The sequence below is a fragment of the Capra hircus genome, chromosome 13, assembly GCF_001704415.2.
Source record: "Capra hircus breed San Clemente chromosome 13, ASM170441v1, whole genome shotgun sequence".
Lineage (NCBI taxonomy): Eukaryota > Metazoa > Chordata > Mammalia > Artiodactyla > Bovidae > Capra > Capra hircus.
This window is the reverse complement of record NC_030820.1, coordinates 5030342-5174520: the sequence shown is the minus strand read 5'-3', so window position 1 is coordinate 5174520 and position 144179 is coordinate 5030342.

Genomic DNA, 144179 nt, shown 5'->3' with positions numbered 1-144179 from the left:
GACTGAGTGACTAACGCTTTCTCTTGTATCAAAACCATATGGTGTTGCTATTTGTAAGACAAGCAAATTTTTATCACATCATATTGTATATTTCTTTGACACTGTTTAATATCAAATTTTAAAAATGTTATCAAAGTATATATAACATACACGTGGAAAGGTATGCAGATCATAATTGTGCAAATCAATTAATTTTTGCAGCCTAGAAGCATCCATGTAACTAGCACTATTCAAAAGCAGAGACATTACTTTGCCGACTAAGGTCCATCTAGTCAAGGCTATAGTTTTTCCTGTGGTCATGTATGGATGTGAGAGTTGGACTGTGAAGAAGGCTAAGCGCCGAAGAATTGATGCTTTTGAACTGTGGTGTTGGAGAAGACTCTTGAGAGTCCCTTGGACTGCAAGGAGATCCAACCAGTCCATTCTGAAGGAGATCAACCCTGGGATTTCTTTGAAAGGAATGATGCTAAAGCTGAAACTCTAGTACTTTGGCCACCTCATGCAAAGAGTTGACTCATTGGAAAAGACTCTGATGCTGGGTGGGATTGGGGGTAGGAGGAGAAGGGGACGACCAAGGATGAGATGGCTGCATGGCATCACGGACTCGATGGACGTGAGTCTGAGTGAACTCCTGGCGTTGGTGATGGACAGGGAGGCCTGGCATGCTGCGATTCATGGGGTCGCAAAGAGTCGGACACGACTGAGCGACTGAACTGAACTAGCACTCAGACCAAGAAGCATAGCTTGACCATCATTCCCGAAAGCCCACCTCACACCCATTTTGAACACCACTACACAATTCCCCAGGGTAACACCTCACTTGTTTCTGACGGTATTGGTTCATTTTGCCTGGTTTTAGATTTTCTATAAATGTAATCATACAGTGTATCTCTTTTCTGTCTTTCTTTGCTCAGTATTAAGTTTCTGAACTCCATTCAGATTTTGGGTTTGGTTGTAGGTCATCCTGATTATTCATCCCATGTGTGGCTATTTCAAAATTTCATCATTCAGTGTGACCATTGATGAGCATGGTGGCTGTTTTCCAGCCACAGTGGTGTACATGTACATGTCTTTGGTGAACACAGGGACATATTTCCATTGGACTTAAACCTAGAAGGGCAACCCACTCCAGTATTCTTGCTTGGAGAATCCTGTGGAGAGAGGATCCTGGCCGGCTACAGTCCATGGGTTTGCAAAGACTCCCACAACTGAGCAACTAACACGTATATACCTAGAAAGAGGATTGCAGAGTCAGAGGATTTGTGTATAAGACAGCTTAGTAGACATCACTCAACAAATTTGTTGTACAGATTTACAATTCCAACAGCCATTGTGTGAGAGCTGTCTCATCCTTGCCAACGCTTCATCTTATCTGTCATTTTTCATCTTATTCCTTCTGTTAGGTGTGGTATCACCTCATAAAGATACTGCACTTTGTTTTAATTTAGTCTAATTTTTTATTTTTTTAAATTATTTTATTTTATTTTTACTTTATTTTACTTTACAATACTGTATTGGTTTTGCATTGACATGACATTATTTGTATTGACATGAATCCACCACAGGTGTATACGAGCTCCCAATCCTGAATCTCCCTCCCCCCTCCCACCCCATATCATCTCTCTGGATCATCCCCATGCACCAGCCTCAAGCATCCTGTATCGTCTAATTTTTTAAAAGCAGAATGTCTTTTATTTGAATACTTTGTTGGTACAGAGCGTGTGGAGGAGGAAGACTTTTTAAGAAAAAAATACCACTGGCAGCAATACAATTAAAATGGAAAAAAAAAACCATAATTTCAAATATAACACAAATGACAGATACATTAGCATTCTCTGAAGCCCACTTAGGGCGGGCCATCATCTGATAAGTTGTAGTTTAATTTAAACACACTTAAAACATGAGTATTTGGAACTGTCAAAAAGAAATACCACAGTTATGAAAGATGACCCAGCAAATCAAAGAGTGTATCATGATTAATTAAATATCTTTATTGGAACCAGCATGTGAAAATTAGAAAACAGTGAAACCATTTGCTTAATAAAACACCGCAAACAGTGTTTGTTTTATGAAGTGAAAGTGAACGTGAGTTGCTCAGTCATGTCTGACTCTTTGCTACCTCATGGACCATACATTCCATGGAATTCTCCAGGTGAGAATACTGGAGTGGGTAGCCTTTCCCCTCTCCAGGGCATCTTCCCAACCCAAGGATCAAACCCAGGTCTCCTGCATTGCAGGTGGATTCTTACCAGCTGAGCCACAAGGGAAGCCCAAGAATCCCAGAGTGGGTAGCCTATCCCTTCTTCAGCAGATCTTCCCGACCTGAAATCGAACTGGGGTCTCCTGCATTGCAGGTGGATACTTTACCAACTGAGCTATCAGTTTGTAGCATAAATAAGACTGTGTTGGACATTTCATATTGAAATTTATATTTCCAATACAAAGAATAGGCTCTGCCTATTATAGCAGGCTGACACAAATTTAGTTTTCAGTTTCTCCAGATTCCCAGGGTGAGACAAGAGCAGCAATGAAACAAGTCTCAGGATCATCTGAGACTTCAACCAGCAACCAGCACAGCTGGTGTGATTTTCCCAGATCTCCTTGAACGTCACCCTCATTACGGTGGCCAGGAACAAAGCTGTTAAAGTGATAGTTTACTGTCTCACTTTTCACTGGAGACACAGTAAGCTCCATTGTTACTGTTCAGTTCCTCTGTCATGTCCCACTCACTCTTTGTGACCCCCATGGACTGCAGCATGCCAGGCTCCCCTGTCTTGCATCATCTCCTGTAGTTTGCTCAAACTCATGTACATTGAGTCAGTGATGCCATCCAACCATCTCATCCTCTGTAGCCCCCGTCTCCTCCTGTATTCAGTCTTTCCCAGCATCAGGGTTTTTTCTAATGCGTTGGCTCTTCACATCAGGTGGCCAGAGTATTGTAGCTGCAGCTTCAGCATCAGTCCTTTCAATGAATAATCATAGTTGTTTTCCTTTAGGATTGACTGGTTTGATATCCTTACTGTCCAAAGGACTCTCAGTCTTCTCCAGCATGACAGTTGGACAGCATCAACTCTTCAGCACTCAGCTTTCTTTGTGGTCCAACTCTCACATCTGTGCATGACTACTGGAAAAACCATGGCTTTGACTAGACGGACCTTTGTTAGTAAAATAATATCTCTGCTTTTTACTACAGTGCCTAGGTTTGTCATAGCTTTTCTTCCAAGGAGCAAGCGTCTTTTAATTTCACGGTGGCAGTCACCGTCTGCAGTGATTTTGGAGCCCAAGAAAATAAAGTCTGTCAGTGTTTCCATCGTTTCCCCATCTATTTGCCATGAAGTGATGGGACTAGATGCCATGATCTTCGTTTTCTGAATGTTGAGTTCTAAGCCAGCTTTTTCACTCTCCTCTTTCATTTTCATCAAGCGACTCTTTCGTTCCTCTTCACTTTATGCCATAAGGGTAGTGTCATCTGCGTATCTGAGGTTATTGATATTTCTCCTGGCAACCTTGGTTCCAGCTTGAGTTTTATCCAGCCCAGAGTTTCCCATGATGTACTCTGCATATAAGTTAAATAAGCAGGGTGACAATATACAGCCTTGCCGTACTCCTTTCCCGATTTGGAACTGGTCTGTTATTCCATGTCCAGCTCTAACTGTTGCTTCCTGACCAGCATACTGGTTTCTCTACAGACAGGGAAGATGGTCTGGTATTCCCATCTCTGGAAGAATTTTCCACAGTGATGTTGTGATCCATACAGTCAAAGGCTTTAGGATAGTTAATAAAGCAGAAGTAGATATTTTTCAAGAATTCTCTTGCTTTTTTGATGATGCAAGGAATATTGGCAATTTGATCTCTGATTCCTCTTCCTTTTCTAAATCTAGCTTGAACATCTGGAATTTCTCGACTCATGGACTGTTGAAGCCAAGCGTGAAGGATTTTGAGCATTACCTTGCTAGTATGTGAAATGAGTGCAATTGTGCCATAGTTTATTGCCCGTCTTTGGGACTGGAATGAAAACTGACCTTTTCCAGTCCTGTGGCTGCTGCTGAGTTTTCCAAATTTGCTGGCATATTGAGTGGAGCACTTTTACACCATCATCTTTTAGGATTTGAAATAGCTCAGCTGGAATTCCATCACTTGATTAGCTTTGTTCATAGAGAGGCTTCCTAAGGCCCACTTGACTTCACATTCCAGGATGTCTGGCTCTAGGTGAGTAATCACACCGTCGTGATTATCTGGGGTCATTAAGATCTTCTTTGTGTAGTTCTTCTGTGTATTCTTGCCACCTCTTCTAAATATCTTCTGTTAGGTTCATACCGTTTCTGTCCCTTATTATGCCCATCTTTGCATGAAATGTTCCCTTGGCATCTCTAATTTTCTTGAAAAAATCTCTAGTGCTTTCCATTCTATTGCTTTCCTCTATTTCTTTGCCTTGTTCACTTAAGAAGGCTTTCTTATCTCTCCTTGCTATTCTTTGGAACTCTGCATTCAGATACATACATCTTTCCTTTTCTCCCTTGCCTTTCACTTCTCTTCTTTTCTCAGCTATTTGTAAGGCTTCCTCAGGCAACCATTTTGGCTTTTTGCATTTCTTTTTCTTAAGTATGTTCTTCATCTCTGCCTCCTGTACTATGTTATGAACCTCCATCCATAGTTTTTCAGGCACTCTGTCTATCAGATCTAATCCCTTGAATCTATTTGTCATTTCCACTGTGTTATCGTAAGGGGTTTGATTTAGGTCATACCTGAATGGTCTAGTGGTTTTCCCTACTTTCTTCAATTTAAGGCTGAATTTGGCAATAAGGAAATCATGATCTGAGCCACAGTCAGCTCCCAGTCTTGTTTTTGCTGACTGTACAGAGCTTCTCCGTCTTTGGCTGCAAAGAATATAATCACTCTGATTTCAGTGTTGACCATCTGGTGATGTCCGTGTGTCCATGTCTGTGGTGTTGTTGGAAAAGTGTGTTTGCTATGACTGATGTGTTCTCTTGGCAAAACTCTTTTCCACTTTGCCCTGCTTCATTCTGTACTCTAAGGCCAATTGCCTGTTGTTCCAGATATCTCTTGACTTCCTACTTTTGCATTTCCAGTCTCCTGTGATGAAAAGGACATCTTTTGGTGTTAGTTCTAGAAGTTCCTGGAGGTCTTCATAGAACTGCGCAACCTGGGGATCTAGCAAAAAGACTGGGAATCCACAGGTACTCTGACTGTGAAGACCCGTGAGATTTGATTACAGGGCTTCCACAGAATGAGGGGAAACAGAGACTCTGCTCTTAGAGAGCACAAGCAAATTCCTGTGAGTGCCGAGACCCCGGAGAAAGGCACAGGGACCCTGCAGGAGACTGAACCAAACCTACCTGCTAGTGTTGGAGGGCCTCCGGTGGAGGTGTGCACCCGTCCCGGCTCACTGTGGGGACAGAGGCATTGGCAGCGGCAGTCCTGGAAGGACTGGGGGGGGCCCTGGAAGGGGCCCCCGGGTGTAAGTCCTCTTGGAGCTTGCCATTAACCCTACCATAAAGCCCATAGACCTCAGGGCCGTGTTGCCTCAGGCTGAACAACTAACAAGGAGTGCAACCCCACACTCAGAGGATGATTGGATGAAAGCTATGCTGATGGTGGCCTTGCCCCACAGAGCAAGACTCAGTTTTCCCAACTACCAACCCCTCCCATCAGGAAGCTTACACAAGCCTCTTAGCCTCCTCCACCAGAAGACAGACAGAAAAAGCAAGAAGACCCACAATCCCACACCAGCTAGAACCAAAACTGCATTACGTTAACCAGGAAGACAAAGCAAAGGGTTTTGTCCAGATGAAGGGCCAAGGTAAAATCCCAGAAAAACAATAAAGTGGAGATAGGCAACCTTCTGGAAAAAGAATTTAGAATAATGATAGTGAACATGATCCAGGATCTTAAGAAAAGAATGGAGGGAAAAATAGAGGAGATGCAAGAAATGTGTACCAAAGACCTAGAAGAATTAAAGAACAAACAATCAGAGATGAACAATCCACTAGAAGGAACCAATAGCAGAATAACTGAGGCAGAAGGACGGATACTGGAGGTGAGAATGGTAGATTATCACTGCCACATAACGGAATATAGAAAAAAAGAATGACAAAATGAAAATGAAAGAAGGTGGCCTAAGAAGGCTCTGGGACAACATTAAACACACCAACATTCGCATTATGGGGGTTCCAGAAGGAGAAGAGAGAGAGAAAGGACCCAGGAAAATATTTGAAGAAGTAATAGCTGAAAAGTTCCCTAACATGGGAATGAAATAGTCAACCAAGTCCAGGAAGCGCAGAGAGTTCCAGGCAGTATAAACCCAAGGTGAAACACACCAAGACATATAGTAATCAAAAATTATGAAAATTAAAGCCAAAGGTAAAATATTAAAAACAACAAGGGAAAAATGACAAATAACGTACAAGAAAACTCATCAGGCTATCAGCTGATTTCTCAATAGAAACTCTACAAGCCAGAAGGGAGTAGCATGACATGTTCTAAGTGATGAAAGGGAAGAACCTACAAGCAAACATACTCTACCCATCATGGCTCTCCTTCAAATCTGATGGAGGAATCAAAAGCTCTCCTGACATGGACTGGCTGGGTAGATAGGAAAATGTGCATGTATGTGCTTCCACTTAGCACATCACTCTACTTAACTCCCCAAATTATGTGTGATTATTTCATATTTTTAGGTTAATCATGTTTCCAGTGTGGCTTGCAGTTGTAATTATCTTCTGTTTTTTTGTCTGTCTATTGATTGTGAAAACTGATAAACATCTTTTAATTTGTGATTATGTAACTATTATTTGCTTAATACCATTGTATCATGATTGGTCAACAGAAAATAATAGAATTCTATGTCACTTAAACTAGCATTTAACAGAAAAACCTGTAATCACTTTTTAAAATCTAGATGCGTACCGGATTTATCTCGGAACTTTTTGAAAAATACAAATGCCCGGATATTGCTATTCTTCTACAAGGTCCAGTTGTGTTTCTAATGAGCAGCCATGTTTAAAAACAACTGGACTGTGTGATGATCCTTTATTTTTATCTAGTTTGTCTCACTTTATCCTGTATCTGTTTCATACTCAGTGTCCCCATTTCATTCAGGTTTATGTTTTCCAGTTCGTCCATTTCTTTTTGTTGTTGTGATTCCTTAAGCTTTTATCAAGCATAGTAGAAAAGCTTTTGTATGCATATATATGGGGCTTCCCTGGTGATTTAGCAATAAAGAATCCACCTGAATCCATTCATCTAGGAGACGAGGGTTCAATCCCTGGGTTGGGAAGATCCCCTGGAGAAGGAAATGGCATCCCACTCCTGTATTCTTTCCTGGGAAATCCCATGGACAGAGGAGCCTGGCGGGCTACAGTCCATGGGATCACAAAGAGTTGGATATGACCTGCCAACTAAACGACAATATACATACATACATATACATATGTATGTAAAATATAATATAGATATTTTAGATGTTACGAATTTTTTGCTAGTTAAAAACTTATAACCTTTTGATTCTACTTGTTTGCTTAGTATGAATAGAATACTTGATTTCTAAGTTATATTCACTCAAAATCAGGATATAGTTTCATGTATTTTGGCATCTAATATTACTGCTAAAAGTCTACAAAGTTCATTATCTTAGTGATTAAAACAATTTTGACTAAGACTTGAAACATCTAATCCACTTCTGAAAATAATAGAAATACTATGTTGTAAGGAAAAAACAAACAAATAGGAAGTTAACAACTGATACAGTATTATTAACTAAAATACAGGTTTTGTTCCAGTTTCACAAAATTTTATTCTAGTGACCACTGTTTGTTTCCATACATTATTCAAGTCCCCTTATTGTATTTAATTGCATTGAAAGGGCTAGGCTGCCCACTCCAGTATTCTTGGGCTTCCCTGCTGGCTCAGTCAGTAAAGAGTCCACCTGCAATGCGGGAGACCTGGGTTTGATCCCTGGATTGGGAAGATCCCCTGGAGGAGGGCATGGCAACACACTTCAGTATTCTTGCCTGGAGAATTTCCATGGACAGAAGAGCCTGATGGGCTACATTCCATGGGGTCACAAAGAGTCGGACATGACTGAGTGACTAAGCACAGCACAGCACAGCTTTAGCTGTGTGCAACAAATCCTGGTAAATTCTCTTTACATTTTTGTTCTATTACAAGTAAGTCCTAGTTTTCCGTGTTATGGCTTCTTAGATGTACCCAACATTTAAAAATCAACATTTAATTTCTAAATACATGGGATTTTGTTTGAAGTACCTTTAATATTAATTTCTCTTGCTTCATTTCAGTCACTCAGTTGTGTCCGACTCTTTGCGACCCCATGAACCACAGCATGCCAGGCTTCCTTGTCCATCACCAACACTCAGAGCTTGGTTAGTCTCTTGCCCATCAAGTCAGTGATGCCATCCAACCATCTCATCCTCTGTTGTCCCCTTCTCCTCCTGCTTTCTCCCCAGCCTCAGGGCCTTTCCTAACGAGTCAGTTCTTTGCATCAGGTGGGCAAAGTATTGGAGCTTCAGCTTCAGCATCAGTCCTTCCAATGAATATTCAAGACTAATTTCCTTTAGGATTGACTGGTTTGATTTCCTTTCTGTCCAAGGGCTCTCAAGACTCTTCTAAAACACCACAGTTCAAAAGCATCAATTCTTCGGCACTTAGCTTTCTTTATGTTCCAACTCTCACATTCATACATGACTACTGGAAAAACCATCGGTTTCTGTATATGGACCTTTGTCGGTAAAATAATCTCTCTGCTTTTTCATAAGCTGTGTAGGTGTGTCATAACTTTTCATCCAAGGAGCAAGCATCTTTTAATTTCATGGCTGCAGTCACCATCTGCAGTGATTTTGGAGTCCTCAAAATAAATTCTGTCACTGTTTCCATTGTTTCCCCATCTATTTGCCATGAAGGGATGGGACTGGATGCCATGATCTTAGTTTTCTGAATGTTGAGTTCTAAAGTCAACTTTTTCATTCTCTTCTTTCATTTTGATCAAGAGGCTTTTTAGTTCTTCTTCACTTTCTGCCATAAGGGTGGTGTCATCTGCATATCTGAGGTTATTGATATCTCACTGGCAATTTTGATTCCAGCTTGTGTTACATACTGTCTGGCATTTTGTGTAATACACTAAGCATATAAGTTAAATAGGCAGGGTGACAACATACAGCCTTGACATACTCATTTCCCAATTTGGAACCAGTCCATTGTTCCGTGTCCAGTTCTAACTGTTGCTCCTTGACCTGCATATAAATATCTCAGGAGGCAGGTAAGGTGCTCTGGTAGTCCCATCTCTTTAAGAATTTTCCACAGTTGATTGTGATCCACACAGTCAAAGACTTTAGCATAGCCAATGAAACAGAAGTAAATGTTTCTCTGGAACTCTCTTGCTTTTTTGATGATCAAACAGATGTTGGCAATTTGATCTCTGGTTCCTCTGCCTTTTCTAAATCAAGCTTGAACATCTGGAATTTGTTGGTTCATGGACTGTTTAAGCCTAGCTTGGAGAATTTTGAGCACTGCTTGACTAGTATGTGAGATGAGTGCAATTGTGCAGTAGTTTGAACATTCTTTTGGCATTGCTTTTCTTTAGGACTGGAATGAAAACTGACCTTTTCCAGTTTTGTGGCCACTGCTGAGTTTTCCAAATTTGCTGGCATACTGAGTGCAGCACTATCATAGCATCATCTTTGGGGACTTGAAAGAGTTCAACTGGAATTCCATCACCTCTACCAGCTTTGTAGTGATGCTTCCTAAGGACCACTTGACTTCATACTCCAGAATGTCTGACTCTAGGTGAGTGATCACATCATCATGATTATCTAGGTCATAAAGATCTTTTTGTACAGTTCTGTGTATTCTTGCCACCTCTCCTCAATATCTTCTGCTTCTGTTAGGTCCATACCATTTCTGTGCTTAATTGTGCCCATCTTTGCATGAATGTTCTCCTGGTGTCTCTGTTTTTCTTGAAGAGATCTCTAGTCTTTCCCATTATATTGTTTCCCTCTATTTCTTTGCACTGATCACTTAGGAAGGCTTTCTTATCTCTTCTTGCTATTCTCTGGAACTCTGCATTCAGATGGATATATCTTTCCATTTCTCCTTTGCCTTTCACGTCTCTTGTTTTTCTCAGCTGTCCATAGTTTAGTTCAGTTACTCAGTCGTGTCCGACTCTTTGTGACCCCATGAATTGCAGCACGCCAGGCCTCCCTGTCCATCACCATCTTCCGGAGTTCATTCAGACTCACGTCTATCGAGTCCGTGATGCCATCTAGCCATCTCATCCTCGGTCGTCCCCCTCTCCTCCTGCCCCCAATCCCTCCCAGCATCAGAGTCTTTTCCAATGAGTCAACTCTTCACATGAGGTGGCCAAAGTAGTGGAGCTTCAGCTTTAGCATCATTCCTTCCAAAGATATCCCAGGGTTGATCTCCTTCAGAATGGACTGGTTGGATCTCCTTCAGAATGGACTGGTTGGATCTCCTTGCAGTCCAAGGAACTCTCAAGAGTCTTCTCCAACACCACAGTTCATAAGCATCAATTCTTTCGCACTCAGCCTTCTTCACAGTCCAACTCTCACATCCATACATGACTACCGGAAAAACCATAGCCTTGACTAGACGGACCTTAGTCGGCAAAGGAATGTCTCTGCTTTTGAATATACTGTCTAGGTTGGTCATAATTTTTCTTCCAAGGAGTAAGCGTCTTTTAATTTCATGGCTGCAGTCACCATCTGCAGTGATTTTGGAGCCCCCAAAAATAAAGTCTGACACTGTCTCTACTGTTCCCCATCCATTTCCCATGAAGTGATAGGACCGGATGCCATGATCTTCGTTTTCTGAATGTTGAGCTTTAAGCCAACTTTTTCACTCTCCTCTTTTACTTTCATCAAGAGGCTTTTTAGTTCCCCTTCACTTTCTGCCATAAGGGTGGTGTCATCTGCCAATCTGAGGTTATTGATATTTCTCCTGGCAATCTTGATTCCAGCTTGTGTTTCCTCCAGTCCAGAGTTTCTCATGATGTACTCTGCATAGAAGTTAAATAAGCAGGGTGACAATATACAGCCTTGACGTACTATTTCCTATTTCCAACCAGTATGTTGTTCCCTGTCCAGTTCTAACTGTTGCTTCCTGACCTGCATACAGATTTCTCAAGAGGCAGGTCAGGTGGTCTGGTATTTCCATCTCTTTCAGAATTTTCCACAGTTTATGGTGATCCACACAGTCAAAGGCTTTGGCGTAGTCAAGAAAGCAGAAATAGATGTTTTTCTGGAACTCTCTTACTTTTTCCATGATCCAGTGGATGTTAGCAATTTGATCTGTGGTTCCTCTGTCTTTTCTAAAACCAGCTTGAACATCAGGGAGTTCACGGTTCACGTATTGCTGAAGCCTGGCTTGGAGAATTTTGAGCATGACTTTCCTAGCATGTGAGATGAGTGCAATTGTGCAGTAGTTTGAGCATTCTTTGGCATTGCTTTCCTCTGAAATTGGCATGAAAACTGACCTTTTCCAGTCCTGTGGCCACTGCTGAGTTTTCCAGATTTGCTGGCATATTGAGTGCAGCACTTTCACAGCATCATCTTTCAGGATTTGAAACAGCTCCACTGGAATTCCATCACCTCCACTAGCTTTGTTCATAGTGATGCTTTCTAAGGCCCACTTGACTTCACTTTCCAAGATGTCTGGCTCCAGATTAGTGATCACATCATCATGATTATCTTGGTCCTGAAGATCTTTTTTGTACATTTCTTCTGTGTATTCTTGCCACCTCTTCTTAATATCTTCTGCTTCTGTTAGGTCCAGACCATTTCTGTCCTTTATCGAGCCCATCTTTCCATGAAATGTTCCCTTGGTATCTCTAATTTTCTTGAAGAGATCTCTAGTCTTTCCCATTCTGTTCTTTTCCTCTATTTCTTTGCACTGATCGCTGAAGAAGGCTTTCTTATCTCTTCTGGCTATTGTTTGGAACTCTGCATTCAGATGCTTATATCTTTCCTTTTCTCCTTTGCTTTTCGCCTCTCTTCTTTTCACAGCTATTTGTAAGTCCTCCCCAGACAGCTATTTTGCTTTTTTGCATTTCTTTTCCATGGGGATGGTCTTGATCCCTGTCTCCTGTACAATGTCACGAACTTCATTCCATAGTTCATCAGGCACTCTATCTATCAGATCTAGGCCCTTAAATCTATTTCTCACTTCCACTGTATAATCATAAGGGATTTGATTTAGGTCATACCTGAATGGTCTAGTGGTTTTCCCTACTTTCTTCAATTTGAGTCTGATTTTGGTAATAAGGAGTTCATGATCTGAGCCACAGTCAGCTCCTGGTCTTGTTTTTGTTGACTGTATAGAGCTTCTCCATCTTTGGCTACAAAGAATATAATCAATCTGATTTCGGTGTTGACCATTTGGTGATGTCCATGTGTAGAGTCTTCTCTTGTGTTGTTGGAAGAGGGTGTTTGCTATGACCAGTGCATTCTCTTGGCAAAACTCTCTTAGTCTTTGCCCTGCTTCATTCTGCATTCCAAGGCCAAATTTGCCTGTTACTCCAGGTGTTTCTGACTCCCTACTTTTGCATTCCAGTCCCCTATAATGAAAAGGACATCTTTTTTGGGTGTTAGTTCTAAAAGGTCTTGTAGGTCTTCATAAAACCATTCAACTTCAGTTTCTTCAGTGTTACTGGCTGGGGCATAGACTTGGATAACTGTGATATTGAATGGTTTGCCTTAGAGATGAACAGAGATGATTCTGTTGTTTTTGAGATTGCATCCAAGTACTGCATTTCGGACTCTCTTGTTGACCATGATGGCTACTCCATTTCTTCTGAGGGATTCCTGCCCGCAGTAGTAGATACAATGGTCATCTGAGTTAAGTTCACCTATTCCAGTCCATTTTAGTCTGCTGATTCCTAGAATGTCGACGTTCACCCTTGCCATCTCTTGTTTGACCACTTTTTGGCCTTGATTCATGCACCTGACATTCCAGGTTCCTATGCAATATTGCTCTTTACAGCATCGGATCTTGTTTCTATCACCAGTCACATCCACAACTGGGTATTGTTTTTGCTTTGGCTCCATCCCTTCATTCTTTCTGGAGTTATTTCTCCACTGATCTCCAGTAGCATTTTGGGCACCTAATGACCTGGGGAGTTCCTCTTTTGGTATCCTATCATTTTGCCTTTTCATACTGTTCACAGGGTTCTCAAGGCAAGAATACTGAAGTGGCTTGCCGTTCTCTTCTCCAGTGGACCACATTCTGTCAGCTGTTCATGAGGCCTCCTCAAACAACCGTTTTGCCTTTTTGCATTTATTTTTCTTGGGGATGGTTTTGCATCACTGCCTCTTGTACAGTGGTACAAACGTCCATCCATAGATCTTCAAGCAGTCTGTCTATCAGATCTAATCCCTTAAATCTATTTGTCACTTCCACTTTTTAATCATAAGGGATTTGATTTAGGTCATTCCTGAATTGTCCATTTGATACTAATTTCTCATTTAAATGCTTTCTTTGTAATCACCCCTTGTGTTTTTTACAGTCTAACTTATTGTAGACTTTCCATGGCTAAGTCAAAGATCTCTCTTGGTAAATGTCTCACTGACTCAAAAATATGTGAGTTATTTTCAAATATCTTTTGATATTGGTTTCTAACAAAATCCACAGTAATAAGAGAGCAGACTCTGTGTGATTTCAGTACCTTTAAATCATGAAATGTTTGTACCTTGTGTTTTGTCCCTGAATGTGTTCCTATTTATTCTAATTTACAGTCTATGGGAACTTGAGTAGAATTTGTATCCTACTGTTGTGTTAAAACTGTATAATTCTTGATTACGTTGAAATGGTTAACAGTGCTTTTTAGGTCAACTATATCCTTCTGCTTCTCTGTGTATTTATTCTATTACTTTTTGAGAGTTTGATGTCAAAACTCCAACTAAAAACCTTAATTTAAAAGAATGATTGTATTATATAGTGGAACTATATGTAACCTTGTTGTGTATTTTCCTCTCCTGTAAATATGCTATCATGCTCTTATAATTTAAAAAAGTTAAAAAAGAGTAGAAGAGCCTAACCCTTCTCAGAAGACACTGAACTAGATAGAAGTAACTCCACACAGATAGATAGAAAATATTGAGGATGACTTCAGACAGATTATGCACTTTTCTTAGGGAAAAGTGGACTAGGATTGGTGAGAATAATACATGAAAAGCCTAGGTTTCTCAGCTACAATGCAGATCACACTGGCATCCAGGGTGATAAGTGCTTCCACCTGGACCGTGGAAAATTCAGTGGAAATCTGTGTATTCCCTACATGGTGTGTTAACTCACACTGTTTAGGCATTAGGTCCTGGGTTTGGGCAGCTAGTCATAAAGAACTTAATGGAACAATATTAAAGAAAAAAATCATTTCCCTGAAATAAAATTTGTAAAAGAGTGATAAATGTATCTGCTATTCCTTTCAAGTATAATTGACACGCTTTTCAGAGTCCATAAATAAGTTTTCATTCTTTCCCCTAGTAATGTAGATTTGCAAGGAAATTCAAGATTGATTTACTCTCTTGAGCAAAAGGTAGGTAGGGAATATAAATGAAAAGATAAAGTGAGCTAGAAATGTGGACCTTGCCCTTTGTAAAGGAAACAGCTCTGTTTCCAGCCGCTGTCTATAGTTGCTGTGTGGTAATAAGAGGCCTCATGTTATCAGACCTTCTGAGGAATCAATAAAAAATGGAAATTTGAACACTTCTAATATTAAAATTTTGTCAGTTATTAAAAAAAAATACTACTCTGCTAGCCAAACCTCATAAACTGTAAGGACATGTTTTTACAGCAGAATAAACTATGAAGTTATTGCTTAATTTTGAAGTTATTATATTGAGGTTTATAATTAACTTTTTGATATTGAATTTGATTTATTGCTTAGTTTTAGCTTACATCTACTTTTTTTCTCAGCCCTTTGCATTCTCAGTGTTATGTTTACAGTCCTGATATAAAACCAGTCCCTTAACCAATATCTGTTAATCTGCTCTCTTTTCTTGGGGCTCCAATGTTAGAAGGATCTTTAGTGTACGTAATTGTCCATATGACCATCTAAACATCTGTAGTCAATAGGAAAGTGAAAAGAACAATAAATAGAATTTAAAACTTGCATTCTGTTCCTGTGTAACCCCTGTTTCTTGTCCATGGAGACAGGAGTATCATTGGTTGCTATATAACACTTCAAGTCTTTGGAGAATTACAAAAAGGCTTCTTTGAGTGTTTGTTGTTGTTCAGTTGCTAAGTCATGTCTGACTCTTTACAGCCCCATGGACTGCAGCACGCCAGGCTCCTCTGTCCTCCACTATCTCCCAGAGTTTGCTCAAATTCATGTCCATTGAGTCAGTTATGCTAACCATCTCATCCTCTGCTGCCCACTTCTCCTCTTGCCTTCAATTTTTTTCAGCATCAGTCTTTTCCAGTGAGTTGGCTCTTCGCATCAAGTGGCCAAAGTATTGGAGCCTTAGCTTTAGCAACAGCAATCTCTAAACTATGTGACCTAAACATTTATACTTCCTAATATAAAATAGAAATTTTTGAAGGTCTCTCATTTTGCTCAAATACAAATATAGTTCAGTCCCACAATTTGAAAAAAATAAAAAGTAGTATTTTACTGCTTGGGATAGCAAATATTAGAAAAATTACTAATAGTAACTTTTGATGTGGATTCCTTTTGATCTGAGTCTTGGGTTCTCTTTCACTTCAGGAAGAAGTGTAAATTGGCATAACTTTCAGAAACTCAGTTCAGTGTTGTGCTATCTCATGAAAAAAATACGCGCACTTATCCTTTGATTTAGTAATTCTACTTTTAGGAAGCACATTGTAGCACTGTTCATAATCATAAAGCAAAAGCAGTAATTCAAATGTCGTCTTAATAAGAAAAACATTGTATAAATGTTGACACAGTCAGTGGTATATTTTGCATTCACTGTTGATTTAAATTTGTTCACATGGAAGCAGTATATATGAAGCAAAAAAGTAGGATTCACAAGATTCCTATTATGATGCCATTTTTATTACAGTGGCATGTGCTGATCTGACATAGAGAAGAGAAGAGAAGAGAGAGAAGGAGAGAAAACAAGCAGCCTTTGCTTTGCACGGTAGTGTGGCCTATAGAATGGACTGTGAAAACTGTTCCTTGCCACCTGTTTTAATTGTATAAAGAAATGAAAAAAATATCTAAAATTTATATCTGTCTGGGTGTGTGTCAGTCACTCAGTCACGTCTGACTCCGTGTAATCCCAGGGACTGTAGCCTGCCAGGCTCCTTTGTCCGTGGAATCCTCCGGACGTGAACACTAGAGTGGGTGGCTATTTCTTCTGCCAGTTCTATACCCAGGGATTGAACCCAGGTCTCCTGCATCGTGGGCAGATTCTTTACCATCCGAGCGACCTTAGAAGCATTAAGGATTGAAGTGTTTTATTTCTTTAAACAGTTATCAAGTGCGGTTTGAATAATGCCTGTCTTCTCTGTCATATAACTTACGATGTGGAACAGCCATCTTTGCTGTGTTGTGAATTGTCATTCTCCTTTGAAAGTCTGAGTCATCTTCCAACATTTTACTCTTTGCACCATGAATCATGACATATGTCTGAGAGTTTCCTTACCGGCATCACTTTGGGACAGCTTCTTAGAACTACGTTTCTCATTTGTGTCTATAAATGTCCCTTCATTGAGCTCCTCTTCAACGGCAGCTATTTCTTCCATGTGTGTCCTCAGTCGCTCAGTCACGTCCAACTCTTCTGAAATCCCATGGACTGTAGCCCACCAGACTCCCCTGTCCATGGAATTTTCCAGGGAAGAATACTGGAGCAGGTTGCCATTTCCTTCTCCAGGGAATCTTTCTGACCCAGTGTTGACGTCTGTTGTGTCTCCTGCTTTGGCAGGTGAATTCTTTACTACTGCACCCCCTGGGAAGCCCATTTCTTCCATAGTCCATTTACATTCTATTCTTACTTCACTTCTAACAGTATTCCTGGTGGTCCAGTGGGTTAGACTCCGAGTTCCCAATGCAGGGGGCACAAGTTCAATCCTTACAGGGGCACAAGTCAGGGAACTAAGATCCCAGGGGAAAAAAAATTATTATTATTTTTTTGCTTAACTTTCACTTTGTTGGCCAATTTCCTCTATTATTCATTTTTGAAAAAAATGTAACCATTTTATCCCTGGAAGACAAAGAGGCAACACAGCTACAGACTTTGCTGTCTGTGTGAATGGAATAGCAAATGCACAGTGATCCATCCCTGACAGACTCTGAAGGAAATAATATCACTGGTAATAATAACCATGATGCATGTGTTATTTGTGAAGTGGTTGGTGGGCTCAAGAGCTAGAAGCAAAGTTTGCACTTTCTGCAATTACTCAAGGTCAGTAGAACAAGAAAACTGAATCTAGATTCATGGTGTTGGGGGACTAAACAACTAAGAACTAAACCATGGTAGCTGGAAGTTTTGCATGTCAACGTCATGCAGATCAGGGACTGCATGGAAAGAGCCTGGAAGAGCTTGCAGCAAGATGTTAAGTGGGAGTGGCTCTCTCTGGGTTTTGTATTTTTAGGTGGTTTTATTTTCTATTCAAAAAATATGTCCTTGTGTGTATCCTAAATTTCTCTACAATTAATATGTTATTCATATAATACAAAATATAAGCTGTTAAGAAAAAATGTAGTGCTTACTTTTTTCTCTTATAGAAGCTGATAGATGGAGACTGTCCATAGCATATGGTGGCAAATAGAAACTGTTCTTTAAAAATTCTAGGAAGCACACTGGAGGGAGAGAGATGAAAGTTGGAGGGGAGATATTGGTTGAAGGAGAGTTATGGTTTAAGTGGGACAGACTATTGAGCATGTCTAAAAGCTATTGGGAAGAGTGTGGTTTAGAGTATGAATAAGAGAAAAAGGATAATTCATACTGTAAGACCCCTAAGAAGGGATGGGCAGGAGTTCAGGCATGGGCGGAAAGGCTTGATCTTGGTTGGGGAGATGGACCCCTGTTTCATTGATTCAGAAGAGGGTGGAGAGAGAATGATTTAGTGGAGATGCGCATAGCGTCTACTCTCTCCTCAAATGGGTTAGAGCAGTGGTTTTGAGCCAAGCACTGTCTTAGGTGCTTGAGATACATGCATGAATGACACAGACAAAGACCTTATGCAGTTAGAGTCAATTTTGATCATTTCTCTTTATTATTATTATTATATTTTTTTATGTTAATGTGGCTGCCAACAAAGGTCCATCTAGTCAAGGCTATGGTTTTTCCTGTGGTCATGTATGGATGTGAGAGTTGGACTATGAAGAAAGCTGAGCGCCGAAGAATTGATGCTTTTGAACTGTGGTGTTGGGGAAGACTCTTGAGAGTCCCTTGGACTGCAAGGAGATCCAACCAGTTCATTCTGAAGGAGATCAGCCCTGGGTATTCTTTGGAAGGAATGATGCTAAAGCTGAAACTCCAGTACTTTGGCCACCTCATGAGAAGAGTTGACTCACTGGAAAAGACTCTGATGCTGGGAGGGATTGGGGGCAGGAGAAGAAGAGGACGACAGAGGATGAGATGGCTGGATGGCATCACCAACTCGATGGACATGAGTCTGAGTGAACTCCGGGAGTTGGTGATGGACAGGGAGGCCTGGCGTGCTGCAATTCATGGGATCACAAAGAGCTGGACATGACTGAGCGACTGAACTGAACTGAACTGAACTGAACTGAACGTGGCTGCAATTTTTTTCTTAGAAGTTAGTTGGGCTCTTTCTGGAAGAAGGCTGGTGGAGAGTTGAGGAGGCCCGAAGGGAGAGTATGAAATCCTTGTCACTAAGGACAGAGAAACTTACACCATTTAGGGGAACATTGAGGAGGTCCTTTTGAAGTTGACACCAGTGCCTTTATGCAGAAGCCATTGTGTACACTGTTAAGCAGCTCTCTCTCCCCAGCCATGCTTGGTTCAGGCAGAGATCTACAGAAGCAAAAAGGAAGGTTTAGCTAAAAGAAGACTCAAATTTCTTTTTATCTCTGTGCATTTGTTCCCGATTTTATCTCTACTTGTTTATGCTTTATCTCATTTTTCTTGAGTGCACATGACAAAAGTTCATCTATTTTACTGATATATTCAAATAATATTCTTTTTTTTTCTTTTTATCTCCAATATATTGTTTTCTATTTGGTCAGTTTAACTCTCATTTATGTTTGTTCATTACAATGAATTTTTTTCTCAGTTAGCTATCCATGAATACATATTTTATTTATTTTTTTCCTGCTTAATCATGAAAAGCATTTATTATTGTACATTTTTCTAAAGATAACTTTGGATGCATGAAGTTGATTTTAATATATACTATTGTCCAATCTGTAAAATTTTTATAATTTAATTATAACCTTCCATTTTCCCCTTTTTTCCCAAGAGTTATTGAAATAGAATTTTCAGATTTTCAGTGGGTTAGAATCAATTTTGATTCCAATGGCTTAGAGTCAAATATTAGATATTTGGCTTTATTACATTATGGTGAAAGAATGTGGGGATATAATTTATCCTATTACCAAATTAATTAAGGTTATGTGTATGTTTCTTCCAGTCCAGGATTTCTCATGATGTACTCTGCATAGAAGTTAAATAAGCAGGGTGACAATATATAGCCTTGACGTACACCTTTTCCTGTTTGGAACCAGTCTGCTGTTCCATGTCCAGTTCTAACTGTTCCTTCCTGACCTGCATACAGATTTCTCAAGAGGCAGGTTATGTGGTCTGGTATTTCCATCTCTTTCAGAATTTTCCACAGTTTATTGTGATCCACACAGTCAAAGGCTTTGGCATAGTCAATAAAGCAGAAATAGATGTTTTTCTGGAACTCTCTTGCTTTTTCCATGATCCAGTGGATATTGGAAATTTGATCTGTGGTTCCTCTGCCTTTTCTAAAACCAGCTTGAACATCAGGGAATTCAGGGTTCACGTATTGCTGAAGCCTGGCTTGGAGAATTTTGAGCATGACTTTCCTAGCATGTGAGATGAGTGCAACTGTGCGGTAGTTTGAGCATTCTTTGGCATTGCCTTTCTTTGGGATTGGAATGAAAACTGACCTTTTCCAGTCCTGTGGCCACTGCTGAGTTTTCCAGATTTGCTGGCATATTGAGTGCAGCACTTTCACAGCATCATCTTTCAGGATTTGAAACAGCTCCACTGGAATTCCATCACCTCCATTAGCTTTGTTCATAGTGATGCTTTCTAAGGCCCACTTGACTTCACATTCCAGGATGTCTGGCTCTAGATTAGTGATCACATCATCATGATTATCTTGGTTGTGAAGATCTTTTTTGTACAGTCCTTCCGTGTATTCTTGCCACCTCTTCTTAATATCTTCTGCTTCTGTTAGGTCCAGACCATTTCTGTCCTTTATCGAGCCCATCTTTGCATGTAATGTTCCCTTGGTATCTCTAATTTTCTTGAAGAGATCTCTAGTCTTTCCCATTCTGTTCTTGTCCTCTATTTCTTTGCACTGATCGCTGAAGAAGGCTTTCTTATCTCTTCTTGCTATTCTCTGGAACTCTGCATTCAGATGCTTATATCTTTCCTTTTCTCCTTTGCTTTTCACTTCTCTTCTTTTCACAGCTGTTTGTAAGTCCTCCCCAGACAGCCACTTTGCTTTTTTGCATTTCTTTTCCATGGGAATGGTCTTGATCCCTGTCTCCTGTACAATGTCATGAACCTCATTCCATAGTTCATCAGGCACTCTATCTATCAGATCTAGGCCCTTAAATCTATTTCTCACTTCCAATGTATAATCATAAGGGATTTGTTTAAGGTCATACCTGAATGGTCTAACGGTTTTCACTACTTTCTTCAATTTGAGTCTGATTTTGGTAATAAGGAGTTCATGATCTGAGCCACAGTCAGCTCCTGGTCTTGTTTTTGTTGACTGTATACACAAGCTGAAATCAAGATTGCTGGGAGAAATATCAATAACCTCAGATATGCAGATGACACCACCTTTATGGCAGAAAGTGAAGAGGAGCTAAAAAGCCTCTTGATGAAAGTGAAAGAGGAGAGTGAAAAAGTTGGCTTAAAGCTCAACATTCAGAAAACGAAGATCATGGCATCTGGTCCCATCACTTCATGGCAAATAGATGGGGAAACAGTGGAAACAGTGTCAGACTTTACTTTTTAGGGCTCCAAAATCACCACAGATGGTGACTGCAGCCATGAAATTAAAAGACACTTACTCCTTGGAAGAAAAGTTATGACCAACCTAGATAGCATATTCAAAAGCAGAGACATTCCTTTGCCGACTAAGGTCCATCTAGTCAAGGCTATGGTGTTTCCTGTGGTCACGTACGGATGTGAAAGTTGGACTGTGAAGAAGGCTGAGCACCGAAGAATTGATGCTTTTGAACTGTGGTGTTGGAGAAGACTCTTGAGAGTCCCTTGGACTGCAAGGAGATCCAACCAGTCCATTCTGAAGGAGATCAACCCTGGGATTTCTTGGGAGGGAATGATGCTGAAGCTGAAACTCCAGTAGTTTGGCCACCTCATGCGAAGAGTTGACTCATTGGAAAAGACTCTGATGCTGGAAGGGATTGGGGGCAGGAGGAAAAGGGGACGACCGAGGATGGGATGGCTGGATGGCATCACGGACTCGATGGACATGAGTTTGAGTGAACTCCGGGAGATGGTGATGGACAGGGAGGCCTGGTGTGCTGCGATTCATGGGGTTGCAAAGAGTCGGACACGACTGAGTGACTGAACTGAACTGATGTGTATGTTGTGGTTTTGTGCTGTGTGCTCAGTTGTGTTAGACTTTTTGCAAGCCTATGGACTGTCACTCGCCAGGCCCCTCTGTCCATGGGCTTTTCCAGGCAAGAATACTGGAGTGGGTTACCATTTCCTTCTCCAGGGGATATTCCTGACAAAGGGATCAAATCCTCATCTCTTGTGTCTCTTATGTCTCAATTGGCATATGGATTCTTTACTGCTGAACCACCTTGGAAGCCATATTTATATCCTTCAGTTCAGTCCAGTCGCTCAGTCGTGTCCAACTCTTTGCTATCCCATGGACTGCAGCACACCAGGCTTCCCTATCCATACCAACTCCCAGAGCTTGCTGAAACTAATGGCCATAGAATCGGTGATGCCATCCAACCATCTCACCCTCTGTCGTCCCCTTCTCTTCCTGCCTTCAGTCTTGCCCAGCATCAGAGTGTTTTCTAATGAGTCAGTTCTTCTCATCATGTGGCCAAAGTGTTGGAGTTTCAGCTTCAGCATCAGTCCTTCCAATGAATATTCAAGACTGATTTGCTTTAGGATTAACTGGTTTGATCTCCTTTCTGTCCAAGGGACTGTCAAGAGTCTTCTCCAAAACCACAGTTCAAAAGCATCAATTCTTTGGCACTCAGCTTTCTTTATACTCCAACTCTCATATCTGTACCTACTACTGGAAAAACCATAGCTTTGATTAGATGGACCTTTGTTGGCAAAGTAAAAAGTCTCTGCTTTTTAATATACTGTCTAGTTTGGTCATAGCTTTTTTTCCAAGGAGCAAGCATCTTTTAATTTCCTGGCTGCAGTCACCATCTACAGTGATATTGGAGCCCCCCAAAATAAAGGCTGTCACAATTTCCACTGTTTCCCCATCTATTTCCCAAGAAGTGATGGGACCAATTACCATGATCTTAGTTTTCTGCATGTTGAGTTTTATGCCAACTTTATCACTGTCTTCTTTCACTTTCTACAAGAAGCTCTTTAGTTCTTCTTTGCTTTCTGCATATTTGAGGTTATTGATATTTCTCCTGGCAATCTTGATTCCAGCTTGTGTTTCATCCAGCCTTGCATTTCACATGATATACTCTGCATATAAGTTAAATGAGCTGGGTGACAATATACAGCCTTGACATACTCCTTTCCCGATTTGAAATCAGTCTGTTGTTCCATGTCCAGTTCTAATTGTTGCTTCTTGACCTTCATACAGATTTCTGAGGAGGCAGATAAGGTGGTCTGGTAAATCCCATCTCTTTCAGAATTTTCTCCAGTTTGTTGTGATCTACTCAGTCAAAGGCTTTAATGTAGTCAATAAAGCAGAAGTAGATGTTTTTCTGGAAATGTCTTGCTTTCTTGATGATTCAACGGATTTGGCAATTTGATCTCTGGTTTCTCTGCCTTTTCTAAAACCAGCTTAAACATCTGAAAGTTCATGGTTCTCATACTGTGGTTGCTTAGCTTGGAGAATTTTGAGCATCCCTTTACTAGCATGTGAGATGAGTACAATTGTGGGGTAGTTTGAGCATTCTTTGACATTGCCTTTCTTAGGCATTTGAATGACAACTGACCTTTTCCAATCCTGTGACCACTGCTGAGTTTTTCAAATTTGCTGTCGTATTGAGTGCAGCACTTTCACACCATCATCTTTTAGGATTTGAAATAGCTCAACTGGAATTCCATCACCTCCACTAGTTTTGTTCATAGTGATGCTTCTGAAGGCCCACTGGAGTTCTGGTTATCAGGCACATGAAGATCTTTTTTTGTATAGTTCTTCTGAGTATTCTTGCCTCCTCTTCTTAATATCTTATGCTTCTGTTAGGTCCATACCATTTCTGTCCGTTATTGAGCCCATCTTTGCCTGAAATGTTCCCTTGGTATCTCTAATTTTATTGAAGAGATCGCTAGTCTTTCCCATTATATTGTTTTCCTATATTTTTTTGCATTGATCACTGAGGAAGACTTTCTTATCTCTCCTTGGTATTCTTTAGAAGTCTGCACTCAGATGCTTATATATATTTATGTTCTTATATGTTATCAAATTGTAATCATTCCACAGACACTTGGAAATAATGTATATATTTTCTAGGCTTATAATATTTGATAACCATTCCTCAGTACGACCGTTCCTTGTTGAATTTCTAATATGTGCAAGGAATGATGGTAGGTACTGGGAATGTAGGGAGAACAAGATAATAGCCTTGTCTCGATGGAACTTACATTCTAGTGCAAGAGACAGTGGGATGTACATAGCAAATAACATGCAGATAATCATGATGATGTGATCACTAATCTAGAGCCAGACATCTTGGAAAGTGAAGTCAAGTGGGCCTTAGAAAGCATCACTATGAACAAAGCTAGTGGAGGTGATGGAATTCCAGTGGAGCTGTTTCAAATCCTGAAAGATGATGCTGTGAAAGTGCTGCACTCAATATGCCAGCAAATCTGGAAAACTCAGCAGTGGCCCCAGGACTGGAGAAGGTCAGTTTTCATTCCAATCCCAAAGAAAGGAAATGCAAAAGAATGCTCAAACTACCGCACAATTGCACTCATCTCACATGCTAGTAAAGTCATGCTCAAAATTCTCCAAGCCAGGCTTCAGCAATACGTGAACCGTGAACTCCCTGATGTTCAAGCTGGTTTTAGAAAAGACAGAGGAACCACAGATCAAATTTCCAACATCCACTGGATCATGGAAAAAGCAAGAGAATTCCAGAAAAACATCTATTTCTGCTTTATTGACTATGCCAAAGCCTTTGACTGTGTGGATCACCATAAACTGTGGAAAATTCTGAAAGAGATGGGAATACCAGACCACATAACCTGCCTCTTGAGAAATCTGTATGCAGGTCAGGAAGGAACAGTTAGAACTGGACATGGAACAACATACTGGTTCCAAATAGGAAAAGGAGTACGTCAAGGCTGTATATTGTCACCCTGCTTATTTAACTTCTATGCAGAGTACATCATGAGAAACGCTGGACTGGAAGAAACACAAGCTGGAATCAAAATTTCCGGGAGAAATATCAATAACCTCAGATTGGCAGATGACACCACCCTTATGGCAGAAAGTGAAGAGGAGCTAAAAAGCCTCTTGATGAAAGTGAAAGAGGAGAGTGAAAACGTTGGCTTAAAGTTCAACATTCAGAAAACAAAGATCATGGCATCTGGTCCCATCACTTCATGGCAAATAGATGGGGAAACAGTGGAAACAGTGTCAGACTTTACTTTTTAGGGCTCCAAAATCACCACAGATGGTGACTGCAGCCATGAAATTAAAAGACGCTTACTCCTTTGAAGAAAAGTTATGACCAACCTAGATAGTATATTCAAAAGCAGAGACGTTACTATGCTGACTAATGTTGGTCTAGTCAAGGCTATGGTTTTTCCTGTGGTCATGTATGGATGTGAGAGTTGGACTGTGAAGAAGGCTGAGCGCCGAAGAATTGATGCTTTTGAACTGTGGTGTTGGGGAAGACTCTTGAGAGTCCCTTGGACTGCAAGGAGATCCAACCAGTCCATTCTGAAGGAGATCAACCCTGGGATTTGTTTGGAAGGAATGATGCTAAAGCTGAAACTCTAGTACTTTGGCCACCTGATGAGAAGAGTTGACTCATTGGAAAAGACTCTGATGCTGGGAGGGATTGGGGGCAGGAGGAGAAGGGGACGACCGAGGATGAGATGGCTGGATGGCATCACGGACTCGATGAACCTGAGTCTGAGTGAACTCTGGGAGATGGTGATGAACAGGGAGGCCTGGCGTGCTGCGATTCATGGGGTCACAAAGAGTTGGACACGACTGAGCGACTGAACTGAACTAAACTGAAGATGCCGTGAGTTCTATAAAAAAAAACAAGGAAAAGAGTTGAGGTGGAGATAGCAGGCTGCACTCCGTTTTCATTGGTGTGATCAGGAAAGGTCTCCAGAGGAACTTATACTCAGGCAGAGTAGTAGAGGATAAAGGTTTGTGGGGAAAGATTTCCCTGGAGAGAGTATGGAAGAGAAACAGGGAGCTGGGGGCACTTGCAAGGGAATAATTACAGTGAAAGGTCATGCTCTTGGGATTAGACAGATAAAGGAGGAAGAAATACGCCATCAGAAAATTACGGGGCCAGTATTTCAGCAATCTCCAAAGAACTGAAGAACTTTGTCTCTCAGGGTTTGTGACTTAGCGAAGTAGGTAGAGCAAATGTGGTGGACAGAGTTGGGTGTTTGAACTGAAGATTTTAGAGACAGTGCCGTTTTTAGTGATGGTATTATCTAGGATGTGACGTGAAGTGGTGACTTAGTTGGACTCGAGAATACATTGGTGATGAAGGGATAAGGTCTAGGGATCTGGAGTGTTGGAAAATTCATCTTTACAGATGTCATTTAGGACTCTGGGCAGAGAGGAAAACTAGATACCAAAATAAGTTTATTTTACTTTATTGTTAGATTCTCTATGTTTTAAATAGACTTAATCTGTATGACTTGTTGACTTCTCAGCTTTCTGTTAAATCTTCATGCTAGGTGATTATCATTTTTTGTTTTGTTTGTTTGATTCTTGTCATTTGTATGACTTACATTTTAAAAGTCCCTGGAAGACTGAATTAACAAAGACGTCATTGCTCCCAGGGGAAATTTTAAGTCAGTTTCCTGCAAGCCTCTGATCACATTTTTGTCCACTGATCAATATATAATCTTATTTTATATGTGTTTCTGTTTAAAGACATCTTATTTAATATGCATTTCGGTTCATTAACATTGAACTCATGGCCAACAGCATCATAACTTGTGCCTGAATGAAGTGCATCTGCTGCTGCTGCTACTGCTAAGTCGCTTCAGTCGTGTCCGACTCTGTGCAACCCCATAGACGGCAGCCCACCAGGCTCCCCCGTCCCTGGGATTCTCCAGGCAAGAACACTGGAGTGGGTTGCCATTTCCTTCTCCAGTGCGTGAAAGCGAAAAGTGAAAGTGAAGTTGCTCAGTCATGTCCAACTCTTAGCGACCCCATGGACCGCAGCCTACCAGGCTCCTCCGCCCATGGGACTTTCCAGGCAAGAGAAGTGCATCTAACACCACCTATTTCGTCCATAAGGCGCATCAGCCTGCTTGTGCTTAGAGACATTACTGGCAGTTGAGCTTTTTGCCTAGAGCCATTTTAAACAGTGAAATCACCAACAAAAGCATGGAAATGTGAAAAACATAGCAGTACGTAGACCATAAAAAGGACACTGGCTTATAGTCTGAGAGCTGAAACAGGGAAGCAGAGCAGAACCCGACTTGACTTCAGCAGAGAATTGCACATTGGGAGACCCAGTTTTTATGCCACTCTGTACATATTTGTGAATGACTGCAAAAGTGCCTCAAGTATAGATCTGGGGTTTATAAATACATTTTTTCAAGGAGGCAAATTCACAAATATGGACCCTGTGGACAATAAGGAGCAGCTGTACACTGTGAGATTATTAATTGGCTGATTGCTGACTCTAATCTTGCAATGAAGTTTTTATAATTTTAGAAAATTAAATGAATCCCTTTGCCCAAATTAAAACTTCCTGTCTCAAAAGCTTAATTTTGGATAGTACTTGCTATTCTATATTATATATATTGTAATAGCTATAATATTGTTATTCTTTTTTTGTTCTGTTTGTATTTTCCTGGAATGTACTTCTCCATATAGTTAAATTTTATTTTGAAGAGAGTCTGAGAATCATTGCCATATAATAAACAATTTAATGAACACACGTTTTTATAATTGTTTTGGCTAATCCTTCTATTTTGACTTTAGGATTTCCAAGTTTTGAGGGGGATTTCTTTATTTTCTTCTTCCATCTCTGTGCTACATGATCAAACCTCTGTTCCTGTTTTTCTTTCTGTGGTCACTTAGAAGTTATACATTGTAATTCTCTACTACTAGTGATAACTTTAGCATTGATTGCTGTTTTTTTAATCAAAAATTGAGTAGATACAATAAATATGGTATAAAGCATATGAGGATATAAAGAGTAATAATGCAACAAAACCCTAGTACCATTGACACAGTTTGGTAGATGGGACATTTCCATTGGAATTGAAGGGCCCCATTCCCCATGCTCATCGCATACCTCCCATTTCCCTCAGAGGTAACTAGTCTGAATGATGTGGTGCATCATTCTTCTGTCATTTCTTTTACCGTGTATGCTTATATGTTGTTTTCATATAGCATGTTTTTAACTTTATATCAAGGGCTCAGACTGCATGTGTTTTTCTGTGTTTTTCAGACTGCATGTGTTTTGGGGGCTTAATATTGTGTTTTTAAGAGTCATCTAGATCAGTACATTTAGCCGTTCAATTGAATAACACAACTTACTTACTAAGTCTACTGATACTAGAAATTGGTGGGGTTTTTTGTTGTTGTTTTTGTTTTGTATTGGCGGTGTCATAAGCATTCTTGTGTAAATCTCCTGAAGCATGGGAATAATGATTTCTCCAGGGTAATGATGTCTTCATTCTAAAGAATGAAGTTGCTGGGTCATAAGATAATAGCATCTTTAACTTTTCTTTGCCACTGTATGCTCAGTCGTGTCCAACTCTTTGCGACCTCATGGGCTGTAGCCAGCCAGGCTTCTGTGTCCATGGAATTTTCCAGGCAAGAATACAGCAGTGGGTTGCCATTTCCTCCTCCAGGGCACCTTCTCGACCCAGGGATCGAATGCACGTGTACTTTGGCTCCTGCACTGGTGGGCAGATTCTTTACCACTGAGCCACCTGGGAAGCCCTTAACTTTCCGAAACATTGACAAATTATCCTAAAAGTTTCCTTTTTTGTTTTCTTCTCTGGGGAGTGATTTTGGAGTCCCCCCAAAATAAAGTCTGCCGCTGTTTCCACTGTTCCCCCATCTATTTGCCATGAAGTGATGAGACCAGATGCCGTGATCTTAGTTTTCTGAATGCTGGGCTTCAAGCGAACTTTTTTCACTTTTCTCTTTCACTTTCATCAAGAGGCTTTTTAGTTCTTCTTCGCTTTCTGCCATAAGGGTGGTGTTATCTGCATGTCTGAGGTTATTGATATTTCTTCTGGCAATCTTGATTCCAGCTGTGCTTCATCCAGCCCAGCTTTTCTCATGATGTAGTCTGCATATAAGTTAAATAAGCAGGGTGACAATATATGCCCTTGATATACTCCTTTCCCAATTTAAAACCAGTCTGTTGTTCCATGTCCAGTTCTAACTGTTGCTTCTTGACCTGTATACAGATTTCTCAACAGGCAGGTCAGGTCATCTGGTATTCCCATCTCTTTCAGAATTTTCCACAGTTTAAAGTGATCCACACAGTCAAAGGCTTTGGCATAGTCAATAAAGCAGAAATAGATGTTTTTCTGGAACTCTCTTGCTTTTTCAGTGATCCAACAGATGTTGGCATTTTGATCTCTGGTTCCTCTGCCTTTTCTAAATCCAGCTTGAACATCTGGAAGTTCATGGTTCACGTATTGTTGAAGCCTGGCTTGAAGAATTTTGAGCATCACTGTACTAGCATGTGAGATGAGTGCAATTGTGTGGTAGTATGACCATTCTTTGATATTGTCTTTCTTAGGGATTGGAATGAAAACACCTTTTCCAGTCCTGTGGCCACTGCTGAGTTTTCCAAATTTGCTGGCATATTGAGTGTAGCACTTATATGTATACTACATAAAAATGTAGTATCATCTTTTATGATTTGAAATAGCTCAACTGGAATTCCATCACCTCCACTAGCTTCGTGTGTAGTGATGCTTCCTAAGGCCCACCTGACTTCATATTCCAGGATGTCTGGCTCTGGGTGAATGATCACACCATCACGGTTATTTGGGTCATGAAGATCTTTTTTTAAATAGTTCTTCTGTGTACTCTTGCCACCTCTCATTAACATCTTCTGCTTCTGTTAGGTCCATACCATTTCTGTCTGTTATTGTGCCCATCTTTGCATGAAATGTTCCCTTGGTATCTCTAATATTCTTGAAGAGATCTCTATAATCTTTCCCATTCTGTTATTTTCTTCTATTTCTTTGCACTCATCACTGAGAAAGGCTTTTTTTTTCTAATCTCTCCTTTCTATTCTTTGGAACTCTACATTCAAATGGGTATATCTTTCCTTTTCTCCTTTGCTTTTCACTTCTCTCCTTTTCACAGCTGTTTGCAAGGCCTCCTCAGGCAGGCATTTTGCTACTTTGCATTTCTTTTTCTTGGGGACGGTCTTGATCCCTGTCTCCTGTACAGTGTCATGAACCTCTGTCCATAGTTCATCAGGCACTCTATCAAATCCAGTCCGTTAAATCTATTTCTTACTTCCACTGTATAATCATAAGGGATTTGATTTAGGTCATACATGAATGGTCTAGCAGTTTTCGTTACTTTCTTCAATTTAGGTCTGAATTTGACAATAAGGAGAGGTCATGATTTGAGCCACAGTCACCTCCTGGTCTTGTTTTTGCTGACCGTATAGAACCTCTCCATCTTTGGCTGCAAAGAATATAATCACTCTGATTTCAGTGTTGACCATCTGGTGATATCCATGTGTAGAGTCTTCTCTTGTGTTGTTGGAAGAGGGTGTTTGCTGTGACCAGTGCGTTCTCTTGGCAAAACTCTATTAGCCTCTGCCCTGCTACATTCCGTATTCTAAGGCCAAATTTGCCTGTTACTCCAGGTGTTTCTTGACTTCCTACTTTTACATTCCAGTCCCCTATCATGAAAAGGACATCTTTTGGGGGTTTAAGTTCTAAAAGGTCTTGTAGGTCTTCATAGAACCATTCAGCTTCAGCTTCTTCAGCATTACTGGTTGAGGCATAGACTTGAATTACCGTGATGTTGAATGGTTTGCCATGGAAACGAACAGAGATCATTCTGTCGTTTTTGAGATTACATCCAAGGACTCCTTTTGGACTCTTCTGTTGACTATGAGGCCTACTCCGTTTCTTCTGAGGGATTCCTGCCGACAGTAGTAGATATAATAGTCATCTGAGTTAAATTCACCTATTCCAGTCCATTTTAGTTCACTGATTCCTAAAACATTGATGTTCACTCTTGCCATCTCCTGTTTGACCACTTCCAATTTGCCTTGATTCATGGACCTGACATTCCAGGTTCCTATGCAATATTGCTCTTTACAGCATTGGACCTTGCTGCCATCACCAGTTATATCCACAACTGGGTATTGTTTTTGCTTTGGCTCCATCTCTTTATTCTTTCTGGAGTTATTTCTCCAGTGATCTCCAGTAGCATTTTGGGCACCTACCAACCTGGGGAGTTCATCTTTCAATGTCCTATCTTTTTGCCTTTTCATACTGTTGATGGGGTTTTCAAGGCAAGAATACTGAAGTGGTTTGCCATTCCCATCTCCATTCCCTTTGTCAAATTTTATTCCTTCCTTTCTGCTTTTCTACACTTCCCTATTTTCTACAGTGGACATCCATTTCTTAGAGTAAACTTGAGAGGTAATACATAGCTTAGTATTTGACAGTGTGGACCTCTTCACAGTGCCTGGGTTCACACTTGGTTCCACTGGTTACTACATTGTGATATTAGGCAACTAAGTAATCCATGCCTGCCTTAATTTATCTTTCTGTAAAATGGAAATATAAGATGCACCCTATCTCACTGGATTTTTTGAGGTTCAGATGAATTAAACTTAGTGAAAAGTTCACAGAAAATAGTAAGTGTTAATCATCATCATAATCATTTTGGTTATTTTAGGTGATTATAGAACAGGGTGCTATTCATTTAATCCTCTTTTCTTACTGATTCTGACTCCTGGAACATTAATATTTCTCTTCTTTTTATAGTGCAAACCGAGTTTGTTTTGATGAATGATCCAGCCTTCTGGGATCACCTCCCAAATAAATACTTGTCTTTGAATCATTGTCTCAGGGTCTGCTTCTGGGAGATCTCAGACTGAGACATAGATTTAATGCTGAGAATGCTAAACTGAAGGAAACATGGATAAACCTAAAATTTATGACAGGCTACCCAGGAAACAGGACAGAACTTGTTGGAATGGAACAAACATTTCTTAACTATGAAAAGCAGGGCTTGAAGGCAAGAATGAGCTTGTTCAGTAAGTTCCTTTTTGCAGGGAGAGTTCGCGGTGTTGATTTTGATGTGACTAGTGGTTCTGGGATGTAAACTAGCCATCAGAGATCAAAGCAAGTAGAAATACCACCAAGACATTTCCTGGAGTACATTTCGTACTGTTGTCCAATTTAAAAAGAAATCAGGGGATATGAATAGGAAATTCATACAAGCAGAATGAGATGAGTTCATCTGTAGAAGTCATGAGAAACACTTAAATTTATGATAGATTTTAAATGCTTCTGTAAACAAATGTCTGATTATTTTTCCGGCAGTACTGCATTTTACAGAACCAGATTGACCCTCTAAGTGAAAACAATTTAAAATGCTAACTAAAATATAAATAATCTATTTTTAAATGCAAGCATGAGTGGGTAAGAAAGTATGGAATTCTCAGAGGCCAGAGGCTGATTGGGAACAGCAATCCAGACAGGCCTGCAGAGTCAAGGCTGGCTTCAGGCTGAGGGCATTTGCAAGTTCAAGGGAACTTGAGAGCTGGTGGCTTCCACAGCCTGAATTGGGGGTAGAGTCGGCTGGGATCAGGAGACAAGGCCAGCGCTCACCTACGTAAAATGAAGTCCTCAGAGTAAAGATAAATGGAGAAATAAATTGTCCTCGTTGTTTACCTTTTCCAAACCCTCCCAAGTTTCACACCACCTGGATCAGTAAGGCAAGCAGATCATCTCAGACCATGGCATTCAGTGGAAAGGGCAAAATACCCTCTGAGAGACTAGAGTCACAGGATACTCCTCTCCCAGGTTTGCAATCCAATTCCTATAACTGGTGTGGTCTGAAAAACTTCAAGCTGTGAATTGAGCTTCAAGTTCTACTTTTAAGGTAAGATTAGCTGCTTTAATAAATCCTGTAATATTAGTGGATTAACATAACCCATGTTGATTTCTTGCTTATACACATCTGGTTCCCAGAGAACAGGACCTGGCGTTGGGAAGCTCTCTAACAAGAGACCCGTCTTTTTGTCACGGGGTTCATAAGGCTCCCTGAGCACCTGCATCTATCTGTAGGGGGACAAGCAGAGGATGCTATGTGAGGGCATTCATGAGTGATGTGGCAGAATATGAAAAATGGCCCCAAGGAATCATGCCTTCGTGTGCCCCTGCTCATTGTGACTTTGAAGCTTCTCCCATAAACGGTGGGAATCTGCTTCCCCATGTCTTGATTTGAGCTAGACATGAGGTGTGTGTTGGCTAAGAGAAACGTAGGGGATGCAACTTCCTGGGGATTCTGAGCTGAAGCCTCAGAAAGGGGTTGGCAGCATCCACATTTTCCCTCTTGGAGCCCAATCACCATGTAGAAAGGATGTCCAGGTCCCACTGGAGAGAAGGGCCACAGAGAGGCCATGAGGGATGGGGCCATCAAGTGGAGAGACAGGCTACCAAGGGGAGAGTCATGGCGCCCCAGCTCACCGTGAGTAGTGGGCCCCTGATGTAGGAGAGAGACGATCGTGGAGTTCGCAGCCCATATTAACTTACAGACTAGCGTAGTTGCATAACTGGGCCCAGGTAAGATAGCAAAATACTGCCTAGTCAACTGACGGGCTCATAAGAAATAATAGAATAGTTGCTGTTTTAAGGCACGAGGTTGTGGGAGTTGTTTGTCACACGTCAATAGGAGGCTGAAACAGGTGTTCATTCAGCGGCAGGGTTTCTATGGGATACGTTTAGAAATTGGTGCATCTAAACAGGTTTAGAAATATGGTGAAATACTGTAGACATATTTCACTAACAAGAATTCAGGCCCAAGGCCATCCTTAACTACAAGGATGCCTGGGAAACAGTCTCATTATATACCTAGGATGAGGAGGAACATGTTTTGGTGGACAACAAGCTTGTTTCCAAAACAGAAATGAGCCCTGTTCCATAGATTCCAAGCACTTAGCACAGGTAGAAACAAACAGTGCCTAAAGAAATCTACCTATACTTCAGATTTCAAAGAGTCAGAATACAGTTTGGAATAAGCCTAAAGATGAAGGAGACATAACTCTGACTATTATAGCTATTTAAAAAGAACACAAAAAGATAGAATGCCATAAAAAGTGAACATAAACTGATTTCCCAAAATATGATGTATCAACAATGACTCAAGAGTAACAGGAAATTTGAGTGGCCCTATAACCATGAAAGATAAGGAATAAGCACTTAAAAGCTTCTCCACAGAGAAAATCCAAGGTCCTGACAGATTTCTAGGCAAGCTGTAACAAACATTCAAAGAAAGAATAATTTAAATGTTACTCATGCTTTTCTAAAGAACAGTAAGAGAAAAGACTGTCCCCTAACATTTTATGAGGTGAGTATAATCATGTCGTAAAAACCAAACAAGAAGCTCAGGGAATGGAAATTTACAGGATATTCCTACTCATGAACATAAGTCTAAAAATCTGAAAGAAAATTTTAGCAAACTTAATTGAGCAGAGCATAGAAAAGCTAACACTTCATAGCCAAATTAGATTCATTCTAGGAATAGGATGTTGGTTCAAAAATGTACACAGTTAAATTATATAACAAATTATATATACAATTATAGATATATTAATAAAATTCACTATACACATCAAAAAACTCTGGGTTCCAGTCAGGCACATAAGGAGATCGGACGTTGTTACTCTGCTCTAACAACAACTAAAATATTGAAGAAACTGAAAATCAGCAACTCTTCTTAGATCCATCAGAGAATTGGTTCACCAGCAGGGCAAACTGCTGACCTAAATATTGGTGACACAGTCAGGAAGGTAAAGAGAATCATTTTGCAGGGGCAGAAACCTCTGTAAGAATCAGTTTAGGGGGAGGAAAATCTCAACTGCAATTGAATTTTTGAAGGCTCAGTGTGCAGAAGTCTGTGGGTGAACAACTCCATGGGGATGCAATCTTGACAGCGTGAGGGATGCCACACTTCTGTGAGTTTTACTTCCTGGAGCTCCATTGTGTTTTCACAGAGAAGACAGGAAAGAAATCCCTTCCTGCTTCCAGTGGGGGCAGGGGGAAAAGCAGCCATGTTGAAATATACCAGATCATTCTCTTCTTAGCAAGGCCTGCCCTCAGAACAAACTATTTGACCTGAGCCTAAACTACTGGGATTCTATCAGAGTCTAGCTAACTTGGAGGAAATAAAGAACACCTGTCTTCATCCCTTTTAGTCATTCTGCCCCATCTAAGTTGGGGGAGAACCACGAGGCCCCTGTTAAGTCCACAGTCCAGAGGCACAGGCTCATTAAAAGACTAAGACCTATCATAGAACCACAGGACATTTCCTCTCCCCAACGCTCACCACCACATTACAAAGGCCTATTTCCTGCATTTCCTTTTATCAAGTATATCATGATATCATGCCCACTTTCAACGTCATGTCACTTTCAATGACAAAGCATACTAAAAGCAAAAAAAAACCAAAAACAACCAGAACAAGTATCAGAACCAGAGTCAGATATGGGAGGAGTGTTGCAACAACCAGATTAGAAATTTAAATCACCATGATTAACATACTAACAGTTTTAATGGGAAAACTAGACAACATGCAAGAAAATGCAGAAAAATGGATATTCTAAGAAAGAAACCAAAAAAAATGCTAGAAACTAAAACACTAACATAAATGAAGAATGTCTTTGATAGGCTAGTTAGTAGAAGAAATATGGCTGAGGAAAGAATCTCTGAGCTTGAGAACATGTGAATAGAAACTAAAAAGCTGAGCGAAAAAAGACTGGGGAAAAAAAAAAGGGAACAGACTGTTCAACAACTATGGGGCAATTACAGAAAGTATAACATACCTATGATGGAACATCAGACAGAGAAGAGAGAAAAGAACAAGATAAATATTTGAACCACTAATGGTTTAGAATTTTCACAAATGTCTGATGCCAGACCACAGATTCAGAAGCTCAGAGAAAAACAAACTGGAAAAGTGTGAACAAAACGAAACAAAAAACTACAGCTGAATGTATCTTTTCAAAGTGAAAAAAACAAAATCAAAGATAAAGACAAAAAATTTGAATGAAGTCAAAGGACACCTACTCTGTGGAGGAACAAAGATAAGAATTACATCTGATTTCTCAGAAACCATTCAAGCAAGAAGAGTGCAGTGAAATATTTTAAGGGTTGAGAGGAAAACACCACCAAACTAGAATTCTGTATTCTGCAAAATTATCCTTCAAAAGTGAAGGAGAACCTAAACATTTCTCAATTGAGGAAACTTGTTGCCTATAGGACTACCTTTCAAGAAATGTTAAAGAAGTTGTTAGAGAGACAGAAAATGATACAGGTCAGAAACTCAAACCTTCATAAAGAAAGGAAGAGCATTAGGGAAGGAATAAGTAAAGGTTAAAGAAATAACAGATTAAAAGAGAAAATATGCTAAAATCTCAATAGAGTTAGGAAGGAAGTTTCATGAAGTTAAGCTTATATTTATTACATGTATTTAAGAAAGACTTCTGAACAAATTAGGGAGAAATTGTGTTAGTTTGATAACTATCTTACGAGGTAAGAAGGAAGGAATATAACAAGTATATAATTTTATGTGAAAATTCTAATGAGTTTAAGAACAAAGAAGACAGGAAAAAAGCTTGCTGTCACTGCATCTATTGGATATTATCAAGTGAAATAGGTCAAGAATTATAAAACATAAGGATTGGAAGGAAAGATATAAAGCTGTCATAATTCAAAGCTACTATGACTGTCCAGTAAAAAAAAAAAAAAAAAAACTCCTCCAAAAAGCTACAGACATATTATTATAATAGAGAAGAGAATTTAGCAAGTTTGCTGGAACAACATCAATATAGAGAATTTAATTTTATTTCTGTAAACCATCAGTAGTAGATAGAGAAATCATGATTAGCCAAAAACCGATTTAAAATGAAATTGAGTACTAGCCTGTGATTTTCCACAAAATCACGAGTTGAAATATTGATTGATGCCCTTTTGATTCTATGTATCTGTTTTGTTTAGAATTGACAGCTTAACAATATGGAGTCCTCTGATGCTTAAAAATGGTTTACATCTCCTTTTATTTCAGTCTTCTCTATCTCCCTCAGCAGTGTTTTGGAGATTTCATTGTACAAGACTATTACTTATTAATATTATTTTGTTCAAGTTATCATTAGGTATTTCAGGTTTTTGTGCTATTGTAAGTAGTATATATTTTTTTCATGTCATTTGCAAATGCTTCATCACTTATTAGAAATAATAAAACCTAATAATAGATAAAGCTATAAAATAAATCAAATAAAACTAAATTAAAACTAATTAGAAATAAATTTTAAAAAACTCCTAGAACTAAATTTTACCCAGTGGTAAATAATCTTCTTGCAATTCAGGAGACAGAGACTCAATCCCTGGGTTGGGAAGATCCTCTGAAGAGGAAATGGCAACCCACTCCAATATTCTTGCCTGGGAAATCCCAAGGAAAGAGGAGCCTGATGGGCTAAGTCCATGGGGTCGGCCAGAGTAGGACATGATTCAGCACGGATGCACGCCAGCCAAGAGATGTTAAATCTAAATTTTAACAACTGTTTATCCTCAGGGGAAAAGAAATAAAATTGGATCCTTTAAACACACACAGTTGCCATTGGATAAAATATTTTAATTTGAAAGGCAAAAGTATAAGACTCTCAAGAGATAATCCAATCATATTTACGATATTCAGATAAAGAAGGATTTCTTAAATAAAATTCGGTTGATGAAGGACAAGGTTAATGAATTTAGATATATTAAAAACAAAATTCTGTTTTTCAGTACACAGAGAAGCAGCACTGTACAGGAGTTGGGACCACACACTTGAGAGACCAATGCCCTGGGTTTAAACCCTGGCTTGGCCACTTCCTACCTTACACTTGAGCAGATCATTGACATTCTCTGCCTGTCTTTTCTCAAGAGTAAGATAAGGTTGATAACAGTTCCTACATCACAGACTTGACTTGAGGATTGAGTTATAATTGGATAGTAAATGTTATATTGTTATGTAAATGTATATAAGATAAAAATTTAAATAAGACATCAATGAGAATGAAAAGTCAATTTAAAAACTGGGAGAAGACATTTACAGCACTTAACAACTGACCCAAGGTGTTAGAATATTTATCTATCTCCATCCATCCATTCCTTTTCATGCTGTTCCTGGGGTTCTCAAGGCAAGAATACTGAAGTGGTTTACCATTCCCTGCTCCAGTGGATCACATTTTGTCAGAACTCTCCACCATGACCCGTCCCTCTTGGGTGGCCCTACATGGCATGATTCATAGTTTCATTGAGTTAGACAAGGCTGTGTGTGGTCCATGTGATCAGATTGGTTAGTTTACCATGATTGTGGTTGTCAGTCTGTCTGCCCTCTGATTGGGAGAGACTGACTGAAGGGGAAACTGGGTCTTGTTCTGATGGGCGGGGCCATGCTCAGTAAATCTTTAATCCAATTTTCTGTTGATGGGTGAGGCTGTGTTCCCTCCCTGCTATTTACCTGGGGCCAAACTATGGTGGCAGGCCAGGTGGTCTGGTATTCCCATCTCTTTCAGAATTTTCCGCAGTTTATTGTGATCCATACAGTCAAAGGCTTTGGCATAGTCAGTAAAGCACAAATAGATGTTTTTCTGAAACTCTTTCTTTTTCCATGATCCAGCGGATGTTGGCAATTTGATCTCTGGTTCCTCTGCCTTTTCTAAAACCAGCTTGAACATCTGGAAGTTCACAGTTCACATATTGCTGAAGCCTGGCTTGGAGAATTTTGAGCATTATTTTACTAGCATGTGAGATGAGTGCAATTGTGTGGTAGTTTGAGCATTCTTTGGCACTGCCTTTCTTTGGGATTGGAATGAAAACTGACCTTTTCCAGTCCTGTGGCCACTGCTGAGTTTTCCAAATTTGCTGGCATATTGAGTGCAGCACTTCAACAGCATCATCTTTCAGGATTTGAAATAGCTCAACTGGAATTCCATCACCTCCACTAGCTTTGTTCCTGGTGATGCTTCGTAAGGCCCACTTGACTTCACATTCCAGGATGTCTGGCTCTAGGTGAGAGATCACACCATCGTGATTATCTTGGTCCTGAAGATCTTTTTTTACAGTTCTTTTGTGTATTCTTGCCACCTCTTCTTACGATCTTCTGCTCTGTTAGGTCCATACCATTTCTGTCTGTTATTGAGCCCATCTTTGCATGAAATATTCCCTTGGTGTCTCTAATTTTCTTGAAGAGATCTCTAGTCTTTCCCATTCTGTTGTTTTCCTTTATTTCTTTGCATTGATCATTGAGCAAGGCTTTCTTATCTCTTCTTGCTATTGTTTGGAACTCTGCATTCAGATGCTTATATCTTTCCTTTTCTCCTTTGCTTTTCGCTTCTCTTCTTTTCACAGCTATTTGTAAGGCCTCCCCAGACAGCCATTTTGCTTTTTTGCATTTCTTTTCCATGGGGATGGTCTTGATCCCTGTCTCCTGTACAATGTCACGAACCTCTGTCCATAGTTCATCAGGCACTCTATCTATCAGATCTAGTCCCTTAAATGTATATCTCACTTCCACTGTATAATAACAAGGAATTTTATTTAGGTCATACCTGAATTTTCCAATAAACTGTGGAAAATTCTGACAGAGATGAGAATACCAGACCACCTGACCTGCCTCTTGAGAAACCTGTATGCAGGTCAGGAAGCAACAGTTAGAACTGGACATGGAACAACAGACTGGTTCAAAATAGGAAAAGGAGTACATCAAGGCTGTACATTGTCACCCTGCTTATTTAACTTCTATGCAGAGTACATCATGAGAAACGCTGGACTGGAAGAAGCACAAGCTGGAATCAAGATTGCCAGAAGAAATATCAATAACCTCAGATATGCAGGTGAAACCACTCTTATGGCAGAAAGTGAAGAGGAACTAAAAAGGCTCTTGATGAAAGTGAAAGAGGAGAGTGAAAAAGTTGACTTAAAGCTCAACATTCAGAAAACAAAGATCATGGCATCTGGTCCCATCACTTCATGGCAGATAGATGGGGAAACAGTGGAAACAGTGTCAGACTTTATTTTTTGGGCTCCAAAATCACTGCAGATGGTGACTGCAGCCATGAAATTAAAAGACGCTTGTTCCTATCTGTGACCAACCTAGACAGTATATTCAAAAGCAAAGACTTTACTTTGCCAACAAAGGTCTATCTAGTCAAGGCTATGGTTTTTCCAGTAGTCATGTACAGATGTGAGAGTTGGACTATAAAGAAAGCTGAGTACCAAAGAATTGATGCTTTTGAACTGTGATGTTGGAGAATACTCTATCTTGAGAGTCCCTTGGACTGCAAGGAGATCCAATCAGCCCATCCTAAAGGAGATCATCCCTGAGTGTTCACTGGAAGGACCGATGTTGAAGCTGAAACTCCAGTACTTTGGCCACTTGATGTGAAGAGCTGACTCATTTGAAAAGACCCTGATGTTGGGAAAGATTGAAGGTGGGAGAAGGGGATGACAGAGGATGAGATGATTGGATGGCATCACTGACTCAATGGACATGAGTTTGTGTAAACTCTGGGAGTTGGTGATGGACAGTGAGGCCTGGCATGCTGCACTCTATGGGGTTGCAAAGAGTTGGAGATGACCGAGCAGCTGAACTGAACTCAGTCAAACTGGAACTTGTGACGTTTATAATGCAGGAATTGTCAATCTATTTTAAAAATGAAAGAGCTAATACATTAGGAAAGTTAGTCAAGGAAGTACAGCTAAAGAAAGAGGGAAGAGAAGGAGGAGGAAGAAAGTAGGAGGTAGAACCAGGACACACACCGGATTTTTCTCCAGCCAAAGCACTTCTTTTTTCTAATACTGTAGTTGGCTTGAGGATTTATTTCAGGAAAACATTAAGAGATGTAAGGACAATTCTGTTAGAGTGTGTGGGTGCATGTTTAGCTGTAAGACTTAATAAATCTTTGAATCTGCACATGGGGTTGTGGTATTTTGGTTTCAGGTCTCCCCTCTAAGGGCTCACATCACAGAAACTAGCATTTACTTTTAACTTTATGCCTTTGGGCTGGACAGAGAAGTGACTGTAAACTCTCCCACCGCCCCTTTTAAGAGCCTCTTGCTCTTTGAAGTTTATTCCATATTTAAAATGGACTCAAAATAGTATTGGGTCATTTTCCTACTAATACAGTGGTATGATCTAAATGATCAAGGTAAAATGAATGTACATTATACAATTTTAAAAGAAAATAATTTGCTTTTTTAAAAATTTTAAGCACTGAAGTAGAGAGATGGGTAGAAGAAAGAAATCATTGAAGGAAATTAAACTAGGGATCAAGGAAGGGCAGGCTAATAACAACCAGCTTAATTATAATAATTTATAAAGGCTCATTATAGGAGGGTTTTCAAATATCATTCATTGGATCACAACAGATCTGACCTGGTGTATCTTAAGTAAGTCGCTTCATTAGTAATCAGTCTGAAATCTTGAGGACTGCCAGACAAGCATCTGCAATCTGTTATTAGTGGGGAAAAATATAAATTATTTTGAGCCACGGAGTATGTGGTTATCACTTAATGCACCATTATTAGATATTTTAGAGAGAATTGACAAATGGCACAATTAGGAGGAGCCAAACCTTCTAATTTAAGAAAACTTTGAGATGGCGTTTTCATTTTGTGCACAGGCTAATAATTAGAGCCTGCTTTACATTCTTATTTTGTCTTTGTGTTGTGACTTCCGACTTTGGCTGGTGGTTACTGTCTCTGGCCTAGATTAACCTTTTCCGTCTGTGAATAAACATGAATTATCCATAAAGAACCTTGCACTTAAAATGGCTTACAGTTTGTTAATTGCTCCATTCCTTCTGCTTTTTGAGCTTTTTCACAAAGTGGCTTCTGTTTGTCTGGGTTTTCAGTGTGCTAATACCTCACCATTTAAAAACTAGGGCTTTAGCACAATTAAGTTACTGCAGATGGTTAGTGTAGTGCCACTTAAAGCGTGGTTCCCAAGCTGGCAGCATCAATATCACTTAGATGCTTGTTCGAAATGCGGCTTCTCAGGTCTCACCCAGACGTACTGATTCAGAGTCCCTGACTGGCAGGACCCAAAGAATCTATGTTTTAAATAAGATTTCCAGGTGCTTTTGATGTACAACAAAAACTTGAGGTACAGCAGTTTATTGCTGGGATCAGTAAGCTTTTTCTCTAACGGGCCAGCCAGATCATAAGTATTTTAGGCTTTGTCGGGCTGTGTGTGGAGATGTAACTACACATCTCTGTCACTATATATAAAGAAAAAGTAAACATAAACATGCGTATGGCTGTGTTCAAATAACATTTTATTCATGAAACACAAAATGGGCCCGATTTGGCTCAGGAGCTAGTTCACTGAGTACTATTAGTATGTCTGGATGTTGGGAAACAGAAAGAAAGAAAATGAAGCTTGTAAATGCCTGCTGTGTACTGGGTTGGCCAAAAAGTTCATTTGCTTTCCCTGTGAGCTGGCTCTAGCAGCACTTAGAGGTCTTTAACTTCATTTGAAACAATTTTATGAAATTGTACTTGTGAAAGCTATTCTATCCATGTGCACTTAAAAAAAAAAAAAAACTTACCCAAATTGGTGAATTTTTGTATAGCCATTTTAATATTAAAGATGGAAGAGAAAAAAAGAAACATTTGGGGCTTATTATGCTTTATTATTTCAAGAAAGGTTAAAAGCAACTGAAATGCAGTAAAAAGTTTATGCAGTGTATTGAGAAGGTACTGTGACGGATCCTGTCAAAGGTGGTTTGTAAAGTTTCATGCTGGAAATTTCTCACTGGACCATGCTCCGTGGTCAGATACACAAGTTGAATTTGATAGTGATCAAATCAAGACACTGATTGAGAACAGTTAACATTATACCACGTGAGCATTAGCTGGCACACTCAAAATATCCAAATCAAGTGCTGAAAATCATTTGCACCAGCTTGGTTACGTTCATCATTTTGATGTTTGGGTTCCACATAAGTGGAAAAAACCTTCTTGACTCTATTTCCACATGCAATTCTCTACTTATATGTAACAAAAATGTTGTTTTCTTAAGACAAGTTGTGATAGATGATAAAAAGTGGACATGTACAGTAATGTGGAATGGAGGAGATCATGGGGCAAGTGAGATCAACCGCTGCTGGGATCAAGAACATCAAAAGCCAGTCTTCATCCAAAGAAGGTGATGTTGTGTCTGTAGTGGGATTGGAAGGGAGTCCTCTATCATAAGCTCCTTGTAGAAAATCAAGTGATTAATTCCAACAAGTGCTGCTCCCAGTTAGACCAACTGAAAGCAGCACTCGACCAAAACTGTCCAGAATTAGTCAACTGAACACACATAATCTTCCATCAGGATAATGCAAGATTGCATATTTCTTTGATAACCAGGCAAAAACCATTAGAAGGAAACTGCTGGGAAGTTCTGATTCATTCGCCATATCCACCAGACATCGCCCCTTCGGATTTCCATTTATTTAGGTCTCTATAAAATTCTCTTAATGGAAAAAATTGTAATTCCCTGGCAGACTACAAAAGGCTCCTGGGACAATTCTTTGCTCAAAAAGATAAAAAGTTCTGGGAAGATGTAAATTCAAGTTGCCTGAAAAATAGCAGAAGGTAGTAGAACAAAATGGTGAATATGTTGTTCAATGAAGTTTTTGATGAAAGTGAAGAATGTATCTTTTATTTTTACTTAAAACTGAAGGAACATTTTGGTCAACACAATACAAAGCATCTCTTATTTACCTCCAAAACATAGGCCTGCCGTATCTAGCCATGAGGATGATGCGCTGAAGAACAACAGTTGGTAACATTTGGATTGTACAGTACACAACCTGGACAGCTTTATGTGGGGGTGCCAGGTTTGCATCATCTTCAGCTTACAGATAAAGTAATTGCCCAGAGATACACTGCCAGCTGGTGTCGGAACCAGGATTAATCATGGGTCTGTCTGACTGTGGAAATTGCTCTGCCCATTGATTCTGCTGAAAAATAGGTAACATAGCTGACTCGAGCTGTAGGCTGTATGTATTCCCCTTTCAAAAAGCATGAAGGCAAAACTGGCCACGGACATTGTAAGGATGAGAAAGAAAGAAATTGTGTATATCGAAGAGAGACTCAAGAAAATACTGTTGATAATAAATTAAAAACAGCAGCTTCTGAACAATTACTTTAGGACAGCACAGATATTAATGTTATGGCAGGCTGGTAGCAAGTTTCCTATTTGTTAGCTACAGACACATAACAAACCACCCCAAAACTGAAAATAAGAGTTTATGATTGTACCTGTTGTCTTGGCCCCGCTCACTCATGTGTCTGTGGTTCACTGTGGGTTGGGCAGCTACTCCTTCATGTGTGAGAGCTGGCAGAGTGTAGACTAGTCTAGGATGATTTTAGCAAGGACCATGGGACTCTGCTCCACGTGGTTAGCCTCTCCCTTTGGTTAACACAGGCTTTTGCTTGAGGTAGGGCTTCCCTGGTAGCTCAGACAGTAAAGTGTCTGTCTATAATGTGGGATACCTGGGTTCGATCCCTGGGTCAGGAAGATCCCCCGGAGAAGGAACTGGCAACCCACTCCAGTATTCATGCCTGGAAAATCCCATGGACCAAGAGCCTGGTGGGCTACAGTCAATGGGTCGCAAATAATCGGACGCGACTGAGCGACTTCACTTCACTTGCTCGACGTAAGTTCTCAAGAAGAGAGTGAGAGAGACTTCCCTAGTAGTCCAGGGGTTAAGACTCCATGCTTCCACTGCAGGCATTTGATCCCTGGTTGGGGAACTAAGATCCCATATGCCTAATGACTAAGATGGGGTCATTTCCCCACTTCTTGAGTTTTGTCTGCCCTTGTGATTTGCTTTGGCCGATAGATTACAGCAGAAGTGATGGTGAACTATTGCAAGCATAGCCTTCCATGGTCTTGGGCCCTGCCCTTTATCTGTGTCCAGCATAACCTGCTGGAGGGGAGGTTTCATATTGCACAGACACAAGCTCTCCTAGGCTAGCAGTGCCTTGCGTACCTGTAGCTGACCAGAGATGAGTGGTCAGCTCATGAGTCCAGAAGAACCACTCCCTTGAGCCCAGCTGAAACCCTGAACCCAAAGAGAGCTGAGCTAACCACAAAGTGGTTTTTTATGGCACAAGAACTAACAGTACATGTCATATAAGTAAAATGACCACCACTCTGTATCCTTTTCTATGGATGAGGTGGGTGGTATTTACCCTTTCTCTCTAATTTGAACTTCATCTAAATACCAGTGTGGATCTCCTGGCTTGTCTGCAGTTACTATCAATTCAACCAGCATCTTTGGAGGTATGCTGAGAAGTCTTCAGTACATAATTATTACCTGCATGAAATTCATAGTCCTGTGAGGAAGCCAGCTCTGTAAGAAGATCCATGACAGTGCCATATGATAGAGCTTTGGAAGCACAAGGCTGTCAAAGAAGAGAGTGTGATTTACTATGCTAAAAGAGTGGCTTTCCAGAACTATTTCCCGTGCAGAGGGAGTGAAATTCCAGCATCAGTGACATGTGCAAAGGAGAGCAGATTCCAAAGAGCACAACAGATACAGAGAATAAGAAGTCTGGAATCTAGGACATGTAGGAGCCTCTTCAAGCTCCAGGTTCTAGGGTCCCCCACTTTCCCCTCTGTTTAGCTCAGCCTTTAGGGGAGTAACTGTAGTAACTGCATCTTTCACATATTCATGATCTTAATTAACCCTAGAACTGACAATGGTGTTGAAGTCGCTAATATCTGATTTTATCTCCAAGCCTGCTTTTACGCTCTGAGTAAAAAGTTCCCTTTGTTAAATCCTCTCTGACAATACTTAGTGTGCATTCTTGATCCAGTTCTTGACTGACCCAGTTCTTCAGAGCATGACTGATCCAGTTCTTCAGGGAAATGATTCTGAGGTTGACAGGAGGATAATTTTGAAGAGGATTGAGTGGGGAGAATGGGAGACAGGGAAGAAAACAATTGGAGATCAAGACAGGACTTCAGTTTCTTCCAGGCTAAAGTTATGAGGTACCTTAACTAAGGCAGGGGCTATGCGAGAGAGAACGTGTGCTCAGCCCAAGGCAAAAGAGCCGTCCTTGATTCTTCTTTCTCTCTACACCCTCAGCCCCCGCCCCAACACTCGCACAGACAGCAATTCCATTAGTGAGCACACTCAGTTCCCCACGCAGGAATGTTCTGAGCCTGGAAACGCTTCGCTACATCTGCTGCAGAAATTCTAGTCGAAGCTGATGCCTTTCCTGCCTCGATGATGAAGATAGCCTCCGACTTTTTCCCTTTCCCACTCTGATTTCCCAGATAAGGCAAATCCAGAGAAGCAGAGCGTAGACCAGTATTAGCCAGAGAGCAGCCAGTGTCCTTCTCGAACAGCCATAACCCAGACGGCATTGTTGCCCGCTTGAAGCCCTGTTCTAGCAGATTCCGCGGGTGGGAGGGAGTGGAAGGCTCTCCACGAGCGGGCCGCGCCCGTCTCTCCGGTGTCACGTCTCCTGTCCCCCCTCGGGCGCCGCCCTCTGTCCTGCGCCCGCATGGCTTCCCCAGCCCTGCGCCCGCAGCGCGCCCCGCTCTGGGCTCCGCCCTGCCGCACCGCACCCCGGGGGCTCTCCTGCCTCCTGCCGGCCGCCCGCAGCTGCCCTTTCTCATCCTTCCGCTCTCAGTTCAGAGGTCGTCTCTTCAGAGACACACCGTTCTTCTCTTTCCTTTCCCATCCAGAGCTTACCTTGGCTCATCATGTTCATCACATCCTTATTTCCTTCTCTTCACAGCATTTATCTGAGTGCATTTCACCTCTTTTAATTCCTCCCTCCCTTCCCCCTCCCTCCCTGCCCCCTTCCCTGTCTTCCTTTTTTTTTTTTTTTTCCTAGTCTATTTTCTGGCTTCTCTCATTACAGTGTAATTGTACATAAACACAAGGGCAGGGACCTAGTACACACTGGTTAAGGAATTGAAGAGCGTTAAATAGGGGATTTAAAGAAAACGTTTCGTAGGTCAGTTCTACAGGCTGTGGTAATTGTTTAAGCATGGGAGAAAGGGGAAAGGAAGGAATGGAGAAAAGCGCCTAGATTTCTTGTTATATCAGGTTTCTGGGTGATGCCAGCACTTTCAACTAGATCAGGACTATCCTTGGAAGAGTACATCTGGGAGAGGAAATGATGGAATTGATGTGGGGCTGTGAGGGTCTTGCATGCTATAGAATACTTGCGGAGAGGTCTTTGTTGTTTCGGTTGCCAAGTCCTGTCTGACCCTTCTAGGCCGGGGACTGCAGCATGCCAGGCTTCCCTGTCCCGCACCATCTCCTGGAGTTTGCCCAAGGAGGAGACGTCTACTGCACAGTAAAAATTTGGGTCTGGAACTTGGGGGTGAAGGGCAGGCGCTAGAGGCAGAGCATTCATCATCATGACTATAGATAAACATTTATGCAAATGTTTATAATTTGGCAACCCAAGTTATAGCATATATCCCTATTAGCATTTAAAAGAAAAATATATTCACAGATTTGAAGAATAATATATACACTTATAAGTACAAAATTTAATATTTAAATATATTGATAGGTATGAAGATAAACTCATGCAAACATCTGCTTAAATGTAAATTTTAAAAGGCTTTATTTACATTCTAGGATGTTAGTAAGTAGATGTAGGGCATGGATGGAATGAAAGGTGGGATTTATAAATTTTGGAAGCTCTAGAATAATTTAGAACCATTTTAGAAGCATCTTGCTTTGAGGCCACACCAGACTGTATTTATGCTAGACTTCCGGCATTTGGTATTGTAATAAGCAAACAGTTTGTGCTTTTGTTTCTTTGTTTCTTTGATTTTTTAAGTCCATTTCTTGCTCCTGCTGAGAATCTGTCATCTTAAGCTGAGGGAATTACAGTGGGATTGTTTATTTCAGTCATCCCACTCTTTTCTGCTGGTTTTCTTGCCTAGCAAACATCACCAGATTATATGTAAACTGGTGAAAAATCCGAAGTGAAATGGGTATAATTATTCTATTTGAACACTCTTACTGGGGAGACCAAAGGGTTTCCTCTATATTATGACCTTTAATGTGAGAGAAAGTGACCTTCTTTATTTCAGTGCTTGGAGAGGACGCAGAACTTGTAAAATCACCACATTTATCATTAGGCAAAATACTCTTTCACAAGTCGCTACTATATTTTGATATTTCCAATGTAACCTAAGTTTCTTCCTGATAAACTTGTTACAAGGAAGTACCACCTGGCAGGTGTAAGCAAACAGGTAAGAGCCCTTTAGCTTTCACCTTTAAGCGTGTTCTGTGTCAATAGGATGCTCTCTATCTGCAAATGAGTCATTTTTTTCAAATATTGATACATGGACTATTTTCTCTGAAATTATTTTATATAACTAATTTGTTTAGGAAATAAAAGTTGTAATTGGAGGATAATTGATTTGCAGTACTGTGTTGGTTTTTGCCATACAGCAACGTGAACCAGCCATAGATATGCATGTACTCCCTCCCTCCTGAGCCTCCCTCCCACCTCCCACCACAGGCCACGCCTCTACCCTGTCACTGAGCACTGGGTTTGGGTTCCGTGCATCATACAACAAATTCCTGCCAGCTGTCTGTTTTACGTATGGTAACGTGTATGTTTCAGCGTACTCAGAAAATCCTATCTTCTACACTTAATCCAGCAAATGTTTGTTGCCTGTATATTAAACAGTGCTTAAGTGTGGGAAGAGGGGGAAAGGGAGTGAGCAGACCACCACCACAGTGTAAGGTGTGCTATGAACATGTTACATCACACTTATGTTATCTCCATAAAGGCTGGGTTCATCCAGTAGTCCCAGAGGTATTATTCTTCAGGAAAAGGAGAGGGAAGGCATGCCATTTCCATTAAGGGCACAGACTCCAGAGCCAGTCTTCCTACACTTGAAAGTTGGTATATTCATCAAAAGAAGTAGTACTAGCTGCTGTAACAAAGATCCCCAAAATCCCAGTGACATAAGCCCAGGAGGTGACCTAACTCACACGCCACTGCCCTGGCAAGAGGACCTCCTGGCCCCCTCATCCTGTAAGCGTTGACTCAGAGGTCCAGGCTCTTCATGGTGTGGCTCTGCCATCGTGGGGTCATTTGCTTCTAGCCAGAGAGAAAGAGAAAACAATAGAAAACTGTGCCACGTATTTGAGGGGCCAAGCTAGAAAAGTGACCATCAGCCATTCTTCCCACCTCCCAGTGGCCAGAACCCGTCACGCGGCCCCACCTTGATGCAGGGGCAGTTGGGAGTGAAGTCTTCCTGTGGAGCTGGAAGGACAGTTAGTTGGACACCCACATAGCATCAGCTCTGCCATGCCTGGTTCTACTGTTTGTCAGCTTATGAGTCTCCTTATGTCTCTGTTTCCTCCTCAGTGAAATGGAGATAGTAATAGTCCTGACCTCAAAGTGTTGTCACAAAGATTCAGTGGGTCCAAATGTGTAAAGTGCTTGGAAGAGTGCCTGTAAGCATAACTGAAGTGTTAGAACTCCTACTTTATATTGTGAGGAAAAATTACCATAAGGGGCATAGGAAGGAAAATAGGATTTCAGAGTAGGAAGAGACCATTTTTATGGGGGTGGGAAGTGTGACTAGCAGAATCGTCCCCACAAAGATGCTCACACTGTCACCGGTGGAACCTATGAATGTGTTAGGTTACCTGGTGAAAGGGACTCTGCAGATGTGATTAAGGTTATGGACCGTGAGATGGGGGAGGGGGAGATTGTCCTGGATTATCTGGGTGGCTCAGTCTAACCACATGATCTATTAGGAGCAGAGAACTTTCTCGATTGAAAGCAGAAAGGATATGACAGAAGGGGAAGTCAAAGAACCTAAGCTTGACAGGGACTGGCGTTCTCAACAGAGGGGCCATGGACTTCTCTACTACAACCTGAAGGAATAGAATTCTGCTGACAACCCAGAGGATTTGTAAAATAGATACCCCCCGGCCCCCCACCCCAAAATAAAACCTCCATGTAAGAGCCCAACTGGTCCACACATCAACTTTCTCCTTGGGAATCTTTAGTAAAGGGCTGAGGTGACCCTGCCTTGATTTCTTACCTACAGAAATGCAAGATAATTAGTGTGTGTTAAGCCATTAAATCTGTGGTGTAACTTCTTACAGCAATAGGAAACTAATAAAGACAAAGGAAGGTATTCATAATAGAAAAGGCCCTTGAGATGGACTTGAATGACTTGTTACTTAGATAAAATGAGAGGCCCTCTTAGAGTGACAGAACAGCTTTGAGCAAAGGAGGGGGCTGAGAAAGTAGGGTGGGGGCTTGTCCACGTTGAGTTTCATACAGTGGCAGGAGTTAATCTGCAGGGTTAATGATTGATGGATTGGAGTTGTGATGTGGAGGCTCTGAACTTCAGGCTGAGTTTGTCCTTGATCCCACAGCAGATGAGCAATGATCGCTGCCTTTTGATCAGAGGAGTGCGGTGCTCAGGGACATCCTTAGGATGACGTGGAACAGTCGGTGAGTGGGACAAGTCAGGAGCTGAGAAGGTGATCTGGGTGCTTCCATGGTGGATCATGAACTAAGGCGGTAGCTTCCAGAGTGGAAAGGCGGACACTCCACTAGACTGTTCTGGGTCTGGCTCTCTAGGTGAGGGTCCATGGAAAGGAACTACCCAAGGAGTTGCTCTCAGCAGAAACCAGTGAAGGGGAGGGAAACAAGTCAGAGAAGGAGAAGAGACAGACCAGGGGGAGCTTTCAGTGAAGCCCCTGCCCCAGGCTCGCCCCACAGGGCTCTCTGGAGCATCAGCACTGCCTCGGAGTTGGTTTCATTTGTCAGTACGGAGCTGGGCTTTCCTCCTTCTGCCCTGGTCACCCCTTGGCGGTGGGCCAGCCTAGGGTGATATAAACCCCCAGGCACCAGGAGTAAAGAGTTCCTGTAGTCTCAGGACGCTTTCTGAAGCAGACCTCAGGTACAGACCACTGGAAGCAAAGTGGCACAGCCTGCTAGATGGGCATGCTGAGCTGGTGGAAGTGGCTCCACGTGTCTAGGGGCTCACTGACAGCTGCAGCTACAGATAGACTGATGCCTGAGGATAGAGTCACTGATGGGATGTGACGGTGGGCCAGATGGAAGGGAACCAAGGGCAGCACAGACCCCATGGCCCTTTGTCCTGGGAGAATGAAGGTGCCTGTGCTGGGGATAGAAACATCAGGAGGGAAAATCAGGCCAAAAAAAGGGGGACAGGGAAGATGGCGGCATCTCTCTGGCATACTGTACAAAACTCTCTTTTCCATAAACAAAGTTATCCAGAACAGCAGAGTGAAAGTCGCTCAGTTGTTTCCAACTCTTTGCTACCCCATGGAGTATACAGTCCATGGAATTCTCCAGGCCAGAATACTGGAGTACGTAGCCGTTCCTTTCTCCAGGGGATCTTCCCAACCCAGGGATCAAACCCAGGTCTCCCGCATTGCAGGTAGATTCGTTACCAGCTGAGCCACCAGATAAGCCCAAGAATACTCGAGAAAGCGCCTGCAATGCAGGAGACCCAGGAATTGAACCAAGGTTTCCGGCATTGCAGGTGGATTCTTTACCAGCTGAGCTACCAAGGAAACCCAGAATACCGGAGGCTCAGCTAAGTTTCCAAGTGATGCAAAGGCCCTACACCTTTCTGAGTTGTATGAATTCCAAGCTTCTGTGATGGTTCAGTTCAGGTCAGTCGCTCAGTCATGTCCGACTCTTTGCGACCCCATGAATCACAGCACACCAGGCCTCCCTGTTCATCAGCATCTCCCGGAGTTCACTCAGACTCACATCCATCGAGTCCGTGATGCCATCCAGCCATCTCATCCTCAGTCATCCCCTTCTCCTCCTGCCCCCAATCCCTCCCAGCATCAGAGTGTTTTCCAATGAGTCAACTCTTCGCATGAGGTGGCCAAACTACTGGAGCTTCAGCTTTAGCATCATTCCTGCCAAAGATATCCCAGGGTTGATCTCCTTCAGAATGGACTGGTTGGATCTCCTTGCAGTCCAAGGGACTCTCAAGAGTCTTCTCCAACACCACAGTTCAAAAGCATCAATTCTTTGGCACTCAGCCTTCTTCACAGTCCAACTCTCACATCCATACATGACCACAGGAAAAACCATAGCCTTGCTAAACAGGCCTTAGTCAGCAAAAGAATGTCTCTGCTTTTGAATATGCTATCTAGGTTAGTCATAACTTTGCTTCCAAGGAGTAAGCGTCTTTTAATTTCATGGCTGCAATCACCATCTGCAGTGATTTTGGAGCCCAAAAAAATAAAGTCTGACACTGTTTCCACTGTTTCCCCATCTATTTCCCATGAAGTGATGGGACCAGACGCCATGATCTTTGTTTTCTGAATGTTGAGCTTTAAGTCAACTTTTTCACTCTCCTCTTTCACTTTCATCAAGAGGCTTTTTAGTTCCTCTTCACTTTCTGCCATAAGGGTGGTGTCATCTGCATATCTGAGGTTATTGATATTTCTCCCGGCAGTCTTGTTTCCAGCTTGTGTTTCTTCCAGTCCAGTGTTTCTCATGATGTACTCTGCATAGAAGTTAAATAAGCAGGGTGACAATATACAGCCTTGACGTACTCGTTTTCCTATTTGGAACCAGTCTGTTGTTCCATGTCCATTTCTAACTGTTGCTTCCTGACCTGCATACAGATTTCTCAAGAGGCAGGTCAGGTGGTCTGGTATTCCCATCTCTTTCAGAATTTTCCATAGTTTATTGTGATCCACACAGTCAAAGGCTTTGGCGTAGTCAAGAAAGCAGAAATAGATGTTTTTCTGGAACTCTCTTGCTTTTTCCATGATCCAGTGGATGCTGGCAATTTGATTTCTGATTCCTCTGCCTTTTCTAAAACCAGCTTGAACATCAGGAAGTTCACGGTTCACATATTGCTGAAGCCTGGCTTGGAGAATTTTGAGCATTACTTTACTAGCATGTGAGATGAGTGCAATTGTGCGGCAGTTTGAGCATTCTTTGGCATTGCCTTTCTTTGGGATTGGAATGAAAACTGACCTTTTCCAGTCCTGTGGCCACTGCTGAGTTTTCCAAATTTGCTGGCATATTGAGTGCAGCACTTTCACAGCATCATCTTTCAGGATTTGAAACAGCTCCACTGGAATTCCATCACCTCCACTAGCTTTGTTCATAGTGATGCTTTCTAAGGCCCACTTGACTTCATGTTCCAAGATGTCTGGCTCCAGATTAGTGATCACATCATCATGATTATCTTGGTCATGAAGATCTTTTTTGTACAGTTCTTCTGTGTATTCTTGCCACCTCTTCTTAATATCTTATGCTTCTGTTAGGTCCATACCATTTCTGTCCTTTATCAAGCCCATCTTTGCATGAAATGTTCCCTTGGTATCTCTAATTTTCTTGAGGAGATCTCTAGTCTTTCCCATTCTATTGTTTTCCTCTATTTCTTTGCATTGATCGCTGAAGAAGGCTTTCTTATCTCTTCTTGCTATTCTTTGGAACTCTGCATTCAGATGCTTATATCTTTCCTTTTCTCCTTTGTTTTTTGCCTCTCTTCTTTTCACAGCTATTTGTAAGTCCTCCCCAGACAGCTATTTTGCTTTTTTTGCATTTCTTTTCCATGGAGATGGTCTTGATCCCTGTCTCCTGTACAATGTCACGAACCTCATTCCATAGTTCATTAGGCACTCTATCTATCAGATCTAGGCCCTTAAATCTATTTCTCACTTCCACTGTATAATCATAAGGGATTTGATTTAGGTCATACCTGAATGGTCTAGTGGTTTTCCCTACTTTCTTCAATTTAAGTCTGAAATTGGTACTAAGGAGTTCATGATCTCAGGCACAGTCAGCTCCTGGTCTTGTTTTTGTTGACTGTATCGAGCTTCTCCATCTTTGGCTGCAAAGAATGTAATCAATCTGATTTCGGTGTTGACCATTTGGTGATGTCCATGTGTAGTGTCTTCTCTTGTGTTGTTGGAAGAGGGTGTTTGCTATGACCAGTGCATTTTCTTGGCAAAACTCTATTAGTCTTTGCCCTGCTTCATTCCGCATTCCAAGGCCAAATTTGCCTGTTACTCGTGTTTCTTGACTTCCTACTTTTGCATTCCAGTCCCCTATAATGACAAGGACATCTTTTTTGGGTGTTAGTTCTAAAAGGTCTTGTAGGTCTTCATAAAACCGTTCAACTTCAGTTTCTTCAGTGTTACTGGCTGGGGCATAGACTTGGATAACTGTGATATTGAATGGTTTGCCTTGGAGATGAACAGAGATGATTCTGTCGTTTTTGAGACTGCATCCAAGTACTGCATTTCAGACTCTTTTGTTGACCATAATGGCTACTCCATTTCTTCTGAGGGATTCCTGCCCACAGTAGTAGATACAATGGTCATCTGAGTTAAATTCACCCATTCGAGTCCATTTTAGTTCACTGATTCCTAGAATGTCGACGTTCACCCTTGCCATTTCCCACCTCAGTGCCTTGATTTCTTTCCATTTTCCAAAAATATCTACCTATTTTTTTGGCTTCAAAATCACTGTAGATGGTGAGTGCAGCCATGAAATTAAAGACACTTACTCCTTGGAAGAAAAGTTATGACCAACCTAGATAGCATATTCAAAAGCAGAGACATTACTTTGCCAACAAAAGTCCATCTAGTCAAGGCTATGGTTTTTCCTGTGGTCATGTATGAATGTGAGAGTTGAACTGTGAAGAAAGCTGAGCACCATAGAATTGATGCTTTTGAACTGTGGTGTTGGAGAAGACTCTTGAGAGTCCCTTGGACTGCAAGGAGATCCAACCAGTCCATTCTAAAGGAGATCAGGCCTGGGTGTTGTTTGGAAGGACTGATGCTGGAGCTGAAACTCCAGTAGTTTGGCCACCTCATGCGAAGAGTTGACTCATTGGAAAAGACTCTGATGCTGGGAGGGATTGGGGGCAGGAGGAGAAGGGGACGACAGAGGATGAGATGGCTGCATAATATCACCAACTCAATGGACATGAGTCTGAGTGAACTCCGGGAGTTGGTGATGGACAGGGTGGCCTGGTGTGCTGCAATTCATGGGGTCGCAAAGAGTTGGACACAACTGAGCGACTGAACTGAACTGAGCTAAACTTTCACACAGGAGGGTGAATAGGATGGAATGTGATTGAATGCTCTCACTTCCTTGAGGAAACATATCAATGGATGGCAATGTTTCATTGTTACTAACAATGGAAGTTGAACTAGATATTGATCACATTAGTATATTACTCAAGTTAACCAAGAATGAACAAGAAACCATTACTTTTTTTCTCTGTTTTCCAGGGTTTGTCTAAATTAAAAAAAAAAAAGTTCTATTGGTAATAGTATATATATAAAAGCACGCTGTGGCAAGCAAACTAAATTGTGATCCCTGAGAGAAAGGACCACACGCTGGAAGAAAACAACAAGCAAGTATTTCCTAATTTAACATAATTACTGGATCTTTACTCCAGGGAGAAGAATGAGGAGGGTACCGCTTCAGTTCAATTTAGCAGATGATATTTGGGTGATCTTTATGGGCAGGAAGCTGTTCTAGATCTTGTGAGAGCTAGGGAACACCTGAATTTCAGCTTCTTGGATGACGTGCTGGTCTAACATGTGAGAGGTATCAATACATTCTTCAAAAGCAATCTGGGGAGTCCCTACAAACTTTGTCTCTGGAATGGCCAAGTAAATTTAATCTTCACAGTGCCGTTCAGCTACATGATCCTGTGCAAGTCATTTCACTGCTTTATTCAAGATTCATTGATTGACACCTGCCCTGTGCCACGCGTTGGAGACAATGTAACCTTTAAGCCACCCCGGAACTCAAGGAGATGATAGCATCTTTCTCATCGTGGGTGCTTGGAGGTTAAAATTACCTCCCCTTAAAGAGCGGTTCCTGAATGAGCAACATCCACAAAATCTTGGCACTTGCTCAAATTGCAGATTCTTTCTTTTTCTTAAAGCCTCATCATTTATTCTCTAAATTATCAAAGATTGAAAATCATCCAAGACATCTTTATATTGGAGCAAACATGAGAATATTTTATTATCATCTTTAAAATAGTCTTGTTATTATTTTTAAAACCATTTACATTACTGTCTAGTCCATAAGATAACATTAGGAGAAAATATTTTAGTGAGAAGTGGCAACATCTGGGGATAATTCAGAAAATATCATGTCCTTTCCCCCCATTAGATCACCAGCTTATTACAAAAGATTATAACTCCTGAGCAGTGAGAGAAATACAAGGAGCGAGGCGAGGGGAGAGGGTGTGCCAGGATGCAGATGCTGAGTCTGTCCCACACCTGCTGAACTCTAGGCTCTAGGGATGGGGTTCTCAAACCTGTACAAGCCCCTCTGTGCTTCCCAGGCAGGCTCAAGTTCGTGAAGCACTGGATTCAGTGATGGAACATGTAAGAGGTGGATTGCATGGTGACTAAGGCTGCCCATCTGGAGCCAGGCTGCCTCTCCACCTGCACATCAGACCACCGTGGATCAGCACGCCCTGAACCTCAGGGTCTCTATTTCTTCATCTCTTCAGGGGCGAATAGTGACACAAGGAGTGTGTAAGCACTTAGAAGAGGGTCTGGCACCTTGTCTCAAGAAGTGTGACCTGTGGTCATTGTTGAAGGACTTGGCTTAGTCAGTATTGGCTATTTTTTTAATGTGCAGGGTTGCTCAGTGGATTAAGACCTTTGGGTTCAAGTGAAGATTCTTTTAATTAAAGTTAGCTCTAAGACCTCAGTCAAGCACTTAACTTCAGCATTTCTGAAAAGGGAGTGATGCTAGCCAGCCTATCCTGGATTTTCCTGAGGATGTACAGGGATTTCTAGCATGGTTCCTAATAATATTCATTCAGTTCAGTTCAGTCGCTCAGTCGTGTCCATCTCTTTGCGACCCCATGGACTGCAGCACCGAAGAAGGCAGGGGCAACCCACTCCAGTACTCTTGCCTGGAAAATCCCACGGATGGAGGAGCCCGGTAGGCTGCAGTCCATGGGGTCGCACAGAGTCGGACATGACTGAAGTGACTTAGCAGCAGCAGCAGCAGCTGGACTGCAGCACGCCAGGCCTCCCTGTCCATCGCCAACTCCCAGAGCTGACTCAAACTCATGTCCATTGAGTCGGTGATGCTATCCAACCATCTCATCCTCTGTCATCCCCTTCTTCTCCTGCCTTCAATCTTTTCCAGCATCAGGGTCTTTTCAAATGAGACAGTTCTTCGCATCAGGTGGCCAAAGTGTTGGAGTTTCAGCTTCAGCATCAGTCCTTCCGATGAATATTCAGGACTGATTTCCCTTAGGATGGACTGGTTGGATCTCCTTGCAGTCCGAGAAACTCTCAAGAGTCTTCTCCAAAACCACAGTTCAAAAGCATCAATTCTTCGGTGCTCAGCTTTCTTTAGAGTCCAACTCTCACATCCATACATGACTACTGGGAAAACCATAACCTTGACTCGATGCACCTTTGTTGGCAAAGTAATGTCTCTGCTTTTTAATTTGCTGTCTAGGTTGGTCATACCTTTTCTTCCAAGAAGCAAGCATCTTAATTTCATGGCTGCAGTCACTATTTGCAGTGATTTTGTAGCCTCCAAAATAAAGTCAGCCACTGTTTCCACTTTTTCCTATCTATTCGCCATGAAGTGATGGGACCAGAAGCCATTATTTTAGTTTTCTGATGTTGAGTTTTAAGCCAACTTTTTCACTTTCTTCTTTCACTTTCAACAAGAAGCTCTTTAGTTCTTCTTCCCTTTCTGCCGTAAAGGTGGTGTCATCTGCATATTTGAGGTTACTGATATTTCTTCTGGCAGTCTTGATTCCAGCTTCTGCTTCATCCAGCCTGGCATTTCATATGATGTACTCTGCATATAAGTTAAATAAGCAAGGTGACAATATACAGCCTTGACATACTTCTTTCCTGATTTGGAACCAGACTGTTTTTCGGTGTCCAGTTCTAACTGTTACTTTCTGACCTGCATACAGATTTCTCACAAGGAAGATAAGGTGGCCAATATTCCCATCTCTTTCAGAATTTTCCACAGTTTGTTGTACTCCACACAGTCAAAGGCATTGGCATAGTCAATAAAGCAGAAGTAGATGTTTTTCTGGAACTCTCTTGCTTTTTTGATGATCCAACAGATGGCAGTTTGATCTCTGGTTCCTCTGCCTTTTCTAAATCCAGCGTGAACATCTAGTTTATGGTTCACATACTGTTGAGGCCTGGCTTGGAAGATTTTAAGTGTTACTTTACTAGTGTCTGAGATGAGTGCAATTGTGTGGTAGTATGAATATTCTTTGGCATTGCCTTTCTTAGTGATTGTAATGAAAACTGACCTTTTTCAGTCCTGTGACCACTGCTAAGTTTACCAAATTTGCTGGCATATTGAGTGTAGCACTTCACAGCATCATCTTTAAGGATTTGAAATAGCTTAAGTGAAATTCCATCACCTCTACTAGCTTTGTTCATAGTGATGCTTCCTAAGGCCCACTTGACTTCACATTCTGGGATGTCATTACATTAATGCTGTTTATAATTCTCACTGAACACAGCCTATGTTGTAGAGCTGTATCCAGACGCAAGGGCCATGCTTATCTTTGGCCTTGCTTCTCAAGGGCCATGGCTTATCTTTGGGGAGACAGTCAGAAGGGTAGGGAGAGATCCAATTAATTTGGCTTGAGTCCTCCTACTTGGATCTGAGAATTGACTGGTCAGTCCATTTTTATCCAGTTGAGAGTTTGATGACTACAAAGTTAATATGGAAAAAAATCATAAATTCTCTGTGAGATATTCATGAACAGGATGATAGAAATATCATACTATAAAGCTGTAAGCTGTCTCCTATGCATTGGGGAAACCAGGCTTTTTCTCTTTTCTGTCCATCTCCCCTTCCCTCCCTTCCTTCCTGTCTTTTAATTATATATGTGTGTGTGTGTGTGTGTGTGTGTGTGTGTGTGTGTGTGTATTGAAGGTCCACTATGTACCAGGCATTGTGCCAGACATATGGTTCATTGGCAAACAAAATGAGACACAGTCTCTAAACAAAACCTGCATAGACCCTTGTGATGTTATAGAAACATAGACCTCCATTTATTCACCTGAAAATGTTTATTAAATATTTACTATGTTCCAGGCACTGTTCTTGTCATGTGCAAGATTCATACAAATGAGTCTAAAATTTAAACTGAAAAAAATACAAAGAAGAGAGGTCAGTAATGCTAGGAGACTTTATAATAGGGATAATTGGGAAGATCATGGGATATAACCAAGAAAAAACAAAGGTGACAGTAATTTGGTTTGTTTTCTTTCTTGCCTTTTTCCTCCTTATGTCTAGTGAAAGGTAATATGAGTGCCGAAGAATGTGTAAAGCATAAGACAAACACTCACAGGACTTTGACACGTGAACCCATGCGTGTCATCAGTGCCCAGATCAGGGATCAGAACAGTGCCAGCCCCAGAAGCCCTCCTCCTGCCCACCTCCAAGTCACTGCCCCTGAAAGTGACAAATACCCCAACTTCTAAATCACTGAACTTTAGTTTTGCTTATGTTTAAACTTCATGAAAATGAACTCATACAGTATAAACTTCTTTGCACCTGAGGTTTTTCCTCCTCAACATTACATCTGTGAAGTAGATTTATGATGCTTTGTGTATAGTAATAGATTGTTCATGTTCACTGCTAGGTAATATTCTGTGGGCATACCATAATTATTTTTCCATTATGCTTCTGTTGGGAGTTTGGATAGTTTTGAATTGGGGATGATTATGAATAATGCTGCTATAAATATTCTGTTGTATATCTTTTGGTACAAAGATATATACTTTCTATTGTGTATATACCCAGAAATAAGGTTGCTGAATCATAGAAGGTGCAGATGTTGCACTTCCACAGATATGTTGGTTTTTCTAAGTGATTGGACCAGTTTTCAGTCCCATTGGCAGTGCATGGGATCTCCATTCAGCAGTGGTTTCTAACCAGGTACATCCTGACCTTGTCCTTCTCCCAAGCATAGTGGCTCCCCAGTAACCTTGCATCTAATATCCCTCCTAAAATAGAAAGTTGTGGTCAGGGAACTGAGAAGATGATAGACTCTTTTCTTTAGCTAGTGGGAACAGTGTTTGATCAAATTTGACCTTCCAAAAGCAATTATGATACTCTACATTAATCAATATAGTGGGTTGGCGATTCCTTTTAAAACTTCCTGTGTCTACTACTCTTCACTGACTGAATGTCTAAGCATGTTCTGGATGGTATAAATAAAGAATCTTATATAGTGTTCTGATGGCACATGTATTTCGCTAGAAAAGATGAATGGACTGTTTCAAATTTTGCTCAGTAGCAATTTTCCAGCTACTTGGAAACTAGAATAAAAGTCATGCTTTGTTGGTTGTTTGACACTACACCTTAAATGCTCTTGTGAATCACAATGAAAGTAAGTGAATTCTAAAGGTAATGTGCAGATGGCCCCTGAAGTATGACCTTGGCCTTGGTCTTGCAAACCCTTATCACTAAAGAAAGTGCACAAATTTCCAATTTGCTAAAACCCAGTCTTATGGTCCAGGGATCCTGGAAAAGAGATGAATCTTAAGGTCTAAAGTCAGGAAAAGTTTAGGATGAATAACAAGAGGGCTTCCCAGCTGGTGCTAGATGGGTTTCCCCAGGCAAACCTGCCTGCCAATGCAGGAGGCGTAAAGACACGGGTTTGATCTCTGGATCGCGAAGATTCCCTGGAGGAGGGCATGGCAAAGCACTACAGTATTCTTGCCTGGAGAATCCCATGGTCAGAGGAGCCTGGCAGATTATGGCCCATAAAGTCGCAAAGAGTCGGACATGACTGAAGTGACTTAGAATGCACGCACGCATGGAACAATGTGAGAAGCAGCTAAATAGGACTATCATAAGGAATTTATGCTAATCCAGTTTCGATGAAATAGAAATCAAATAGGAAGAAAAAATAAATCAGAAGTAGAGGAAGCTTGGTTAGGAAGATTGATTGATGTATCAGTCAGCATGGGCTAGGCTATTCTGGGTAACAGTCTCAGTGACTTACAATTAAAAAAGGTTTCTTGTTGAGACTTCATGCTATTTGCATGCTGTCTATAGCTTTGTTCTGCATCTTCTGCACTTTTAGGTGCAGGCTGACTAACCTGTGTACTAGTTATCTCTGGACACATTAATGTGGCAATTTCAGACCACTACAAATCTGTAGCAGTATTCAGGAATAAGCATCTATGCTTTTTGCTGAGTTACCTGCCTGCTGGACAAGTCTGCTGATCTGGGTGAGGCTCAGTTGACCTCAGCTTGGCTCCCTCACATGTATGGTGGTTGACTTGCAATGGACTGGTCCAAGATCATCTCAGAGGAGACATCTCATCTGTGGTCCCTCATTCTTCATCCTCATTCTTCAATAGGCTAAGCCAGGCTTGTTCATGTGAGAGTATTTGGGTTCCTGCCAATTAGGTTATGAAATAGCACATCATGGCTTCTTCGACACTCTATTGGCCAACCAAGTCATGGGCAGCCCAGATTCCAGGAAAGAGGAACTCCGCCCTTGATGGAAGTTGCTACAAAATCACGCATTATGTAGAGAGCAGTGAAGACTTGGAATCATTTTTGCCATCAGTGTTCTAAAATCTAGAGCATTGCTGGTCAAAAAAGTAGTGAACATAGGAAATATTTTCTTACAAGTGACACACCTCACTTCTCCCATGTTTCTTTGTCAGCGTAAGTCACGTAGCCATTGTAGTTTCCTGATGCCAATGCAATAGGGAAATAGACTACTCTATCACAGAAGGGCAGTGAATATTTGTAAAAATAATAGTCTTCCAAATAAAGAGAGAGGGAAAAATACAGGTTTATTCAAGTGTGTCGGTGCCTCACAGACTTTGTCCTGACATGAGAATGTTTTCCAGACATGAGGCATGACATGAAAATGTTAATAATACCCTTTTATGTTTCCAAAGGATTGTCCCTTGAAAGTCCCTGGAGCATTTAGGGACTCCCACTGTCATAATCTCTAGTTCAATCAATACAGCCTATTATCAACTGACCCTTGGAAGCAGCAGGCGTACGCTTTGTGTCTGATATGGCACATTGTACAACAAACCCCAAAAGAACCCTGAAAGTAGGTGTGTTTTCAGAAATTGATTTTCCCATCCAGTCAAAGTATAGCAGGTAGTAATCCAAGTTCACAAACTTAGGCATGTAAAAAAGTCAGCTCTTTTTATTTCCTGTAACTCTAGTTAATTTCTATTATGAGCCTCTATGCCACAATGAAGTACAAATTTGATTTTAATTAATTCAGGATTTCCCTGTGCTTTCTTGGGACTGGATGTCAGTCCCAGGGCTTTCACTGTGCCATTACTTGAGTGGTATGGCATCAGGGATAGGGAGTCCTTTGTCGTGTCTGCATCTGTTGAGCCATCCTTCACCCTGTTTCTCATCTTTGTTTCCATAGACTACTGCTGCACAGTCCTAAGATCTGTCTGTAAAGATCACAGAGGGGACTCTCTCTACCCTACCTCAGGCCTGCTGGGCCAAAGCAGTGGGCAGCCTGGGGGGGTCTATGTGAATCCCTTCACTATTGCCATGCCATCCTGGGTCTTCAGGAGGCATTCTACAGAGACCCAACCATGACAGTGTTGAAGGCAGGGCTGTTGTGACATCAATCAGGGTCAGTTGTCCAGACAATCTGCTTCCCTTTCCATTTCAGGCTCTTACTGAACACCTAGGATTTTACCAAAGGAGATCTAACTCCTTTGCTTCTCTCCTCCAAATCTATCTTGCTGTTATTGTTTATCAATCTACTCCCAAGAAATTGAGCATAAAATTTCATGGTCTTTCTCTCTCAGGCAATCATCTGCATGCTCCTCCCTACTCTCAAGTCCCTTCTTGGTTTGAGGGGTGGGTAAGCTGGTAAACTTTGCTTTTGCACATCTTGTTGTTTTTGCCGTTTAGTCGCTAAATTGTGTCCGACTCTTTGCAACCCATGGACTGTAGCCCAGCAGGCTCCTCTGTCCGTGGGATTTCCCAGGCAAGAATACTGGAGTGGATTGCCATTTAATTCTCCAGGGAACATTCTCAACCCAGGGATCAAACCCACATATCCAGCATTGATAGGCAGATCCTTTACCACTGAGCCACCAGGGAAACCCATTTCGCACATCTTACCTTGTCCCAGATCTATTTTATTATCTGTGTGCGTGATCATCTTTTCTTCCCCCAACAGGACCTAAGCTTTTAAAACTCAAAAACCCAGAAAGGAATTGTTGTTTGTCCCCTAGTTAGCAGGAGTGAAAATAACAAAAGCAAAAATGATTGTTTTTTGGTGCACTGATAAATGCTTAACAACCCGTTCTTACACACACGCACACACACGCGCACACACACACACACACACGCGCACACACACACACACACACACACACACACAGAGGCAGAGCCTGGATTTGTAGTGTTTTAGTGGCCATGGCATAAATATCCCTACCGTGACTGATTTCAAGTTACCACTGCAGCATTACTGAATATAGAATTGGGAACAGATGGGCATTGCTGTACCATTATGTAGCATTTTTGCCTTAAAAATCAAAAAGACAATCTCAAGATCAGAGCAAATGCAGTAAGCTATTTAGAAACTGATGAATCATGAGTACTTATTTTCTTTGTTTTTAAAAAATATAATTTATTTAATTATAAGTTTATAAATTTAATTTTTAATAGAAGTTTGATTTAACCAGCAAACAAAATTCCTGAAAATTTCACAACAGGCTCCCATCACACCACAGTTGTTAATATTTGAATACCACTGTTAATATTTTATAGCCACATTCCTGACACAGAGAAAAGTAGCCGTTTATTGCTCAGAGTGTTGGGTGGGTCAGTCATGACTGTGAAATGTTTTGGGTGTATCTGAGCCCTACCTCACAGTTTCAGACCCACTTGTGATGTGGCACCAAGCTCATGCTTGTTTTGTCTTTTGATTTATGCTCAGCACCTTTGTTTTTTTGTACTAATGTGGAAGGCCCGGTGTGGGGACAGTCCACACCCACTGGAGCAACCCTTAACTCATGGAGAAAGAAGGTGATAGATCATCACGTCTCTAAATCCATCCTCATTTGCAGCAAGCCCCAATTCCCCATGGCTACAGTAACCCCATAATGGGCAGTTGAACTGAATATTCCCCATCCTTCTTATATTCTCTGTTACCATCACTCCTGGTCCCTGAGCAAACCTCCTAACAAACTACCTATTCATAACCCCATGTCAGGCTTTGTTTTCAAGAGGACTCTCAACTTAGTCACTCACTTAATGTCACACTGTTACTTTATCAATAGAAGAGCTTATGCAACTTGAGGGTATCTATAGGAATTTAAACCATGCACATGTACTTTTCAAACAGAAAAACTGTGATATTTGGACCAGCAACTTAGATTTTGTAGAAACGAAACAGACCAAACAGCAGTCAGTGGTTTAGGCCCTCTCTGGTACAGAGGCAGATGATTTCTCTCTCTGTAGGCCTTGGGACTTCAGCTGGCCTAGGGATAGGCTTCAGCTTTCTGGGAAACAGCCTTATGAGACCATCTGTGATCATCGTGCTTTACAGATATGTGTCAGAAGTGACAGGTTGTAGTTTTCAAGATGACTGTGATAAGATCTCTCATCCCACGCGTTGCTCTTACAGTGGGAGTTTGACACACTTGCCATCAAAAAGTGGGGTCTGTGTTTCCTCCCTTTAATCTGGACAGGTTTGAGGTTATATCAGAAGGAATTAATGTGAATTTCTAAGGCTGTTTAATAAGTGGTCATGTAGCTTCCACTTGGTTCCCTTAGGACAGTTTCTTAGAATTCTGAGTCACCTGTAGGCAGTCCAGCTTCCTTGAGGCCAGCATGTTGTGAGGAGGCCCAATCTAGCCCATGTGGAAAGGTCACAGAAAAATCCCTGAAACAGCTTTGAGAGAAAGAGGCCCATCTAATCCCTAACTGCTTCAGTCTCTTGCTATTTCTGAGGCCCCAAGTCAGAAATACCCAGATAAGTCCTTTCCGGGGGCTTCCCAGTTGGCTCAGTGGTGAAGAATCCTCCAAGCAGGACACACAGGTTTGACCTCTGGGTCAGGACGATCCACTGGAGAAGGAAAGGGAAATCCACCCAAGTATTTTTGCCTAGGAAATCCCATGGTCAGACGAGCCTGTCAAGCTACAGTCCCTGGGGTTGCAAAGAGTTGGACACAACAGAGTGACTAAACCACCACCACCGCCACAGAGTCCTTCATGAATCCCTGTCCACAGAAGCCATGAGAGAGAATAAATGGATTGTTGTTGTTTTATAATTACTAGATTTTAAATGTCATGGACAATAGTAACCAGAATGAAAGAGTCACCCAATCCGTGTACTTGCCTTCACTTTAGTGGATGGCCAGGCTTATCTCCTACTGTGAGAATAGGAATGGGCTTGCTGCTCAGCTGGGGAGCAGTTAATCACTATAAATATATATGTTTTTAAGTGTGGAGTTAATAGTCACAGCTCTTGATGACTGAAACAACTAAGTATAATGCTGAAGGCCTCTTGAGTTACGTGTTTTTAAGGAGAGGTATTTTTTTTTTTTTTTGAACTTTATGATTTTTATATAATTACAAATTGACAGAAAGTTATAAGAATAGTACAAATAAGTCCCATATACCCTTTATCCAAATTTACCAATTATTTTGCCACATTTGCTTTATCATTCCTCTCTTTCTCTTCCATTGCACATACACAAATACTCACACATACTTTTTCCCCCCCTGAACTGCTAAGAATAAGTTACAGAAGCTATGCCCATTTACCTCTAAACTGTAAACGTGAATCTTCTAAAAACAATGGTATTTACTTCAATAAACAAAGCACATTGTCAAATTCAGGAAATTTAATATTGGTAGAATACTAATATCTAACCAATAGTTATTATCTGAAGTTTTGAAGTCAAATCAATAATGTCCATTTTACTTTTTTTACCTCTGGTCCAGGATTCAACTCTCGTTCACACATTGCGTTTAATTTCTCTGTTTCCTCATTATCAAAAAAGAAGTTACTCTGTTTCTCAGCTTTCTGGAGAATATGTCGCTCTCTTTGTCTTCACTGTTAGCTCTTAAGGCTCATCTGGCCTTCTTCTGCTTTTGTAAGGCTGTTTTGGAGACAGCTGTCTGAAATGGTCTCCATCTCTGGCTTTACAAAATGAGAATAGAAGAGCCTTCGCCCAGCCCGGGAGGGTGCAGCTGCCCAGGTCAACCCAGAGTGTCAGTGGAACTGAAAGCCGTCTGCAACCTGACTTTGATGCAAGAAGCAGGGCACCCAAAGCTGGTGCTCTGGGACAACCCAGAGTGATGGGCAGCGAGGGGGATTCAGGATGGTGGGAACATGTACACCCATGGCTGATTCATGTCAATGGATCACAAACACCACAATATTGTAAAGTAATTAGCCTCCAATTAGATAAATCAGTTTTTAAAAAAAGAAGCAAAAGAGTAAGTCAGAAGCTTAAGGAATTGTGTTTCCTATCAATAAGTAAGTGATTTGTAATTACTACTCCCCTTGAAATTGGAAATACTTGTTGTGTGGCTCTGAGATGGATGTGTGATGTACTTGGGATTGAAAACACGGAAGGTCCATCATTCTGTCTCCATCCATCTGACTCTTCGAGGCCCCAGCCTGTTTTCTTTCTCATTGTGAATTGTAAGTGGTATAATGTCTCTGGTTTCTTTTTTTTTAACTCCATTGAGGAATAATTGATAAATATAATTGTATATGTTTAAAGTGTACAGCATACTTTGACATACATTGTGTGATGATTACCAAGATCGAGATGATTCATGCATCCATTACTTAATAACTTTTCATTTTTGAGGTAAGAATGCTTAAGATTTACTCTCAGCAGCTTTCAAGTGTACAGTAACATATTATTAACTGGAGTCACCATGCTGTACATTAAAATGTCAGAACTTCTTTTTCATATAACTGAAAATTTGTACCCTTTGACCTACATTACCCATTTCTCTTCTCCCCCACCACAGCAACCATCATTCTATTCTGTATTTCTCTAAAGCTACTTTCTTTTTATTAAGATTCTACACATACATGAAACATACAGTATTTGTCTTCCTCTGTCTCGCTAACTTCACTTAGCATTATTTCCATTTTCACCCTCCCAGTTCATCCGCACAGCTGCAAATGGCAGATTTTCTTCTTCTTTTTTTTAATAATATAATATATATATTCAGTTCAGTTCAGTTACTCAGTCGTGCCCAACTCTTTGTGACCACAAAAATCGCAGCACTCCAGGCCTCCCTGTCCATCACCAACTCCCAGAGTTCACCCAAACTCTTGTCCATCAAGTCAGTGATGCCATCCAGCCATCTCATCTTCTGTCATCCCCTTCTTCTCCTGCCGCCAGCTCTCCCAGCATCAGAGTCTTTTCCAATGAGTCAACTCTTCACATCAGGTGGCCAAAGTATTGGAGTTTCAGCTTCAACATTAGTCCTTCCAATGAATATTCAGGACTGATTTCCTTTAGGATGGACTGGTTGGACCTTCTTGCAGTCCAAGGGACTCTCAAGAGTCTTCTCCAACGCCACAGTTCAAAAACATCAATTCTTCGGCACTCAGCTTTCTTCACAGTCCAACTCTCACAGCCATACATGACCACTGGAAAAATCATAGCTTTGACTAGACAGACCTTTGTTGGCAAAGTAATGTCTCTGCTTTTTAATATGCTATCTAGGTTGGTCATAACTTTTCTACCAAGGAGTAAGTGTCTTTTAATTTCATGGCTGCAATCACCATCTGCAGTGATTTTGGAGCCTCCCAAAATAAAGTCTGACACTGTTTCCACTGTTTCCCCATCTATTTCCCATGAAGTGATGGGACCAGATGCCATGATCTTCGTTTTCTGAATATTGAGCTTTAAGCCAACTTTTTCACTCTCCTCTTTCACTTTCATCAAGAGGCTTTTTAGTTCCTCTTCACTTTCTGTCATAAGGGTGGTGTCATCTGTATGCCTGAGGTTATTGATATTTCTCCTGGCAATCTTGATTCCAGCTTGTGCTTCTTCCAGCCCAGCATTTCTCATGATGTACTCTGCATATAATTTAAATAAATAGGGTGACAATATACAGCCTTGACGTACTCCTTTTGCTATTTGGAACCAGTCTGTTGTTCCACGTCCAGTTCTAACTGTTGCTTCCTGACCTGCATGTAGGTTTCTCAAGAGGCAGGTCAGGTGGTCTGGTATTCCTATGTCTTGAAGAATTTTCCACAGTTTATTGTGATCCACACAGTCAAAGGCGTTGGCATAGTCAATAAAGCAGAAATAGATGTTTTTCTGGAACTCCCTTGCTTTTTCCATGATCCAGCGGATGTTGGCAATTTGATCTCTGGTTCCTCTGCCTTTTCTAAATCCAGCTTGAACATCTGGAAGTTCACAGTTCATGTATTACTGAAACATGGCTCGGAGAATTTTGAGCATTACTTTACTAGTGTGTGAGATGAATGCAATTGTGTGGTAGTTTGAGCATTCTTTGGCATTGCCTTTCTTTGGGATTGGAATGAAAACTGACCTTTTCCAGTCCTGTAGCCACTGCTGAGTTTTCCAAATTTGCTGGCATATTGAGTACAGCACTTTCACAGCATCATCTTTCAGGATTTATCCACTCATTCATCAAAGTACATTTAGGTTATTCTATGGCTTACCTGTGTGTAAGGCCTCCTCAGACAACCATTTTACCTTTTTGCATTTCTTATTCTTGGGAATGGTCTTGTAAGTTCTCCTGTGCAATGTCACGCATTCCATCCATAGTTCTTTAGGCACTCTGTCTATTACATCTAATCCCTTTATTCTATTTGTCACTTTCACTGTATAAAAGTTTTGGATTTGATGTAGGTCATACCTGAATGGCCTAGTGGTTTTCCCTGCTTTTTTCCATTTTAAGTCTGAATTTGGCAATAAGGAGTTCATGATCTCAGCCGCAGTCAGCTCCTGGTCTTGGTTTTGCAGAAAGGCAAAATGGCTGTCTAAGGAAGCCTTACAAACAGCTATGGAAAGAAGAGAAGCAAAAGGGAAAGAAAAAAGGAAAGATATACCGATTTGAATGCAGAGTTCCAAAGAATAGCAAGGAGAGATAAGAAAGCCTTCCTCAGTGATCAGTGCAAACAAATAGAGGAAAACAACAGAATGGGAAAGTCTAGAGATCTCTTCAAGAAAGTCAGAGATACCAAGAGAACTTTTCATATAAAGATGGGCATAATAAAGGACAGAAATGGTATGGACCTAACGGAAGCAGAAGATATGAAGAAGAGGCAAGAATACACAGAAGAACTATACAAAAAAGATCTTCATGACCCAGATAATAATGATGGTGTGATCACTCACATAAAGCCAGACATCCTGGAATGCAAAGTCAAGTGGGCCTTAGGAAGCATTACTACGAACAAAGCTAGTGGAGGTGATGGAATTCCAGTTGAGCTATTTCAAATATTACAAGATGATGCTGTGAAAGGGCTGCACTCAATATGCCAGCAAATTTGGAAAACTCAGCAGTGGCCACAGGACTGGAAAAGGTCAGTTTTCATTCCAGTCCCAAAGAAAGGCAATGCCAATGAATGCTCAAACTACACACAACTGAACTCATCTCACATGCTAGCAAAGTAATGCTCAAAATACTCCAAGCCAGGCCTCAATGGTATGTGAACTATGAACTTCCAGATGTTCAAGCTGGATTTATAAAAGGCAGAGGAACCAGAGATCAAATTGCCAACATCTGTTGGATCATAGAAAAAGCAAGACAGTTCCCGAAAAACATCTACTTCTCCTTTATTGACTATGCCAACGCCTTTGACTGTGTGGATCACAATAAACTGTGGAAAATTCTGAAAGAGGTGGGAATACCAGACCACCTGACCTGCCTCCTGAGAAATCTATATTCAGGTCAGGAAACAACAGTTAGAACTGGACATCAAAAAACAGACTGGTTCTAAATCGGGAAAGGAGTACGTCAAGGCTGTATATTGTCACCCTGCTTATTTAACTTATATGCAGAGTACATCATGAGAAATGCCAGGCTGGAAGAAGCACAAGCTGGAATCAAGATTTCTGGGAGAAATATCAATAACCTCTGATACACAGATGACACTACCCTTATGGCAAAAAGCGAAGAACTAAAAAGCCTCTTGATGAAAGTGAAAGAGGAGAGTGAAAAAGTTCACTTAAAGTGCAACATTCAAAAACTAAGATGATGACATCTGGTCCCATCACTTCATGGGAAATAGATGGGGAAACAGTGCAAACAGTGACTGACTTCATTTTGGGAGGCTCCAAAATCACTGCAGATGGTGATTGCAGCCATGAAATTAAAAGATGCTTGTTCCTTGGAAGAAAAGTTACTACCAACCTGGATAACTTATTAAAAAGCAGAGACATTACTTTGCCAACAAAGGTCCATCTAGTCAAAGGTATGGTTTTTCCAATAGTCATGTATGGATGTGAGAGTTGGACTATAAAGAAAGCTGAACACCAAAGAACTGATGTTTTTGAACTGTGATGTTGGAGAAGACTCTTGAGAGTCCCTTGGACTGCAAGGAGATTCAACTAGTCCATCCTAAACGAGATCGGTCCTGAATATTCATTGGAAGGACTGATGCTAAAGCTGCATCTCCAATACTTTGGGCACCTGATGCAAAGAACTGACTCTTTTTAAAAGATTGACTATGCCAAAGCCTTAGACAGTGTTTGGATCACAATAAACTGTGGATAATTCTGAAAGAATGGGACTACCAGACCACTTGACCTGCCTCTTGAGAAACCTACATGCAGGTGAGGAAGTAACAGTTAGAACTGGACTTGGAACAACAGACTGGTTCCAAATAGCAAAAGGAGTACATCAAGGCTGTATATTGTCACCCTGGTTATTTTACTTGTTTGCACAGTACATCATGGGAAATGCTGGGCTGAATGAATTGCAAGCTGGAATCAAGATTGTGGGAGAAATATCAATAGCCTCAGATATGCAGATGACAACGCCCTTATGGCAGAAAGTGAAGAGGAACTAAAAAGCCTCTTGATGAAAGTGAAAGAGGAGAGTGAAAAAGTTGGCTTAAAGCTCAACATTCAGAAAATGAAGATCATGGCATCTGGTCCCATCACTTCATGGGAAATAGATGGGGAAACAATGTCAGACTTTATTTTGGGAGGTTCCAAAATCACTGCAGATGGTGATTGCAGCCATGAAATTAAAAGACACTTACTACTTGGAAGGAAAGTTATGACCAACCTAGATAGCATATTTAAAAGCAGAGACATTACTTTGCCAACAAAGGTCCGTCTAGTCAAGGCTATGGTTTTTCCAGTGGTCATGTATGGATGTGAGAGTTGGACTATGAAGAAAGCTGAGTGCCGAAGAATTGATGTTTTTGAACTGTGGCGTTGGAGAAGATTCTTGAGAGTCCCTTGGACTGCAAGGAGATCCAACCAGTCCATCCTAAAGAAGATCAGCCCTGGGTGTTCATTGAAAGGACTGATGTTGAAGCTGAAACTCCAATACTTTGGCCACCTGGTGCAAAGAGTTGACTCATTGGAAAAGACTCTGATGCTGGGAGGGATTGGGGGCAGGAGAAGAAGGGGATGACAGAGGATGAGATGGCTGGATGGCATCACTGACTCGATGGACAAGAGTTTGGGTGAACTCTGGCAGTTGGTGATGGACAGGGAGGCCTGGAGTACTGCGATTCATGGTATCGCAAAGAGTCAGACATGAATGAGTGACGGAACTAAACTGAACTAATGCTGGGAAGGATTGAAGATGTGAGGAGAAGCAGATGACAGAGGATGAGATGTTTGGATGGCATCCCCGACTAAATGGATATGAGTTTGAGAAAACTGTGGGAGTTGGTGATGGACAGTGTGTCCTTTCATGCTTCAGTCCAACGGGTTGCAAAGAGTTGGACATGACTGAGTGACTGAAGTGAACTGAAGTGAACTGAACTGGCTTGCCTATTTTGAATAATGCTTCAGTGCACATGAGGGTGCAGGTATTTCTTTGAGATACTGATTTCAGTTCCTTCATGTATATGTTCGGATGTTGGATTGCTTCATCTTATGGAAGTAAGGCAGGAAATAGACAGATGGGTACCAGCAACTGCCTCCTGTTTGAGCTTCATGGGGCACCAAGAATTGGGCTTCAGGCTGGACACTGTTAGCATGTTCTGAGACAAGAGATAGATGGGCCCCAGTTAAGGAATTTACAGTCTCCTGTTTGCCCTCTGAAATGGAGGGGCAAACTAGTAAATAGCCAGGTTTTTTCTCTTGTAAACACCTTAAGGTGATAGTCATGGCATTAGTCAAGATAATCATGGCAAGGACAAAGAGGGGGAAAACCCTGTTTGAGTAAAGGATTAAAGGATCTCTGCTTCCCCCTTTTTGGGTTAAGGGAGACGCTAAAAATGCTAGAAAGGCTCCTTGGGGGTGAAAAGTCGGGGGATAATGCAAGGTCATAATGAGTCTTGTTCCTCCCAGAAGCCTTCATTTCAAGATCCTTCTTGGCTCAGGGGTGCATGCACACCCAGAGGAGGGTCCCAGGGTAGGCTAGGTGTGGAAAAATAAACCTGATAATTGGCCTGAAGGAAGACAGAGACTCAGAAGAACGGCCTACATCAATGAAATGACCACCTCTTTACTGAGCTTCTCCTTGATGATGCAAGCCGAGCTCGGGTTGTAAAATTATTTCCGGACACAGAGCATTTCAGAAGAGTGAGTTTATTAAGAACAAAGAGCAGAGATAATGTGGGCAGTGCAAGCGCAGTGGGCTGACCTCCTGACAGACCAGGGAGAGGCGACAGTTTCCGTGGGTTAGTAGCCAGTTTTTGCAATCTCAAGACAAAATTCCTGCCAAAAGGCTGGTGTTAGGTGATGGTTACAGCGCTAAAGGATGAACACCTGGGTGGCTATTTTTGCCCAGTATGACTCCAGCAGCCCGCTGGTGATGATCAGGGGGAGCTTTGGGCAACAGTTACCAGGGGCCCAGTCAGTTCCTGAGGTGGCCCTGATTCTGGGCTCTGCTTCTGTAGCCTTGGTGCAAGGCTTTACACCTGTGGCTATGGGGCAGAACTCAACATTCCTCACTCAGGGGACATGCACACCCTTTCTCTCTGCCTTGCTTCTACCTTGACCGTTTCCCTCTGGACTCTCCCACTTGTTATGTTGTGTCTCTAATAATACACTTTGTACCTGCATTTACAGTTTCTGCCTCCGTGATAAATGTATCTTTCACTGGGGGCAAAGATCCACGGGAAAATAGCTTCTAGCGTCTAGCCCTTGCTGATGGTGGCTAGGATGCCTGGTTTTCATCCAGGCTACTCAGGTTCAGTTCCTGGGCAGGGAATTAAGATCTTGCTTCAGGCCACCGCTCAGGGCTACCTCGTTGAGATCAGAAGTTCTATTTTTAATCACTTGTTTCTTCTTAACCTGGTAGCTCCCCGCATTTCTAATGCGTCTATGTCTATAGTAACACATCAGAGTCACACATTGGGATGGATTCTAGACAAAATGGGATCATGTTTGCAGAAGCTGAGTACCTGAGTACCACAAAGACTACTTGTGAAATGAATAAACAGTAGCACTTGCATGTTAGACTTCAAAATTATGCTTTTGTGATTAGTAAAGCACAGATTATTTTGTTAATGAATTGAATAATATATTTTGTCATCTATTTTTTCAATCAATAAATGTTAAAGTGTAACAGTATCATGTACAAAGCAATCCACTGATTTTTCTTTAAAAGTAGGGTCTACTGCATCAAGAATTTGGGGCATTATTAAGTAGTTAATGAGCTATCTCCATTAAAAGAGTCACAGTCAATATTCCATTTACTTCCCAACCACTTCACCAAAAGGCGGCATATTCCTTGACTTGAAACACTTTACTTCCATAGAAAAAAAGTAATTAAAAAAAATTGAAAACCTTTAAAAAAGGTTTGGGCAATGAAGTTAGTAAAGAAATGTGTATGCTTAAAAAAAATAAGTGTAGATTATGAAACACCTTTAAATGTTAGGAACACTGTGATAGTGTTAAAAAAAAAAAAAAGGCTGAGGCATAGAATCTTGACTTTAGCTCAGTTTCATATATTATGTACTGTCTTAACATAACCTTCAGGAGAAAGACTGCAAATTGAGTGCCACACAAATAGTCATAAGAATGTTTGTATGATCTTGTCAGAAATAAGATAAAGCTGTATATACCGTTTAAAAGTAGAAGAGCTGTTTCAAACTCAGTTCAGTGTCACAGAGCTCAAGACTTCGATTTCCTACATGTTACTAAATGGAACATTCCAATAATCTAGAGCCAAATGCAGGGGAGAGGGAAAGGAAAGTTGAAAAGTTACAAAAACATTAATCATGCTTTAGAGAAATCTGTAAGTGCAGTAGTTTTGTGGAAAGCTCAGTAGCCTTTCAGGGCTGTGTGGAAGGATTTTGGCCTTCTGCTTTGTGTACAAGAAGAGCCACCCCTGGATTCAGCTGATTTATTGTGGTTCTTTTGTTCTCATCGATCTGCATAAGAAAGAGAAAACGTTCTCAGGTAGTATAAATAAACTCTAAAATCGAGTGGATTAAAATAAAGCTCTTGAAACCATAAAATTTGAGATGGAGCCCTGAAACCTTACTCTGACGTTATCTTAAAAAGTACAATAGTTTTTCCCTGAGGAAATATTTCATACACATAAATTATTTCTCTCTGTCTCGCTGTCACATACACATACATGCTTTTTGGTGATGGTTCGGTTAACAATTTTTTTTTTCCTTCAAATGCTTATAAAAATGCAAACCTTTGGAAGGGTAATTTGAATTTATATTTTAAACAGATACTTAATGGAACTAACATATCTACCAAACATGTTGTGACGTGCACTAATTGAATCCGAAATGAAACTCAAACATATTTAACTGGGCTGAAAACATTGGAACAAAGTATATGTTCTCCAAACCTACTGAACAGCAAGAAAATTGAACTATCAGTATCTTTTTTGATCCAAAACAGTGATTCATTTGGAATTTCTATTCCAGCAACAATTGAAAATTTATCCTAAAAGTGTTCTGGATTTTATGTGACTGTTTGGCCAGGTCACTTACTCCTTACAGGGAGCCCCTGAAGCTCTGTTGTAGACAAACAGCTGTGAGGACCCTAGAGAACAGATGGGATATTTTTTTCACAAAGAAATGATTAAGCATAATTGGCCATAAATAATAATAATCCCCATTGCTTTCTCAATAATTTCTAGGTTTTATCTGTTGGAGAAACTTTTGAACAAATATCCATCCCATGTACAATCATTTTAATTGGAATTTAGGAGATGGTTAATATCCACAATAATACATCCAGGTAAAATCGATGGTCTTAAAAGGCCAACTTGTTTTTGCCACTGCTCCAATTAAAGTGTAGCAGTAAAGAGTGAAACTGACATTGATTTTCTTTTTGCTTTTTTTGAAAATAGATTTTTCCCTTGATAATGAAAAAGAACGCATCCTACAGCACTGATTTTCTTTGTTCTATAAGGTTGCTCCTAATGTACTTTCGGTTATCTACTGGATAATGGGCAGAGTTTAGTACCAATTAATCCGCTGCTATGGTATTTCCTTTTGCTTGTTTTCATTCAACTCATTTCCAAATACCAAGGAGGAAAATAAGGAAAAAAGCAAAGATAGGCATTTAGCCTTGTGAACTGCACTGAATATGTCACTCAAAGGCAGATTAACAACAGCAGTTTTTCACACGGGGTGGGGGGGAGGCCGGCAGAAAAATTATATTCAAGACAATAAATGAAATACACTAAGCTACTAAGAATTTGAAAAGAGGCTGTAAACTACAGAAGGGAAAACCAAATTATCTTATGCGAATGTATCACACCAAACCAAAAATTTAGTCAGAATGGAAGTTTGACTTTGGAATACTCCCTTTCAGCACTGTCATTTACAATTGTGTCTATTTATAATGTGAGTGCTGAGGGGTGGGGGTGGGGAGGGGGCAGGGAGAGGAAATGAATCATCAAAGATGTTTTGATTTCATGACTAAGGTTCAACTGGAAGCTTATCTCCCTGATTCACCCTGCTATACCATATGGGTGTACACCTTGAGTTACAATTTCCTGTTATTCTTTATTCCTGTAAAACAAATGCAACCCCAAGGTGAAAAAGAGCTATAATGTCTCTGTCACTACAGGCCAAAAAAGCCATCCAGACCTCCATCCTGTTTGAATAATGTCTGTTTGCGTGCATCAAGGAAACACGGGGTTCTTTGTGGAAACCTCCAATATACTTGGAAATGTTTTATGGTCATAAAGTCACTCCTTTCTCAATTTAATATTAGCTCCAAGGGAAAAGATCTCTTATGCTGAATGGCAACAGCCTTCAAGACAAGAAGGATCCTTGGAGGGTCTTTTAGCTCCAAATGCGTTATACCTGGACCTAGTGAAGGCTGATGGGGACAGCTAACCAAGGGTGTTTACAACCCTGGGTCGCTGGGTCAGAAAAGGGACCACACCACTAACCTACATTTTCCTTTGAGAGATACACAAAACATTCCCTCCTGTCAAGCTGGTAAGCTTCTATTAGTTCTAATTTCTTAAGGAGGAATTATGCCTGCATCTAGAATATATCCATTACCATGATGAGCTTGAAATTGAATCTTGTTCAGGCAATCAAAACAACTTTGGTGATTCACTTCCTATCACTGAGCTAAAAAAGTGAAGGCACAAATAACCACACTTCACACATAATTATCTCGAAAGGCAGCATTTCACAGATTTGAGAGTCATTTCTAGAACCCAGGTTCACAAAATTCCCTCCTCCACCATCCCACAGTGACCTGACCCCACATCCACCTTCCCTACTGCCCTCCTACCCATGTGGGTGGCATGTAGGATGCATTTGATGTGCATGGGGGAGTGCACATGACTTTCATATCATCAAGTGTAATTGAATGCTCAGTCCTGGAAGTAGGCATCTTGCTTCTTTTATAAGATGTGGATTTGGGATGAGGAGGAAGATTAACTGTGTTATGCAAAAATATAAGCACTTTATTGAAAAGAAATGGGATCCTCAAAAAAATATAAATTGATCCATTTATACAAAATACAAAAATAGTCATATCTTGTCTGTGCTGTTATTAATAAAATTAAGAACAGTGATAACCCTGGTGGGGATTGTTACAGGAAGGGAACAGATAACCTTTTGGTTTTGGTCAAGGTGCAAAAACATGGAGTAAGCTCTGAACTCCACATGTGAATTTTGGAAGTTTCCTTTCCATTGAGTCAGTGATGGTATACAACCATCTCATCCTCTGCCAACCACTTCTCCTCCCGCATTCAATCTTTTCCAGTATCAGGGTCTTTGCCAATGCGTCAGTTCTTCTTATCAGGTGGCCAAAGTATTGGAGCTTATACTTCAGCATCAGTCCTTCAAATGAATATTCAAGATTGATTTCCTTTAAGTTTGACTGGTATGATTTCCTTGCAGTCCAAGGAAAATCAAGAGTCTTCACCAACACAGTTTAAAAGCATCAATTCTTTTGCACTCAGCCTTCCTTATGGTTCAGTTCTCACATCCATACTTGACTACTGAAAAAAACTAAACTTTGATTAGACAGACCTTTGTCAGCAAAGTAATGTCTCTGCTTTTTATTATATTGTCTAGGTTTCTCATAGCTTTTCTTCCAAGGAGCAAGCATCTTTTATTTTCATGGCTGCGGTCACCATCTGCAGTGATTTTGGAGCCCAAGAAAACAAAATCTGACACTGTTTCCACTGTTTCTCCATTTATTTGCCATGAAGTGATGGAACTGGATAACATGATCCAGTTTTTTGAATGTTGAGTTTTTGGCCTGCTTTTTCACTCTCTTTCAATTTCATCAAGAAGCTCTTCAGTTCTTCTTTGCTTTCTGCCATAAGGGTGGTGTCATCTGCATATCTGAGGATATTGATATTTGTCCCAGCAGTCTTGATTCCAGCTTGTGCTTCATCCAGCCTGGAATTTCACATGATGTACTCTTTCTATGAGTTAAATAAGCAAGGTGACAATATACAACTGTGACGTACTCATTTCCCAATTTGGAACCAATCTGTTGTTCCATGTCTGGTTGTTACTGTTGCTTCTTGACCTGCATACTGATTTCTCAGCAGGGAAGTAAGTTGGTCTGGTATTCTCTTCTCTTTAAGAATTTTCCATTTTGTTGTGATCCACACAGTCAAAGGCTATAGTGTGGTCAATGAAGTAGAAGTAGATGTATTTCTGAAATTCTCTTGCTTTGTCTGTGATCCAGTGGACGTTGGCAATTTGACCTCTGGTTCCTCTGCCTTTTCTAAATCCAGCTTGAACATCTGGAAGTTCTTCGTTCAGCCTCACTTGGAGAATTTTGAGCATTACTTTACTAGCATGTGAGATGAGTTTTATTGTGCAGTAGTTTGCGCATTCTTTGGCACTGCCTTTCTTTGGAATTGGAATGAAAATGGACCTTCTCCAGTCCTTGGCCAGTGCTGAGTTTTCCAAATTTGCTGGCATATTGAGTGCAGCATTTTCATAGCACCATCTTTTAGGATTTGAAACAGCTCAACTGGAATTGTATCACCTCCATTAGCTTTCTTCATAATGATGTTTCCTAAGGCCCACAAGACTTCACATTCCAGGATGTCTGGCTCTAGGTTAGTGATCACACCATTGTGGTTATCTGGGTCATGAAGATCTTCTGTACAGTTTTTTGTGTATTCTTGCCACTTTTTCTTAATATCTTCTGCTTCTGTTAGGTCCTTTATTAAGCCCATCTTTGCATGAAATGTTCCCTTGGTATCTCTAATTTTCTTGAAGAGATCTCTAGTCTTTCCCATTCTATCGTTTTCCTCTATTTCTTTGTGCTGATCACTGAGGAAGGCTTTCTCATCTCTCTTTGCTATTCTTTGGAACTCTGCATTCAAATGGGTGTATCTTTCCTTTTCTCCTTTGGTTTTCACTTCTCTTCTTTTTTTAAAAAAATGTATTATTTATTTATTTATTTATTACTTTACAATATTGTATTGGTTTTGCCATACATCAACATGAATTGGCCATAGGTGTACACGTGTTCCCAATCCTGAACCCCCCTCCCACCTCCCTCCCCATACCATCCCTCTGGGTCATCCCAGTGCACCAGCTCCAAGCATCCTGTATCCTGCATTGAACATAGACAGGCAATTCATTTCTTATATGATATTATACATGTTTCAATGCCATTCTCCCAAATCATCCCACCCTCTCCCTCTCCCACAGAGTCCAAAAGACTGTTCTATACATCTGTGTCTCTTTTGCTGTCTCGCATACAGGGTTATCATTACCATTTTTCTAAATTCCATATATATGCATTAGTATACTGTATTGCTGTTTTTCTTTGTGGCTTACTTCACTCTGCATAACAGGCTCCAGTTTCATCCACCTCATTACAACTGATTCAAGTGTATTCTTTTTAATGGCTGAGTAATACTCCATTATGTATATGTACCACAGCTTTCTTATCCATTCATCTGCTGATGGACATCTAGGTTGCTTCCATGTCCTGGCTATTGTAAACAGTGCTGCGATGAACATTGGGGTACACGTGTTTCTTTCACTTCTGGTTTTCTCAGTGTGTATGCCCAGCAGTGGGATTGCTGGGTCATAAGGCAGTTCTATTTACAGTTTTTTAAGGAATCTCCACACTGTTCTCCATAGTGGCTGTACTAGTTTGCATTCCCACCAACAGTGTAAGAGGGTTCCCTTTTCTCCACACCCTCTCCAGCATTTATTGCTTGTAGACTTTTGGATCACAGCCATTCTGACTGGTGTGAAATGGTACCTCATTGTGGTTTTGATTTGCATTTCTCTGATAATGAGTGATGTTGAACATCTTTTCATGTGTTTGTTAGCCATCTGTATGTCTTCTTTGGAGAAATGTCTATTTAGTTCTTTGGCCCATTTTTTGATTGGGTTGTTTATTTTTCTGGAATTGAGCTGCAGGAGTTACTTGTATATTTTTGAGATTAGTTGTTTGTCAGTTGCTTCATTTGCTATTATTTTCTCCCATTCTGAAGGCTGTATTTTCACCTTGCTTATAGTTTCCTTTGTTGTGCAGAAGCTTTTAATTTTAATTAGGGCCCATTTGTTTATTTTTGCTTTTATTTCCAGAATTCTGGGAGGTGGGTCATAGAGGATCCTGCTGTGATTTATGTCAGAGAGTGTTTTGCCTATGTTCTCCTCTAGGAGTTTTATAGTTTCTGGTCTTACATTTAGATCTTTAATCCATTTTGAGTTTATTTTTGTGTATGGTGTTAGAAATTGTTCTAGTTTCATTCTTTTACAAGTGGTTAACCAGTTTTCCCAGCACCACTTGTTAAAGAGATTATCTTTACTCCATTGTGTATTCTTGCCTCCTTTGTCGAAGATATGGTGTCCATATGTGTGTGGACTTATCTCTGGGCTTTCTATTTTTTGTTCCATTGATCTATATTTCTGTCTTTGTGCCAGTACCATACTGTCTTGATGACTGTGTCTTTGTAGTAGAGCCTGAAGTCAGGCAGGTTGATTCCTCCAATTCCATTCTTCTTTCTCAAGACTGCTTTGACTATTTGAGGTTTTTTGTATTTCCATACAAATTTTGAAATTATTTGTTCTAGCTCTGTGAAAAAGACCATTGGTAGCTTGATAGGGATTGCATTGAATCTGTAGATTGCTTTGGGTAGTATACTTATTTTCACTATATTGATTCTTCTGATCCATGAACATGGTATATTTCTCCATCTATTAGTGTCCTCTTTGATTTCTTTAACCAGTGTTTTATAGTTTTCTATATATAGGTCTGTAGTTTCTTTAGGTAGATATATTCCTAAGTATTTTATTCTTTTCATTGCAATGGTGAATGGAATTGTTTCCTTAATTTCTTTTTCTACTTTCTCTTTATTAGTGTATAGGAATGCAAGGGATTTATGTGTGGTGATTTTATATCCTGCAAGTTTACTATATTCATTGATTAGCTCTAGTAATTTTCTGGTGGAGTCTTTAGGGTTTTCTGTGCAGAGGATCATGTCATCTGCAAATAGTGAGAATTTTACTTCTTTTCCAATTTGGATTCCTTTTATCTCTTTTTCTGCTCAGATTGCTGTAGCCAAAACTTCCAAAAATATGTTGAATAGTAGTGGTTAAAGTGGGCACCCTTGTCTTGTTCCTGACTTTAGGGGAAATGCTTTCAATTTTTCACCATTGAGGATAATGTTTGCTGTGAGTTTGTCATATATAGCTTTTATTATGTTGAAGTATGTTCCTTCTATTCCTACTTTCTGGAGAGTTTTGGTCATAAATGGATGTTGAACTTTGTCAAAGGCTTTCTCTGCATCTATTGAGATAATCGTATGGCTTTTATTTTTCAGTTTGTTAATGTGGTATATTACATTGATTTATTTGCAGATATTGAAGAATCCTTGCATCCCTGGGATAAAGCCCACTTGGTCATGGTGTAAGATCTTTTTAATATGTTGTTGGATTCTGATTGCTAGAATTTTGTTAAGGATTTTTGCATCTATGTTCATCAGTGATATTGGCCTATAGTTTTCTTTTTTTGTGGCATCTTTGTCAGGTTTTGGTATTAGGGTGATGGTGGTCTCATAGAATGAGTTTGGAAGTTTACCTTCCTCTGCAATTTTCTGGAACAGTTTAAGTATGATAGGTGTTAGCTCTTCTCTAAATTTTTGGTAGAATTCAGCTGTGAAGCCTTCTGGACCTGGGCTTTTGTTTGCTGGCAGATTTCTGATTACAGTTTCAATTTCCATGCTTGTGATGGGTCTGTTAAGATTTTCTATTTCTTCCTGGTTCAGTTTTGGAAAGTTGTACTTTTCTAAGAATTTGTCCATTTCTTCCACATTGTCCATTTTATTGGCATATAATTGCTGATAGTAGTCTCTTATGAGGGAGAAGTCAATGGCACCCCACTCCAGTACTCTTGCCTGGCAAATCCCATGGATGGGGGAGCCTGGTAGGCTGCAGTCCATGGGGTTGCTAAGAGTTGGATAAGACCGAGCGACTTCACTTTCACTTTTCACTTTCATGCATTGGAGAAGGAAATGGCAATCCACTCCAAAGTTCTTGCCTGGAGAATCCCAGGGATGGGGAAGCCTGATGGGCTGCTGTCTATGGGGTCACACAGAGTCAGTCACAACTGAAGTGACTTAGCAGCAGCAGTCTCTTATGATCCTTTGTATTTCTGTGTTGTCTGTTGTGATCTCTCCGTTTTCATTTCTAATTTTATTAATTTGATTTTCTCCCTTTGTTTCTTGATGAGTCTGGCTAATGGTTTGCCAATTTTAGTTATCCTTTCAAAGAATCAGCTTTTGGCTTTGTTAATTTTTGCTATGGTCTCTTTTGTTTCTTTTGCATTTATTTCTGCCCTAATTTTTAAGATTTCTTTCCTTTTACTAACCCTGGGGTTCTTCATTTCTTCCTTTTCCAGTTGCTGTAGGTGTAAAGTTAGGTTATTTATTTGACTTTTTTCTTGTTTCTTGAGGTATGCCTGTATTGCTATGAACTTTCCCCTTAGCACCGCTTTTACAGTGTCCCACAGGTTTTGGGTTGTTATGTTTTCCTCTTCATTCGTTTCTATGCATATTTTGATTTCTTTTTTGATTTCTTCTGTGATTTGTTGGTTATTCAGCAGCATGTTGTTCAGCCTCCATATGTTGGAATTTTTAATAGTTTTTCTCCTGTAATTGAGATCTAATCTTAATGCATTGTGGTCAGAAAAGATGCTTGGAATGATTTCAATTTTTTTGAATTTACCAAGGCTAGATTTATGGCCCAGGATGTGATCTATCCTGGAGAAGGTTCCGTGTGTGCTTGAGAAAAAGGTGAAATTCATTGTTTAGGGGTGAAATGTCCTATAGATATCAATTAGGTCTAACTGGTCTATTGTATCATTTAAAGCTTGTGTTTCTTTGTTAATTTTCTGTTTAGTTGATCTGTCCATAGGTATGAGTGGGGTATTAAAGTCTCCCAATATTATTGTGTTATTGTTAATTTCCCCTTCCATACTTGTTAGCATTTGTCTTACATATTGTGGTGATCCTATGTTGGGTGCATATATATTTATAATTGTTATATCTTCTTCTTGGATTGATCCTTTGATCATTATGTAGTAGCCTTCTTTGTCTCTTTTCACAGCCTTTGTTTTAAAGTCTATTTTATCTGATATCAGTATTGCTACTCCTGCTTTCTTTTGGTCTCTATTTCAATGGAAAATCTTTTTCCAGCCCTTCACTTTCAGTCTGTATGTGTCCCTTGTTTTGAGGTGGGTCTCTTGTAGACAACATATATGTGGTCTTGTTTTTGTATCCATTCAGCCAGTCTTTGTCTTTTGGTTGGGGTATTCAACCCATTTATGATTAAGGTAATTATTGATAAGTATGGTCCCATTGCCATTTACTTTATTGTTTTGGGTTCAGGTTTATACACCCTTTTTGTGTTTCTTGTCTAGAGAATATCCTTTAGCATTTGTTGGAGAGCTGGTTTGGTGGTGCTGAATTCTCTCAGCTTTTGCTTGTCTGTAAAGCTTTTGATTTCTCCTTCATATTTGAATGAGATCCTTGCTGGGTATAGTAATCTGGGGTATAGGTTATTTTCTTTCATCACTTTAAGTATATCTTGCCATTCCCTCGTGGCCTGAAGAGTTTCTATTGAAAGATCAGCTGTTATCCTTATGGGGATCCCCTTGTGTGTTAATTGTTATTTTCCCCTTGCTGCTTTTAATATTTGTTCTTTGTGTTTGATCTTTGTTAATTTGATTAATATGTGTCTTGGGGTGTTTCGCCTTGGGTTTTTCCTGTTTGGAACTCTCTGGGTTTTTTGGACTTGGGGGATTATTTCCTTCCCCATTTTAGGGAAGATTTTAACTTTTATCTCCTCAAGTATTTTCTCATGGTCTTTCTTTTTGTCTTCTTCTTCTGGGACTCCTATGATTCGAATGTTGGAGCGTTTAATATTGTCCTGTAGGTCTCTGAGATTGTCCTCATTTCTTTTCATTTGTTTTTCTTTTTTCCTCTCTTATTCATTTATTTCTACCATTCTATCTTCTACTTCACTAATCCTATCTTCTGCCTCCATTATTCTACTATTTGTTGCCTCCAGAGTGTTTTTTTATCTCATGTATTGCATTATTCATTATATATTGACTCTTTTTTATTTCTTCTAGGTCCTTGTTAAACTTTTCTTGCATCGTCTCAATCCTTGTCTCCAGGCTATTTATCTGTGATTCCATTTTGATTTCAAGATTTTGGATCATTTTCACTATCATTATTCGGAATTCTTTATCAGGTTGATTCCCTATCTTTTCCTCTTTTGTTTGGTTTGGTGAGCATTTATCCTGTTCCTTTACCTGGTGGGTATTCCTCCTTCTCTTCATCTTGTTTATATTGCTGCATTTGGGGTGGCCTTTCTGTATTCTGGCAGTTTGTGGAGTTCTCTTTATTGTGGAGTTTCCTCACTGTGGGTGGGGTTGTATCAGTGGCTTGTCAAGGTTTTCTGGTTAGGGAAGCTTGTGTCGATGTTCTGGTGGGTGGAGCTGGATTTCTTCTCTCTGGAGTGCAATGAAGTGTCCAGTAATGAGCTCTGAGATGGTTTTGGAGTAACTCTGGGCAGCCTGTATATTGAAGCTCAGGGCTGTGTTCCTGTGTTGCTGGAAAATTTGCATGGTATGTCTTGCTCTGGAACTTGTTGGCCCTTGGGTGGTGCTTGGTTTCAGTGTAGGTATGGAGGTGTTTGATGAGTTCCTGTCAGTTAATGTTCCCTGGAGTCAGGAGTTCTCTGATGTTTTCAGGATTTGGACTTAAGCCTCCTACTTCTGGTTTTCAGTCTTATTTTTACAGTACTCTCAAGACCTCTCCTTCTATACAGCACTGTTGATAAAACATCTCTTTTCGAAGACAATGGACTGCTTTTCTGGGTGCCTGATGTCCTCTGCTGGCATTCAGAAGTTGTTTTGTGGCATTTACTCAGCGTTTAAATGTTCTTTTGATGAATTTGTGGGAGAGAAAGTGGTCTCCCCGTCCTATTCCTCCACCATCTTAGGACTGCCCCTCACTTCTCTCCTTTTCACAGCTATTTGTAAGGTCTCCTCAGACAGCCATTTTACTTTTTTGCAATTCTTTTTTTGGGGATGATCTTTCTGTGAAGAAGGCTGAGCACTGAAGAATTGATGCTTTTGAACTGTGGTGTTGGAGAAGACTCTTGAGAGTCCCTTGGACTGCAAGGAGATCCAACCAGTCCATTCTGAAGGAGATCAACCCTGGGATTTCTTTGGAAGGAATGATGCTAAAGCTGAAGCTCCAGTACTTTGGCCACTTCTTGCGAAGAGTTGACTCATTGGAAAAGACTTTGATGCTGGGAGGGATTGGGGGCAGGGGGAGAAAGGGACGACAGAGGATGAGATGGCTGGATGGCATCACGGACTCGATGGATACGAGTCTGAGTGAACTCCGGGAGATGGTGATGGACAGGGAGGCCTGGCGTGCTGTGATTCATGGGGTCGCAAAGAGTCGGACACGACTGAGCGACTGAACTGACTGAACTGAACTTTATCCCTGTCTCCTGTACAATGTCATGAACCTCCATCCATAGTTCATCAGGCACTTTGTCTATCATGCAACCTAGCAATTGAATACCTGGGCATTTCTTCCAAAGAAATTAAGATTTTTGTCTGAACAAAAATCTACACATGATAGTTCATCACAGCTTTATTTAATATAAAACCAGAAACAACCAAGATATCTCTCAATGAGTTGTTGTTCAGTCGCTTGGTCATATACAACTCTTTGTGATTCCGTGAACTACAGCATGCCAGGCTTCCCTGTACTTCAATATCTACTGGGGTTTGCTCAAACTCATGTCCATTGAGTCAGTGATACCATCCAGTCATCTCATCTTCTGTCGCACCTTTCTCCTCATGTCCTCAATCTTTCCCAGCATAAGGGCCTTTTCCATTGAGTTGGCTCCTTGAATCCAGTGGCCAAAGCTGATGCCGGAGCTTCAGCATCAGTCCTTCCAATTAACTGTTGTTGTTGTTCAGTCACTTAGTGATGTCTGACTATTTGTGACCCCATGGACTGCAGCATGCCAGGCTTCCCTATCCTTCACCATCTCCTGGAGCTTGCACAGACTCATGTCCATTGAATTGGTGATGCCATCCAACCATCTGGTCCTCTGTCATAACCTTCTCCTCCTGCCTTCAGTCTTTCCCAGCATCACGGTCTTTTCTAATGAGTCAGCTCTTTGCATCACGTGGCCAAAGTATTGGAGCTTCAGCTTCAGCATCAGTCCTTTCAATGAATATTCAGGTTTGATCTCCTTGCTGTCCAAGGGATTCTCAAGAGTCTTCTCCAACACCACACTTTGAAATCATCAGTTCTGTAGCACTCAGACTTCTTTGTGGTCCAGCTCTCACATGTGTACATGACTACTGGAAAAACCATAGCTTTGACTAGATGGAACTTAGTCAGCAAAGCGATATCTCTGCTTTATAATACAGTGTCTAGGATGGTCATTATTGCAAAATTCAGACTTCAAAAAAGTAGGGAAAATCACTAACCATTCAGGTATGACCTAAATCAAATCCCTATGATTATACAGTAGAAGCAACTAATAGATTCAAGGGATTTCAGATCTGATAGACACAATGCCTGAAGAAGTATCGATGGAGGTTTATGACATTGTATAGGAGACAGGGATCAAGATCATCCCAAAGAATAAGAGATACAAAAAGGCAAAATGGTTGTGTGAGGAGGCCTTACAAATAGCTGAGAAAAGAAGAGAAGCTAAAGGCAAAGAAGAAAAGATATACCCATCTGAATGAAGAGTTCCAAAGAGCAAGAGAGATAAGAAAGGCTTCCTCAGTGATCAATGCGAAGAAAGAGAGGAAAATAACAGAATGGGAAAGACTAGAGATCTCTTCAAGAAAATTAGAGATATCAAGGGCACATTTTATGAAAAGATGGGCACAATAAAGGACAGAAATGGTATAGACCTAACAGAAGCAGAAGATATTAAGAAGAGATAGCAAGAATACACAGAAGAATGATACAAAAAAATCTTCATGACTTGATAATCATGATGGTGTGATCACTCACCTAGAGCCAGACATCCTGGAGTGAGAAGACAAGTGGGACATAGGAAGCATCACTACAAACAAAGCTAGTAGAGGTGATGGAATTCAGCTGAGCTGCTTCAATTCCTAAAAGATGATGGTGTGAAAGTGCTGCACTCAATATGCCAGCAAATTTGGAAAACTCAGTGGTGGCCACAGGACTGGAAAAGGTCAGTTTTCATTCCAATCCCAAAGAAAAGCAATGCCAAAGAATGCTCAAACTACCACACAATTGCACTCATCTCACACGCTAGTAAGTAATGCTCAAAATTCTCCAAGCTAGGATTCAGCAATATGTGAACCATGAACTTCCTGATGTTCAAGCTGGATTTAGAAAAGGCAGAGGAACCAGAGATCAAATTGCCAACATCTGTTGGATCATTGAAAAAGCAAGAGAGTTCCAGAAAAACACTTTTATTGACTATGCCAACGCCTTGACTGTGTGGATGCCAACAAACTGTGGGAAATTCTGAAAAAGATGGGACTACCAGAACACCTGACCTGCCTCTTGACATATCTGTATGCAGGTCAGGAAGCAACAGTTAGAACTGGACATGGAACAACAGACTGGTTCTGAATAGGGAAAGGAGTATGTCAAGGCTATATATTGCCACTCAGCTTATTTAACTTATATGCAGAGTATACCATGAGAAACACTGGCCTGGACGAAGCACAAGCTGGAATCAAGATTGCCGGGAGAAATATCAATAACCTCAGATATGCAGATGACACTGCCCTTATGGCAGAAAGTGAAGAACTAAAGAGCCTCTTGATGAAAGGGAAAGAGGAGAGTGAAAAAGTTGGCTTAAAGCTCAGCATTCAGATAACGAGTTCATGGTATCCAGTACCATCACTTCATGGCAAATAGGTGGAAACAATGGAAACAGTGTCAGATTTTATTTTCTTGGGTTCCAAAATCACTGCAGATGGTGACCACAGCCATGAAATTAAAAGACGCTTACTCCTTGAAAGGAAAGTTATGACCAACCTAGACAGCATATTAAAGAGCAGGAATATTACTTTGCTGACAAAGGTCTATCTAGTTGAGGCTATGGTTTTTCCAGTAGTCATGTATGGATGTGAGAGTTGGACTGTAAAGAAAGCTGAGCCACAAAGAATTGTTGCTTTTGAACTGTGGTGTTGCAGACGACTTTTTGAGAGTCCCTTGGACTGCACGGAGATCCAACCAGTCCATTATAAAGGAAATCAGTCCTGAGTATTCATTGGAAGACTTAAACTCCAATACTTTGGCCACCCAATGCAAAGAAATGACTCATTTGAAAAGACCCTGATGCTGAAAGATCAAGGGCAGGATAAGAAGGGGACTTCAGAGGATGAGATGTTTGAATGGCATCACCGACTTGATGGACATGAGTTTGGGTAAACTCTGGGAGTTGGTGATGGACAGGGAGGCCTGGCGTGCTCTGTTTCATGGGATTGCAAAGAGTTGGACACAGCTGAGTGACTGAACTGAACTGATGATAGATATATATTTCTTTTTCAAAGTTATTGCCACACTTTTCCAGAGTGGCTATATCATATTATGTACCTACCAGCTACGTGTGGGAGATCCAGTTTCTCCCCATCTTTACTCACGTTTATATTATTAACTTTAATTTTAGCTTTTCTAATAGGTGTGTTGTCATGAGTCATCGTGGTCATCATTTTGATTTCTCTAGTGGCTAGTGATGTGAAACAGTTTGTCATATGCTTATTTGCCTTTCCTGCGTCCTCTTCAGTGAAACGTCTCGTCATATTTTTCACCTTTAGTTTGTTTTCTTTACTTTCACTTTTGCCAAGTTAATTGCTTCAATATTTTTAGCTTCTTCTTAAAAGAGATTAAGGTAGTTTTTCCACTTTAGTATCTACAGGCTGCGATTTCTGCTAGTGATGATTGAATCTTCCCACATCTCCAGAGTGCCTCTGCTTTCGTACCGCCTTTATAGTACTCATCTTCTTTATTCTGTCTGAAAACCCACTTTCTAGACTCTTTGCCTCCTTTGTTACTGATGGAACTTCAAAGCCCTCGTGGACTCAGATCAAATGGCAGCTCTTTCAGGAACCATTGAATTTTCCTACCAAATGAACATAAGTATGCATCCCTTAAATTTGCACAATACTGTAAAAAATATTTCCAGGTGGCACCTTGGCAAATACTGTTGGCATCACGGCCATACAGCACTGGGCATTTTTTTCCACTCTGACTTCTGTGGCAGCAGTGACTGCCCCTTGTCTTTCTTTGCCCAAGGGCCTTCTCTGGCTTCCAGAAGCTACTGTGCCTGAGCAGACTTTCTGAGAGTCATCTGCAATCAACGGGACATAAACACTCCAGCTTCTTCACCTCTGACTTGAGATTACCCAGAATCCTCAAGTGGGATTAAGTCCCCATTGCCCACAGTGGTAACTGACTTGAAAACACATCTCTTATTGACTGCCTTTCCTGTCTCTTTCATAATGATATTTTCTGAGGTCCTTTTCTGCATAAACTCAAATAATTGTCTCCAGTTCTGCTTTGGGGGAGCCCCTAAGTAGGCAGCATGTGTTACTTTCTGCTGCCTCACTCTTGGTCTTTCCTACTAAACTGACAGGAAGGAAGATAGAAAGAGAGAGAAAAAAATAAGAGGATATCATGGTAGAGAGAACAGCAAGTTAAAAGGCCATGATGCCAACATACTCTCGGTGGGTTCAAAGAAGAATAAAGTATCAGTCGGGCTGCAGTGAAGGGAGCGAGGATAAACATGGTTGAAGTCAGAGATGAGCTCGGGTAGCAAAGGTCTAATTTTCCCTTTCTTCAGAGAAGGAATGAGAGAAAAGATAAGGACAAGTGGCTGAGGAGAGTTTTATGGATGAATGGCTTTGGAAATGTAATATTTCTCATTAATATCATCAGTGTCTGCATCTTTAATATATCATCAGTGCGCACAGGCTATTTCTTCTGGTATTTTAAAGTTATTAATGCACATAATAAAACTAATTAGAAAACTTAGGATATTCTTGTTAAATGGAAATTTGGATATGTGAACAAGGTTCCAGGTTATATATTTTTTCATTAAACAGATGTGAAGTCAGCACACATTGTTGGGTTAGGTATGATGATGCAGTTAAACTGACAGTCTGTGAATTGGGCAGGGACACTAGCCATTTTCAAACTGGGATGTACTGGCTATTGAATTTTAGTTAGGCTATTTATGCTACATTCTCAGGTTATTAATCTCAAAAATGAAACCACCTGAGTCTTGACATACATGCTTCCCAAACCAGGGGGTAACAGCATTAACACCAACCAGCTGTATCTGTGACCGGAAGCCATGAACCTTTTCCATAGAGCTGAAAAATAGATTTCATTCTTAACCTGAGACACTACCATTTATCTAAGAATTGATCAAAGTCTGTAAGAATCAGTGACTCTGAGGAGGAGAACGTTCCCTGGAGACCAAGCTGACAGTGAACAGTGAAGTCGCTCAGTCGTGTCTGACTCTGTGCAACCGCATAGACTGTAGCCTACCAGGCTCCTCTGTCCATGGGATTTTCCAGGCAATAGTACTGGAATGGGTTGCCATTTTCTTCTCCAAGAGACCAAGATGGGAGGTATCCAAATCCATTTCATTTATGTTTGAAGGTAGACTTTCAGATTTTAAGTTTTACAATAAACATGAAAAGATATCTGACATCACTAATCACTGGGGACATGGAAATCAAACAACAGTGAGATACCACCTCACACCTGTAAGAATGGCTGTTATCAAAAGGATAACAAATGCTTGTGAGGAGGTGGAGAACAGGGAACCATGGTGCATAGTTGGTGGAAATGTAGATTGGTGCAGCCACTATGGAAAACAGTATGGAAGTCTTTCAAACAATTAAAATAGAACTACCATATGATCCAGCTAATCCTCTTCTGGATATAAATGTTTAAAGAAATGATGTCAGGCCTCAAAGAGATATCTGCACTCCCATGTTCACTGCAGAGTGACTTACAATAATCAAGACATGTAAACAGCTAAACTGTCTATTGACAGATGAAGGGATCTGTCTTTTTATTTATCTGGGTCCATGTATATAATGGAATATTACTTAGCCCCAAAAGAAGGAAAATCCTGCCATGATAATAAGATGGGGGAACCCTGAGGGCATTATACTGTGTGAAATAAGTCATAGAAAGACAAATATTGTATGATGTCACTTATATGGGGACTCTTAAAACACTGAACTCATAGAAACAGAGAATAGAATGGTGGTTACCAAAGACTAGAAGCTGGGAAAATGGGGAGATGTTTGTCAGAGACTAAACACGTTTAGTTACAAGTTCTAAGGATCTAAAGCACAGTGCCTTTAGATAACTGTATAGTATCATAAAGTATATGGTGACTATAGTTAACAGCTGTTGTTGTTAGTCAGTAATATAGCTCCAACATTTTTTGCAACCCCATGGCCTATAACCCGCCAGGCTTTCCTGTCCATGGTATTTCCCAAGCAAGGACTGGGGTGGCATTTCCTCCTCTTCGGTGCAGTTTCTTCACTCAGTCATGTCCGAATATTTGTGACTCCATGGACTGCAGCATGCCAAGTTTCCCTGTCCTTCACCAAACCCAGAGCTTACTCACACTCATGTCCATCAAGTCAATGATGGCATCTAACCATCTCATTTTCTGTCATCCCCTTCTCCTCCTTCATTCAGTCTTTCCTAGTATCAGGGGCTTTTCCAATGAGTCATATTTTCGCATAAGGTGGCCAAAGTATTGGAGCTTCACCATTAGCATCAGTCCTTCAAATGAATATTCAGGACTGATTTCCTTTAGGACTGACTGGTTTGATCTCCTTGCAGTTCAAGGGACTCTCAAGAGTCTTCTCCAACAAAACAGTTTGAAAGCATCAATTCTTCAGCACTCAGCCTTCTTTATGATCCAACTCTCACATCCATACATGACTACTGGAAAAACCATAGCTTTGACTAGACAGACCTTTGTCAGCAAAGTAATGTCTCTGCTTTTTAATATGATGTCTAGGATTGTCATATCTATTCTTCCAAGGAGCAAGCACTTTTAAATTTCATGACTGTAATCATCATGTGCAGTGATTTTGGAGCCCAAGAAAATTAAGTCTGTCACTGTTTCAATTATTTCCCCACTTGTTTGTCATGAAGTGATGGAACCAGATGCCATGATCTTCGTTTTTTGAATGTTGAGTTTTAAGCCCACTTTTTCACTCTCTCTTCATTTTCTGCCATAAGAGTTGTGTCATCTGCATATCTGAGGTTACTGACATTTCTCCTGGCAATCTTGATTCCAGCTTGTGCTTCATCCAACCTGGCATTTTGCATGATGTACTCTGCCTATAAGTTAAATGAGCAAGGTGACAATATATAGCCTTGACGTACTCGTTTCCCAATTTGGAACCAATCTGTTGTTCCATATCTGGTTCTAACTGCTGTTTCTTGACCTACATACTGATTTCTCAGGAGGGAGGTAATGTGGTCTGGTATTCCTATCTCTGTAAGAATTTTCCATAGTGGTTTTATGATCCACACAATCAAAGGCTTTAGCATAGTCAATGAAGCAAAAGTAGATGTTTCTGTGGAATTATCTTTCTTTTTCTATGATTCAGCAGATGTTGGCAACTTGATCTCTAATTCCTCTGTCTTTTCTAAATCCAGCTTGAACATCTGCAAGTTCTCTGTTCATGTACTGTTGAAGTCTAGCTTCAGGAATTTTGAGCACTACTTTCCTAGCGTGTGAGATGAGTGTAATTGTGCAGTAATTTGAACCTTCTTTGGCATTAGCTTTCTTTAGGATTGGAGTGAAAACTGATCTTTTCCAATCCTTAGCCAATGCTGAGTTTTCCAAATTTGCTGGCATATTGAGTGCAGCACTTTCACAACATCATCTTAGAATTTGAAATAGGTCAACTGGAATTCCATCACCTCCATTAGCTTTGTTGTGATGCTTCCTAAGGCCCTCTTGACTTCACATTCCAGGTGTCTGGCTCTAGGTGAGTGATCATACCATCATGGTTATCTGGAGCATGAAGATCTTTTTTTGTATAGTTCTTCTGTGTGGTCTTACCACCTCTTCTTAATGTCTTCTGCTTCTGTTAGGTCCATACCATTTCTGTCCTTTATTGTGCCCATCTTTTCATGAAATGTGCCCTTGGTATCTCTAATTTTCTTTAAAAGATCTCTAGTCTTTCCCATTCTATTGTTTTCCTCTCTTTCTTTGCATTGATCACTTAGGAAGGCTTTTTTATCTTTCCTTGCTATTATTTGGAACTCTACATTCAAATCAGTATATCTTTCCTCTTCTCCATTGCCTTTCAGTTCTTTTCTTGGCTATTGTAAGGCCTCCTCAGACAAACATTTTGCCTTTTTGAATTTTTTTTTTCTTGCAGATGGTTTTCATCACTGCCTACTGTACAATGTTATGTCCATAGTTTCTCAGGGACTCTGTCTATCAGATCTAATCCCTTGAATCTATTTGTCACTTCCATTGTATAATTGTAGGGGATTTGATTTAGGTCCTACCTGAATGGTCTAGAGGTTTTCCCTACTTTCTTCAATTTATTTCTGAATTTTGCAATAAGAAGTTCATGATCTGAACCACAGTCAACTCCCAGTCTTGTTTTTGTTGACTGTGTAGAGTAGAGCTTCTCCATCTTCAGCTGCAAAGAATATAATCAATCTGATTTCCATCAACCATCTGGTGATATCCATGTATAGAGTCTTCTCTTGTGTTGTTGGAAGAACGTGTTTGCTATGACCAGTGCCTTCTTTTGGCAAAACTCTGTTAGCCTTTGCCCTGCTTCATTTTTCACTCCAAGGCCAAGCTTTCCTGTTACTCCAGGTATCTCTTGACTTCCTCTTGACTGAAATCTTTTGAGTTCCAGTCCCCTGTTTTGAAAAGGATATCTTTTTTGGTATAAGGTCTAGAAGGTTTTGTAGATCTTCATAGAACTGTTTAACTCCAGCTTCTTCAGCATTACTGGTTGGGGCATAGACTTAAATTACTGTGATATTAAATGGTTTGTCTTGGAAATGAACAGAGATCATTCTGTCATTTCTGAATTTGCACCCAAGTACTGCATTTTAGACTCTCGTGGAGTATGATGGCTACTCCATTTCTTCTAAGGGATTCTTGCCCGACGTAATAGATACAATAGTCATCTGAATTAAGTGTGCCCATTGCAGTCCATTTTAGTTCACTGATTCCTAAAATGTTGATGTTCACTGTTGCCATCTCCTGTTTGACCACTTCCAATTTACGGTGATTCATGGACCTAACATTTCAGGTTCCTATGCAGTATTGTTCTTTATAGCAACAGACTTTTTACTTCTATCACCATTCACATTATTTTCACTTTGGCTCAGCCTCTTCATTCTTTCTGAAGCTATTTCTCTGCTCTTCTCCAGTATCATATGTACTCAGAGGTCAGCACCTACTGACCTCTGGAGTTCATCTTTCAGTGTCCTATCTTTTTGCCTTTTCATAGTGTTCATGGGGTTCTCAAGGCAAGAATACTGAAATGGTTTACTATTCCCTTTTTCAGTGGACCACGTTTTGTCAGAACTCTCCACCATGACCTTTCCATCTTGGGTGGCCCTACATTGTCATGGCTCATAATTTCAGTGAGTTAGACAAGACTGTGATCCAAGTGATCAATTTGGTCAGTTTTCTGTGATTGCATTTTTCATTCTTTCCATCCTCTGATGGATAAGAATAAAAGGCTTGTGGAAGCTTCCTGATGAAAGGGATTGGCTGTGAGGGAATCTGGATCTTGGATAGGGCCATGACTAGCAAATCTTTAATCCAATTTTCTGTTGATGGATGGCGCCATGTTCCCTCCTTGTAGTTTGGCCTGAGGTGAAACTATGGTGGAGGTAATGGCAGAAATGGCAACCTCCTTCTAAAGGACACTGCAGCAGCTCCTAGGACTGTTGTGTTCAGTGCCCCTGACCCTGCAGCAGGCCACTGTTGACCCATGGCTCCACCAGAGACTCCTGGACACTCACAGGCAAGTCTGGTTCAATCTCCTGTGGAGTCAGTTCCCCTCTCTCCTGGGTCCTGGTGTGCACAGGCTTTGTTTGTGCCCTCCAGGAGTCTGTCTCCCCAGTTTTGTGGAAGTTCCACAATCAAATCCCACTGGCCTCCAAAGTTAAATTCCCTGGGGTTCTTGGTCCCTTTGCTGGATCCCCAGGTTGGGGGCTCTGTTGTGGGCCCTACAACTTTTGTAACAGTGTGAGAACTTCTTTAGCTCTCCTTCCCTAGTAGTTAACAATACTATACAATATACTTGAAAGTTGCTATAAGAATAGAACTTTAATGTTACCATAACAACAACAAAATAGCAAATTATGTGAAGGGTGTGTTAACTGACCTTATTGTAGTAAACATTTCACAATATATACATGTATCAAATTATCACACTGTATACCTTAAACTTATGCAATTTTATGTATGAATCATATCTCAATAAAGCCAGGGCAGAGAAAAGTTAAGCCATGAACAAGGAAAAGAAATATAAATACCCATTTTGGCATCTTCCTTATTTGCATTTTCAGGGTTAAAATACTTTAGGAGAGATAATTATTATTTACATTATAGTAACTTTCTCTTAGTTGTGTACCTTTGTTTGGTAATCCTGTTATCATTCTACAAATGATAGAATGTAGTGGTTTAAGATGACAGAAGAATTCATTTGGGGCAGAGCTCAATAGAGAATAGCTGTCTCTGCCACATTGGTTTGTGCTGTAAATGGGTCTGGATGTTGGAATCATCTTGAGATCCACTCCCACATGTGTCCTGCTGAGAAGCTGAAACAGTTGGGGCTGGTAAGATCAGGGCTCCTGGGGCAGGGCTATCTCTTTCAGTGGGAGATGTCCATGTGGTCTCCCCTATGTTGCAGCCTCAGTGTGGTTGAACTTCTTACATATTGGCACAGTGTTCTCAGAGCACACCCCCCAAAGGATTGCATCAGAAAAGCCATACTGCCTTTACTACCTAGTCTCAGAAATCACACATCACACATGTACTGCAGTCTGTTGACCAAGACACTTACAAGGTTTGCTCAAGTTCAAGGGAGGAGACACAGCTGGAGGAAGAAGTTGTAAGAAGACTCTCCATCTTTGGAAAACAGTGTCAGAGTATCTTGCCTTTCCTGATATGTGCTGAACTGCAGACCTGTGAGTTCTCTCCCTAACAGGTAAATAACTCACACTCTTCAAGATCTGCATCTCCTTGAACAGAACAACTGGAAAAATAAAAGGATGAAGAAAACACTCATATTACATACCATGCCCAGCATTTTTATACCTGAAATCAGACAGAACTGAGTCTGAATCTCAGCTCTGCTCTTTTCAACTCAGATTTCTTCATCTGCTGAAGTGTATAGAATTCCTACCTCAGGGTAGTTACAGTGATTAAAAGCGATAGTTCAAGTAAACCCTGGACAGAATGCCTGCTTGTATACTTACAGGTTTTAGAGGGGAGTGTTAATGATGGCTGGAGATAGAAATTAATAGTAGTAAAAGCAGAGAAGTACTTTTTAAATTGTCTGTTTTGAATCGTCTATAGATTTCCTTCTGTGTGGTTCCCCTAAATTGCACAATAAGTGAGCTTCCTTTAGTTTTATGCCATTCAAGTTTGAACATTACTGCTGAGTATTAGTGTGTATATTTGAAGAATGCACATGGATTTGAATTAAGCAGAACCAAATCAAGTGCCCTCTTAAAAGATACTTCAATTCTGTTCTTGGTTCAGCGCCTAAATCACTGTGGAATTTGGTGCTGGTATACCTTGTTTTGGGACAATGATTACATGGCCTTAGGGTTGGCCCTTTCTACTGCAGAAGATCTATGAGTTTGGATTTGGAGTGAAACCTACAAATACTGAGTGGGAGGCAACTGCCCTCAGAAGGGAGGCTGCTGCGCTTCAGGAAACCTGTGAGCTGACTGGGGGTTCCTAGGCTCCCTCCTTCCATCAGAGCCCCAGACTCCCCCCTTCCATCAGGGCCCCAGACTCCCCATTTCCATCAGGACCCCAGGCTCCCCCCTTCCATCAGGGCCCCAGGCTCCCTCCTTCCATCAGGGCCCCAGACTCCCCGTTTCCATCAGAGCCCCAGACTCCCTCCTTCCATCAGGGCCCCAGGCTCCCCCCTTCCATCAGGGCCCCAGACTCCCCGTTTCCATCAGAGCCCCAGACTCCCTCCTTCCATCAGGGCCCCAGGCTCCCCCCTTCCATCAGGGCCTCAGGCTCCCCCCTTCCATCAGAGCCCCAGACTCTCCCCTTCCATCAGGGCTTCAGGCTCCCCACTTCCATCAGAGCCTCAGACTCCCTCCTTCCGTTAGGGCTGCAGGCTCCCTCCTTTCATCAGGGCCCCAGACTCCTCCTTTCATCAGGGCCCCAGACTCCCCCTTCCATTAGGGCCCCAGACTCCCTGCTTCCATCAGGGCCCCAGGTTTCCTCCTTCCATCAGGGCCCCAGACTCCCTGTTTCCATCAGGGCCCCAGACTCCCTGTTTCCATCAGGGCCCCAGACTCCCTGTTTCCATCAGGGCCCCGGCTTCTCTCCATCCACAGAAACACCACCCGCCCTGCCCCCCCATCACTTGCTTTCCAGGCTCCTCGTTTATCATGGAACTGCAAGCTCTCCCTCAGCCTCTTTACAGTTCTCTTCAACTATTCATTTGGTCTTCCTCTCTTGCTCTGCAATTCATTGAAACCTTGTAGGTTCTCTGAGGGCAAGTAATGTGTGCTTTACTTCAGTGATTCTTACATCACTGCATACACATCTAACCCCCAGCACTGCCTAGACACTGTTCTCAGTCTGAAGAGGCACCCTGAGCTCCAGAAGTGCTCTGTTTCAGGCTGGCTCCCCCACAAACATACCTGGAGGCCTGGATTCATGAGCATGGAGCATGTTTCCGAGACACACCAGGACATGGGAGGAAAACTGGGGCCACAAAGAGAGGAACGGCCAGGAGGGACATTTTCCAGCAGGTTCTATCCTATGGACAAGTGGAGCTTGATCCTGTTGGGGAGCCCTGGGAAGCAGTGCAGGATGCATTCCTCAGAGTGATCCCACCCAAGGGGGGAAAGGCCTGGCCTGTCTACCCTCCCATCAGCTCCTATCAGTTCCTGGGGCCCCTCTGCAATAGTTAGTCCCACAGCTAGAGAAAGCTCTCAGGCAAATAATTGTGTGTGATAAAAGGTTCTCCACTGTGGACTGAAGTAATGGGGCAAAGGGATGTATTCCTTTTGTGGGGCTACTGTAACAAAATATCACAAACTGGGTGGCTTAGACAAGGAGAAATGAATTGTCTCACTGTTCTGAAGGTGGGAAGTCCTAAATCAAGGTATAGTCCACCTCTGAAACTGGGGAGGCATCCATCCTCGCCTCTTTCTGCTTCCAGTGGACTGCAGGCAATCATCGACTTTCCTCAGCTTGTAGGTGCCTCGCTCCAGTCCTGTGTCCACACCTGTCTTCTCCATGTCCACCTGTTCACACCATGTCTTCATTCTGTCTTCCCTCTGTGCACATCTCCCCTTTTTATGAGGACATCCTTTGGATTAGGGTCCACTCCAATGACTTCAGTTTTCCTTGATCATCTTGATAAAGCACCTACTTCCAAAGAAGGGTACATTCTGAAGTACCAGGGGTTAGGATGTCAACACATCTTTTGGGGGAGACAGACGAATGACAAGGGACAAAAAGCTCAGTGCTAGCATCATCTGAGGCAGTGTCTGCAAGTGCAGTGGAGAAAGATGTAGAAAGGAAGCAGGATATTCCTTTGTGATTCCTAAAGCCTTAGCGCAGTTCTACACACAGAGCTGGAGTTAAATAAATGTTTTTGTCATGGCTGAATGTATAAATGGAGAGAGCATAACTATTCACATTGTTCTTCACTGGATATGTAATATCTATCGGTGATCGTCCAGTTAGTGCACTCGGTCTTTGTGGGTCTTTTGTGTTTCTTGTTATTTTAATGGTTTGTTTATTCACAAATTAAGGATGTTTGGCGTCTCCATATGTTGGAATGTTGAGATCAGTAAAATGATCAAGTAGAAATAAACTGTAATTTACTTTTGTAATCACAAAATTTTAATTGTAATAATTGTAATTTTGAGAATTATTTTGAGGAAGAAGGGTTAAAATTTTGATATCTTTGTTGATAAAAGTGCCTCCAAAAACAAAAAAGCAATTTTATAATGTGTTAGCCTGAAATTGGAGTCAACATGGAAATGCCTCCTAGCTTACCTGAAATGGTCACAGGGATACAGGGAATTTTGCATGAGGCTCTCATCTGGTGTATTTAATTTTACTATTATTTTTAATGCATTTCCTTAGCGACTCAGAAATGGACATTCTAAGCACTGAAGGTATAATTGTATAAAAACGCACTGGCTTTGTTTCAGTTTCACAGTGGTAGAAATTATAGCAATACAGACCTTCTTACTCTGTATATTATGGGGAAATGACATTAATGCGAAACAGTGGTTGATGACTGAGAGGTGTTGTTAAGCAGCACAGTGACAGAAATTCCCCTGAATAATTACCAGGCATAAAAAAGGGAGCGGGTCAGTGCTATAATCCCTTTCTGTTATTAATTGGAAAAAGGACGGTTTTCATCTTATTTTGACGGTCCTTACCTAAGCTATTAACAGATTCTCAACTCTGCATTGCTAGGTTAAGTCACCAGTTGCAGCTGCTGATGACCGAGCATCCTCTCCCTGCTCTTTGCAGTCTTGCTCCTTGGGGTTACGTCCCCCGAGACCCATCGGATCCATTAAGTACTGTTCTTAAAAGACACAGTTTTGTTCTGTTTTTCCCTGAAAGCTACTAAATACAGTTTGAATGCCAGTGCTTTCAATTAAACCTCCTAGGTTTTGTACTTGTGTTAAATAGGCCATCGCCAGGGTTGGTTGCTTCCAGTAAATGTAGAACTAAGGGAGACTGTAGGGCGTAGAGACAGATGATCTTTTTAAACATTATAATGGAGATAAAAGGTTGAGCAAACTGCTCTTTTTCTGGCTTGAGTTAGAATAGAAACATTGTAAATGATACTCTTAAACAACTGAGCTACCGTAAATATATTCACTGAGGGAGGAAAAAGAAAGAAAACGACATTTATTTAACTGTTAGTTATTGGCAATGTGTATGTTAAAACCAAAAAGTCGAGCGATCCGGTGTTCAGGGTTGATTTCATACGTAGCAAGATTGCATAGTGAAGAGACAGTTAAATGATGGTCCTTCCTGCCTTGTCCTTCTTGACATCTTTCTGTGGCCTGTGTGGAGGACTGGGTCAGCCTCCCCTGACTGTCCTGCACACTGGCCCCCCAGGAGGACAGTCATGAAGCCTGTGTCTCCTGACCCCCTCCTCCCCTGGGCACCAACCGCTCCTCACTGTGAGCACCTCTGACTGTCTTCCCGAGCACCCTCTTTGTCAGTGGAAACCAGGCTCGGCCATTCGTGGAGCAGGTCAGAGGTAGGACCTCAGCCTCACCCCTTCAGGTGAGACCGCTCTGGGTGGGGTACAACCCACCCTCATCCCAGACGTCCCTGGTTGGATGGAGCTCTGATTGCTCATAGAGGTCATCTGCCTGTAATGTACCCAGTGTTGGCTTCCTTCTTTGCCTTCTCATGTTTCCTGGGATCGCCCCAACCCCCAGCCCCAAACTACCAGCACTCACATCTTTGTGTTATGAAGATGTTCGTGTTTTAGACATAAAGAAGCCCTTTGGCCTTTCTAATTGCCTTTTTCTTCTAATCTCAAAGTGATATTTGTAGCCAGCCCAGATTTTTCCAGAAACCTGTTAATACTGCTTAACATTTTAATATTGCCTTTTTTTTTAAACACCAGGTCAGATTGGTTGCCTGAGCATGATTGTATCTTCTAACCCTATTTAGTCTTCTCAAGCTCTCCCTTCCAGAGGATTACTTAAAGCACTTGCTTCTCAATCCAGAGGTTAAGTAAAGTAACCTGGGTCATACAGATTGGATTTCAAGTTCAAGATGTCCTGAGGAAAACTTCCTGCCTGACTCCCAGTACACAGCGTCTCCCAGTAGTTCAGAGTGCCAAGTAGCACAGTGGTAACTTGTTAGGTTGGAGGTTCCAAGGTTCTTCTTTTCCCTTAAACAGCACAAGAAAAAACAGAAACCAGAGCCAGTGTCCAGGCTGTTCCCTGAGACCATTGTGCCTGAGCTCTTATAGGCCAGATAAGTTGTTCCACTGCTTGTGTGTGGTTAATGATCTTTCTGCAGGCCTTTCTCAAAGGAGAGGAATAGTGCTTAAAATTACGCTTTAGTAACTTAAAGGAGGAGTCTCCATATGGTTTCCTAACTCTTAAGAGATGACGATGTCACATCTTCTGGAAATTCAGTAAGTTATCTATGGTCTAAAATATCCAGGATTTTGATATGTACATATTATGGTTAAATAAATATGTGAAGAATTTTTTAAAAAATGGGTCTGTGAACAGTAATAGTAATAGTGGTTTCCTTTTTTGCTTCAGGGAAATAATTATTGAGATCTAGTGTGTACATGTTTAAAAAATTTTTTTTTAATATTTATGTATTTGGCTGCACCAGGTCTTATTGCAAGATGCAGAATCTCTTTTAGTTGCAGCATTGGGATCTAGTTCCCTGACCAGGGATGGAACCCAGGATCCCTGCCCTGGGAGCACAGAGTCTTAGCCACTGAACCACCAGGGAAGTCCCACATACTGTGTGCATGTTTTAAAAGCTGTTCCCTTATGCACAATGTTGTTGTTGTTCAGTCCCTCACTTGTGTCCGACTCTTTGTGACCCCATGGACTGCAGCAGACCAGGCTTCCCTCTCCTTCATTATCTCCTGGAGCTTGCTCAAACTCCTGTCCATTGAGTCAGTGATGCCACCCAACCATCTCATCCTCTGGTGTTCCCTTCTCCTCATGCTCTCAATCTTTCCCAGCATTGGGGTGTTTCCCAATGAGTCAGCCACCAGTACTTCAGATGTCCAAAATATTGGAGCTTCAGCCTTAGGATCAGTCCTTCCAATGAATATTCAGGGTTGATTTCCTTTAGGATTGACTGGTCTGATTTTGTTGCTGTTCAAGGGACTCTCAAGAGTCTTCTCCAGCACCACAGTTTCAAAGAATCAGTTCTTTGGTGTTCAGTCTTCTTTACGGTCCAACTCTCACATCCATACATTTCTACTGGAAAACCCATAGCTTTGACTAGATGGACCTTTGTTGGCAAAGTGATCTCTCTGCTTTTTAATAGATTATCTAGCTTGGTCATAGCATTTCTCCCAAGGAGCAAACATCTTTTCGTTTCATGGCAGCGGTCATTGTCCACATTGATTTTGGAGCCCAAGGAAATAAATTCTGGCACTCTTTCCATTGTCTCCCCATATATTTGCCATGAAGTGATGGGTCCAGATGCCATGACCTTAGTTTTTTAATGTTGAGTTTTAAGCCAGTTTTTTTCACTCTTCTCTTTCACCTTCATTAAGAGGCTTTTTTATTTGAGGTTATGCATGATGGTTCCTCACCAAAACTCAGGGCTGGTGGTGTTTATGCATCCTAGAAAATTCTGTTCCCTTCTGCTCTAAGTTTTCTTGCACGTAAACTTGAAAGAAGTGAGTGTATCATACCCAAATAAGAGAAGCACACAGGATGAAGGGGAGAATTAATAGGAAGGCTAAGCTCTTAAATAAATGCAATTCATATTTATTTCTCATGGCCAGGCTCCCAAGCCAGTTTACCCAAGAAGCACTCCAAAATAGTTTTTGGTGATTATCTATCATGTAGAAAAAGAAGTAAGATGATTGATCTGTTCTTTGTAGAAATGCTTCAACAATAGGATGATGGTGGTTTAGTCGCTAAGTTGTGTCCAACTCTTGCAACCCCATGGACTGTAGCCTGCCAGGCTCCTCTGTCCATGGGATTCTCCAGGCAACGATATTGGAGTGGCTGGCCATTTCCTTCTCCAGGGAATCTTTCCAACTCAGGAATCGAGCCCAGGTCTCCTGCACTTCAGGCAGATTCCTTACCGACTGAGCTATGAGGGAAGATCAGGGACAATAGGATGAGGGCCACATAATCTAAATATTAGTTTCTTTCCTCCATCTACCAACCTATAAGGCTCCACCAAGGCCACAGAGATAGAATTGTTAACGTGGACTTCCTTGGTGGTCCAGTGGTTAAGAATCTGCCTTCCAATGAAGGGACATGGGGTTCACATCTCTGATCTGGGAAGATGCCACATGCCTCTGGGCAACTAAGCCTATGTACCCCAGCTAAAGAGAAGCCCAATCCCACATTCTGCAATGAAGATCCCACATGCCACAACTAAGAGACCCAATGCAACCAGAAACAAATGAATCAGTTCAGTTCAGTTGCTCAGTCGTGTCCCACTCTTTGCGACCCCATGAAACGCAGTACGCCAGGCCTCCCTGTTCATCACCAACTCCCGGAGTTCACTCAGAGTGGCGTCCATCGAGTCAGTGATGCCATCCAGCCATCTCATCCTCGGTCGTCCTCTTCTCTTCCTGCCCCCGATCCCTCCCAGCATCAAAGTCTTCTCCAATAAGTCAACTCTTTGCATGAGGTGGCCAAAGTACTGGAGTTTCAGCGTTAGCATCATTCCTTCCAAAGAAATCCCAGGGTTGATCTCCTTCAGAATGGACTGGTTGGATCTCCTTGCAGTCCAAGGGACCCTCAAGAGTCTTCTCCAACACCACAGTTCAAAAGCATCAATTCTTCAGCACTCAGCCTTCTTCACAGTCCAACTCTCACATCCGTACATGACCACAGGAAAAACCATAGCCTTGACTAGACAGACCTTAGTTGGCAAAGTAATGTCTCTGCTTTTGAACATGCTATCTAGGTTGGTCATAATTTTTCTTCCAAGGAGTAAGTGTCTTTTAATTTCATGGCTGCAATTGCCATCTGCAGTGATTTTGGAGCCCCAAAAAATAAAGTCTGACACTGTTTCCACTGTTTCCCCATCTATATCCCATGGAGTGATGGGACCGGATGCCATGATCTTCGTTTTCTGAATGTTGAGCTTTAAGCCAACTTTTTCACTCTCCTCTTTTACTTTCATCAAGAGGTTTTTGAGCTCCTCTTCACTTTCTGCCATAAGGGTGGTGTCATCTGCATATCTGAGGTTATTGATATTTCTCCCGGCAATCTTGATTCCAGCTTGTGTTTCTTCCAGTCCAGCATTTCTCATGATGTACTCTGCATAGAAGTTAAATAAGCAGGGTGACAATATACAGCCTTTTCCTATTTGAAACCAGTCTGTTGTTCCATGTCCAGTTCTAACTGTTGCTTTCTGGCCTGCATACAGATTTCTCAAGAGGCAGGTCAGGTGGTCTGGTATTCCCATATCTTTCAGAATTTTCCACAGTTTATGGTGATCTACACAGTCAAAGGCTTTGGCATAGTCAAGAAAGCAGAAATATATGTTTTTCTGGAACTCTCTTGCTTTTTCCATGATCCAGCGGATGTTGGCAATTTGATCTCTGGTTCCTCTGCCTTTTCTAAAACCAGCTTGAATATCAGGAAGTTCACGGTTCACTTAAGTAAATATTTTTTAAAAAGATAGGCCCTGACAGAAGTCATTTCTCTGATTTGTTCCTTAAGGAATATTTTATATGTTATTAAAAAAGTACACAAGTAGTTAGTGGCCAATACCAAAGCAGCATATTTCCCAAGTTAGGGAATGCCTAAAAGTAGATAGATGTGATATTACCAGGGGAGAAACATAGAAACAGAACCGTCATATAGGAAGTCTCCTATAGAACTATACAGGTAGCTGGAATATAGAATTACTTCAAGAAGCAACAGACGTACCTCTAAAGCATTTGGGCCAAAGTGCACAGCCAGTATCATTAGAGGACCTGAGGCCCTCTAGAAATCTACTGAATAATAATATAAAAATTTTTAGAAGACACTCTGTACAGTCTAAAGTTTGAGAAGCATTGCCTTAGAGCCTAGACTTATACTGTTTGATATGGTAGCTGCTAGCCACGTGTGGTTATTGAGCATTTGAAATGTAACTAGCCTAAATAAACATACACGGTAAGTGAAAAATATGCACCCAATTTCCAAGATGTGTAGTACAAGAAAAATAATGTAATAAATATGTTTCAATAATCTTTATATTGATTACATATTTACATGATAATATTCTGAATATATCAGGTCAAATGAAATATATTTTATACAAATCATTTTACCTGTTTATTATTATCTGTTTAATGTGGTTACTCGAGAATTTGTAATTACATATGTTGGCTGGCCAGGATGTATAAACTTACTATAGCCTATCTCTCCTACTGATTACAATTAAAAACCCTGGATAGAATATGAAAAAAATTACTTGAGATCTTTGCAAAGGAACAATATCAAATGGATTAAGGATTGGAGTCAAATCTAATTCCAAAGAAAGGCAAGGAATGTTCAAACTACCACACAATTGCATTCATTGCACCTGCTAGCAAAGTAATGCTCAACATTCTCCAAGCTAGGCTTCAACAGTACATGAACTGAAAACTTCCAGATGTTCAAGTTGGATTTAGAAAAGGAAGAGGAACCAGAGATCTAATTGCCAACTTCCTTTGGATCACAGAAAAAGCAAGAGAATTCCCATTAAACATCTAATTCTGCCTCATTGACTACACTAAAGCCTTTGACTGTGTACATGACAACAATCTTGGAAAATTTTTACAGAGATGGGAATACCAGACCACCTTACCTGCCTCCTGAGAAACCTGTATGCAGGTCAAGAAGCAACAGTTAGAACCAGACATGGAACAACCAATTAGTTCCAAATTGGGAAAGGAGTACATTAAGGCTGTATATTGTCACCCTGCTTATTTAACATATACGCAGAGTACTTCATGCGAATTGCTGGGCTGGATGAAGCACAAGCTGCAATCAAGATGGCAGGTGGAAGTATCAATAACCTCAGATATGCAGATGACACCACCCTTATGGCAGAAAGTGAAGAGGAACTAAAGAGCCTCCTGATGAAAGGGAAAGAGAAGAGTGAAAAAGTTGGCTTAAAACTGAACATTCAAAAAACTAGGATCATGGCATCTGGTTCCATCACTTCATGGGAAATAGATGGGGAAATAGTGGAAACAGTGTCAGACTTTAATTTTGGGGGCTCCAAAAATCACTGCAGATGGTGATTGTAGCCATGAAATTAAAAGACGCTTACTCCTTGGAAGAAAAGCTATGACAAACCTGGACAATATATTAAAAAGCAGAGACATTACTTTACCAACAAAGGCCTGTAAAGTCAAAGCTATGGTTTTTCCAGTAGTCAGGTACAGATTTGAGAGTTGGACTATAAAGAAGGCTGAATGTCAAAGAATTGATGCTTTTGAGCTGTGGTGTTGGAGAAGACTCTTGAGAGTCCCTTGAACTGCAAGGAGATCAAACAAGTCAATCCTAAAGGAAAAGAATCCTGAATATTCATTGGAAGGACTGATGCTGAAGCTCTAATGCTTTGGCCACCTCATGCAAAGAACTGACTCATTAGAAAAGACCTTTATGCTGGAAACATTGAAAGCAGGAGGAGCAGGAGATGACAGAGGACGAGATGGTTGGATGTCATCACAGACTTGATGGACATGAGTTTGAGCAAGCTCCAGGAGATAGCGAAAGACAAGGAAGCCTGGCATACTGCAGTCCTTGGGGTTGCAAAGAATGGAACAAGACTTACCCAATTAGATGCATTAATAAAATGATATAGCTAGGCTAAAAGAATAGAAAAAGATATACCATGCAAACCCATTTAAAAGAGAACTGGAAGAGTTATGGAAGATTACCATAAATAAACAGATGTCTTCATCAAGAAGACATAAGGAGAATCCTAAATGTGATGCTAACCTAGCAAAAAAGGGCCAAAATACATGAAGCAAAAAATGATAAAGCTGAAAAAAGAAGTAGACAAATTCACAATGGTTCTTGCCAACTATAAACTTAATTCTCAGGATTTGATAGAACATTTAGACAAAAACTCAGCAAAGATAAATTGAAAAATTTTATCCATCAACATCATCCTTTATTGACACATGCAGAACACTCCAGCTGACCATGTAAGAGTGCACATTCTTTCTATGTGCTTTTGAAACATTCACCAAGGCAAATTCTGGGCCATAAACCTCAACAATTTTTTAAAAAGTGAAATAATGTGTAATAGTATTATATCACTATTGAGATTTAAATTAGAAATCAATATAAAAGAGCTATGAGAGAACTCTGAAACATTTTAAAATTAGAGCATTTATTTCTCCATCTATTTGTGTCTTCTTTGATTTCTTTCATCAGTGTTTTATAGTTTTCTATATATAGGTCTTTTGTTTCTTTAGGTAGATTCATTCCTAAGTATTGTATTCTTTTCACTGCAATGGTGAATGAAAGTGAGTATACTACCCAAAGCAATCTATAGATTCACTGCAATCCCTATCAAGCTACCAACAGTATTTTTTCAGAAAACTAGAACAAATAATTTCACAATTTGTATGGAAATACAAAAAACTGCGAATAGCCAAACCAATCTTGAGAAAGAAGAATGGAACTGGAGGAATCAACCTGCCTGATTTCAGGCTCTACTAAAAGCCACAGTCATCAAGACAGTATGGTACTGGCACAAAGACAGAAACATAGATCAATGGAACAAAGTAGAAAGCCCAGAGATAAATCCACGCAACTATAGACACCTTATCTTTGACAAAGGAGGCAAGAATATACAATGGAGAAAAGACAATCTCTTTAACAAGTGGTGCTGGGAAAATTGGTCAACCATCTGTAAATAATGAAACTAGAACACTTTCTAACACCATACACAAAAATAAACTCAAAATGTATTAAAGATCTAAATGTAGACCAGAAACTATAAAACTCCTAGAGGAGAACATAGGCAAAACACTCTCTGACGTACATCATAGAAGGATCCTCTATGACCCATCTCAAGAGTAATGGAAATAAAAGCTAAAATAAACAAATGGACCTAATTAAACTTAAAAGCTTCTGCACAGTGAAGGAAACTATAAGCATGGTGAAAACACAGCCTTCAGAATAGGAGAAAATAATCGCAAAGGAAGAAACTGACAAAGAATTAATTTCAGAAATATACAAGCAACACCTGCAGCTCAATTCCAGAAAAATAAACGACCGAATCAAAAAATGAGCCAAAGAACTAAACAGACATTTCTCCAAAGAAGACATACAGATGGCTAACAAACACATGAAAAAATGCTCAACATCACTCATTATCAGAGAAATGCAAATCAAAACCACAATGAGGTACCATCTTATGCCAGTCAGAATGGCTGTGATCCAAAAATCTACAAGCAATAAATGCTGGAGAGGGTGTGGAGAAAAGGGAGCCCTCCTACACTGTTGGTGGGAATGCAAACTAGTACAGCCACTATGGAGAACAGTGTGGAGATTCCTTAAAAAACTGGAAATAGAACTGCCTTATGACCCAGCAATCCCACTGCTGGGCATACACACTGAGGAAACAAGAATTGAGAGATATGTACCCCAATGTTCATTGCATTACTGTTTACAATAGCCAGGACATAGAAGCGACCTAGATGTCTATCATCAGATGAATGGATAAGAAAGCTGTGGTACATATATACAATGGAATATTACTCAGTTATTAAAAAGAATGCATTTGAATCAGATCTAATGAGGTGGATGAAACTGGAACCTATTATACAGAGCAAAGTAAGTCAGAAAGAAAAACAATACAGTAAATTAACACATATATATGGAATTTAGAAAGATGGTAATGATGACCCTATATGTGAGACAGCAAAAGAGACACAGAGATGAAGAACAGACTTTTTTTCTAATTAATTAATTTATTTTAATTGGAGGCTAATTACAGTATTGTTGCTGGGGTCCAGCCCCAGTGGATCCAGGGAATTCAAAGCGGGGATGGAGTTGGAGTCTTGGAAAGGACTATTTAATTAGGAATATAAAGAGAGATTAGGAAAGAATAGTGTAGTAGGAATAACTTGATTTACGTGGAAAACTAATAAAGTTCCAAGACAAGGAACTTGCACTGTCTTCATTAGGCCACTGGTGCCCACTTGAATAGTGGAGGGTGCCCTGTCTTAGGTTCCCTCTCGCGAGTCTTAAAAGCCAGGGCAAGTAAGTAGACTCGGAGAGCCTCCACGCCCCAGATGGGAATTCAGCCTGAAAATAGAGTAAAGAAGACACGGTGGAAACCAGTCTTTCCAGTGACTGGCCCATCCTCTATTGTCTGGAAAGGCCTTTTATACCTTTTTTTGTACATAGAGATCAATGGATAATAGAAAATTATGCAGTGTCAACAGCCCTGACTCTTATCGAGACCAGGCTTTCTCTCTGCATACATATTTGTATACATAAGTCTTAGGTGATTTACATCATCCTCCAGCCAGAAGGCCAATTAACATTTTACAGCCCTTTTCTGATAAGGGTAATAGTGTTGTTCTTCCCAAAGTCTGGTGCCACTCTCAGAAAGCACTAAATAAAGTTACATTCTTATATAGCAAGGAGACAACAATTTATAACAAGAAAGTGGAGTACAGTGATTTATAACAAAGAGAAAATTCATCAACTCAAAAGTCTAGTATTGCTAACATAAAAACTACTATATTCCTCTTTATGCATCCCATTTACATTGATTAATATCCTCCCAGGTGCCTAAAAGATAAAGGATATGGAGGCCTGGCGGTAAACATTAACTCAACAATGGAACCCTTCATCAAACTAATTCTTAGCTCTAAAAGGCTCTATATCTTTAAGATGTTTTAAGCTCCGTGCCTCTCACAGTTGGGGGCTGTAAACAATCCTAAGTTGTAAAAGTCCAGGCAGACTGGCCAGATAAGTTAGAAAGCCATCAAAAGGGTTTAAACCGAGACATTCTTTTTATATGCAGGAGACTGTTGGAACTCTAAGTTAACTTTTTCCAGAGAAAGATGGTAATGTCAGAAGATTATAGTATAGCAGACAGTAAACAGACAGATTTTGGTTTTGGGGTAGATGCTCAGACAGAGGACCCCTTGAGACCTGATTCTCCTTGCCCATCAGGCCTCTCCACATGACCTTGTCATGGGTGGGATCTCCCGTGCTGGCTCCCGGCATCTCATGGTGGTTTTTGCCATACATTGACCTGAATCAGTCAGGGGTGCACATGTGTTCCTCATCCAGAAGCCCCTTCCCGCCTCCCTCCCCAAGGAACAGACTGTTGTGCTCTGTGAGAAGAGGTGAGGGTGGGATGATCTGAGAGAATAGCATTGAAACATGTATATTACCATATGTGAAACAGATCGCCAGTCCAGGTTCAATGCATGAGACAGGGTGCTTGGGGCTGGTGCACTGGGATGACCCAGAGGGATGGGATGGGGAGGGAAGTGGGAGGTGGGTTCAGGATGAGGAACACATGTGCACCTGTAGCTGATTCATGTCAGTGTATGGCAAAAACTACTACAATATTATAAAGTAATTAGTCTCCAATCAAAATAAATTTAAAAAATAAAAATAAATTTAAAAAATGTTAAGTATTTATTTTAAAACTCATGGGTTATTGTCAGAAAAATGGGAAAAGGATACAAAGATCTAATGGGATAAATAGCAAAACTACTTACAAAGTGATAAACTTAATCATTACCAATAATTATACTGAATGTAGGTGGTATAATCCCCCTACCCCACTTCCATTAAAAGGCACATATTTTCAGATTGGTGAAAAAAATAATGACCCAATTATATGCTGCCTATGTGAAACCCATTTTAAATACAAAGATTCAAAGTAGAATAAAGTCAAATTTGGTAAATGATGTATTATGATAATAAGTAAGCAAAAAAATATCAAGTGGGTGTATTAATACCAGACAGTGTATTTATAGACAAATACTTTAGAGCAAATATCATCAGAGATAGAGAAGGCTATTCCATAGTGATAAAGGGGTAACTTCCTCAAGAGGACATAATAATCATAAAAGATTTACTTGTCTAATAATATAACTTCAACGTACATAAAGGAAAAAGCAATGGTGGAAATGAAAGAACAAATTGGCATGTTCACAATTATAGTTAGAAATTTCAATAATTGATAGGTGAGGTAGGCCAAAAATCAGTAAGTATTAAAAACATTCTTTGTAGTATTTAAAACATTCTTTTCATGTGAACATGGAACATTCCCAAGACAGACTATATTCTGGGTTATAATGAAAGCATTTATAAATTTAATAGAATTAAAGTCATACTACAAATGTTTGGGCTTCCCTGGCTCAGATGATAAAGAATCCGCCTGCAATGCAGGAGACCTGGGGTCCATCCTTGGGTTGAGAAGACCCCCTGAAGGAATGGCGACCCACTCCAGTATTCTTGCCTAGAGAATCCCACGGACAGAGGAGCCTGGCAAGATTGAGTCCTTTGGGTTGCAAAGAGTCAGACACAACTGAGCGACTAACACACACACACAAGAATGTTTATCACAATGGAATTAAAATAGAAATCAATAGCAGAAAGATCTGTGGAAAATTTTGGCATGTTTGTAAGCCAAATAACACACATCTAAATAAAGAAGGACGAATACTGAAGAATGGATGCTTTTGAACTGTGGTACAGGAGGACTCATGAGAGTCCCTTGGACTGCAAGGAGATTAAACCAGACAATCCTAAAGGAAATCAACCTTGAATATTCATTCGAAAGACTGATACTGAAGCTGAAGCTCCAATACTTTGGCCACATGAAGTATTGGTGACCGACTCATTGGAAAAGACCCTAATGCTGAGAAAGATTGAAGGCAAAAGGAGAAGGAGGTGGTAGAGGATGAGATGGTTAGTTAGCATCACTGACTCGAGGACATGAATCTGATCAAACTCCAGGAGAAAGTAAAGGACAGGCCTGGTGTGCTGCAGTTCATGTGGTCACAAAGAGATGGACACAGCTTAGTGACTGAACAACAACAAGGGAAAATTGTGAATGAGTTTTTAAAATAATTTTAAATTAATTGTTTTTTGGCAATGCTGGGTCTTCATTGTTGCATGGTCCTTTCTCCAATTGCAGCAAGTGGGAGTTAATTTTTAGTTGAGGTATGTGGGCTTCTCATTTAAGTGGCTTCTCTTGTTGCAATGGGTTCTAGGGCCAGAGGGCTCAGCAGTTGTGACTTCCAGGCTCTAGAGTTCAGGCTCAATAGTTCTTCACATGGGCTAAGTTGTTCCTCAGTATGTGGGATCTTCCCAGATCATGAATCGAACTCATGTCTGCTGCATTGGGAGGTGGATTCTTTACCCCTGAGCCACCAGGGAAGCCCCATGAAAACTTTTGTGCCAGTAAGTTTGACAACCTAGATGAAATAGGCAAGTTCCTTGAAAGCCCCAAATTACCAAGGCTTAACCAAGAAGAAACAGATAACCTGAGCAGCCCTAAATTATATCCTGAACTGAATTTTATATCCAGCCTGAATTGAATTATATCCCATAATTTAGGATATATAATTACTTTATCAAGATAATTTAAAGGATTGAATTAGTGGTAAAAAACAAACAAACAAACAAACAAAAAAACCTTCTTCTAAAGGTAAATCCAGATGCAGATGACTTCACTGGTGAATTCTGTCAAACACTTAAGAAAAAAATAATAACAATATTAGGCAAAGTCTTCCAAAAAATTGAAGAAGAAGCAATACTTTTGGACCGTTTCTCTGAAGCAACCAAAACCCTGATATCAAAATGAGACAAAGATATTATATGAAAAAGAAAGGACAGACTAATATTTCTACCTCAGGAACATAAGTACAAAAATTCCAAACAAAATTTTAGCAATTCTAATCCAACAATTAAAAAATGAGATAATCCCTCATGACCATGTGAAGTGAAGTATATTTCAAGAAAACAAGATTTATTTAACATTCAAGAGATAGTTTAACTCACCATATTAAAAAGCAAATAAGCAAAGAGCTCTCAGATACATCAACAAAGACCAAGTGTTAGTTGTCCAGTCATGCCTGACTCTTTGCAACCCCATGGACTGTGGCTCACCACGCTCTTCTGTCCATGGGATTCTCTGGGCAAGAATACTGGAGTGGGTTGCCATTTCCTTCTCCAGGGGATTCTCCCAACCCATGGATAGAACCTGGGTCTCCTACACTGAGCCACCAATGCAGTCCACATCAACAGAAGCACAGTCTATAAAAGAAAAATTGACAAGTACTTTTTCTATATTAAAACTTTTGGTCTTCAAAATACTTGGAGAGTGAAGAATTACAGACTAGGAGAAACTGTTTGCAAACTGAGTATCTCACAAAGAACATTTATCCACAATATATGAAGAACACTCAAAACTCATTAAGAAAACAGCCCAATAATAAAATATGCAAAATATTTGAAAATACTTTACTAAAGAAGATACATGATGGTAAATACATACATGAAAAGATGTCTAACATCATTAACAATTAAAATATGTAAATTAAAGCCTCAGATATGCAGATGACACCACTGTTATGGCAGAAAGTGAAAAAGAAATAAAGAGCCTCTTGATTAAAGTGAAAGAGGAGAGTGAAAAACTTGCCTTAAAGCTCAACATTCAGAAAACTAAGATCATGGCATCCAGTCCCATCACTTCATGGGAAATAGATGGGGAAACAGTGGAAACAGTGGCTGACTTTATTTTTCTGGGCTCCAAAATCACTGCAAATGGTGATTGCAGCCAAGAAATTAAAAGATGCTTACTCCTTGGAAGGAAAGCTATGACCAACCTAAATAGCATATTAAAAAGCATAGACATTACTTTGCCAACAAAGGGCTTTATAGTCAAAACTATGATTTTTTCCAGTGGTCATGTATGGCTGTGAGAGTTGGACTATAAAGAAAGCTGAGCACCGAAGAATTGATGTTTTTAAACTGTGGTGTTGGAGAAGACTCTTGAGAGTCCCTTGGACTGCAAGGAGATCCAACCAGTCCATCCTAAAGGAGATCAGTCCTGAATATTCATTGGGAGGACTGATGCTGAAGCTGAAACTCCAATACTTTGGCCACCTGATGCGAAGAGCTGACTCATTTGAAAAGACCCTGATGCTGGGAAAGATTGAGGGCAGGAGGAGAAGGGGACGACAGAGGATGAGATGGTTGGGTGGCATCACTGACTTGATAGACATGGGATTGAGTCAACTCCAGGAGCTGGTGATGGACAGGGAGGCCTGGCATGCTGCAGTTCATGGGGTCTCAAAGAGTCAGACACGACTCCGAGTGACTGAACTGAACTGAAGGGTAACTTCTCAGGTGGATTCTTTACCAGTTGAGCTACCAGGGACGCCCTAGTAGGGTAGCACTATATACCTATCAGAATGGCTGCGATAAATAAAAGCAACAGTGCTAGCTGCTGGTGAGGATGTCTCACTAATGGAAGAGATACATGGCTTGTGAGAATGCAAAATGGTGCAGCTACTGTGGAAAACAGCCTGGCAGTTTCTTACAAAGTAACCATGTATTTGCTCTCTTTCCCACCTGTCCCACAACTGGGTGGTTATTCAAGAGAAATGAAAGTTCATGATTTATGTCTATATATAAATGTGCATACAGATGTTTATAAGCAGAATCTTCAAAACTGGACATGACTAAATGTCCTTCAATAGGTGAAAGGATAAAAGGTACATTCCTAAGAGAAAGAAGACTCTTAAGAAAAGGGGAGCAGACTTGATATTTGCCATAAGAAAGAAAAACTACTTTGTTTGATAGTTTGAAGCAATCAGTCTCTAAAGGCTACTGCTATCTGACTTCATGTATATGACATCTGGATAAGACAAACAAAAGGATGGGCAACCCATCAGTGTTTGCCTGGATTAGATTGGGGGGAATATTTGGATACAAGGGAGGAGAAAGAGCTAGTCATTTTGGAGGCTGGCACTGTTCAGAATCTTGACCATGGTTGTGGATACATGATGGTGCGTTCATGAAGGCAGAATAATGGGTCCTGAAGACGTTCACCTTCTTATCCCCAGAGCCAGTACATATGTTATGTTATGTGACCAAGAGGAGTTAAAGTTGTGGGAAGAATTCAAGCTTCTAATCAGTTGATCTTGAAATAGGAAAATTATACTGAATTATCCAAATGGGCTCAGTGTAATTGCAAGTGTTCTTAAAAGTGGGAGAGGTAAGTGAAGAGGGGTCACCCTGATGTAACTGAAGGAGGGCTCAGCTTGCCTCTGCTGACTTTGGAGATGGAGCAAGGGGGCCACAAGCCAAGGGATGTGGGGCACCTCTAGCTGCAAAGAATAAGGAAAGGGGGATACCCAGAACCTTCAGAAAGAACTGCAGTCCTGTCCATGCCTTAGTTTTAGCTGAGTGAGAATCGTGTCAGACTTCTGTCCTACAGAACTCTGAGATCATACATTTGTGTTGCTTACTGCACTCAGTTTGCAGTATTTTGTTATGATGGCAATGGAAAACTAATACAGTAGTCATGTGCCCAAACTTACAGAATTGTGTTTCAGAAGCAGACTTGACTTCATGTTAATTAAAAAATAAATTGAAAACCTTTAGGTGGTTCACAGTGTATTTCTGTTGGGCAGCACTGGTGTAGACACCTCAAAAGCAGTGTATATGTGTGTGTGCTCAGTTGTGTCCAACTTTTTGCGACCCCAAGGGCTGTAACCCGCCAGGCTCTTCTGTGCATGGGATTCTCCAGGCAAGAATACTGGAACGGATTGCCATTTCCTTCTGCAGGGGATCTTCCCAACACAGGGATCAAACCCACGTCTCTTGAATCTCCTGCCTTGGCAGGCAGATTCTTTACCACTAGAGCAACCTGGGAAGCCCCAGGAATACCTTTTTACTCTGAGTATCCAGCACAGTGGCTGGTGTGAAACATTGTAAGTACCAAACATCTGTTAGACCCATATGTGAATTAGGAACGTTGACGGGCACTGTGCCCTGCTTCTCTTCTTAAGCTTATCCTCCAGGCCCCAGAAACTCAAGGACTCCCTCCCACCCAAAAGTTCCCGGTGATACATCCTCCTCTTCCTGACCTATTTCTAGAGCCAAGGAAGATGTGTATAGATGAATCCTTTGTTTTAAAATGAATGTGAACACAGGGACTCTGTTTTGTGAACCAAAGTTGAGTACATAGACCTACGTACTTGAGCTAGAGAGTATTTGAAATAATCACAGAAGACACAAGGTTTTGGTTATCTTCAAGGAGTATGTGACCATTTTGGATGAAAAGTTGCTGCAGATGCTGCATTGTTTTCTGAACTCTGGCACTTCAGTAATACTGTGAGTGTCATTTTTGATCAGCAGTTTTTACTGTGTCATATTGTCTAGAAGAGGTTTATTTCATACCTTTCTGTTTTCAAAAAAGGAGGCAAAGATTGCTCTTACTTAGAAAATAACATTTTGTGTAAGACACTTTCATCTTTAATGTATGGAATACAAAAAAATTTAGAAGAAATTATGAACATTAATTTTCATGGTCAGAGGTAGCTCACATAGTTCAAGAAGATTCTTCACTTTTTGAGAGAATTTAAAAACTAACGTGTTCCTTAGAGAGAGGCTGTAGGCATCTTGAAATTACAGGTAAAATTTATGTGCTTATTTTTCCTGGAGACAAGAAACATACCTTTCATCAGCATCACAAAGAGAGTAGCTACTGCCTTAGCAAATGCATGAAAGTCCACTACGGAGTAGAGTTATTTCATATGTATTACTCACATATCAGTTTTCCAAAATGTATTTTGTAGAGCAATGGTCCCAAAAGCATCATTGAGAGGAACAGGATTCTATGATGAAATCATGGGAAACATATTCCACTATATGTACTTTTGGAGATTCTTTATATATATCACATTATTTGTTACATCCTAGGTCTTGAGAAAATATACTCCATAGTTAAATTCCAGCTCTCACTAGAGAGCAGCATATTGCTGCATTGTGTAGACACATTGTGAATCTAAAGCCATATATTTCATATAAATCTTTGCTGGGTCTCATGTGTTTTTATTAAAACTGTGCATGGATTTTTATAATTTACAGTTTAAAGTTCTTAAAGAAGCTTGTTTATCTTAAAGAAAGCTGTTTATATGAATGAAGAAAAATATTTTAGTTTGTGAATGATTTTGGCTAAATACCAGTCTTAATTATCTACTGAAGGGAGATACTTTCACATTTAAGAAGGAACTATGATATTATTCTAATTGAATTCAACAGCAAAAAAAACAAGCAAAGCACACCCACTCAATTACTGTTTCTTCCTTTTACATTTCCAAGGAGATTTATAGAGAACTTATTGGAAAAATCATGTCTTAGAGTATTGTAGGTATTCAGTACATGGCTCTACTGAATCTTTACTACAGAGTACAGTGAATCTGACTCTTCACCTGAATCACCCCTCCTGGGATCAGAGAGGTTAGTAATTTTTAACCAGCTTTATTGAGATATAATTTACATGCGACAAAATTATCCCATTTATAACATGCATGCAATTCAGTATTTTCTAGTGTATTCACAGAGTTGCATAACTGTCACCTTTAGGACGCTTTCATCACTGCAAAAAGAAATTCTGTACCCTTTAGAGGTAAATCCCATCCCCACCTCCCCTCTAGCCCTAAGCAACTAGCCATCTACTTTTTTTGTCTCTATGGATTTGCCTATTCTGGACACTTCATAGAAACAGAATCACATAGTATGTGGTTTTCTGCAATCGCCTTCTCAGCACAGTGTTTCCAAAGTTCATCGATGTGGCATGCGTGAGTGCTTTATTTCTCTTTATGACAAAAATATTCTACTGTGGAGATGCGCCACATTTTATTATCTATTCATCAGTTAATGGGCATTTGGGTAGCTTCACTTTTTGATTCTATTGTGAGCACTGGTATATACAGTTTTATGTGGACATGTTTTCAATGCGATTGTGTATATACCTCAGGGTGGAATTGTTGGGTCATTTTGTAACTCTATTTGACTTCTGAGGGATTGCCGGACTATTTTTCTCACCCTGAATACTCTCAACTAAGCTAAATCCACTTTTGAGCCTCTCTAATGAATCGGTCCTGGGTGTTCTTTGGAAGGAATGATGCTAAAGCTGAAACTCCAGTACTTTGGTCACTTCATGCGAAGAGTTGACTCATTGGAAAAGACTCTGATGTTGGGAGGGATTAGGGGCAAGAGGAGAAGGGGACAACAGAGGATGAGATGGCTGGATGGCATCACTGACTTGATGGACATGAGTTTGAGTGAACTCCGGGAGTTGGTGATGGACAGGGAGGCTTGGCATGCTGCAGTCCAGGGGGTCACAAAGAGTCGGACATGACTGAGCGACTGAACTGAACTGAGCGAATTTTTAATTTCAGTTATTTAACTTTTCTACTCAACTCTCTTTTTTATTTGTTTTTGTAATTCTCTTTATTGATTGATATACTGCATTTGAAAACACACCATTGTCACACTTTCCTTTAATTCTTTAGACATGATTTCCTTTAGTCTTTTGAACATAGTTAGAATAATTGACAAAAAGTCCTTATCTACCTAGCCAACATCTGGGCCATTTTATAGACATTTCCTATTGGCTGTTTTTTTCTTTTGTAGAGGCAATATCTTCCTGTTTCTCTGTGTACCTCATAATTTGTGGTTGAAATCTGGACACTGTAGATAATGTAACAACTCTGGTGTCTAGCACTCCCCCCCGCCCTTGCTCTTACAGTCTTGTATGTTACTATTGCTGTTTTTTGTGGTTGTTTTTTCTTATTACTGCTTTTTGTTCAGCAGCTTCCCTAGACTTAATCTGTAGATTCTATATTCTCCACAGCGTGTTCCCTAAGTTCTTTGCTAACTTTTTTTTTTAAATTCTTGTTTTTATTTTTAAGACTGGTACCTAAGGTTCACCTGGTGTCAGTATGCTTTAACAGTTGCCCAGGTCACTCGTAGTTCAGAGTTCCTTGATTGCCTTGAGGCACTTTGTCTTCCGCCCACGTTTTTGCACGAGGTTCTGTTTGAAGCACAACTTCAAATCTCAGGCAGTACAGGAGTTTGCCTTAGATTCCTGCTTGCTTAGCACTTCAGAGTCAGTCAGAAATGAATGACTAGGCTTTTTCCTTTCTTGCGTTGTTCCTGGGCTGGGGAATATCCCTGATCGTGGGCACAGGCTGCACACGTGCCCAGCCTTCTAGATCCTCAGGAATGTGTCAGAGCTCTTTAGAAGTTCTCTGCCGTCAGCTAGCTCTCCATCATTTCTTCCTTCTCCATTTTTGTCCAGGTTCTTGTTGGTCTCAAGCGAAGTTACAGCCTCTGGCAGCTGTGAGGTTAAGTGTTAATAGTAAATTGCTATTCTTTTCACCAGTGCCCTGGGAATAGGATTATTTTCACCTGATCTGAGCTTTAAGTTGAATAAAATAGAAACAACAATGGGGGCATGGGTATTTTCCCAAGAGCTGCTAATTTTATCAAAAGATTGACTGTCCTGCAGAGATGGAGCTTTTACTGGAGTCCCAAAGAGGTCAGTGTCCTGTTGAAGCTGCAGGCATTCCATGGCCACCCCACCCTTCAGCTGGGGAAGGAGGAGGGTTGGGATACCTCCCAAGAAAATGACACAGACATCACTGTTTTTTAAATGAGATTCAGTAGTTTTTCTTGAATGGATATTTTCTGATGAGCTATTTTGTTCTGTGCCTCTGATTAAGTTGCAGAATTCTGAAAAGGTTGAATACAGATTTGCTTGTATTTTCATTGTTGGTGGGGGTGTGGATTCACAGAGGTGTATGCTTTACTATTTCAACTGGATAGTCTTCCCACTCCGGTATTCTTGCCTGGAGAATCCCAGGGACAGAGGAGCCTAGTAGGCTGCCGTCTGTGGGGTTGCACAGAGTCGGACACGACTGAAGCAACTCAGCAGCAGCAGCAGCAGCAGTCTTAACTGAACTCAAGTATTGAACAAACAGCCATGCTGTGCACCCCTGTGCTTATTCAATAAATGACTTAATGAGTGGAAAGTACTCAGAAGAGCTTTGGGGCACATGTTGTAAGTACCATGAGCATGTGGGCACATGAATGTTGGCTGTGATGACTGTTTTTCTTCCCCTGCCCTCCACCCCGCACCTCCACTCCTCCCCACTCCCCACCAAGAGCACTGTCTCTCTTCTGCTTCAGTGTCTGGAGCATAGTGAAGAGTAGACTATTTGAAGCTGCAACTCTGTGAAGCCACTGATAAGGGAGGAACACATTTAAGATGTATTTCCAATGATTTAACATTGTAACTAATAACCAGTGCAAAGGGCTTCAAACCCCAAGCTAGCCTTGCAGATGGATAGCTTCTCCTCAAGCTTGGGAGTAAAACTGGGGTCAGAACAAGCTGTGACTGGAAATTCAGTGTGATGACAGAGGTACTAAACAGTACTGAAGGTGTCTCTGTTCAACTATTCTCAAATCTAGAGATAATCAGTGCATTTCTCTTATGGAAATATTTATCTTAAGCTATGCTAATGTACTATGCATTTACCCCAAACTCTGTCTACAAGTCAGTTCCACCTCTTGGCTCAGAACCTACTTGAAAATCCAGTATGTTATATTCAGATATTGTTACCCTAATCTATGTAAGCAAAACTATTTGTATGGTGATCTACCCTTCTTCAAGATTCAAGCTAATCATTTTATGGTCCAAGATGAACCATTTGGTGCCAAGATTATCCCAAAGTGCATCTTACGGGTGAGGGGCCTGGTGTCATTATGAGTTTTAAGACATTCTTTTCTTTCATTAACAGACTGCTAGTGACTATATAACATCCAGCTGAAGACTAGCAGGGGAATACTCTTTCTGCCCCCTTCTGATGCCTATGTCAGAAGCTTTCTCTGTCTCCTTTATATTTTAATAAAACTTTATTACACACACACACATACACACACACACACACACACACACAAATAAGTGATCTCACTTCAAGAAACCTAATTGAATAGAAAAGCACTGTTTCTCTTTTTCTTTTTAAACTCTGTTTCTAAGGATCAAGGCTGCCCATGGCCAAGTTGCTAATGGGATCTGTTGATTACAGTGAGACAAATAGAAGGAAATTAGAAATTAGAGGCCTCCTGAATTAGGTTATTTTACATACACCTTATAAATGGAAAACAGTTCACCATTCTATATAGCAGTGGTCCCCAGTCTTTTTGGCTACAGGGACTGGTTTGTGGGAGACAGTTTTTCCATTAACCAGGTTTGGGGGTTGGTATTGGGATGATTCAAGCACATTATATTTATTGTGCACTTTATTTCTACTATTATTACATCAACTACACCTCAGATCATCAGGCACTGGATCCCAGAGGTTGGGGACCCATGCAATATAGAACATTTGATCTGGGTAGCATAATCCCACAAGGGAAAACACCTGTGTGAAGGTGAATAAAAATGTCCTTTTGAAGCAATATATCAAAATACAGAAACAGATTTTTAAAAGAATAAAAAGTTACATGAAATTACAAAAGCTTTAGATAATCCATGACATATTGACCTCAAATCTACGGGCGGTAGAATCAGCAGTCTTAAACATGTAACAAGACAAGGCTGGGTGTTTGTATTTATTAGTGAAAAAAAAAAAAAAAGGAAAGTCCTGCTTTTTGATGACCCTGGAATTTAGGCAGGAAGTGACCAATCTAAGAAAATGATGCCAGGAGCCAGATTTGCATAGTGGGCTTTCATTTTAGTTTTGTTTGCAGAGAAGCACAATCTATGTGATTTTTGTTGTTGTTCTTTTGTTTTGTTTTGTTTTAAGGACACATAGACAAAAGGGGACAGGCCAAGGCATTCTCTTGACCCCAGGCACCCTCTATAGGTGCCCCTTCCATCTGCTCCAGGGAAGGCTGCATGACTCCAAGGTTGGAAGCCTTGGAAACTCAAGGAGGCAGCTCAGCTGTGCAGTAGTCACTGCACTGCGGAGAATGGTGGCAGCTGCCTCTTAGGTGGAGGCTGTCAACCAGGGCAGTTAGCAGGGAAGATGGCAAGCTGTGGTGTGTGAATTCAAGTGAGACGCTCTCCTAGGAAAGTCCTGGGAAGAACTATTTGAGGCTCAGGGGAGGAACCTTGACCTACCATCATGCTCCAATCAGAGAAATCTGAATGATTGCTATATGACTGCTTTAATATTTACACAGGCTTCCCTGGTGGCCCAGATAGTAAAGAATCCACTTGCAATGTGGGAGACCTGGGTTCAGTCCCTGAGTTGGGAAGATCCCCTGGAGGAGGGCATGGCAACCCACTCCAGTAATCTTGCCTGGAGAATCCCCACGGACAGAGGAGCCTGGTGGGCTCCAGTCCAAGGAGTCACAAAGAGTGGGACACAACTGAGCAACTAAGAACAGGACAGCACATTATCTACACACCAGTGAGAATTTAAGACACCCCTCCTATATGCCCAGTGAAGTAGTATAGCATATTTCCAAATCTGTGTTGTTTCAGGGGGTGGGATGGGGGCTTCATGCTACATAGCATGCAGGCTCTTAGTTCCCCAACCAGAGACTGAACCTGTGCCTCTTGCAGTGGAAGTGAGGAGTCTTAACTATTGGACTACCAGGGAAGTCCCTACCCCAGTTCTTTAAGGCTGCTTTTATTTACAGTTAGTAAATGAGGAAAGGAAGGCACAATAAGGTAAGCAGCTTTCCCAAGGGTGCACATCTAGTGTTTGGCAGAACCAGCTCAAATCTTGTTCATCCCAAATGTTATTATCATTTTAGGACATCGTCTGTCATATACCTGTAGAAGTACACTTCTTACTTGCACCTTCAAAGTGTCTGAATACCAATGTAGAGTAAGCAAAAAAGGCCCATAAACATCAACAACCGCAAACATCAGAGGAATAGGCAAAGAAGTTAAAAAAGAACTTCTGTTAGTGTGTTTCTGGGTCCTACAAAATCACAATGAGAAAACTGGGAGGATGGAAATTTTCCTGCAGGAAAAATGCTCCAAACAATGCAAAAGAAACCTGACTCACAGGCTATTACTGTGATAAGTCAGTGTCCAGTAGCCAAAGCAACAGTTGCTTTCTATTCATTTAACCAAGTTGGGAAAAGAAAGTTACTGTCAAAAGCTGAGATGCTGATAATTGCATATGTGAGCTTCCATTTTAAAGCAGAAAGCATTACTGAAGCTGGCATCAATCCAGGGGAAGAGTAGTCAATATTAGAACAATTTGAGTGAATTTTAAGAATTGAATGATGAAGAAGAAAACCGATTACGTCTAAACATAAATTAACCAATTCTCAAGGGATCCAGTAGTACTAAATTACTCTACAAATTAGCCAGCAGGATGTTACTATCCCAGTAGAAATCATGCTGTTATATGCGAGAGGCTACCCTTTTGGATAAATAATTTTTATTAAAAGTTTTCTTTCTCAAGGATCTGGACCCGAAGATCTTGGCCAGTTTATGTATCTGATTTTTAAGATGTTAGAGCCGTCAGTGCTGAGACTGTGAGTGAGTCCCACTTTTATGGACTGAATTGTACCTCCAGCCCCCAGTCTAAATGTTGGAGCCCTGACTCTCAATGTGACTCTGGTTGGAGATAGGGTCTTACTTAAATGATGTTCAAATGAGGCCATAAGGGAGCGGTAGGACTAACCCAGTAGGACTGGTGCCCTTATAAGAAAGGGAGCGGCACCACGGTCCACACTCAAGGGCAAGGTGATGGCACAGTGAGAAGCCGTCTTCACAGCAGAAAAGGTCCCCACAAGACACCTGTGCTGCTGGCATCTTGATCTTGGACTTCCAGCCTCTAGAACTGTGATAAAATACATGTCTGTTGTGTAAGCCACACAGGCTGAGTATTTCCGTACAGCAATCTGACCAGACTAACGGTGCACAGCAACATCCTCAAATTTGAGTGTGGCTATTTCATGTGCCTTATCATATGTCAGCATCATTTAGCATTCTTCTGTCAGTCCATAGAGAAGGCTTCAAGATAAATGAGTGATTTTTACGACCTTTGTGTGAATTTTAAAATAAGTGGCATGAATTAAGCCGGGCAGATCTCCTTTGTCTCTCAGTTTATTTCCACTGCATATCATTTACATGTATCTATGTAAATTTTGTATGTGCCTGGCTTCTCTTTCAACTGTAAATAATTTTGTTACCTTTGGAGTTGTCATTTAAATACCACTTAAAAAGTATTTTTACAAGGACTTTGCAATATCACAGGAAAAGCATTGGTCTTTTAATTCCGTAATGCTTGACATTCATCCAGGAAGAAGAGATGATCTAAGGAAAATGCAGATGAGGCATACATAATTTTTAGAGCTCATGAAAGGTGTGGATGAAATTAAGTTGTCTCCAGGTATTTAACGTATGGGCTATTCATTCTTTCAGCATAGTTTTTGAGTACTAATGTTGAACTAAGTTGACAGAGACACAGCAAGCTTTATGCAAAGCACTCATTTAATCAGCTCTAAGCCAACTCTTCTATGACCCTTTACCTTTTCTAGTTTTCAAAAATAGCCTTGTTCTTCTGTGAACTCTTTAAGGAAAGATACCCTTTTTACCTTATTTCAGTGTCTCGAGAGACTCGTATTTATTACAAAATATTGAATTGTATTGAGGGCTACCTGAACTAATTACTGTCTTTTGTCCTTTAAAAACTAGATTTAATAATAAAACTACAATAGATTTATAATAAGCTATTTTATCCTAAGTGTGTTTTAAAGTCACTTTTTTTTTTTTCCATTCTCTGAGACCCAAAGAATACAAATATTTCCCTGGGAAACAGGGCAACTCTACAAACTCACGACATCTCCTTCAAACAAAAGAAGAGAAAAGTGGATCCATTTAGCCAGACAATAAAAATTAAGTTACTTCTATTTTGACTAAAGAAAACATCTTCTTTTATGGAAGAATTTCAAAACTTCAAATTACAATTTAAAATGATAGCTGAAGGGCATAATCTACAGGAAGGCAATTTTTGTAAGATATATTAAACTTGAACTTTTCTATTATATTTGATGAGATGTAAAATCATACCATTTTAAAACTTAAAATCAGGAAGGGGCCTTGGAGAGCTCCCACTGAAAAGCATATCACAAAGAAGAGCTCTTCTGTGTGTAAAAATGCAAATTTGCCTTTGAAAGATGGAGCGGCATTTCCCCAGAGGTCTGTCTACAGAGTGATTTTCAAATAAAGACACTGATAGTTAAAAAAAAAAAAAGAAAGAAAGAAAAGTTGTTTTCTTAATATCTGATTTAAAAAAACGCACACACTACAAACCAACAAATAAACATCCATCATCTATGGTGCCTCTGCTAAAGATGCTGTATGTTGCCATGGCACCACAATGGGGTTGCTAGCTGGCTTGTCCACCTGGGAGAAGCCTGGCATTGCATTCTCCATACCCACACAGTATTAGGAGTCTCAGCAGTTTGTTACGCTTTGCTTTTTCCCTAATTTTCTATCCCGACACTAAATAAATAATTCCTGGGCATTGAGCTATATCAGAAATGGCAAGAGGTTTGGAGTGAAACATAGCCAGATTTGGAATCAACTCTGCCATTTACTAAGTAAGTGGTCTTGGTCAGCCACTTCAGCACTCTCATTTTTAACTGAGTACTGGGAATGTTGATGCCTGCTCATGACATTGTTGTACAAGTTAGAGACAGTGCATCTAATCTAGATACTGAGTCTAGTACCCAGTGGGCACATTTACCATTATTCAGTTTGTATGTGGAATTGACCAATTTGTCATCCAGCTGTAGTTTCTCAGTTTCAGTGCAGATTGAGTTGTGACCAATTTACTTGTGTGAATCTAAACTAGTTTGGATGAGGTCAAGTGAAAAATAGCACTAGACATGTTGCCTTTATGCTAATTCAGAATCAGTGAAAGCCATGATATCACATATCACAAGCCATGATGTCCCTTACTAAAATAGTGGCAAACACACAAACAAATACACTGCTTCTTTGAGCAACTTTTCCACCTTTATGCAGTCTCCCCTAAATGCACAAGAGTCATGATGAATATCATGAGCATTTAGGTACACAAATGTTTACTGAAAACCACTGTGTCAGGCACTTTACAAGATATCTAGGTAGCAGCTATGAACAGGATGGTCACAGTCATGAACTTCATGGTGTTAGAGAGAAAACAGACATTTAAAATTACTTATAAGCCCCTTTTCAACAGATTTTTTACTCCACTTACAATCCTATGAAAATTTAACAGTCAATTTCCTCAGAACCCAGTTCTCAGTTATGAGATACTGGCTATTTCCTGCTAAGGCAATAAGGCACCAGACCATATATTTATATTAGTGTGTAGTGCTCTGTTGCCAAAAAATAGTTCAATATCTGGAGTAAAGACTTCTGAGCAAAGAAGAAAAAGTAAAGGGGAATAGAAATTGGTGTCTCCTGGTCTGGGCAACCCAGGTTAAGTGTATGTAGTAAATAATCTGCCATAAAATGTGTTCTCATTCTTCCTATTACTTTATTTGCCTTTAATAATAGAAAATGAATGAGCTTAGCCATAGCCATTATGTATCTTACACACTTGGTCACCTAGGCTGGGTCTATTAGCAGGAATGCACTGATCCATCTGTCCAACGAAAGTCCGGACTTTGAAAATTCGGGTTCAAAAAGAAATCAAATGTGGTGTATCAGAGGTGGGGGATGGGAAAGAAGGACTCAGAGACAGGTGATCAAAAGGTACAACCTTCTAGTTGTAAGATAAGGAAATATTACAATGTAAGGTACAGTAAGATGGCTGTAATTAATGCTACTATATTTTATAAAGAAAACTTGATAAGAAAGTAGATTCTAAGAGTTCACATCTCAAGAATTTTTTTTCCTTTCTTTTTACTATGTCTCTATGACATGATGGTTGTTGACTAAACTTTTGCTAATCATTTCACAATATATGTAAATCAAATCAGCATGCTCTGCACCTTAAACTTATACAGGAAGTATGTTAATTATTTCTCCATGAAACTGGAAAAAGTCAGGTATGAGCTGATGTTACTGGCTTTGAAAACTCTTAGCAGTATTAACCAAGCTACTAGGTGTGTATTCTCTGATATGGTCATTCTATCCCTAGACGTGAATTCAACAGAAGTACACACTATTTTGTTTCTTTTTTCTTATTTTTTTGGTTTCCCACCTTTGATACTAGTTAACTTACCTCCTCCCATCCCAGATGTGCATGGATTTTATATCTACTTGAGTAGTGTAGTTGAAATTTTCTGTTGACCGCATTGAAGTACATAAATTTTAACTTTAATTTGAAAAAATAAATCAGATATGTGAAAAAGTAGAACGAATGGTATAATTAATCCTGTATGCCTAATTATTCTGAAGCAATTTTTTTTTTAAATTTTGGTTACATTTGATTTATGATTCCAATCTTTCTTTTCTTTACTTTTTCATAATGTAATTTACTTTTTCAATGTGGATGGCTTTGTTTTCTACCTAATTAATAGTCTGATAATTTGACAAAGAAAGATGACTCTTATCAAATATATTTATGCTGTATTAACATGATGAATTCAACAGTAATGCATACTATGTTTACCAGGCAATATGTATAGGAATTCTTATGGCACCACTTTTTTAATAGCCCCAAACTAAAAGCAACCCATCCGCTCATCAATAAATGGCAGAGAGGCCATCACCGGTGGCATAGTTCACGAATGGCTGTGGCACAGCAGTGATAGCAAGCGATCTGGAGCTGCGTGCAGCATCCCGCCTGAAGCTCATGAACATAATTCTGAGTGAAAGAAGCCAGGGAGACAAGGGTCCCATGTACGCCTCTCTTTCTTCCTAAGCAGGCTGGACTAATGAGTAGGGCGTTGGAGACCAGGATACTAGTGACCCTTGGAGGGCAGTGACAGAAAACACAAGGAGCTTCCAGACTGCTTGTGATGTTCTGCTTGATCTGGGCACTGGTTTTATCCGTGTGCTCACTGAGTAAACAGTAATTTGTGATTAATTATGAATTAATATCTGCACACTTCTCAGTATATATGTCACACGTCTACAAAAACTCCCCCTGCCCTAAAGTTAGGTCTCTTTCATAACAAGTGGAAGTGGGGAAAGCTGGTCAAAAAATTCTATGAGAAGATCAGCAAGTTCATTGTGATCCTTGTACCTAAAAAGGTCTATGAGGCAAAGGTGAATCTGACCTCTCTGCTTCAACGTCAGCACATTCTTTTTACCCTGCGGTTTTCAACTTTTCTTTTTGGAGATAATTGAATCCAGTGGTTTATGCAGTGATTGAACCAGCACTTGTTCCAACACAGTCCTTTTATTATCCGCTTTTAATTGTTGGCGTCCCACACCTCAGTGAAATGAACAGTACTGAATTTTGGCTAAAAGCCTCCCAGGTTATGAGTAAATAGGCTGCTCAGACAGGGCACTGCAGTGACACAGCTCAACGGATGGTCGGGCTGGAATAGAAAGCGGAATCTGAATGAATGACTTTGTTCTCCAGAGACGACCATTGTTCTTGTGTAGGCACCGATTTATTCACCAGTCAGTCACAGAGCCTCTATCCTACTCCAGGCCCCACATTTAAACACTGGGAACAGGGGAAAAGCCAAATGCAGTCCCTGTCCTCATGGAACTAATGATCTAGCCAGGGGATAATGCATTTAACAAATAGCTTGAATGATGGGCTCTATCACAGGAGTGAATTATACAGAGGGCCTTGAAACAGGAAATAAATGGCGTATCCTTTCTAGGGATCAAAGGGGACTTTGTTGAGAGGGTAACAATTGCACTTGATTGTAGAGAATAAGGTGGAGCTTAGGAGGAGGGCAAATGGGGAAGGGGAACCCACTGTGAGGGGACAGTCTCTGAGGTCGGCACTGTCACTGTGCTCTTGCATGATGAGCTTGGAGGGAGCAGGGCGCGGACGGGGCAGCTGAGGACAGCAAGGCACGCCCGGAGGGTCTCAGTGCCACCCAATATGCTGCTGGTGTCCCACCCAGACCCCTTAGCCTGGCTACTGTCTGCTTCCTCCCGCTGATGTGAGTGTGGGCTCATTTCTGCCCCTTCTCCAGAGAATTTCCCTCAGTCAGTAGGAGCCACCTCATCTGTAGTGCCTGCGAGGTTACAGATCTCCCCAGGGAAGCCTGCTGCTGGTAGAGACCCGAGGCTGTGAGAGGCCGCTGCTCACCCCGTAAGCAGGCAGCTCTACGGGGCTGTGCACGCCCCAGAGCCCCTGTGGGCTGCAGAGAACAAGGCTCCAGTGCAGGCACACCCCTGCACGGCCCCCCGCGCCCGTCCTGTCTAGTTCCCCACCCCATCCCCCCGGGAACACACCTCACCAATGATAGGCACAAGCGTTCCTGACTCAGCTTGTGGGGAGTCTGACCTAGGCCTTGGATTTCAATTCTGTAACTATTATTAATAGGGAGCCAGTGAACATTTTCAGTTGGTGGAGTGACGCAGTCAGAACTGGATTATATAAAGTAGCAGCAGCAGCAGCAGCAGTGGGCTTCCCAGGGGACGACAGAGGACAAGATGGTTGGGTGACATCACCACCTCAACAGACATGAGTCTGAGCAAGCTCTGGGAGATGGTGAAGAATGGGGAAGCCTGAGGTACTGCAGTCCATGGGGGCACAAAGAGTCAGACACGACTGAGCTACTGAACAATACAGTACATTCCAGGTGGCGCCAGTGGTAAAGAACCTGCCTGCCAATGCAGAAGGTGGAAGAATGCAGGTTCCATCCCTGAGTGGGGAAGATCCCCTGGAGGAGGACAAGGCAACCCACTCCAGTATTCTTGCCTGGAGAATCCCTTGGACAGAGGAGCCTGGTGGGCTACAGCCCACGGGGTCACAAAGAGACATGACTGAATCGCCTTAGCAAGCATGCTCACAAAGTTACAATGTCTCATGAACTGTGAATGTGACTTTGAGAATAAATCCTTTTATTTTGAATGTATGCTGCTTTTAAGCACTGTTCTAATATAACTTCTTGATGCCCATCCTTTGTGTGATGCTACTTCTGTGAGAAGAATGTGATTATGTGACTGCATCTGGGAAAATGGAAAGGGAGTTTTCTCTATGTTTATTAGTTTATTATAATTGAGTTCCAGAATTTTCCTGTTCATTTAATTGTTTTCTGATAATGGTTTTATCATGTTTCTTGTAGCAGTAATTACTTCTCATTTCCTTGTACTTTCTTTGAACAACATTCTGATTCTATAGTTCATTATTTCACAATGTTATTAGAATTAGAACTTTAGTAATTGATCACTGGTGAGAGGTGACCAGCTCTCACTGGTTACCTGCTCGGGATCACTTGAACAATGTAATTAAGTGGCTTTCTTTTCCTCCCTTCCTTCGTCTCTCCTTCCCTCCCTCCTTCCTTTCTGTCTCTTTCTTTCTTTCTTGGCTGAATAATTCAACATGTTAAATGTATAACAGTTAGGCTTCTATCACAGAATAATTGCCTTTTAAATTCTGTTTTATAAAAACTCACTCTTGCTAATTAGTTGACCTTTGTGAATAAAATATGCACGTTTCAGTCAACAGGTGCTGGGGTGATGATAGGTGCTTTGCTGTAGAGTGTTATTCTGTTCACTGGAAATATAATTGTCTTTCCAAAACTGTAATATTCAAGTCTTGATTCTTGCCATGTGAAGAAGAGAAATTTATGTACCTATACAAGGTCTTCTCAGTCACAGAGGAAAGGAATAAGACTTTATTTAAGATATTAGATATATTAGAAACCCATTGCAAACTTCAAATGAAGAATTAGTCTTATTAAAAATAAAGATGTTATGCTCTCCTTTTATCTTTACCTGCGGAAGCTCTGTTTAATCTTCAAAGCTAACTCAGAAGATCACTTCCTCTGTGAGCAGGGAACTGAGGGCCTATGTTTCTGATCAGAAGCCAGCCCTTCCTCTTCCATCATAATATTTAGCTCTGGCCCTCTTCAATGACCATTGAGCGCCCTCTTGGACTGTAAATGTATGAATTTCAATTAGCTATTACGGCGTAACCAACTCCCCCCAAACTCCGTAGCTTAAAATAATAAAATACGTGTTATCGATCACAAGACCCTGAGTCAGCAGGGCTGTCCTGGCCTCGTCCGGGATCACAGGCGTGTCTGTGAAGTGAAGTCACTCAGCCGTATCCGACTCTTTGCAACCCCATGGACTGTAGCCTACTACACTCCTCTGTCCATGGGATTTTCCAGGCAAGAGTACTGGAGTGGGTTGCCATTTCCTTATCCAGAGGATCTTCCTGACCTAGGGATCGAACCCAAGTCTCCCACACTGTAGGCAGATGCTTTACCGTCTGAGCCACCAGGGCGTGTCTGTGGTCAGCTCCAAACTGGGAGGCGGCTCTGCCCTTCACTGCTGGCTCTTTACAGGCTTGGGCTCAGCAGGCTGCCGTTGGTCCAGGGGAGCCTCGGCTGAGACAAGCGGGCCAGGACTGACATGGGCCCTTCTGCCGCATTCTATTAAAGTAACTGTCAGGGGGCTTCCCTGGGGTCTCAAGTGGTGAAGAATCCGCCTGCAATGCAGGAGACGTGAGTTTGATCCCTGGATCAGGGAGATCCCCTGGAGAAAACCCACTCTGGTATTCTTGCCTGGAGAATCCCATGGACAGAGGAGCCTGGCAAGCTAGAGTCCATGGTCCCAAAGAGTTGGACACGACTCAGCGACTAACACTTTCACTTCACTTTCAAGGCAGCCTAAGTACAAGGAGTGAGACATTGGCTCTGCATCTTGAAGGAAGACATCGCAGGGCCACGTTACGAAGAACATGGTTCAGAGGCGGGTGAAGCATCAGAGGCTTTTTGCAGTGCGTATATCACATATACACATGTTTGTTTACATGTCGTCTCTCTATCAGTCTGCAGTCTTCTTGAAGATAAGGTAATATTTTTTCATCTTGTATTCCACCATTAACGGTATTGTTTAGAATGAACAACTGTTGATTTTAAGATCACAGCATCTCTCCCTCTTTTAAATGATCTAGCTCTTTGTTTACCCTTTGTCACTCCTATCCGGTGTGGTCCTAGTGGGTTTCTGGGGTTCTCAATTGGGTGCCCTGACTCAAAGAGCTGGTCAAGGGATCAGGGTGAAGCTAAGTCTGGGGCAATGAGAGTCTCTCAGAAATTTCACCTGAAAGGCCCATGTAAGGAGAAGATGTGGTTGAAGCTCCTCACCTTCTTTCTTCTTCTTTTTTTAACTTTGTATTTTGCACTGGAGTATAGCCAGTTATCTTCCCTGGTGGTGCTGCGGTAAAGAACCCACCTGCCAGTGCAGGAGATGCAAGAGATGTGGGTTTGATCCCTGGGTCAGGAAGATCCACTGAAGGGGAGCATGGCGACCCACTCCAGTATTCTTGCCTGGAGAATCCCAAGGACAGAGGCGTCTTGTGGGCTATAGTCCATAGGGTCGCAAAGAGTCAGACACGACCGAAGCAACTGAGCGTGCATGCAGTCCCTCATGGTCCATCAGTGGTGATTTAGCTGCTAAACAATCATAACAACATAGCCAATAGTTTGTGATAGTTTCAGGTGAACTGCAAAGGGTCTCAACCATAAAAATACATGTATCTATATATCCTTGCCTTCTTGAAGTCTGGTTCCTTAAATCTTCCTCTGGTTTTAAAGCCCCACAGTAAACATCCTTTATCTTTCTTCTTAAGGAAAAATATCTAACTGTCATAGGGACTTTCAGTTCAGTTCAGTTCATTTCAGTTGCTCAGTTGTGTCCGACTCTTGGTGACCCCATGAATCGCAGCACGCCAGGCCTCCCTGTCCATCACCAACTCCCGGAGTTTACCCAAACTCATGTCCATCTAGTCAGTGATGCCATCCAGCCATCTCATCCTTGGTTGTCCCCTTCTCCTCCTGCCCCCAATCCCTCCCAGCATCAGAGTCTTTTCCAATGAGTCAACTCTTCACATGAGGTGGCCAAAGTATTGGAGTTTCAGCTTCAGCATCAGTCCTTCCAATGAACACCCAGGACTGATCTCCTTTAGGATGGACTGGTTGGATCTCCTTGCAGTCCAAGGGACTCTCAAGAGTCTTCTCCAACACCACAGTTCAAAAGCATCAATATTTTGGCACTCAGCTTTCTTCGTAGTCCAAATTTCACATCCATACATGACCACTGGAAAAACCATAGCCTTGACTAGAAGGACCTTTGTTGGCAAAGTAATGTCTCTGTTTTTGAATATGCTATCTAGGTTGGTCATAACTTTCCTTCCAAGGAGTAAGTGTCTTTTAATTTCATAGGGACCTTACATGCTGGTAACTCAAAAGGTTGTTGAGTGACTGAATGAAAGCAAGAATCCTCCAATCACCGACTGTCTTTATCATATAAGAGTATTTAGCATAAGCTTTCCTAGGACATTGGTGCCTTTGGTTTCGTCTGCCCTACAACTCTTTCTCTGAGAACTGTCCCCACCCTGCCCCAATCTACATGCTTAACGTGGAGCCAACAAGTTCCTGCAAAGGCACCTTAGCTTGGGGCCAGAGGATATTCGGTTAGGATAGTCATTGAGTTCCCAGGGTTTGTGAATGGGAAACCAAGACAGTCAGACAATCTGAAAACATAATGTGTTAAACTAACACACAAAGATGCTGTGGAGCATCTTTCCACCTATACAGAGATCTTTGCTGTGAGTGTCTGGACCCCTCTAAACTTGCATTTCCACATCTGTGAAATAGATCACAGTATCTACCTTGGAAGGCTGTTTAAACTCTTACATGTGATCCTGAGTGTGAAGACCCTTGTACAATTCTTCGTGTAAAGGAGGTGGACAGTTTAGTTTTCTCTCATCCTCTGATGTGGGTCTCCTTTCATGACATATCTGCTTATTGGGTTCCTGAGTTATTCTGACAACAGATCTCATACGAAACTCGTATTATGTGCCAAGTATTTTGTTAGGAGTTTTATTTAGCAAAGTGAATCAGCTATATGTATACACATTTCCCCTCTTTTTTGGATTTCCTTCCCATTTAGGTCACCACAGAGCACTGAGCTGAGTTCCCTGTGCTTTCCAGCAGGTTCTCATCAATTATTTACTGTATGCACAGTGTCAATAGTGCACGTGCGTCAGTCCAGTCTCCCATTCACCCCACTCTCCTTTACCCCCGTATGCCCTACCTTTGTTCTCTACGCCTGTGTCTCTATTTCTGCTTTACACATAGGTTCATCTGTACCATTTTTCTAAATTTCACGTATATGCATTAGTATATAATATTTGCTTTTCTTTTTCTGACCTACTTCACGCTGTATGAGTTTCCAGGTCCATCCACACCTCTGCCAATGAAACTAATACAACATTGTTAAGCAACTGTACCCCAATAAAAGATTTTAAGAAGAGTCTTACTTAGTGGGAATAGTACTGAATTCTTGAATACCACCAGATAAAGTAGTTTGCATATCTTGACTGACTTAGTTCTCAGAACAATCTCCTGGATGAAGACTTCCACCGTTTGACAGGTGAGGAAACCAACCCACGACCCTGTCTGCTGTTCAGTTCTTCTGTCTCCATCAATCTTCCACCCTTTGCCAGTACCTTCTCAGTCTTGTGCCCTTTGGCTCAGACCAGAAACGCTGATATTTCTGCGTCCCCCAAGGATCCGCGGATGAAGCTGCTCACACTGGAGGTGACTGGACTTTGGTGCTCTGCTTGTCTCTCACCGAACCTAACACCCTCTTGTGGCTTGGAGTATAAGTGTTTCAGGTATCTATTTGCAAAAGTTTGGGGGTGATGTTAGAATGATTTTTTCACAATAAAGTGTGTGGGGAAAAAACAGTTCTTGGAGAAACGTTTTCAGGTAACCAGAACATACAGCCTTCCAAACTGCCCTTAGAAAATGGACCTCCAGTGTTACGGTGTTGTGTAAATCAAGGCTGATTCTACTTGTTAAATGACTTCTTGTTGTCAACGTGTTCCATTGCATCATTTTCAAATGTAAAGAGCAAATGCAGGATTATAGATTAGCAGTAAACATAAAATTACTTTAGAATCCACCCCCCCGCCTCCATTTCCTCACCTACTTTTTCTTTGTCAAGAGTCAGGAGTCTCCTAAGAAGATAAAATGTTCTGATATGCAGATTTTGGGACTAAAGTGTTCTGCCCAGCCTTGGTGGCGAGAGTGCTTTTCCAGCATATTTTATTTGCAGTGCCTGTGAGTAGGAAATGTGCTCACAGCCTCATTATTGAAGAGAAGGCTGTGATTTAAAATATGCGAATGATTAGCTCTATAAGGAAATTCTAATGGGAGGGAACAGCAGAATGAAGACTCTCAGAGAGATTAGAAACTGGGTGAGGATAACCCAGCTCATATCTGGAAGAGGTAGGATTCAAATCTGAGCTTTGCTAACTTTACCCAGCTATTTTTTAATGCCATTTTTATGCAGAGTTGGTAGCTGAGATACTTAAAATGATCTTCTGTGCCTCTCTGTCTCTGGGACATCTCAAACTCAACACATTTAGCATTGAACATCTCATTTTCCCCCAAAGCTGCTCTTTTTTTGCAGCTTGCTCCAGCTTAGTGCAGGGCAACTCCATTCTTCAGGGTGTCCAGGCCAAAATTCTTGGAGGCATCCTTGATTGCTGTTTTTCTCTCATGCTTCCTTCTAATCAGTCAGAGAATCAATCTTGTTTTATTGACATTCAAAATATAGTAAAACTCCAACCCATTTCTCTAAACCTTCACCATTACCACCATTATCTGAACTGCTGTTATCTCTTGTCTGCTGCTGCTGCTGCTAAGTCGCTTCAGTCGTGTCTGAATCTGTGCGATCCCATAGACAACAGCCCACCAGGCTCCCCCATCCCTGGCATTCTCCAGGCAAGAATACTGGAGTGGGTTGCCATTTCCTCCTCCATTGCACGAAAGTGAAAAGTGAAAGTGAAGTCGCTCAGTCACGTCCGACTCTCAGCAACCCCATGGACTGCAGCCCACCAGGCTCCTCCATCCATGGGATTTTCCAGGCGAGAGTACTGGAGTGGGGTGCCATTGCCTTCTCCGAACTCTTGTCTAAGTTGGTGCAAAAGCCTGTTAACTGGCCTCACCCTAGTCTTGCCTCCATACAGCTAATTGAATCTCTCCAAGAGCTCTCATTTCCTTCACAGTAAAAGCAGACCTATGAGATCTGGTGTCCTTTGCTATGCCAGTCCTCCCCAGCCCCTGCCGATATCTCTTTATTCCTCCCTCCCCTTCGCAACCCTCCCCTGGCACATTGGCTGCCTCGTTGCTCCTCAAACAGAAACTAGCCAAGTTCCTGCCATATAGGATCTTTTCACTGGCTGTTCCTTCTCCTTGGGACACTATTTTCCAAGATGTTTACCTGGCTCCCTCTCTTACTTTCTTGGAGTTTTTGCTGAAATATCACCTTTTATTTAAAAACTGCACCCCATCCCTAACAACAATTTCCCTTATCTTACTTTAAACATGTATCACACTTACCTTCTTCCAATATACAATGATACTGATTGTTGATTTATTTGTTTTCTTCTCCCTCCCTCCGTCCCCGTTAGTATGTAGTCCCCTGAGGGGAGAGGCCTTTGGTTTGGTTCCTGATATGTCCCGTGTGCCCAGGACAGACTGGCACACAGTGGCACTCAGTCAGTGCGTGATAAGTGCACAAATGAATGAATAAATGCATGAGGGCTTAACTGTTTCAGTTTGAGCATCTGTCTTTTAATTAAAATGGGAGCTGTACACAAGGATATTTTGGAGTTGAATGACTAATGGAGTAACACATACATTTTTTCTGATCTGCCTGCCAATTCAGGAGACATGGGTTTGATCCCTGATCCGGGAAGATCCCACGTGGGCAGAAACTGAGCCTGTGCACCACAGGCTGCAACTGCTGAGCCCGTGTGCCACAAGTACTGAAGGCCGCATCTAGAGCCCATGCTCTTCAATAAGAAGCCTGCACACCACAGCTAGAGTAGCCCTCACTCTCTGCCATGGAGAAAAAAATCCCGCAGAGCAACAAAAACCTGGTATAGCCTGAGAAAGAAAGGAAAAATTATTACAGTGGAGACTGCACAAATCCCAGCATACATACACACACACGTGACTTTGGTTCCTGTTATCAGGTTGTTTTCGCTGTCCTTTTACACAAGAATTTCTCTTCAAGGCACACACTTAATCACTGAGACATTGGAGAACTGCCTCCCTTGTCAATCAAGGACTTTGGCAAATTCTCTTTCATTTCAGTAGCAACTAAACAAGAGTTGAGTAAAATGTCAAATATTTATGAAATTTCAAATGGAACACTTCAGGTAGTCTATTGGAAAATGAGTTGACTATTCGGTTATTTCTTTTTCTTTTTTCTATGTTAACATTTTCCACCCTGTCAAAGGACACATTAGCCATCCTACCCCAAATGGGGACACTTCATGAGTTCATAGAGTGCTACAAAATCCATGTTCCCACAGGATTAAAATGTTCTTAGTCTGCTTACAGTCTGCTTGCTCATAAGTTTAGTCCCAAGTTGCAAAGGAAGGAATTATTACAAACATTTTCAAATCTCATAAGAGAATATGTACTTACATATGTGTATATGTATTCATGAAAAAGAACTGGAGAGAACCATCTCTAAATACTACTCTGTTCTCTCCAAGGGGCAGGACCCTGGGGAATTGATGTCCATTTCCTGTGCACACCTCTTCTGAGGTGTTCTAACATATATTTGAAATATATTTCAAAATATTTCTGGACTATTTTGTGTGTGGTTGAACAAAAGTTCCAAACCCCTTCCTCAAATTGTAAAATTAGGATCTGCATCCATACTCTAATATTTTTTCATCTTAAAGAAGGAAGTTACTACCTACCCAAATATTTTAAAAATATTCCTTCTTGATACTCATTCTCCTTCCGTTATATTTTTTTCAACCACTTTTATAGCTATGAAGTTTGGTCTTTATGCATTTTCAGAAGGCCATGTTTTACAAGAGACACTATTGTTCTTATATTCAGTCCTTATTATATTATTTTATGTATATTATTATATATATTATATTATACTGTTCTTATGTTATGTTCTTATATTCAGTCCTGAATATTCATTGGAAGGACTGATGCTGAAGCTGAAGCTCCTATACTTTGGCCACCTGATGTGAAGAACTGACTCATTGGAAAAGACCCTGATGCTGGAAAAGATGGAAGGCAGGAGGAGAAGGGGACGACAGAAGATGAGATGGTTGGATGGCATCACTGACTCGATGGACATGATTTTGAGCAAGCTCCAGGAATTGGTGATGGACAGGTAGGCTGGCGTGCTGCTGTCCATACAGTGGCGAAGAGTCGGACACGACTGAGTGACTGAACTGAACTGATTGTTCTTTTTGGTGGTTCAAGCTCTGATCTGATCTGATTATTGGAGGGTTATAAAGTCTTGGTATCCTCAACACTCTGTGACAAATTCCGAGTAGCCTATTGGTGAAGAACAGTGATGACTATCCCCATGAAGATGATATCTCCGTCTACTGCAAGTACGATATTGAATCTGGAGCTTAACATGTTCCTGGCTCTTCAGACCATCAGTATTTGCCCACAAACAGCTTGTGGAAAATAAGTGATCATTGGCAGTTAGACGTCATGTCCCATAAATATTAAAAGTCCTGGGCTGCAGGCATGTGTCAAAGTAGAGCCTGGAACTTCCCAGTTGTTGGTGACATCTTCCAAACTGCCAAAGGCAGGACTTTCAAACTAATCAAAGTTTAAGGCAAATAAAGTACTTTCCTTTTTGCATCACTTCTTTTTGTGGAGGCAGCATTTTGCAAATTCAAAGGGTCTTCCATATATATCCCATAGATCCCACAGACACACAGTGTCAGTAACCTCAGAAATCCTGCTGACCTTGCTATTTACTTGAGCAGAGAGGATCCCCCCGTCTGCCACCCCCAAAACTCTGAGAAAATAACCAATGGCTTCAGTAAGAAATGTTCATCACAGAAGGGGAAGAGAGGATTCAACTGTCACCATTAATAATCCAAGTTTTAAGAAGAAAGATGTAGACGTATTCTGAAATGGCTGTGACTGTCCTTGCAAATCAAAACCAGTCCAGGTTTTTGTGTTTTCTGAGAGCAGAACACAAAACTGTGAGGACCCATTATGTTGAGCTATATTTAGAAGCAATCAGCTTAAAAAGAGAAGTGTATTCCTCCTCTGTGACCTGGAGTTCTTCCCATCTGAAAACAGGTGCAGGAATGGCGCTGTCTACGTGCAATGCATAAACATAATATATTTCTTGAGGGCATTTTTTTCCCTCTCAGATACTTGTTTTTATTCAAAATTGTTCCATTGTCAATTAAATGCTAACTTCACTTGCATTCTTTGCTGCAAGGAAGTGCTTATTCATTAATTGGAAAGAAAAAGAAAAATCCGCAGCTGCCCAAATGGTTAACTAAACACTTTCTGTTTTCAACATCATCTGTCAAAAGTAATGTCTGACATTATGAGAGGAAAAAGATAAATACACCAGGACATTTGAGAAAAATCAATTCATTTTAGCATTACATTATTTTTGTGAGGAAAAAAAGTGAATGAACTTTTTGTATTATGTGTGCAAATCATAACCACACATATTAAAATATAGAAGCCTTGTTTATCTCAGTTCCTGAGCTCTGCCTTACCCAAAATTTCATTTCTCTTAAAAGATGTGTGATGACCTTTGGGTTTCTAGAAAACTCTTCAGTTGAGTGTGTCACTGCCCTTAATAGGCTTCTGATGTTTGCCTCAAGGTTATGATTACATCCCTAAATTACTATTTGTGTTTTACTAAGACTATAGTTTATTTATTAAAAAGATATACCTTCAGATTCTTGATCAACAACTTCCTTCTTTTTTGTAACTTATCTAAGGAGCAAAGAACAGTTTTGAAATTTATTAAAACATAGATTTAAGTATATATTAGAGCTATGGCTACTTAATATAGATTACATTCACTTACTAAGTATATTGATTGCATTAATTTTACTGATTGTGTACAGGACTCTACCACAAAATAAAAATAAAACCTTGTAAAAGTCATTTATTTATAATTAACCGGTCAGCAGGCTGTTCAATGCCAGGAGATTATTTCACTTCTAAAGCCCCTGATAATTCTGTCTTCTTTCCCAACTGTTTTGGTGGCAGAGAATTATTCCTTACAGTTCCACTTGACTTTCCTCTTCTTTGTCCTCAGGACATGGGATTCATCTGTCACATCTGCAGGACAGCACTAATAAAATTGTCCCTAGAGCAGAAAGTGATTTGTTTTTGTGGATTTTTTTTTTTTCTTTCACTTTTTGGCTGTCCCGCATGGCTTGCAGGATCTTAGTTTCCCAACATGGGACCAGGGCTCAAGCCCATGCCCCATGCAGCGGGAGCATGAAGTCTCAACCACTAGACCGCCAGAGAGGCCGCAGAAATTGACTGGTTTTTTTATTTACCTTCTTCCATGGGGTGCTGCAGTCCATGGGTCGAAAAATGCTGGACATGACTTACTGACTGAACAATAATTAAAACAAAATGGTTCTTGAAAATCTTCCCTTTTCATAGAATGCTGTATCCCAATATTGCCATATTTACAAATTCTTCTTGTCCTCCAGTTTTAGCTCAAAGCCACTTTCTCCCAGCAGTTGCTCTCGGCCATCCATTCCTGACCTCACACTGAAATGACCTCCCTCACCTTCACTGTTATAATACAGAACTTTAAACATGTTTTTTGCATACCTCTAATTTTCTCCTATAATTCTGGGCTCTATTTCATTATGCTGTGTTTGCAATGTGTTGCATACTTTTGGAAAGCAGAGCACAGGACTCATTCTTTTTGTACTCGTCATTCCATTCAGCAAAGCTCATTGTGTAAAGGGAGCCCCCCAGTCATGTGGTGATGAAGAATGAACATATTTATACCACTCACGACATTTTTATTTTACGAATACCAGCACGTTAGGGGGAAGGGCAAGTTAGATGTCAAGCTTTTCAATGAAAATGATAATATTTAACAGAGCCTCTATATTCTGTACTTTTCAGGTTGAGATACAAAAGTTATGGTGACATACAGAAAGGAAGTTCAGATTACACAGAGGGAAAAAAGAAAACTCCTCAGTGCTGCAAATATGTCATGTTTGTTTGTTTGTTTTTTAATTTTTTACATCCATCAGTTCAGTCAGTGAGTTCAGTCACTCAGTTGTGTCTGAATCTTTGCAACCCCATGGACTGCAGCACGCCAGGCCTCCTTGTCCATCACCAACTCCAGGAGCTTGCTCAAACTCATGTCCATTGAATCAGTGGTGCCGTCCAACCATCTCATCCTCTGTCGTCCCCTTCTCCTCCTGCCTTCAATCTTTCCCAGCATCAGGATCTTTTCCAGTGAGTCAGTTCTTTGCATCAGGTGGCCAAAGTATAGGAGCTTCAGCTTCAGCATCAGTCCTTCCAATGAATATTCAGGACTGATTTTGTTTAGAATTGACTGGTTTGACCTCCTTGCAGTCCCAGGGACTCTCAAGAATCTTCTCCAACACCACAGCTCAAAAGCATCAGTTCTTCAGTGCTCAGCCTTCTTTATGGTTTTACTTTCACATCCATACATGACTACATCCTACATCCATAGTAACAGGAAAAGGACTAGAACCAAGAGTCCTTTAGAGATAGAGTTACTTCCCAGTAAATATGAAAATGTGCTCTCAACTTCTTTGGAACCATTTCTAATGAATAATGAATGCCCTTGAAAGAATATGCTGCACTTTGTTTTAAGCACAGCTAAAATATAAATAAAAACAAATGCATTGTATATTCTATACCTCTGTGGGTTTTTTTTTTTCTTTTTTTTTCCCTTCTGTCCTGAGGAGAAAGGGAGATGTGGCGTGTTGGGAATTATTTATAAAATTAGCACACATCCCTCCCATTAACATGGAAAATATCTGACCCACAGTTGCCCCAGTCTGTTCACTGCTGTGGCTATACTATGGATAAAAGTACCTATGCTTCCACAGCCTTCTGGGCTTACCACAAAACTCTGGGTAAGCAAAGCTGTATGGTTTTCAAAACTGTCATCTTTAGTAGATTTACAGACATAAAGAGATTGTCATTAAATTTTGTCAGTGACCCTGAGCTTGGAATCATTTCAAACGTACACTTTCAGCCAGGAGTGGGCAAAAGTCTCAGGAGCAATTAGGAGCAAATAACAAAATTAGGTTCCGTACACAGGGTAAAAGGTGAGTGGAAGAGAATTGAAGTACTGATTCGGTAATGTTAGGTAATTTAGATCCCCCTAAATAATTAGTTCTTCTTTGCTGGCAGTCCTGCAATTACTCAGCAGGGTCAGCTGCTGGCAATATTAACACAATCAGCCTTGGGGAGTATAAAAATCACCGCAGGATCTTGTTAGAATGCAGATTCTGAGGCGGCATTTCTGGGCTGCAGTCTGAGGTTCCACATTTCTCTTTTTTCTCTTTGCTTTTCAAATTTCTCTCTTTCTTTTTAATTAAATAACAATTAATTAATTAAAATGCAACACGACTATATTTTAACACACAACCAAAATTAAATTGATGGCAATAAAATATGGTATTTCATTTGCATCGCATGACAAATGGTTAACATCCTTAATCATAAATGCATTCTTAGAAACCAGTAACAAAAACACTGATATACCAAGTCAAATGAAAAAAAAAGAGAGAAGAAAAAGTAATAGCACAAGTGACTAGCAAGGATTAAGCATATATGAAGATGAACAATAACAGAAGGAAAGGAGTTTATTTATAATATCATATTACCAAAGATCAAATATCTAACATTTGTACAGTTTTAGGAAACAGACTCCCATAAACACTAGGGAACAAGATTGATGAGGTCCTATATGTATAGTAGGGGAAATCTAGTTTGGATTCAAACTATACATTTTAGATATCTTGAATATCTTTAGTCCTATAAGTTCCAATTTGTTGGAGTTATTTTGACAAATTATTTGGATAAATTTACAGTTTATGTATTGATAATGTTCACTGCCTATCTCTCCTTTTTTAAATTGAAGAATAGTTGAGTTACAATATTATATTAGTTTCAGGTATACAATGTAGTAATTTCATATTTTTATAGACTATATTGCATACACAGCAATTATAAAATATTGACTATTTTCCTTGTGCTGTACATTACATCCTTGTAACTTAGTTATTTTATACCTGGTAGTTTGTATCTCTTGAACCCCTTCACCTATCTGCCCTTCATCCTACCTCTGTCCCATCTTGTAATCACTAGTTTTTCTGAGATTCCACATTTTAACTGGCTCCCAAGTAATGCTAATGCTACTGGTTCTTAAAGCACTCTAATCAGAATAACAAAGGTCTACATTTTCACTATCTATACAGCATTTGATGGCTACATGTGGATACTGAACCATGAATTGAGATGTTCTATTTCATTCGACACTTCTCCAGTAGCATATTGGGCACCTGCTGAGCTGGGGAGTTCATCTTTCACTGTCATATCTTCTTGCCTTTTCACACTGTTCATGGGGTTCTCAAGGCAAGAAGACTGAACTGGTTTGCCATTCCCTTCTCCATTGAACCACGTTTTCTCAGAATTCTCCATCATGACCCATCCGTCTTGGGTGGTCCCACAGATCTGTCTTGGGTGGCAAGGATCCCTTAAAAGAAATAGAGCAGCCCTCATAATCAACAAAAGAGTCTGAAATGCAGTACTTGGGTACAATCTCAAAAATGACAGAATGATCTCTGTTCATTTCAAAGGCAAACCATTCAATATCACAATAATCCAAGTCTATGTCCCAACCATAATTTTGGCAATTATCAATAATGCTGCCATGAACATTCTTATACAAGTACTTTCAGGAATATGTTTTTCAGTTCTTTTAAGTATTTACCTAGGAATGGAATTGTTGAGTCATATAACATCTGTTTCAATTTTTGAAGAATTCAATTTTTTTCCAAAGTAGTTGAACCATTTTCACTTTCCTTCTAGCAATTCATGAGCTTTATAATTTCTATATATCCTTGCTAACACTTGAACCAGCATCAGAACATTATTATTAACTAAAATCTATACTTTATTTGTATTTCTTTGAGTTTTGCCTAATGTCTTTTTGTTGTTGTTGTTCCATGATCCCATTCAGGATACCACATTATCTTTGGTTGCCGTATCTCCTCAGGCTCTTCTTGATTTTGACAGTTTCTCAAAGTTTCTTTGTTTTTGAGGATCTTGGCAGTTTGAGAAGTATTGTTCAGTGATATTGTAAAAAAGCCC